Genomic DNA, 144179 nt, shown 5'->3' with positions numbered 1-144179 from the left:
ATTTACACTCAGGATGCACACGTCTGGCTCTCCTCTCTAGAATCGATCTCCTGTGGCCAAATTAACGCAAAGGGCTGACTGATATTTCTGCGACGGAAAAAATGTCCTGAAGGCTCTTTATCTGTGGACTGTAAATAAACCCTGGGGGATTGAGTCTTTCAGAGACTCAAGGCGATGCGGGTTGCATTGACACGTCAGGCTGTTCAGTAATAACCTTGTATCTTCGAATCCACTGACGGCAACACCAACTGCGAGTTTAGATTCCACGTCATTTACAATCTCTGCGGCAATGTACATGGCACTAACAAATGATTTACATCTCTTAATATGTCGCTCACTACATCCAATCTCTCAAGAATTCACATAAGAATCTCATTTCATTAAAATCTTCGGGACTTTTAAAATTAACTGTATTAATTATCCCCCACCGCTTTTTGCCATCAGTGTATGATATAAATGTATAGAACCGCTGTAACCGCTACACAGTTTCAAGGCTAATGACAATTGTTGTCCTCGGCTCAGTGCCCATCAGTAATTACTGTCTCCTACAGACATCAGCCTCATGATAATCTGCACGGCTCGTTCATATTTAGATAGCCCTGCTGGATAATAAATTCCACATATCTCCATAGAGGTCTGAAAGGAGATTGGAATAAATGGAGATACCTGGTTCCGATACTTACCACACGCTGATCTCAATGTGCTCCCGTGTCATCGTTATAACGGGGAACATCACGTCCTTCGATAGGTTTTATGATTACAAGATTTTTGGGATGTGTAAAATATTACTAAATTACTTTAAAATCCACTTTATGTAACGTTGTTTATCTCTCTTTGGTTTTATGACCTGTTTCTGTGCAGTTTGATCAGTCTAGAAAATTATTTTATTATTGTGGCCGTCTAATTTATAATAATTCATGCTTATGTGTATACCGGTTCTTTTATCCCTTATCTGTAAAGCACATAATCAAAGAATAATCATTAGCTGCTAGTTTCGATTTATTTCTCATTTTATCTAATTATATGTGAGAAAGAATCGATTTATTTTATAATGTAGACCAAGAAAATAATTCCTTGGACAGTGAGGTCGCAAGCTCGAATCCGGCTTTTTCTGCAATGTTCGGATTTCTTCATATGCTAGAATGTTTTAGAAGTGGCTGGTGAAGGGCTACAGTTTTTTTTTCCAGAAGTACAGTTTTCTATACACTATTAGCCTGACCGGTATCATGTGCATAGAAAATTGATGAATTCGACGATTATCACAAAATCAATTAATGATATCAGTTTTGTATGGCTTGAACAACGACATCAGGAATGTCTATGTTTTCACTTTACTGCTCTGTAAAAAGCGATCGCCAAACCACCCACACCTTGCATGGCTTGTTTTCATGTGCATTTTCTTGCTGATTTCCTAATTTGTAATCAAGACATGTGGATAAATTTTAATTTCGATTCTCCTTCCTTCGCACCCCTGTTAGGTCAACAAAATTTCCGATTCTGGCATAAAAATTGTGGCAAACCAAACAGTTGCTTATTTACCCTCAGAATCCACACGTCTCGCTCTCCTCTCTAGAATCGATCTCCTGTGGTCGAATGAACGCAAAGGGTTGACTGATATTTCTGCGACGGAAAAAATGTCCTAAAGGTTTTCTACCGGAGATCTGTAAATAAAACCCGGTGCTTTGATGAAGTCTTTCAGAGGCTTAGAGCAATGCCGTTTTCATCGACACGTCTGGCTGTTCAGTAATACCGACTTAAGATCTGGCGATGTCGTCCGAAATTTAATTTACATCTGAGCAGATCTAAGCGACATCAGTCCCTAACAAATAAGTCTTTTTTGTCTGTTGAGGAACACTTGAGAAGAGTTGAGCTGTCCAGATGTAACTTCGTCGTGGATATTACAGAGCGTTGCCTGCTAACTTCAGGCGGATCTGCTGGGAAATGCTACACTTTCATATCACCCTGATATGCCTGCTAGCCTCTCTCTGTTTGTCCTGACACAGACCAAAATTTACGAAAGCCGTCATATTTAATTACGTATATATAAAAGAGGGAATGTTGTTCATACTGGAAAAGGGTCCACCTTTGAATCCTCAGACGCCAACAACAATTGCGATTTTAGATTTTACATCAATTACAATCTCTGCATCGATGCACATGGCACTAACAAATAATTTACATCTCCTAACAGGTCACACGCTACAACCAACCTTTCTCTCACCAGAATTCACATGAGAATCTGACTGCATTGTGCGACTTAAATTAACTGTACCGGTTCGTTTTTATTAATTATTCCCCTTTTTTGCCATTAGCACCTGATACAAATGTCTACGGCTAATGGCTAAAGTTGCGGCTAATGACAGTCGATGCCCTGGCTTACAACCTATGAGTGTTTTTCAGTAATTACTATCTCCTACAGACGTCAGCCAAACCATGATCTGCACGGCTTGTTCATATTTAGATAGCCCTGCTGTATACTTTCGTAAAGGTTGGAAAGATTGATCTGAACTAATCTAGTTATCCGGTTTCGAGATTTACCAGACGCTTCTCTTAAAATGCGTCCTTGTTATCGTTTTCTCGCGCTGTTAACGGAAATATCACGTGATTCGATAAGGTTTGTAGACTATAGGATTTTTGGGCTGGGTAAAATATTAATAAATGTCTTAGAAATCCACTTTGTGTATTGGTGTCTATCTCTTTATGGTTTTACTATCTATTTTTGTGTAATTTTGTCAGTTTAGAAGAGAATTGTGTGGTTATAGCGATCTAGAGTAATCTATACTCTCATCAACAGAGATCAGTGTATATAACACTTACCCGATCATTATTCGCTGGCTAATCTGTTACTTTAGATTTACACATTAACATTTATAGGAGTCAGTAAACACATACGCAGTATTCCCACTCACGAAATTAAACAATAACTCTACACGTACATTGTACAATGTTTTGTATGTTGTACATCATATCAACATGACCAGTGTGTACTGAAGTCAGGTCATTTAATCGAGAAAAATACTACACACTGTACTTGCGCAAAGGAGCTATTCTACAAAGGCCGAAAAAGGGACGTTGAGATGAAATTTTTGGTTGATTGTTTCTAGAATATGCTGACAGTAGTGTCAAAACATAAACGTGGTTCCCTAATAGCATTAATAGCAATGATGATACATGAAACTATAACAGATGATATTTTATGTATTTATCGGTAGGATATTGGATATGGAATAGACTCCATATTACAAGTTCTCCGTTCTGTCTCAAGTGTATCTCTGGTGTCGATTCAGGAAATCCCAAAGTGTTATTCTCACCAGTTAAAAACATTTGGTGTGTTAAAGAGAAGGTCATATACTACAGTGTTCCACAATGTACATGGCACTTGTGATAAATCGTGTTAACCGGTTCCGACATTTACTAGACGCTCCTGTTAAAGTGCTTCCTTGTCATCGTCATTCAATGTTCGATAAAGTTTACGACTGCAAGATTCCCGGGCTGCGGTAAATAATAATAAATTACTTGAAAATCCATTTTATGTTGTAGCGGTTAAACATGTTAAATAAATGTTGTTGTCCGTGAATAGTTTTACGATCTATTTCTCTGTAATTTGATCAGTCTAGAAAACTAATTCATGATTACTGTCATCTGATTTATAATAATTCATGCCTACTTGTATACCGGAATCTTAACATTGACAGAGATAACGTATATCCGCTAGCACACTTACGAGTTTACATATACACATTAATATTATGTAGCTCCGCAAATAAGTAAGGAGACTTACGGTACTCCCATTGACGTAAATAAACAAATAAATCCTTTTGAACACAACGGCAGGTTTAAGCTGAAGCTCTATTCGGCTCATGTCAAATCTGGTCCTCACCTGACTTGGCACTGCATAATAAGGCGAAGGCTGTTAGCGACAATTGCCTCTGTGTTTTTGAATGGGTAAGAGGAGCAGTGTTCTCCAATTTATTTATGCATATGTGCAAAAGAATTGTATTTATTTTTCATATATAGACCTAGAAAATATTCCCAAATGTGTACGGAAGTTTTCGACACGAGTCAGCATGAGACAAGGTTGATCTCACCACAGCCGATAATTCCCTGGCCACTGAGTTCGCAAGCTCGAGACCAGCTGCTCTTGCTGCAAAGTTCGGTTGTCGTTTTAAGTTAGACGTTTCAAAAGGTGGCATGTGAAAGTCTGCAGTTTTCTACGCATTATTAGCCTGGTGATTAAGGTAAACGTGGAAAATTAACAAGTACGACGATTATCATGAAGTCTATTAATGATATCAATTTTGTACGGATCGATGATCAACAAAAGTTTATGCTTTTACTTTACTGCTCTCACTTTAAAAAAGTCATGGCCAAACCAACCACACCCTGCATGGACTGGCCATTTCCACGTACACTCTGTTGGTCAATTCCTATTTTCTAATGAAGACATCTGCATAAATTTCAGTTTCGACTCCTTTAGTACTGGCTTCGTTACGTCAACAAAAATATAAAAATTGTGCCAAGACAAACAGTTGCTTGTTTGCCCTCAGGATCCACACGTCTCGCTCTCCTCTCTAGAATCGATCTCATCGAGTAAACTGACGCAAAGGGTTCACTGATACTTCTGCGACGGAAAAAATGTTCAACAGGTTCTTTAGCCTTGGCCAGTGTAAGAACTTGGGTAGTTTGATGAAGTCTTTGAGGGGCTAAGAGCAATGTCGTTTGTATCGACACTGGCTGTTCAGTAATACTGGCTGAAGATCTGCCGATGTCGCCCAAAATTCAATTCTCATCTGAGCAGAGGTCCGCAAAACGCAACCCAAACAAATACGTCTTTTTTGTCTGCTGAAAAGCACTAGAGAAGGACTAAGCTGTCTAGATGTAGATGTAGTCGTGGATATTACAGAGCATTATCTGCTAACTTCAGACAGATCTCCTGGGAAACGACACATGTTTTGATATTACCATTAGGTAATATCATTCAGTTAGGTATATATTGAATAGATAATGTTGTTTATTCAGGAAAAAGGTCCATGCCATAGTATCTTGGAATCCATGGACGGCAACAGCAATTGCGATTTTAGATTTTACATCATTTACAATCTCTGCATCAATGTACATAGCACTAACAAATAATTTACATCTACTAATACGTCACACGCTACAATCAAGCTTTCCCTCCACATAATTCACACCAGAATCTCGCTTTATTAAGATCTTCGCGACTTGTTAATATAACGGAAAAGTTTTGTTAATTATTCCCCCCTTTTGCTACCATGGTCTGATGTAAGGACCGCTGTATTGTGCGCAGTGTTACGGCTAATGGCAATCGGTGTCCTGACTCAGAACGCATCAATGCCCTTTAGGAATTACTATGTCCTACAGACATGAGACTAATGATGATCCGCACAGACCTGCTAGTTTGTATTTATTCTCAATTTTATATAATTATATGTGCGAAAGAATTGTGTTTATTTTACATATGTAGACATACAAAATAATTCCAAAAGTTTTCGCCACGAGCCAGCACGAGTAAAGGTTGCCTTCACCACAGCCGATAATCCCATCGCCAGTGAGGTCGCAAGTTCGAATCAGGCTCTTTCTGCAACGTTCGGATTTGTTTTTAATTTAGTATTTTTAAGAAGTGGCTGAAGGGTTGCAGTTTACTTCCAGAACTACAGTTTTCTATACACTATTAGCCTGACCGGTATCATGCACACAGAAAATTAAATATCATTATATCAGGATTCACACGTCTCGCTCTTCTAGATATGGAATCGATCTCATCGAGATGAACTAACGGAAAAGGTTCATTGATATTTCTGCGAAGGAAAAAAATGTCCTAAAGGTTCTTTGGCTTTGACCAGTAAATGAGCCCTGGTGGTTCGAGGGGCTCTTTTAGGGGCTCAGAGCAATGCCGTTTGTATCGACACGTCGGGTTGTTCTGTAATGCCGGCTTAAGATCTAGCAATGGCGTTCAAAAATCAATTTACATCTGAAGAGATTTCCGCGACACGCAACCCTAACAAATACGTCTTTTTTGTCTGCTGAGGAACACTTGAGAAGGGTTGTGCTGTCCATATGTAACTGCGTCCTGGATATTACAGAGCATTGCCTGCTAACTTCAGACAGATCTGCTGTGAAATGCTACACTTTTATATCACCTTAACATGCCTTCTAACCTCTCACTGTAGGCGGAGAAAATAATAATGTGGTATAATCAAGAATATATTGTTGCATTAAAGGAGCTCTGTTCGTGCACTAAAGAAAAACTATAGAAGGAGACAAGATTGATTGAGGAGATAAAAAAAAGTGATGTCAGAAAACAACATGCTTGCATTCGTATTTATATCAACAATGGTAATAGGTAACTGTAATGAATATGATGGCCCCAGTTTGCATTCATGCCTACCAGATGGAGATCGGATATGAAGTAGACTGCATTTTATCTGTTACCGCTTTAAGGACGCAAGACTCTTTTTGGTTTTCATTCAGGAAATTTCAAAGCCTTATCTGTACGCCCCCCCCCCCCCAAAGATATTTTAATTTATACGAGAGGGTGATAAGTTGTAAAGCGTACATTTGCCAAACGTTGTACCTTTTATAACATTATTTAAGTACCAGATATCTTTAATAAAGAATATTGTTGGGAATAGTCTGAAAATGTGAAAATGCTGAAAACTGCCCTGAACCCGACTTCCTACACCCAAGAGAAAGTTGTTCATATACTGCACATGTAAGCTTTAAGCCACAGACGACAGCAGAAACTGTGATTCGCGATTTCTCAGCATGATCTACACTCGTACCTGTCGTGCTGAACCCTTCAGCGATACTTCAAAGTCTCAGTTTTCATGGCATTGACGTGTAGGCCTATAGGGCACACGCTACAAACAATATTTCTCTCAATAGTATTTAATCAGAATCTCACTTCATTGAAATCTTTGCGAAGTTTTAAAAAAACTGTACATTTTTATTAACTATTCCTTTTCTGTTACCATCAGTGTCTAATATAAATGTCTGAGACCACGGTTAATGACAATCGGTGACCTGGCTCAGAACACATCAATGCCCTTCAGTAATTACTTTCTCCTACAGACATCAGCCTAATGATGATCTGGGCGGCTTGTTCATATTTTGACAGGCCTGCTGGATACCAATTCCCCCATATCTCCAGAGAGGTGAAAAAGGTTGGTCTGAGAGTGGCATTTATCGAGTTACCCGGCTCCGAGATTGACCAGACGCTCCTCTTAAAATGCTTTGCGGCCATCGTCATTAACGGAAAACTTCACGCGGTTCCATAGGGTTTATGATTACAAGACTTTCGGACTGTGTAATATATTAGTAAATTACTAGAAAAAGCCACTTGATGTAGGCCTAATGGTGTTTGTCTTTTATGATCCTGTTTCTGTGGAATATGATCTGTCTAGAAAACAATTTCAATGTAATGGTCGTCTAATTTGTAAAAATTCCTGCTTCTATTTATACTGGTCTGTTATCGTTAACAGAGATGACTGCCTGTATAACACATGTCCGAACAGTAATCGCTAGCTGAGCTATTAGTTTCGATTCACACATTTACATTACGTAGCACCATTAATCAGTCACTACACATAAAGTACTCCCACTCACGCAAATAAACAATAAATCATTCTGAGTACAAATGCAGGTTCAAGCTGAAGCCCAATTGGGTTCGTATCTAAAACAATCTTGGTTCTCACCTGACTTGGCACGACATAATAAATGGAAGGCTGTAAGCGTTGAATGACTCCGTGTTGATGAATGTTGGGAAGAGCAGTTTTGATGATTATTCTCCATTGTACATATGTATATGTGCAAAAAACTGGTTTTATTTTACATATATAGGGTTAGAAAATGTTTCCAAATGTGTACAAATGTTTTCGACACGAGTCAGCATGAGCCAAGGCTGGTCTAACCAAAGCTGATAATACCCCTGTCAGTGAGGTAGCAAGCTCGAATCCAGCTCTTTCGTCGGTTGTCGTTTTAAGTTAGTTTTAAGTTTTACAAGTGAAAGGTGAAAGTCTGGAGTTTTCTTACACAATTAACCTGGCGGGTATCAGGTAAATAGAAAATTAATGCGTGCAACCATTTTCACTAAATCAGTTAATGATATCAATTTTGCACTGATCGAGGAACAACAAAAATAAAGTCTACGGTTTCACTTTACTGCTCTGTAAAAAGCTGCCGCAAACCACCTAAACCCTGAATGGCCTAGTGATTGTTTTCACTTACAGTTTGTTGATCAATTCCTATTTTGCAATCAAGACATCTGGATAAATTTCGGCTTCTATTCCCGTGTCTGGGCAGCTTCGTTAGGGCAAGAAAAGTTCCGCTGCTGGCATAAAAATGTGCCAAACGAAACAGTTGCTTATACACACTTAAGATCCACACGTATCAATTTCGTCTATAGTATCGATCTTCTGTGGCCGATTTAACGCGCAGGGTTCTCTGATACTTCTGTGACAGAAAAAATGTCCTAAAGGTTCTTTAGCGGTGGACTGTAAAAAAAAAACCTGGTGGATTGAATCTTTCAGAGACTCAGGGCGATTAGGGTTGAATCGACACGTCGGGCTGTTCAGTATTACCGCCTTAAGACCTGTGGATGGCGCCTTAAATTCAATTTACATCTGAGCAGATCTCCGCTACACCAATCCTTAACAAATACGTCTGTGTTATCTTCTAAGGAACACTTGAGAAGGGCTGTGCTGTCCGTATGTAACTGTGTCGTAGATATTAGAGAGCATTGTCTGCTAACTTCAGACAGATCTGTGAAACGCAACACTTTGACATCACCTGGATATACCTTCTAGCATCTCTTTGTTTGTCGTGAAGTGAGGAGATATCATCAAGAAAAAACTGTATTCTTTGCAAAAGGAGGTATTGCACCAAGGATTAAACATTAGAAACCAGAGACCTCCGAGCGGAAAGAATGAGATTTTTGGTGTTTGTTTCTTTAGCATGCTAACAGTGATGATACCAATGATACCATGGCCATTTTTGTCATTTACAGGTGGGATTTTGATGAAAAATATTTTGTTGTATTAAAGAGAGGGTGACATATTCCAGTGTCTAAATGATAAAATTTATTGTGACACAAAGTAACATTTTCAAAAAAGATTTGAAAGTGTAGAAAACGTTATCTTGGTAGGTGCTAGCTTGCAAAAGTAGGTAGCACAGGACAAATACACAACGATTTCCCGCATGACTTTCGAAAAAATACAAGACCATTGTATGTTTTGCAGCCACGGACTACAACATCGCTTGTTATCCAAGGCATCACATTGTTAAGTAAACACACCTTTTAGTCCTCTCCAACTTCTCTACATTAATACACCTGGCATTGACTCATAATTCACATACTCTTATAGATCAAACGCTACAATCAGCCTTTATCGCAGTAGTATTCACATGAGAATTTCACATCCTTAAGATCTTCACGTCTTTTTAAATGAACTGTACATTTTTTAAAAATTATTCCCCTTTATGTCGTGCTAGTCTGATATAAATGTCTAGGACAGCTGTATTCTGCATAACTATTCTGCTAAAAAAGTTAGGTACCCTGGCTTAGAACCCGTCAATGCCTCTCAATAATTACTATCTCCAACAGACACCAGCCTAATGATGATCTGAACGGCTTGTTCATATTTTGATAGCTCTGCTGGATACCAATACCGCGATATCCCCAGAGGGGTCGAAAAGGGTTGATTTGAGAGTGGGAGTAATGGAGTTACCCGGTTCCGAAATTTACCAGACGCTCCTCTAAAATTGCTCTCCCGTGGTCGTTATCTCGCGTTACTAACGGAAACATCACGTGATTCGATAAGATTTATAGACGATAGAATTTTGGGGCTGTGTAAAATATTAATAAATGTCAGTGTATGGTTTTATTATCTATTTCTGTGTAACTTTGTCAGTATAGAAGACAATGTTGTGGTGATGGCCATTTAAAGTAAGCTATTCTCTCATCAACATCAGTATATATAACACGTATTCGATCATTAACCGCTAGCAGTTCCGTTACTTTAGATTTTCACATTAAGATTAAGAAACATGGCCAGTCAGTTGGAGCACATACAGTAATCCCACTCACGCAGACAGTTTTCTTACTTATCTGACCGTGCACTCTGCATATTAAGGAAACAACAAGGCGCTGGTCATCTCCGTCCTGAACGGCTACACCGTCTTGGTATTTACTAACCACATATGTGCAAAGACTTGTACTCATCTACATACATGAATGTCGATCAAGAAAAGATTTCCAAATGTGTACAAAAGTCTCCACAAAAGAGCCAAGATGAGCCAAAGCTTTTCTCACCACAGCCGATAATCCCCAGTAAGGTTGTTGACTCGAATCCAACTCTCGCTCTAACTTCAAGTTGGCTGTGACTTTAAGTTAGGAGGTTTGAGAAGTGCCAGGTGAAGGGTTGCAGATTCTTACACCTGTAACCCTGACCACTTTCGTGTAGGTGGAAACATAATGAGTTTGGCCTTTCTCACTAAATCTGTTGATTAAATCAATTATACTAAATTCTCTCATACGTTTTGTACGGATCGAGGAACAACATGGTTAAAATCTGTAACTTCACTTTATTGCTCTTTAAAAAAACATATCAGCCACTCACAGCCTGGATGGCCCGGCGATAGTTTTCAGATCTCTGCTAGTTTCGATTTACAAATGAACATCAGGTAGCAACATTAATCAGCACTTACAGTACTCCCATTCACGCACAAAAAGAATAAATCATTATGAGAACAAATACAGGCCCAAGCTGAAGCTCCATTCGGCTCGTACTTAACACAAGTTTGAGACTTACCTGACTTAATACTGAATAATAAGGGGAAGGCTGTACGCGTTGATTGGCTGCGTCTTAGTAAATGGGTAAGAAGAAGTGTTTTGATATTTATTCTCCATGTTATATCGGAAAATTTGCAAAAGACTTGTATTTATTCTACAGCACGTGTCAGCGCGAGCCAGGGTTGCTCTCAACAAAGGTGATAATCTCCTGTTCACTGAGGTCGCAAGCTCGAATCCAACGCTTGCAGGTCATTTTGTATGGATTGAGGAAGAACATCAATAAATTTATGGTTTAACTTTATTGCTCTGTAAAAAGCCATAACCATACCACCCACTGCCTGCATGGCCTTTAATGCACACTTGGTTTCTCAATTACTATTTGGTAATCAAGACATTGGATAAATTTCACCTTCCCTTGACGGCCCCGTTACGTCAACAAAAGTTCCACTGCTGGCATAAAAATTGTGCCAAACCAAACAGTTGCTTATTTACACTCAGGATGCACACGTCTGGCTCTCCTCTCTAGAATCGATCTCCTGTGGCCGAATTAACGCAAAGGGCTCACTGATATTTCTGCGACGGAAAAAATGACCTAAAGGCTCTTTATCGGTGGACTGTAAATAAACCCTGGGGGATTGAGTCTTTCAGAGACTCAGGGCGATGCGGGTTGCATTGACACGTCAGGCTGTTCAGTAATAACCTTGTATCTTCGAATCCACTGACGGCAACACCAACTGGGAGTTTAGATTCCACGTCATTTACAATCTCTGCGTCAATGTACATGGCACTAACAAATAATTTACATCTCCTAATATGTCGCTCACTACATCCAATCTCTCAAGAATTCACATAAGAATCTCATTTCATTAAAATCTTCGGGACTTTTTAAATGAACTGTATTAATTATCCCCCGCCCGCTTTTTGCCATTAGTGTATGATATAAATGTGTAGAACCACTGTATTCTACACAGTTTCAAGGCTAATGACAATTGTTGTCCTGGCTCAATGCCCATCAGTAATTACTGTCTCCTGCAGACATCAGCCTAATGATGATCTGGGCGGCTCGTTGATATTTAGATAGCCCTGCTGGATAATAAATTCCACATATCTCCATAGAGGTCTGAAAGGAGAGTGGAATAAATGGAGATACCTGGTTCCGATACTTACCACACGCTGCTCTCAATGTGCTACCGTGTCATCGTTATAACGGGGATCATCACGTGCTTGGATAGGGTTCATGATTACAAGATTTTTGGGCTGTGTAAAATATTACTAAATTACTTTAAAATCCACTTTATGTAACGTTGTTTATCTCTCTTTGGTTTTATGACTTGTTTCTGTGCTGTTGGATTAGTCTAGAAAATTATTTCATGATTGTGGCCGTCTAATTTATAATAATTCATGCTTACGTGTATACCGGTTTTTTTATCCCGTATCTGTAAAGCACATAATCAAAGAATAATCATTAGCTGTTTCGATTTATTTTCCATTTTATCTAATGATATCCGAGAAAGAATCGATTTATTTTACATATGTAGACCAACAAAATATTTCCAAAAGTTTCGACACGAGCCAGCTTGAGTCAAGGATGCCCTGACCACAGCCGATAATCCCCTGGACAATGAGGTCGCAAGCTCGAATACGGCTCTTCCTGCAAAGGTTCGGATTTCTTTTTATGTTAGATGTTTTTAGAAATGGCAGGTGAAGGACTGCAGTTTACTTGCATAAGTACAGTTTTCTATACACTATTAGCCTGACCGGTATCATGTGCATGGAAAAGTACGACGATTATCACTAAATCAATTAATGATATCAATTTTGTGTGGCTCGAGAAACGACATCAGTAATATCTATGTTTTCACTTTACTGCTCTGTAAAAAGCCTTCGCCGAAGCACCCACACCTTGCATGGAAAAGAGATAGTTTTCCTGTGCACTTTGTTGTTCATTTCCTGATTTATAATAAAGACATTTGGATAAATTTCATCTTCGATTCTGCTCCCTTGGCAGCCCCGTTAGGTCAACAAAAGTTCCAATACTGGTATAAAAATTGTGGCAAACCAAATAGTTGGTTATTTACCCTCAAAATCCACACATCTCGCTCTCCTCTCTAGAATCGATCTCCTGTGGTCGAATTAACACAAGGGGTTTACTGATATTTCTGCCACGGAAAAATATGTCCTAAAGGTTTTCTACCGGGGGTCTGTAAATAAAGCCTGGTGCTTTGATGAAGTCTTTCAGAGGTCCAGAGCAATGCCGTTTTTATCGACACGTCGGGCTGTTCAGTAATACCGACTTAAGATCTGTCGATGGCGTCCGAAATTTAATTTACATCTGAGCAGATCTAAGCGACATCAATCCCTAACAAATAAGTCTTTTTTGTCTGCTGAGGAACACTTGAGAAGGGTTGAGCTGTCCAGATGTAACTGCGTCGTGGATATTACAGAGCGTTGCCTGCTAACTTCAGGCAGATCTGCTGGGAAATGCTACACTTTCATATCACCCTGATATGCCAGCTAGCCTCTCTCTGTTTGTCCTGACACAGACCAGAATTTACAAAAGCCGTAATATTCAATTACGTATATTTAAAGGAGGGAATGTTGTTCATACTGGAAAAGGGTCCACCTTTGAATCCTCAGACGCCAACAACATTTGCGATTTTAGATTTCACATCAATTACAATCTCTGCATCGATGCACATGGCACTAACAAATAATTTACATCTCCTAATAAGTCATACGCTACAATCAACCTTTCTCCTATCTGACTGCATTAAAGTCTTTGCGACTTAAATTAACTGTACCGGTTTGTTTTATTAATTATTCCCTTTTTTTGCCGTCAGCGTCTAATAGAATTGTCTACGGCTAATGGCTAAGTTTATAGCTAATGACAGTGGGTGCCCTGGCGTACAACCTATACGTGTTTTTCAGTAATTACAGACGTCAGCGAAACCATGATCTGCACGACTTGTTCATATTTTGATAGCCCTGCTGGATACTTTCGTAAAGGCTGGAAAGATTGATCTGATTTAGTCGAGTTATCCGGTTTCGAGATTTACCAGACGCTTCTCTTATGATGCGCCCTTGTCATCGTTTTCTCGCGCTGTTAACGGAAATATCACGTGATTCAATAAGGTTTGTAGACTATAGAATTTTTAGGCTGTGTAAAATATTAATAAATGTCTTAGAAATCCACTTTGTGTATTGGTGTCTGTCTCTGTATGGTTTTGTTATCTATTTTTGTGTAATTTTGTCAGTGTAGAAGACAATTGTATGGTTATGGCGATCTAGAGTAAGCTATTCTCTCATCAGCAGAGATCAGTATATATAACACTTACCCGATCATTATTCGCTAGTTCATCTCTTACTTTAGATTTACACATCAACATTTATAGGAGGCCAGGTCAGGCAGTAACCACACATACAATATTCCCTCTGACGCAAATTTTTGTATGTTGTACATCATATCAATATGCCTTGCGTGTTCTGAAGTCAGGTGATGTAATCGAGAAGAATACTACACACTGTACTTGCGCAAATGAGCTATTACACAAAGGGCGAAATTTTAGAAAACGGAGACCTTACACCGCATGAGAAGAAATTTTTAGTTGATTGGTTTTAGAACATGTTGACAGTAATGTCAAAACATAAACGTTTGTTCCTTATCGTACTGATAGCAAAGATGATACATGAAACTATAATAGATAATACGACAACAGATTGTATTTATCGGTAGGATACTGGATATGAAATAGACTCCATATTACAAGTTCTCCGTTCTGTCTGAATTGTATCTCTTGTGTCGATTCAGGAAACCCAAAGTCTTATTCTCACCAATGGAAAAACATTTGGTCTGTTAAAGAGAAGGTCATATACTGCAGTGTCCAAAATACTGTAATGTATGATGACAAAAGCCAACATGCTCTAAAGCTTGAATGTTGTTAAGGTCAAGTGAACAGACAACCTGGACAAGTTCTTTAAATTTTCCAACTGAAATCTCTACATGAATGTACATGGCATTGACAGATAATTCACATCTCCTTATAGAGCACACATCATAATTATTCTTTCTCTCCATAGAAATCAAATAGAAAATCATTTGATTAAAATGTTTGCCACTTTTTAAATTTACTGTGCCTTTTTAATAATAATTCCATGTTTTTGTCATCACTGCTAATGAAAATCCTGGCTCAGAACCCAATAATTTCTATCTCCTATAGACATTACCGTAATGATCATCTGCACGGTTCGTTCATATTTTGATAGCCCTTCTGGATACCAATTCCCCCATATCTCCAGAGAGGTCGAAAAGGGTTGATCTGAGAGTGGGATTAATCGAGTTAACCGGTTCCGAGATTTACCAGACGCTCCTGTTAAAGTCCTTCCCTTTCATCATTATTCAATGTTCAATAAGGTTTACAATTACAAGATTCTCGAGCTGCTGTAAATATTAATAAATTACTTGAAAATCCCAAATGTGTACGAAAGTTTTCGACACGAGTCAGCACAAGTCAAGGTTGATCTCACCACAGCCGATAATTCCCTGGCCACTGAGGTTGCAAGCTCGATACCAGCTGCTGCAAAGTTCGGTTGTCGTTATAAGTTAGACGCTTCAAAAAGTGGCATGTGAAAGTCTGCAGTTTTCTTCCACAACTACAGTTTTCTACGCATTATTAGCCTGATGGTTATCGTAAACGTGGAAAATTAACAAGTACGACGATTATCATGAAGTCTCTTAATAATATCAATTTTGTACGGATCGATGATCAACAAAAGTCTATGCCTTCACTTTACTGCTCTCACTTTAAAAAAGCCATGGCCAAACCAACCACACCTTGCATGGCCTGGCGATTTCCATGTACAGTCTGTTGATCAATTCCTATTTTGTAATGAAGACATCTGCATAAATTTCAGTTTCGATTCTCCGCTATTACTGGCTCCGTTACGTCAACAAAAATATAAAAATTGTGCCAAGTCAAACAGTTGCTTGTTTGACCTCAGGATCCACACGTCTAGAATCGATCTCATCGAGCCAAACTGACGCAAAGGGTTCACTGATATTTCTGCGACGGAAAAAATGTTTTACAGGTTCTTTGGCCTTGACCAGTGTATGAACTCGGGTAGTTTGATAAACTCTTTGAGGGAGTTAGAGCAATGTCGTTTGTATCGACACGGGCTGTTCAGTAATACTGGCTGAAGATCTGCCGATGTCGCCCAAAATTCAATTCTCATCTGAGCAGAGGTCCGCAACACGCAACCCAAACAAATACGTCTTTTTTGTCTGCTGAGGAGCACTAGAGAAGGACTGAGCTGTCTAGATGTAGATGTAGTCGTGGATATTACAGAGCATTGTCTGCTAACTTCAGACAGATCTCTTGGGAAACGACATATGTTTTGATTTTACCATTAGGTAATATCATTCAGTTACGTATACACTGAATAGATAATGTTGTTTATTCAGGAAAAAGGTCCATGCCATAGTATCTTGGAATCCACGGACGGCAACAGCAATTGCGGTTTTAGATTTTACATCATTTACCATCTCTGCATCAGTGCACATGGCACTAACAAATAATTTACATGTACCAATACGTCAAACGCTACAATCAACCTTTCTCTCAACATAATTCACATCAGAATCTCGCTTCATTAAGATCTTCGCGACTTGTTAATATAACAGAAAAGTTTTGTTAATTATTCCCCCATTTTGCCACCATGGTCTGATGTAAGGACCGCTGTATTGTGCGCAGTGTTACGGCTAATGGCAATCGGTGTCCTGACTCAGAACACATCAATGCCCTTTAGGAATTACTATGTCCTACAGACATGAGACTAATGATGATCCGCACAGACCTGCTAGTTTGTAGTTATTCTCAATTTTATATATGTATATGTGCGAAAGAATTGTGTTTATTTTACATATGTAGACATACAAAATAAAGTTTTCGCCACGAGCCAGCATGAGTCAAGGTTGCCTTCACCACAGCCGATAATCCCATCGCCAGTGAGGTCGCAAGCTCGAATCCAACTCATTCTGCAACCTTCGGAGTATTTTTTAATTTAGTATTTTTAAGAAGTGGCTGAAGAAGGGTTGCAGTTTACTTCCAGAGCTACAGTTTTCTATACACTATTAGCCTGAGCGGTGTCATGGATACAGAAAATTAAATATCATTATATCAGAATCCACACGTCTCGCTCTTCTAGATATGGAATCGATCTCATCGAGATGAACTGACCGAAAAGGTTCATTGATATTTCTGCGACGGAAAAAAAATGTCCTAAAGGTTCTTTGGCTTTGACCAGTAAATGAACCCTGGTGGTTCAATGAAGTCTTTTAGGGGCTTAGAGTAATGCCGTGTGTACCCACACGTCGGGTTGTTCTGTAATGCCGGCTTATGATCTAGCAATGGCGTTCAAAAATCAATTTACATCTGAGCAGATTTCCGCAACACGCGACCCTAACAAATACGTCTTTTTTGTCTGCTGAGGAACACTTGAGAAGGGTTGTGGTGTCCAGATGTAACTGCATCGTGGATATTACAGAGCGCTGCCTGCTAACTTCAGACAGATCTGCTGTGAAATGCTACACTTTTATATCACCTTAACATGCCTTCTAACCTCTCACTGTAGGCGGAGAAAATAATAATGTGGTATAATCAAGAATATATTCTTGCAGTAAAGGAGCTCTATTAGTGCACCAAGGAAAACTTTAGAAGGAGACAAGATTGATTGAGGAGATTAAAAAAAGTGATGTCAGAAAACAACATGCTTGCATTCGTATTTATATCAACAATGGTAATAGGTAACTGTAATGAATATGACGGCCCAGTTTGCATACACGCCTACCGGATGGCGATCGGATATGAAGTAGACTGCATTTTATCTGTTACCGCTTTAAGAACGCAAGACTCTTTCTGGTTTTCATTCAGGAAATTTCAAAGCCGTATCTTTACCCCCCGAAGATATTTTCATTTATACGGGAACGTGATAAATTGTAAAGCGTACATTTGCCAAATCTTGTACTTGAACTTTCGAACGCCTTAAATTTTACTATTTATAACATTATTTAAGTACCAGATATCTTTAATAAAGAATATTGTTGGGAATAGTCTGAAAATGTGAAAATGCTGAAAACTGCCCTGAACCCGACTTCCTACACCCATGAGAAAGGCGTTTATGTACTGCACATGTAAGCTTTAAGCCACAGACGACAGCAGAAACTGTGATTCGCGATTTCTCAGCAATATCTACACTCGTACCTGTCGTGCTGGCCCCTTTAGCGATACTTCAAAGTCTCAGTGTTCATGGCATTGACATGTAGGCCTATAGGGCACACGCTACAATCAATATTTCTCTCAATAGTATTTAATCAGAATCTCACTTCATTGAAATCTTTGCGAAGTTTTAAAATAACTGAACATTTTTATTAACTATTCCTTTTCTTTTGCCATCAGTGTCTAATATAAATGTCTGATACCACGGTTAATGACAATCGGTGACCTGGCTCAGAACACATCAATGCCCATCAGTAATTACTATCTCCTACAGACATCAGCCTAATGATGATCTGCACGGCTTGTTCATATTTAGATGGCCTTACTGGATACCAATTCCCCCATATCTCCAGAGAGGTGAAAAAGGTTGATCTGAGAGTGGGATTTATCGAGTTACCCAGCTCCGAGATTAACCAGACGCTCCTCTTAAAATGCTTTTCGGCCGTCGTCATTAACGGAAAACGTCACGTGGTTCCATAAGGTTTATGATTACAAGACTTTCGGGCTGTGTAAAATATTAGTAAATTACTAGAAAAATCCACTTGATGTAATGGTGTTTGGCTTTTATGATCCTGTTTCTGTGGAATATGATCAGTCTAGAAAACAATTTCAATGTTATGGTCGTCTAATTTGTAAAAATTCATGCTTCTATTTATACTGGTCTGTTATCGTTAACAGAGATGACTGTCTGTATAACACATGTCCGAACAGTAATCGCTAGCTGAGCTATTAGTTTCGATTCACACATTTACATTACGTAGCACCATTAATCAGTCACTACACATAAAGTACTCCCACTCACGCAAATAAACAATAAATCATTCTGAGTACAAATAAATGTAGGTTCAAGCTGAAGCCCAATTGGGTTCGTATCTAAAACAATCTTGGTTCTCACCTGACTTGGCACGACATAATAAATGGAAGGCTGTAAGCGTTGAATGACCCCGTGTTGATGAATGTTGGGAAGAGCGGTTTTGATGATTATTCTCCATTGTACATATGTATATGTGCAAAAAACTGGTTTTATTTTACATATATAGGGTTAGAAAATGTTTCCAAATGTGTACAAATGTTTTCGACACGAGTCAGCATGAGCCAAGGCTGGTCTAACCAAAGCTGATAATACCCCTGTCATTGAGGTAGCAAGCTAGAATCCAGCTCTTGCTTCGGTTGTCGTTTAATGTTAAAAGTTTTAAGAAGTGAAAGGTGAAAGTCTGGAGTTTTCTTCGGAACTACAGTTCTATACACCATCATCATGGCGGGTATCATGTACATCGAAAATTAATGGGTACGACCATAATCACTAAATCAATTAATGATATCAATTTTGTATTGAAAAAAAGCTGCCACCCAACCATCTACATCTTGCATGGCCTAGCGACTGTTTTCACTTACACTTTGTTGATCAATTCCTATTTTGAAATCAAGACATCTGGATAAATTTCGGCTTCTTATCCCCTGTCTTGGCAGCTCCGTTAAGTCAAGAAAAGTTCCCCTGCAGGCATAGAAATGTGGCAAACCAAACATTTGCTTATATACACTTAGGATCCACCCGTCTTTAGAATCGATCTCCTGTGGCCCACTTTCTGCAAAGGGTTCACTGATACTTCTGTGACAGAAAAAAAAATGCCCTAAAGTTTCTTTAGGACTTGTAAATAAACCCTGCTGTATTGAGTCTTTTAGAGATTCAGGGCGATGCGGGTTGAATCGACACGTCGGGCTGTTCAGTATTACCTCCTTAACACCTGTGGATGGCGCCTTAAATTCAATTTACATCTGAGCAGATCTCCGCTACACCAATCCTTAACAAATACGTCTGTGTTGTCTGCTGAGGAACACTTGAGAAGGCGTTGTGGTGTCGAGATGTAACTGTGTCGTGGATATTAGAGAGCATTGTCTGCTGACCTTAGACAGATCTGTGAAACGCAAGACTTTTACATGACTTTAATATGTCTTCTACCATCTCACTGTGCGTCCTCAAATGAGGTGATGTTATCAAGGAGCTGTCCTCTCGCAAAGGAGCAATTGCACCAAGGGTTAAACTAGAAACGAGACACCTTTGAGCCGAAGAAATCAGACTTTTTGGGATTGTTTCTTTAGCTTGCTGAGAGTGATGTTACAGATAACGAGATTCCAGTCGTATTGATAGTAATGATGGTATTTGGAATATATATCATGGCCACTAATGGCATTCACCGGTGGGATTTTGGATGTATAGTATTGACTCCATATTTTAAGTTCTACGTTCTGTCTCAATTCTATCTCTGGGGTCGATTTATGGAATCCTAAAACCTTATTTTCATCAATGGAAAAATGTTTTGGTCTTTTAAAGAGAGGGTGACATATCGCAGTGTCCAAATGCTAAAATTTATTCTGACACAAATCAACATTTTCAAAAACGATTTGGAAGTTGGTTACGCGTAGAAAAAGTTATCATGGTAAAAATAGTTAGTACAGAACAAATACAACGTGATTGCCTGCATATCTTTCGTCTGCGAAACAATGCAAGACCATTGTATGTTTGGAGCCACGAACTACAACATCACTTGTGATCCGAAATGTCACATTGTTATGTAAACACACCTTTTTGTCCTCACCAACTTCTCTACGTTAATACACCTGGCATTGACGGATAATTCACATCCTCTAAGAGGAAATGTACAATCAGCCTTTATCTCAGAAGAATTCACGTGAGAATCTCACTTCTTTAATATCTTCGCGTCTTTTAAAATGAACTGCACATTTTAATTAATTATTCCCCTTTTTGCCATCATGGTCTGATATAAATGTCTAGGAGCGCTGTATTCTACACATCTTTAATGACAATCTGTCCTCTCGCTTAGAACCCTTCCATGCCCTTCAGTAATTACTATCTCCTACAGACATCAGTCTCATGATGATCTGGGCGGCTTGTTCATAATTTGATGGCCCTGCTGGATACCAGTTCCCCCATATCTCCAGAGACGTCAAACAGGTTGATCTGAGAGTGGGATTAACCGAGTTACCCGGTTCCGAGATTTACCAGGCGCTCCTCTGAAAGCGCTTTTCTGCTTTTGTTATCTCGCGTTATAAGTGGAAACAACGGTGATAAGGTTTGTAGACGATAGAATTTTGGGGCTGTGTAAAATATTAATAAATGTCACTGTATGGTTTTATTTTCTATTTCTGTGTAAGTTTGTCAGTATAGAAGACAATGTTGTGGTGATGGCCATTTAAAGTAAGCTATTCTCTCATCAACATTAGTATCAACATATAACACGTACTCGATCATTAATCGCTAGCAGTTCCGTTACTTTAGATTTTCACATTAAGATCAGCAAACATGGCCAGTCAGTTGGAGCACATACAGTACTCTCGCTCACGCAAATAAGCAATAAATAATTTTGACAGCTCCATTCCGCTTGTAAAATAACTAAGACAGTTTTCTTACTTACCTGACCGTGCACTCTGCATATTAAGGGAACAACAACGCGCTGGTCATCTCCGTCCTGGACGGCTACACCGCCTTGGTATTTACTAACCACATATGTGCAAAGACTTGTACTTATCTACATACATGTATGTCGATCAAGAAAAGATTTCCAAATGTGTAGAAAAGTTTCCACATATGAGCCAAGATGAGCCAGGGCTTCTCTTACCACAGCTGATAGTCCCCAATAAGTTTGTTGACTCGAATCCAACTCTCACTCTAACTTAAATTTGGCTGTGACTTTAAGTTAGGAGGTTTGAGAAGTGTCAGGTGAAGGGCTGTAGATTCTTATACCTGTAACTTTAACCACTTTCGTGTAGGTGGAAACATAATGAGTTTGGCCTTTCTCACTAAATCTGTTGATTAAATCAATTATACTAAATTCTCTCATACATTTTGTCCGGATCGAGGAACAACATGGTTAAAATCTATGACTTTACTTTACTGCTCTGTAAAAAAAACATATCAGCCACTCACAGCCTGCATGGCTTGGCGATAGTTTTCAGATCTCTGCTAGTTTCGATTTACAAATGAAAATCAGGTGGTAACATTAATCAGTACTTACAGTACTCCCATTCACGCAAAAAACAATAAATCATTATGAGAACAAATGCAGGTCCAAGCTGAAGCTCCATTCGGCTCGTACTTAACACAAGTTTGAGACTTACCTGACTTAATACTGAATAATAAGGGGAAGGCTGTACGCGTTGATTGGCTGCGTCTTAGTAAATGGGTAGGAAGAAGTGTTTTGATATTTATTCTCCATGTTATATCGGAATATTTGCAAAACAATTATATTTATTCTACACCACGTGTCAGCGCGAGCCAGGGTTGCTCTTACAAAAGCTGGTATTCTCCTGGTCAGTGAGGTCGCGAGCTCGAATCCAACTCTTGCAGCTCATTTTGTATGGATTGAGGAAGAAAATTAATACAATCTATGGTTTAACTTTATTACTCTGTAAAAAGCCATAACCATACCACCCACAGCCTGCATTGCCTTTCATGCACACTTGGTTTCTCAATTACTATTTGGTAATCAAGACATCCTGATAAATTTCACCTTCCCTTGACGGCCCCATTACGTCAACAAAAGTTCCGCTGCTGGAATAAAAATTGTGGCAAACCAAACAGTTGCTTATTTACACTCAGGATGCACACGTCTGGCTCTCCTCTCTAGAATCCATCTCCTGTGGCCGAATTAACGCAAAGGGCTGACTGATATTTCTGCGACGGAAAAAATGTCCTAAAGGCTCTTTATCGGTGGACTGTAAATAAACCCTGGTGGACTGAGTCTTTCGGGTTGGACTGAGATGCGGGTCGCATTTACACGTCAGGCTGTTCAATAATAACCTTGTATCTTCGAATCCACTGACGGCAACACCAACTGCGAGTTTATATTCCACATCATTTACAATCTCTGCGGCAATGTACATGGCACTAACAAATAATTTACATCTCCTAATATGTCGCTCACTACATCCAGTCTCTCAAGAATTCACATAACAATCTCATTTCATTAAAATCGTCGGGACTTTTTCAATGATCTGTATTAATTATCCCCCGCCCGCTTTTTGCCATCAGTGTATGATATAAATGTATAGAACCGCTGTATTCTACACGGTTTCAAGGCTAATGGCACTTGTTGTCCTCGGCTCAATGCCTCTCAGTAATTACTGTCTCCTACAGACATCAGCCTCATGATGATCTGCACGGCTCGTTCATATTTAGATACTCCTGCTGGATAATAAATTCCACATATCTCCATAGAGGTCTGAAAGGAGAGTGGAATAAATGGAGATACCTGGTTCCGATACTTACCACACGCTGCTCTCAATGTGCTCCCGTGTCATCGTTATAACGGGGAACATGACATGGTTCGATAGGGTTTATGATTACAAGATTTTTCGGCTGTGTAAAATACTACTAAATTACTTTAAAATCCACTTTATGTAACGTTGTTTATCTCTCTTTGGTTTTATGACCTGTTTCGGTGCAGCTTGATCAGTCTAGAAAATTATTTCATGATTGTTGTCGTCTAATTTATAATAATTCATGCTTACCTGTATACCGTTTTTTTTTATCCTTTATCTGTAAAGCACATAATCAAAGAATAATCATTAGCTGCTAGTTTCGATTTATTTTCCATTTTATCTAATTATATGTGAGAAAGAATCGATTTATTTTATAATGTAGACCAAGAAAACCAGCTTTAGTCATAGTTTCCCTCACCACAGCCGATAATTCCCTGGACAGTGAGGTCGCAAGCTCGAATCCAGCTTTTTCTGCAATGTTCGGATTTCTTCATATGTTAGAATATTTTAGAAGTGGCTGGTGAAGGGCTGCAGTTTTTTTTCCAAAAGTACAGTTTTCTATACAATATTGGCCTGACCGGTATCATGTGCATAGAAAATTGATGAGTTCGACGATTATCACAAAATTAATTAATGATATCAGTTTTGTATGGCTTGAAGAACGACATCAGGAATGTCTATGTTTTCACTTTATTGCTCTGTAAAAAGCGATGGCCAAACCACCCACACCTTGCATGGCCATGCGATTGTTTTCATGTGCACTTTCTTGCTCATTTCTTATTTTGTAATCAAGACATGTGGATAAATTTCAATTTCGATTCTCCTCCCTGGGCCCCCCTGTTAGGTCAACAAAATTTCCGATTCTGGCATAAAAATTGTGGCAAACCAAACAGTTGCTTATTTACCCTCAGAATCCACACGTCTCGCTCTCCTCTCTAGAATCGATCTCCTGTGGTCGAATTAACGCAAAGGGCTGACTGATATTTCTGCGACGGAAAAAATGTCCTAAAGGTTTTCTACCGGGGACCTGTAAATAAAACCCGGTGCTTTGATGAAGTCTTTCAGAGGCTTAGAGCAATGCCGTTTTCATCGACACGTCTGGCTGTTCAGTAATACCGGCTTAAGATCTGGCGATGTCGTCCGAAATTTAATTTACATCTGAGCAGATCTAAGCGACATCAATCCTTAACAAATAAGTCTTTTTTGTCTGCTGAGGAACACTTGAGAAGGGTTGAGCTGTCCAGATGTAACTGAGTCGTTTATATTACAGAGCGTTGCCTGCTAACTTCAGGCAGATCTGCTGGGAAATGCTACACTTTCATATCAACCTGATATGCCTGCTAGCCTCTCTCTGTTTGTCCTGACACAGACCAAAATTTACGAAAGCCGTCATATTTAATTACGTATATTTAAAAGAGGGAATGTTGTTCATACTGGAAAAGGGTTCATCTCTTAGCACTCTGAGGGCAACAGCAAATGCTATTTTAGATTTTACATCATTTACAGTCTCTGCATCAATGCACATGCCATTAACAAATAATTTACATCTCCTAATAGCTCACACGCTACAATCAACCTTTCTCTCACCAGAGTTCACTTGAGAACCTGACCGCATCAATGTCTTCGCGACTTTTTAAATTAACTGTAGCGGTTCGTTTTTATTAATTATTCCCTCTTTTTGCCGACAGGGCCTGATTCAAATATCTACGACTAAAGGCCAATGTTACGGCTGATGGCAGTCAGTGCCCTTGCTTAGAACCTGTTAGTGTCGTTTTTGCTAATTGCTATCTCCTACAGACGTCAGCCAAAGCATGATCCTCACGGCTTGTTCATATTTTGATAGCCCTGCTGGATACTTTCGTAGTGGTTGGAAAGGTTGATTTGAGAGTGGAATTAACCAAGTTACCCGGTTTCGAGATTTACCAGACGCTTCTCTTATAATGCGTCCTTGTCATCGTTTTCTCGCGCTGTTAACGGAAATATCACGTGATTAAATAAGGTTTGTATACTCTAGAATTTTTGGGCTGTGTAAAATATTATTAAATGTCTTGGAATTCCACTTTGTGTATTGGTGTCTATCTCTGTATGGTTTTACTATCTATTTTTGTGTAAGTTTGTCAGTGTAGAAGACAATTGTATGGTTATGGCGATCTAGAGTAAGCTATTCTCTCATCAACAGAGATCAGTATATGTAAGACGTACCCGATCATTATTCGCTAGTTCATCTGTTACTTTAGATTTACACAGTAACAGTAAACATTTATAGGAGGAGGGGCCAGTCAGAGAGCACACATACAGTATTCCCACTGACGCAAATAAACAATAACTCTACACGCACATTGTACAATGTTTTTTTATGTTGTACATCATATCAATATGCCTTGCGTGTCCTGAAGTCAGGTGATGTAATCGAGAAGAATACTACACACTGTACTTGCGCAAAGCATCTATTACTCAAAGGGCGAAATTTTAGGGCAGACCTTATACCGCATGAGATGAAATTTTTGATGGATTGTTTTATGGAATATGCTGACAGTAATGTCAAAACATAAACGTGGTTCCCTAATCGTATTGATAGCATTGATGATACATGATACTATAATAGATAATACGACAACAGTTTGTATTTATCGGTAGGATATTGGATATGAAATAGACTCCATATTACAAGTTCTCCGTTCTGTCTCAAGTGTATCTCTGGTGTCGATTCAGGAGATCCCAAAGTTTTAATCTCACCAATGGAAAAACATTTTGGTCTGTTAAAGAGAAGGTCATATACTGCAGTGTCCAAAATACTGTAATGTATGATGACAAAAGCCAACATGCTCTAAAGCTTGAATGTTGTTAAGGTCAAGTGAACAGACAACCTGGACAAGTTCTTTAAATTTTCCAACTGAAATCTCTACATGAATGTACATGGCATTGACAGATAATTCACATCTCCTTATAGAGCACACATCATAATTATTCTTTCTCTATATAGAAATCAAATAGAAAATCATTTGATTAAAATGTTTGCCACTTTTTAAATTTACTGTGCCTTTTTAATAATAATTCCATGTTTTTGTCATCACTGCTAATGAAAATCCTGGCTCAGAACCCAATAATTTCTATCTCCTATAGACATTACCGTAATGATCATCTGCACGGTTCGTTCATATTTTGATAGCCCTTCTGGATACCAATTCCCCCATATCTCCGTAGAGGTCGAAAAGGGTTGATTTGAGAGTGGGATTAATCGAGTTAACCGGTTCCAAAATTTACCAGACGCTCCTGTTAAAGTCCTTCCCTTTCATCGTTATTCAATGTTCGGTAAGGTTTACAATTACAAAATTCTCTAGCTGCTGTAAGTATTAATAAATTACTTGAAAATCCACTGTATGTCAAATAAATGTTGTTGTCCCTGAATGGTTTTATGATCTGTTTCTTTGTAATTTGATCAGTCTAGAAACCTGTTTCATGATTATTGTCATCTAATTTATAATAAGTCATGCTTCCTAGTATACCGGTATCTTAACATTAACAGAGATAACATATATCCGCTATATTATGTAGCACCGCAAATAAGTAAGGAAACATATGCTACTCCCATTGACGTAAATAAACAAATAAATCGCTTTGAACACAACGGCAGGTTCAAGTTGAAGCTCCATTCGGCTCGTGTCAGATTTGGTCCTCACTTGACTTGGCACTCCACAATAAGGGGAAGGCTGTTAGGGTTGAATGGCTCTGTGTTGGTGAATGGGTAAGAGAAGCTGTGCTGATATTTGTTCTCCAATTTATATATGTATATGTGTAAAAGAATTGTATTCATTTTACATATAGAGACCTAGGAAATATTCCCAAATGTGTACGGAAGTTTTCGACACGAGTCAGCACAAGTCAAGGTTGATCTCACCACAGCCGATAATTCCCTGGCCACCGAGGTTGCAAGCTCGAAACCAGCTGCTCTTGCTGCAAAGTTTGGTTGTCGTTTTAAGTTAGACGTTTCAAAAAGTGGCATGTGAAAGTCTGCAGTTTTCTTCCACAAGTACAGTTTTCTACGCATTATTAGCCTGATGATTAAGGTAAACGTGGAAAATTAACAAGTACGACGATTATCATGAAGTATATTAATGATATCAATTTTGTTCGGATCAATGATCAACAAAAGTCTATGCTTTCACTTTACTGCTCTCACTATAAAAACCCATGGCCAAACCAACCACACCCTGCATGGCCTGGTGATTTCCATGTACACTCTGTTGATCAATTCCTATTTTCTAATGAAGATATCTGCATAAATTTCAGTTTCGATTCTCCCCTAGTACTGGCTCCGTTACGTCAACAAAAATACAAAAATTGTGCCAAGTCAAACAGTTGCTTGTTTGCCCTCAGGATCCACACGTCTCGCTTTCCTCTCTAGAATCGATCTCATCGAGCCAAACTGACGCAAAGGGTTCACTGATATTTCTGCGACGGAAAAAATGTTTTACAGGTTCTTTAGCCTTGGCCATTGTAAGAACTTGGGTTGTTTGATGAAGTCTTTGAGGGGCTAAGAGCAATGTCGTTTGTATCGACACGGGCTGTTCAGTAATAGTGGCTGAAGATCTGCCGATGTCGACCAAAATTCAATTCTCATCTGAGCAGAGCTCCGCAACACGCAACCCAAACAAATACGTCTTTTTTGTCTGCTGAGGAGCACTAGAGAAGGACTGATCTGTCTAGATGTAGATGTAGTCGTGGATATTACAGAGCATTGTCTGCTAACTTCACACAGATCTCCTGGGAAACGACATATGTTTTGATATTACCATTAGGTAATATCATTCAGTTAGGTATATACTGAATAGATAATGTTGTTTATTCAGGAAAAAAAGTGCATGCCAGAGTATCTTGGATTCCGCGGACGGCAACAGCAATTGCGATTTTAGATTTTACATCATTTACAATTTCTGCATCAATGCACATGGCACTAACAAATAATTTACATCTACTAAAACGTCACACGCTACAATCAATCTTTCTCTCAACATAATTCACATCAGAATCTCGCTTCATTAAGATCTTCGCGTCTTTTTAATATAACGCAAAAGTTTTGTTAATTATTTCCCCCTTTTGCCACCATGGTCTGATGTAAGGACCGCTGTATTGTGCGCAATGTTACGGCTAATGGCAATCGGTGTCCTGACTCAGAACACATCAATGTCCTTTTGGAATTACTATGTCCTACAGACAGTAGCCTAACGATGATCCACACAGACGTTCTAGTTTGTATTTATTCTCAATTTTGTATATGTATATGTGCGAAAGAATTGTGTTTATTTTACATATGTAGACATACAAAATAATTCCAAAAGTTTTCGTCACGTGCCAGAACGAGTTAAGGTTGCCTTCACCACAGCTGATAATCCCATCGCCAGTGAGATCGCAAGCTCGAATCAGGCTCTTTCTGCAACGTTCGGATTTGTTTTTAATTTAGTAATTTTAAGACTTGGCTGAAGAAGGGTTGCAGTTTACTTCCAGAACTACAGTTTTCTATACACTATTAGCCTGACCGGTATCATGGACACAGAAAATTAAATATCATTATATCAGAATCCACACGTCTTGCTCTTCTAGATATGGAATCGATCTTATCGAGATGAACTGACGGAAAGGGTTCATTTATATTTCTGCGAAGGAAAAAAATGTCCTAAAGGTTCTTTGGCTTTGACCAGTAAATGAACCCTGGTGGTTCGATGAAGTCTTTTAGGGGCTCAGGTGCCGTTTGTACCCACATGTCGAGCTCTTCTGTAATACCGGCTTAAGATCTAGCAATGGCGTTCAAAAATCAATTTACATCTGAGCAGATTTCCGCGACACGCGACCCTAACAAATATGTCTTTTTTGTCCGCTGAGGAACACTTGAGAAGGGTTGTGCTGTCCAGATGTAACTGCGTGGTGGATATTACAGAGCATTGCCTGCTAACTTCAGACTTTTCTGCTGTGAAATGCTACACTTTTATATCACCTTAATATTCCTTCTAACCTATCACTATAGGTGGAGAAAATAATAATGTGGTATAATCAAGAATATATTCTTGCATTAAAGGAGCTCTATTAGTGCACCAAGGAAAACTTTAGGACACAAGATTGATTGAGGAGATAAAAAAAGTGATGTCAGAAATCAACATGCTTGCATTCGTATTTATATCAACAATGTTAATTGGTCACTGTAATGAATATGACGCCTACACGCCTACGGGATGGCGATCGGATATGAAGTAGACTGCATTTTATCTGTTACCGCTTTAAGGAAGCTTCAAGACTCTTTCTGGTTTTCATTCAGGAAGTTTCAAAGCCTCATCTGTACCCCGCGAAAATATTTTCATTTATACGGGAACGTGATAAATTGCAAAGCGTACATTTGCCAAACTTTGTACTTTGTTGTGACACACCGGAATTTTCGAACGCCTTAAATTTTACTATTTATAGCATTATTTAAGCACCAGATATCTTAAATAAAGAATATTGTTGGGAATAATCTGAAAATGTGAAAATACTGAAAACTGACCCGGACCCGACTTCCTACAGCCATGAGAAAGGCGTTCACGCACTGTACATTTAAGCTTTAAGCCACAGACGACAACAGAAATTGTGATTCGCGATTTCTCAGCATTATCTACACTAGTACCTGTCGTGCTGGCCCCTTCAGCTATTTATCAAAGTCTCAGTGTTCATGGCATTGACATGTAGGCCTATAGGGCACATGCTACCAACAATATTTGTCTCAATAGTATGTAATTGAATCTCACTTCATTGAAATCTTTGCAAAGATTTAAAAAAAAACTGTACATTTTTATTAACAATTCCGTTTTGTATTGCCATCAGTGTCTAATATAAATGTCTGAGACCACAGCTAATGACAATCGGTGTCCTGGCTCAGAACACATCAATGCCCTTCAGTAATTATTATCTCCTACAGACATCAGCCTAATGATAATCTGGATGGCCTGCTCATCTCTTGACAGCCCTTCTGGATACCAATTCCCCCATATCTCCAGAGAGGTGAAAAAGGTTGATCTGAGAGTGGGATTAATCGAGTTACCCGGTTCCGAGATTGACCAGACGCTCCTCTTAAAATGCTTTTCGGCCATCGTCATTAACGGAAAACGTCACGTGGTTCCATACGGTTTATGATTACAAGACTTTCGGGCTGTGTAAAATATTAGTAAATTACTAGAAAAATTCACTTGATGTAATGGTGTTTGTCTTTTATGATCCTGTTTCTGTGGAATATGATCTGTCTAGAAAACAATTTCAATGTAATGGTCGTCTAATTTGTAAAAATTCCTGCTTCTATTTATACTGGTCTGTTATCGTTAACAGAGATGACTGTCTGTATAACACATGTCCGAACAGTAATCGCTAGCTGAGCTATTAGTTTCGATTCACACATTTACATTACGTAGCACCATTAATCAGTCACCACACATAAAGTACTCCCACTCACGCAAATAAACAATAAATCATTCTGAGTACAAATAAATGTAGGTTCAAGCTGAAGCCCAATTGGGTTCGTATCTAAAACAATCTTGGTTCTTACCTGACTTGGCACGACATAATAAATGGAAGGCTGTAAGCGTTGAATGACTCCGTGTTGACGAATTTTGGGAAGAGCGGTTTTGATGATTATTCTCCATTGTACATATGTATATGTGCAAAAAAACTGGTTTATTTTACATATATTGGGTTAGAAAATGTTTCCAAATGTGTACGGAAGTTTTCGACACGAGTCAGCATGAGACAAGGCTGGTCTAACCAAAGCTGATAATACCCCTGTCAGTGAGGTAGCAAGCTCGAATCCAGCTCTTTCGTCGGTTGTCTTTTTTAGTTAGTTTTAAGTTTTAAAAAGTGAAAGGTGAAAGTCTGGAGTTTTCTTACACAATTAACCTGGCGGGTATCATGTACATAGAAAATTATTGCGTACAACTATTTTCACTAAATCAGTTAATGATATCAATTTTGCATTAATCCAGGAACAACAAAAATAAAATCTACGGTTTCACTTTACTGCTCTGTAAAAAGCTGCCGCCAACCACCTAAACCCTGCATGGCCTAGTGATTGTTTTCACTTACACTTTGTTGACGAATTACTATTTTGTAATCAAGACATCTGAATAAATTTCAGCTTCTATTCCCGTGTCTGGGCAGCTTCGTTAAGGCAAGAAAAGTTCCGCTGCTGGTATAAAAATTGTGCCAAACAAAACAGTTGCTTATATACATTTAAGATCCACACGTATCGATTTCGTCTATAGTATCGATCTCCTGTGGCCGATTTAACGCGCAGGGTTCACTGATACTTCTGTGACAGAAAAAATGTCCTAAAGGTTCTTTAGCGGTGGGCTGTAAAAAAAACCTGGTGGATCGAGTCTTTCAGAGACTCAGGGCGATGAGGGTGGAATCGACACGTCGGGATGTTCAGTATTACCGCCTTAAGACCTGTGGATGGCGCCTTAAATTCAATTTACATCTGAGCAGATCTCCGCTACACCAATCCTTAACAAATACGTCTGTGTTGTCTTCTAAGGAACACTTGAGAAGGGCTGTGCTGTCCATATGTAACTGTGTCGTAGATATTAGAGAGCATTGTCTGCTAACTTCAGACAGATCTGTGAAACGCAACACTTTGACATCACCTGGATATGCCTTCTAGCATCTCTCTGTTTGTCGTGAAGTGAGGAGATATCATCAAGAAAAAACTGTATTCTTTGCAAAAGGAGCTATTGCACCAAGGATTAAACATTAGAAACCAGAGACCTCCGAGCGGAAAGAATGAGATTTTTGGTGTTTGTTTCTTTAGCATGCTAACAGTGATGATACCAATGATACCATGGCCATTTTTGTCATTTACAGGTGGGATTTTGATGAAAAATATTTTGTTGTATTAAAGAGAGGGTGACATATTCCAGTGTCTAAATGATAAAATTTATTGTGACACAAAGTAACATTTTCAAAAAAGATTTGAAAGTGTAGAAAACGTTATCTTGGTAGGTGCTAGCTTGCAAAAGTAGGTAGCACAGGACAAATACACAACGATTTCCCGCATGACTTTCGAAAAAATACAAGACCATTGTATGTTTGCAGCCACGGGCTACAACATCGCTTGTTATCCAAGGCATCACATTGTTAAGTAAACACACCTTTTAGTCCTCTCCAACTTCTCTACATTAATACACCTGGCATTGACTCATAATTCACATACTCTTATAGATCAAACGCTACAATCAGCCTTTATCGCAGTAGTATTCACATGAGAATTTCACATCCTTAAGATCTTCACGTCTTTTTAAATGAACTGTACATTTTTTAAAAATTATTCCCCTTTATGTCGTGCTAGTCTGATATAAATGTCTAGGACAGCTGTATTCTGCATAACTATTCTGCTAAAAAAGTTAGGTACCCTGGCTTAGAACCCGTCAATGCCTCTCAATAATTACTATCTCCAACAGACACCAGCCTAATGATGATCTGAACGGCTTGTTCATATTTTGATAGCTCTGCTGGATACCAATACCGCGATATCCCCAGAGGGGTCGAAAAGGGTTGATCTGAGAGTGGGAGTAATGGAGTTACCCGGTTCCGAGATTTACCAGACGCTCCTCTAAAATTGCTCTCCCGTGGTCGTTATCTCGCGTTACTAACGGAAACATCACGTGATTCGATAAGATTTATAGACGATAGAATTTTGGGGCTGTGTAAAATATTAATAAATGTCAGTGTATGGTTTTGTTATCTATTTCTGTGTAACTTTGTCAGTATAGAAGACAATGTTGTGGTGATGGCCATTTAAAGTAAGCTATTCTCTCATCAACATCAGTATATGTAACACGTATTCGATCATTAACCGCTAGCAGTTCCGTTACTTTAGATTATTCACATTAAGATTAAGAAAGATGGCCAGTCAGTTGGAGCACATACAGTAATCCCACTCACGCAGACAGTTTTCTTACTGTATCTGACCGTGCACTCTGCATATTAAGGAAACAACAACGCGCTGGTCATCTCCGTCCTGGACGGCTACACCGTCTTGGTATTTACTAACCACATATGTGCAAAGACTTGTACTCATCTACATACATGAATGTCGATCAAGAAAAGATTCCAAATGTGTACAAAAGTCTCCACAAAAGAGCCAAGATGAGCCAAAGCTTTTCTCACCACAGCCGATAATCCCCAGTAACGGTTGTAGACTCGAATGCAACTCTCGCTCTAACTTCAAGTTGGCTGTGACTTTAAGTTAGGAGGTTTGAGAAGTGCCAGGTGAAGGGTTGCAGATTCTTACACCTGTAACCCTGACCACTTTCGTGTAGGTGGAAACATAATGAGTTTGGCCTTTCTCACTAAATCTGTTGATTAAATCAATTATACTAAATTCTCTCATACGTTTTGTACGGATCGAGGAACAACATGGTTAAAATCTGTAACTTCACTTTATTGCTCTTTAAAAAAACATATCAGCCACTCACAGCTGGATGGCCCGGCGATAGTTTTCAGATCTCTGCTAGTTTCGATTTACAAATGAAACATCAGGTAGCAACATTAATCAGCACTTACAGTACTCCCATTCACGCACAAAAAGAATAAATCATTATGAGAACAAATACAGGCCCAAGCTGAAGCTCCATTCGGCTCGTACTTAACACAAGTTTGAGACTTACCTGACTTAATACTGAATAATAAGGGGAAGGCTGTACGCGTTGATTGGCTGCGTCTTAGTAAATGGGTAAGAAGAAGTGTTTTGATATTTATTCTCCATGTTATATCGGAAAATTTGCAAAAGACTTGTATTTATTCTACAGCACGTGTCAGCGCGAGCCAGGGTTGCTCTCACCAAAGCTGATAATCTCCTGGTCAGTGAGGTCGCAAGCTCGAATCCAACGCTTGCAGGTCATTTTGTATGGATTGAGGAAGAACATCAATAAATTTATGGTTTAACTTTATTGCTCTGTAAAAAGCCATAACCATACCACCCACAGCCTGCATGGCCTTTAATGCACACTTGGTTTCTCAATTACTATTTGGTAATCAAGACATTTGGATAAATTTCACCTTCCCTTGACGGCCCCGTTACGTCAACAAAAGTTCCACTGCTGGCATAAAAATTGTGCCAAACCAAACAGTTGCTTATTTACACTCAGGATGCACACGCCTGGCTCTCCTCTCTAGAATCGATCTCCTGTGGCCGAATTAACGCAAAGGGCTGACTGATATTTCTGCGACGGAAAAAATGTCCTAAAGGCTCTTTATCGGTGGACTGTAAATAAACCCTGGGGGACTGAGTCTTTCAGAGACTCATGGCGATGCGGGTTGCATTGACACGTCAGGCTGTTCAGTAATAACCTTGTATCTTCGAATCCACTGACGGCAACACCAACTGCGAGTTTAGATTCCACATCATTTACAATCTCTGCCTCAATGTACATGGCCCCAACAAATAATTTACATCTCCTAATATGTCGCTCACTACATCCAATCTCTCAAGAATTCACATAAGAATCTCATTTCATTAAAATCTTCGGGACTTTTTAAATGAACTGTATTAATTATCCCCCGCCCGCTTTTTGCCATCAGTGTATGATATAAATGTATAGAACCACTGTATTCTACACGGTTTCAAGGCTAATGACAGTTGTTGTCCTGGCTCAGTGCCCACCAGTAATTACTGTCTCCTGCAGACATCAGCCTCATGATGATCTGCACGGCTCGTTCATATTTAGATAGCCCTGCTGGATAATAAATTCCACATATTTCCATAGAGGTCTGAAAGGAGAGTGGAATAAATGGAGATACCTGGTTCCGATACTTACCACACGCTGCTCTCAGTGTGCTACCGTGTCATTGTTATAACGGGGAACATCACGTGCTTGGATAGGGTTCATGATTACAAGATTTTTGGGCTGTGTAAAATATTACTAAATTACTTTAAAATCCACTTTATGTAACGTTGTTTATCTCTCTTTGGTTTTATGACCTGTTTCTGTGCAGCTAGATAAGTCTAGAAAATTATTTCATGATTGTGGTCGTCTAATTTATAATAATTCATACTTACCTGTATACCGGGTTTTTTTATCCCTTATCTGTAAAGCACATAATCAAAGAATAATCATTACCTGCTAGTTTCGATTTATTTCTCATGTTATCTAATTATATGTGAGAAAGAATCGATTTTTTTTTTTTAATGTAGACCAAGAAAATCAGCTTGAGTCAAGGTTGCCCTCACCACAGCCGATAATTCCCTGGAAAGTGAGGTCGGAAGCTCGAATCCAGCTTTTTCTGCAATCTTCGGATTTCTTCATATGTTAGAATGTTTTTGAAGTGGTTGGTGAAGGGCTGCAGTTTTTTTTTAGAAGTACAGTTTTCTATACATTATTAGCCTGACCGGTATCATGTGCATAGAAAATTGATGAATTCGACGATTATCACAAAATCAATTAATGATATCAGTTTTGTATGGCTTGAACAACGACATCAGGAATGTCTATGTTTTCACTTTACTGCTCTGTAAAAAGCGATTGCCAAACCACCCACACCTTGCATGGCCATGCGATTGTTTTCATGTGCACTTTCTTGCTGATTTCCTAATTTGTAATCAAGACATGTGGATAAATTTCAATTTCGATTCTCCTTCCTGAGCACCCCCTGTTACGTCAACAAAATTTCCGATTCTGGCATAAAAATTGTGCCAAACCAAACAGTTGCTTATTTACCCTCAGAATCCACACGTCTCGCTCTCCTCTCTAGAATCGATCTCCTGTGGTCGAATTAACGCAAAGGGCTGACTGATATTTCTGCCACGGAAAAAAATGTCCTAAAGGTTTTCTACCGGGGATCTGTAAATAAAACCCGGTGCTTTGATGAAGTCTTTCAGAGGCTTAGAGCAATGCCGTTTTTATCGACACGACTGGCTTTTCAGTAATACCGACTTAAGATCTGTCGATGGCGTCCGAAATTTAATTTACATCTGAGCAGATCTAAGCGACATCAATCCCTAACAAATAAGTCTTTTTTGTCTGCTGAGGAACACTTGAGAAGGGTTGAGCTGTACAGATGTAACTGCGTTGTGGATATTACAGAGCGTTGCCTGCTAACTTCAGGCAGATCTGCTGGGAAATGCTACACTTTTATATCACCCTGATATGCCTGCTAGCCTCTCTCTATTTGTCCTGACACAGACCAAAATTTACGAAAGCCGTAATATTTAATTACGTATATATAAAAGAGGGAATATTGTTCATACTGGAAAAGGGTTCATCTCTGAGTACTCTGAGGGCAACAGCAAATGCGATTATATATTTTACATCATTTACAGTCTCTGCATCAATGCACATGCCATTAACAAATAATTTACCTTTCCTAATAGCTCACACGCTACAATCAACCTTTCTCTCACCAGAATTCACATGAGAATCTGACTGCATCAATTTCTTCGCGACTTTTTAAATTAACTGTACCCGTTCGTTTTTATTAATTATTCCCTGTTTTTGCCGTCAGGGCCTGATTTAAATGTCTACGACTAAAGGCCAATGTTACGGCTGATGGCAGTCAGTGCCCTTGCTTAGAACCTATTAGTGTCGTTTTTGCTAATTGCTATCTCCTACAGACGTCAGCCAAACCATGATCCGCACGGCTTGTCCATATTTTGATAGCCCTGCTGGATACTTTCGTAGAGGTTGGAAAGGTTGATTTGAGAGTGGAATTAACCAAGTTACCCGGTTTCGAGATTTACCAGACACTTCTCTTATAATGCGTCCTTGTCATCGTTTTCTCGCGCTGTTAACAAGTATCACGTGATTCGATAAGGTTTGTACACTCTAGGATTTTTAGGCTGTGTAAAATATTATTAAATGTCTTAAAAATCCACTTTGTATATTGGTGTCTGTCTCTGTATGGTTTTGTTATCTATTTTTGTGTAATTTTGTCAGTGTAGAAGACAATTGTATGGTTATGGCGATCTAGAGTAAGCTATTCTCTCATCAACAGAGATCAGTATATGTAAGACGTACCCGATCATTATTCGCTAGTTCATCTGTTACTTTAGATTTACACAGTAACAGTAAACATTTATAGGAGGCGTGGCCAGTCAGAGAGCACACATACAGTATTCCCACTGACGCAAATAAACAATAACTCTACACGCACATTGTACAATGTTTTGTATGTTGTACATCATATCAATATGCCTTGCGTGTCCTGAAGTCAGGTGATGTAATCGAGAAGAATACTACACACTGTACTTGCACAAAGCAGCTATTACTCTAAGGTCGAAATTTTAGGGCAGACCTTATACCGCATGAGATGAAATTTTTGATGGATTGTTTTACAGAATATGATAATAGTATGGTCAAAACATAAACCTGGTTCCCTAATCGTATTGATAGCAATGATGATACATGATACTATAATAGATAATACGACAACAGTTTGTATTTATCGGTAGGATATTGGATATGGAATAGACTCCATATTACAAGTTCTCCGTTCTGTCTCAAGTGTATCTCTGGTGTCGATTCAGGAAATCCCAAAGTTTTAATCTCACCAATGGAAAAACATTTTGGTCTGTTAAAGAGAAGGTCATATACTGCAGTGTCCAAAATACTGTAATGTATGATGACAAAAGCCAACATGCTCTAAGGCTTGAATGTTGTTAAGGTCAAATGAACAGACAAACTGGACAAGTTTTTTAAATTTTCCAACTGAAATCTCTACATGAATGTACATGGCATTGACAGATAATTCACATCTCCTTATAGAGCACACATCATAATTATTCTTTCTCTCCATAGAAATCAAATAGAAAATCATTTGATTAAAATGTTTGCCACTTTTTAAATTTACTGTGCCTTTTTAATAATAATTCCATGTTTTTGCCATCACTGCTAATGAAAATCGGTGTCCTGGCTCAGAATCCAATGCCCTTCGGTAATTTCTATCTCCTATAGACATTACCGTAATGATCATCTGCACGGTTCGTTCATATTTTGATAGCCCTTCTGGATACCAATTCCCCCATATCTCCGTAGAGGTCGAAAAGGGTTGATCTGAGAGTGGGATTAATCGAGTTAACCGGTTTCGAGATTTACCAGACGCTCCTGTTAAAGTCCTTCCCTTTCATCGTTATTCAATGTTCAATAAGGTTTACAATTACAAGATTCTCGAGCTGCTGTAAGTATTAATAAATTACTTGAAAATCCACTGTATGTCAAATAAATGTTGTTGTCCCTGAATGGTTTTATGATGTGTTTCTTTGTTATTTGATCAGTCTAGGAACCTGTTTCATGATTATTGTCATCTAATTTATAATAATTCATGCTTCCTAGTATACCGGTATCTTAACATTAACAGAGATAACATATATCCGCTATATTATGTAGTACCGCAAATAAGTAAGGAGACATACGGTACTCCCATTGACGTAAATAAACAAATAAATCGATTTGAACACAACGGCAGGTTCAAGCTGAAGCTCCATTCGGCTCGTGTCAGATTTGGTCCTCACTTGACTGGGCACTCCACAATAAGGGTAAGGCTTGTTAGCGTTGAATGCCTCTGTGTTGGTGAATGGGTAAGAGCAGCGGTGCTGATATTTGTTCTCCAATTTATATATGTGTATGTGTAAAAGAATTGTATTCATTTTACATATATAGACCTAGAAAATATTCCCAAATGTGTACGGAAGTTTTCGACACGAGTCAGCACAAGTCAAGGTTGATCTCACCACAGCCGATAATTCCCTGGCCACCGAGGTTGCAAGCTCGAGATCAGCTGCTCTTGCTACACAGTTCGGTTGTCGTTTTAAGTTAGACGTTTCAAAAAGTGGCATGTGAAAGTCTGCAGTTTTCTTCCACAACTACAGTTTTCTACGCATTATTAGCCTGATGATTAAGGTAAACATGAAAAATTAACAAGTACGACGATTATCATGAAGTCTATAAATGATATCAATTTTGTACGGACTAATGATCAACAAAAGTTTATGCTTTCACTTTACTGCTCTCACTTTAAAAAACCATGGCCAAACCAACCACACCCTGCATGGCCTGGTGATTTCCACGTACACTCTGTTGATCAATTCCTATTTTCTAATGAAGATATCTGCATAAATTTCAGTTTCGATTTTCCCCTATTACTTGCTCCGTTACGTCAACAAAAATATAAAAATTGTGCCAAGTCAAGCAGTTGCTTGTTTGCCCTCAGGATCCACACGTCTCGCTCTCCTCTCTAGAATCGATCTCATCGAGCCAAACTGACGCAAAGGGTTTACTGATATTTCTGCGACAGAAAAAATGTTCCACATGTTCTTTAGCCTTGACCAGTGTAAGAACTTGGGTAGTTTGATAAAGTCTTTGAGGGGCTTAGAGCCATGTCGTTTGTATCGACACGGGTAGTTCAGTAATAGTGGCTGAAGATCTGCTGATGTCGCCCAAAATTCAATTCTCATCTGAGCAGAGGTCCGCAACACGCAACCCAAACAAATATGTCTTTTTTGTCTGCTGAGGAGCACTAGAGAAGGACTGAACTGTCTAGATGTAGATGTAGATGTCGTCGTTGATATTACAGAGCATTGTCTGCTAACTTCACACAGATCTCCTGGGAAACGACATATGTTTTGATATTACCATTAGGTAATATCATTCAGTTAGGTATATATTGAATAGATAATGTTGTTTATTCAGGCAAAAGGTCCATGCCATTGTATCTTGGAATTCACGGACGGCAACAGCAATTGCGATTTTAGATTTTACATCATTTACAATATCCGCATCAGTGCACATAGCACTAACAAATAATTTACATGTACCAATACGTCACACGCTATAACCAACCTTTCTCTCAACATAATTCACATCAGAATCTCGCTTCATTAAGATCTTCGCGACTTTTTAATATAAGGGAAAAGTTTTGTTAATTATTCCTCCCTTTTGCCACCATGGTCTGATGTAAGGACCACTGTATTTTACGGCTAATGCCAATCGGTGTCCTGACTCAGAACACATCACTGCCCTTTAGGAATTACTATGTCATACAGACATGAGCCTAATGATGATCCACACAGAGCTGCTAGTTTGTATTTATTCTCAATTTTATATATGTATATGTGCGAAAGAATTGTGTTTATTTTACATATGTAGACATACAAAATAATTCCAAAAGTTTTCGCCACGAGCCAGCATGAGTCAAGGTTGCCTTCACCACAGCCGATAATCCCATCGCCACTGAGGTCGCAAGCTCGAATCCAGCTCTTTCTGCAACGTTCGGATTTGTTTTTAATTTAGTATTTTTAAGAAGTGACTGAAGAAGGGTTGCAGTTTACTTCCAGAACTACAGTTTTCTATACACTATTAGCCTGACCGGTATCATGCACACAGAAAATTAAATATCATTATATCAGGATCCACACGTCTAGCTCTTCTAGATATGGAATCGATCTCATCGAGATGAACTGACGGAAAGGGTTCATTGATATTTCCGTGAGGGAAAAAATGTCCTAAAGGTTCTTTAGCTTTGACCAGTAAATGAACCCTGGTGGTTCGATGAAGTCTTTTAGGGGCTTAGAGCAATGCCGTTTGTACCCACACATCGGGCTGTTCTGTAATACCGGCTTAAGGTCTAGCAATGGCGTTCAAAAATCAATTTACATCTGAGCAGATTTCCGCGACACGCGACCCTAACAAATACGTCTTTTTTGTCTGCTGAGGAACACTTGAGAAGGGTTGTGCTGTCCAGATGTAACTGCCTCGTGGATATTACAGAGCATTGCCTGCTAACTTCAGACTTTTCTGCTGTGAAATGCTTTTTTATCACTTTAATATTCCTTCTAACCTATCACTATAGGCGGAGAAAATCATAATGTGGTATAATCAAGAATATATTCTTGCATTAAAGGAGCTCTATTAGTGCACCAAGGAAAACTTTAGAAGGACACAAGATTGATTGAGGAGATAAAAAAAGTGATGTCACAAAACAACATGGCTGCATTCCTATTTATATCAACAATGGTAATTGGTAACTGTAATGAAGATGACGGCCCCAGTTTGCATACATGCCTACCGGATGGCGATCGGATATGAAGTAGACTGCATTTTATCTGTTACCGCTTTAAGGACGCAAGACTCTTTCTGGTTTTCATTCAGGAAGTTTCAAAGCCTTATCTGTACCCCCCGAAAATATTTTCATTTATACGAGAACGTGATAAATTGTAAAGCGTACATTTTCCAAACTTTGTACTTTGTTGTGACACACCGGAATTTTCGAACGCCTTAAATTTTACTATTTATAACATTATTTAAGCACCAGATATCTTAAATAAAGAATATTGTTGGGAATAATCTGAAAATGTGAAAATACTGAAAACTGACCTGAACCCGACTTCCTACAGCCATGGAAAGGCGTTCACGCACTGTACATTTAAGCTTTAAGCCACAGACGACAAGAGAAACTGTGATTCGCGATTTCTCAGCATTATCTACAATAGTACCTGTCGTGCTGGCCCCTTCAGCTATTTATCAAAGTCTCAGTGTTCATGGCATTGACATGTAGGCCTATAGGGCACATGCTACAAACAATATTTGTCTCAATAGTATGTAATTGGAATCTCACTTCATTGAAATCTTTGCAAAGATTTAAAAAAAACTGTACATTTTTATTAACTATTCCGTTTTGTATTGCCATCAGTGTCTAATATAAATGTCTGAGACCACAGCTAATGACAATCGGTGTCCTGGCTCAGAACACATCAATGCCCTTCAGTAATTATTATCTCCTACAGACATCAGCCTAATGATAATCTGGATGGCCTGCTCATCTCTTGACAGCCCTGCTGGATATCAATTCCTCCATATCTCCAGAGAGGTGAAAAAGGTTGATCTGAGAGTGGGATTAATCGAGTTACCCGGTTCCGAGATTGACCAGACGCTCCTCTTAAAATGCTTTGCGGCCATCGTCATTAACGGAAAACGTCACGTGGTTCCATACGGTTTATGATTACAAGACTTTCGGGGTGTGTAAAATATTAGTAAATTACTAGAAAAATCCACTTGATGTAATGGTGTTTGTCTGTTATGATCCTGTTTCTGTGGAATATGATCAGTCTAGAAAACAATTTAAATGGTCGTCTAATTTGTAAAAATTCATGCTTATGTTTATACTGGTCTGTTATCGTTAACAGAGATGACTGCCTGTATAACACATGTCCGAACAGTAATCGCTAGCTGAGCTATTAGTTTCGATTCACACATTTACATTACGTAGCACCATTAATCAGTCACTACACATAAAGTACTCCCACTCACGCAAATAAACAATAAATCATTCTGAGTACAAATGCAGGTTCAAGCTGAAGCCCAATTGGGTTCGTATCTAAAACAATCTTGGTTCTCACCTGACTTGGCACGACATAATAAATGGACGGCTGTAAGCGTGGAATGACTCCGTGTTGATGAATGCTGGGAAGAGCGGTTTTGATGATTATTCTCCATTGTACATATGTATATGTGCAAAAAAACTGGTATTATTTTACATATATAGGGTTAGAAAATGTTTTCAGATGTGTACAAATGTTTTCGACGCGAGTCAGCATGAGCCAAGGCTGGTCTAACCAAAGCTGATAATATCCCTGTCAGTGAGGTAGCAAACTTGAATCCAGCTCTTTCGTCGGTTGTCGTTTTAAGTTAGAAGTTTTAAAAAGTGAAAGGTGAAAGTCTGGAGTTTTCTTACTCAATTAACCAGGCGGGTATAACGTACATAGAAAATTAATGCGTACAACCATTTTCACTAAATCAGTTAATGATATCAATTTTGCACTGATCGAGGAAAAACATAAATAAAATCTACGGTTTCACTTTACTGCTCTGTAAAAAGCTGCCGCCAACCACCTAAACCCTGCATGGCCTAGTCATTGTTTTCACTTACAGTTTGTTCATCAATTCCTATTTTGTAATCACGACATCTGGATAAATTTCGGCTTCTATTCCCGTGTCTGGGCAGCTTCGTTAAGTCAAGAAAAGTTCCGCTGCTGGCATAAAAATTGTGCCAAACGAAACAGTTGCTTATACACACTTAAGATCCACACGTATCGGTTTCGTCTATAGTATCGATCTTCTGTGGCCGATTTAACGCGCAGGGTTCACTTATACTTCTGTGACAGAAAAAATGTCCTAAAGGTTGTTTAGCGGTGGACTGTAAAAAAAAACCTTGTGGATGGAGTCTTTCAGAGACTCAGGGCGATGCGGGTTGAATCGACACGTCGGGCTGTTCAGTATTACCGCCTTAACACCTGTGGATGGCGCCTTAAATTCAATTTACATCTGAGCAGATCTCCGCTACACCAATCCTTAACAAATACGTCTGTGTTGTCTTCTAAGGAACACTTGAGAAGGGCTGTGCTGTCCATATGTAACTGTGTCGTAGATATTAGAGAGCATTGTCTGCTAACTTCAGACAGATCTGTGAAACGCAACACTTTGACATCACCTGGATATACCTTCTAGCATCTCTCTGTTTGTCGTGAAGTGAGGAGATATCATCAAGAAAAAACTGTATTCTTTGCAAAAGGAGCTATTGCACCAAGGATTAAACATTACAAACCAGAGACCTCCGAGCGGAAAAAAAGAGATTTTTGGTGTTTGTTTCTTTAGCATGCTAACAGTGATGTTACCAATGATACTATGGTCATTTTTGTCATTTACAGATGGGATTTTGATGAAAAATGTTTTGTTGTATTAAAGAGAGGGTGACATATTCCAGTGTCCAAATGATAAAATTTATTGTGACACAAAGCAACATTTTCAAAAAAGATTTGAAAGTGTAGAAAACGTTATCTTGGTAGGTGCTAGGTTGTAAAAGTAGGTAGCACAGGACAAATACAGAACGATTTCCCGCATGACTTTCGTCTGCGAAAAAATACAAGACCATTGCATGTTTAGAGCCAGGGACTACAACATCGCTTGATATCCAAGGCATCACGTTCTTAGGTAAACACACCTTTTTGTCCTCTCCAAATTTTCTACATTAATACACTACGATTTCCCGCATGGCTTTCGTCTGCGAAAAAATACAAGACCATTGCATGTTTAGAGCCAGGGATTACAACATCGCTTGATATCCAAGGCATCACATTGTTAAGTAAACACACCTTTTTGTCCTCTCCAACTTCTCTACATTAATACACCTGTCATTGACGGATAATTCACATACTCTAATAGATCAAACGCTACAATCAGCCTTTATCGCAGTAGTACTCACATGAGAATTTCACATCCTTAAGATCTTCACGTCTTTTTAAATGAACTGTACATTTTTTAAAAATTATTCCCCTTTATGTCGTGCTAGTCTGATATAAATGTCTACGACAGCTGTATTCTACATAACTATACGGCTAAAAACGTTAGGTACCCTGGCTTAGAACCCGTCAATGCCTCTCAGTTATTACTATCTCCTACAGACACCAGCCTAATGATGATCTGACTGGCTTGTTCATATTTTGATAGCCCTGCTGGATACCAATACCGCGATATCCCCAGAGGTGTCGAAAAGGGTTGATCTGAGAGTGGGAGTAATGGAGTTACCCGGTTCCGAAATTTACCAGACGCTCCTCTAAAATTGCTCTCCCGTGATTGTTATCTTGCGTTACTAACGGAAACATCACGTGATTCGATAAGATTTATAGACGATAGAATTTTGGGGCTGTGTAAAATATTAATAAATGTCAGTGTATGGTTTTATTATCTATTTCTGTGTAACTTTGTCAGTATAGAAGACAATGTTGTGGTGATGGCCATTTAAAGTAAGCTACTCTCTCATCAACATCAGTATATGTAACACGTATTCGATCATTAACCGTTACTAACAGTTCAGTTATTAACAGTTCCGTTACTTTAGATTTTCACCATAAGATTAAGAAAGATGGCCAGTCAGTTGGAGCACATACAGTAATCCCAATCACGCAGACAGTTTTCTTACTTATCTGACCGTGCACTCTGCATATTAAGGAAACAACAAGGCTCTGGTCATCTCCGTCCTGGACGGCTACACCGCCTTGGTATTTACTAACCACATATGTGCAAAGACTTGTACTTATCTACATACATGAATGTCGATCAAGAAAAGATTTCCAGTTGTGTACAAAAGTTTCCACAAAAGAGCCAAGATGAGCCAAAGCTTTTCTCACCACAGCCGATAATCCCCAGTAAGGTTGTAGGCTCGAATCCAACTCTCGCTCTAAATTCAAGTTGGCTGTGACTTTAAGTTAGGAGGTTTGAGAAGTGTCAGTTGAAGGGCTGTAGATTCTTATACATGTAACTTTAACCACTTTCGTGTAGGTGGAAACATAATGAGTTTGGCCTTTCTCACTAAATCTGTTGATTAAATCAATTATACGAAATTCTCTCATACATTTTTTACGGATCGAGGAACAACATGGTTAAAATCTGTGACTTCACTTTACTGCTCTGTAAAAAAACATATCAGCCACTCACAGCCTGCATGGCCCGGCGATAGTTTTCAGATCTCTGCTAGTTTCGATTTACAAATGAACATCAGATAGTAGCATTAATCAGTACTTACAGCACTCCCATTCACGGAAAAAATGAATAAATCATTATGAGTAAAAATGCAGGTCCAAGCTGAAGCTCCATTTGGTTCGTACTTAACACAAGTTTGAGACTTACCTGACTTAATACTGAATAATAAGGCTGTACGCGTTGATTGGCTACGTCTTGGTAAATGGGTTGGAAGAAGTGTTTTGATATTTATTCTCCATGTTATATAGGAATATTTGCAAAAAAACTGTATTTATTCTAGAGTGCAAGTCAGCGCGGGTCAGGGTTGCTCTCACCAAAGCTGATAATCTCCTGGTCACTGAGGTCGCAAGCTCGAATCCAACTCTTGCAGGTCATTTTGTATGGATTGAGGAAGAACATCAATAAATCTATGGTTTAACTTTATTGCTCTGTAAAAAGCCATAACCATACCACCCACAGCCTGCATGGCCTATAATGTACACTTGGTTTCTCAATTACTATTTGGTAATCAAGACATTTGGACAAATTTCACCTTCCCTTGACGGCCCCGTTACGTCAACAAAAGTACCGCTGCTGGCATAAAAATTGTGACAAACCAAACAGTTGGTTATTTACACTCAGGATGCACACGTCTGGCTCTCCTGTCTAGAATCGATCTCCTGTGGCCGAATTAACGCAAAGGGCTGACTGATATTTCTGCGACGGAAAAAATGTCCTAAAGGCTCTTTATCGGTGGACTGTAAATAAACCCTGGTTGACTGAGTCTTTCAGAGACTCAAGGCGATGAGGGTCGCATTGACACGTCAGGCTGTTCAATAATAATCTTGTGTCTTCGAATCCACTGACGGCAACACCAACTGCGAGTTTAGATTCCACAACATTTACAATCTCTGCGTCAATGTAGATGGCACTAACAAATAATTTACATTTCCTAAGATGTCGCTCACTACATCCAATCTCTCAAGAATTCACATGAGAATCTCATTTCATTAAAATCTTCGGGACTTTTTAATTGATCTGTATTAATTATCCCCCGCCCGCTTTTTGCCATCAGTGTATGATATAAATGTATAGAACCACTGTATTCTACACAGTTTCAAGGCTAATGACAATTGTTGTCCTGGCTCATTGCCCATCAGTAATTACTGTCTCCTACAGACACCAGCCTCATGATGATCTGCACGGCTCGTTCATATTTAGATAGTCCTGCTGGATAATAAATTCCACATATTTCCATAGAGGTCTGAAAGGAGAGTGGAATAAATGGAGATACCTGGTTCCGATACTTACCACACGCTGCTCTCAATGTGCTACCGTGTCATCGTTATAACGGGGAACATCACGTGGTTCGATAGGGTTTATGATTACAAGATTTTCGGGCTGTGTAAAATATTAGTAAATTGATAAGTCTAGAAAATTCTTTCATATATTGTGGTCGCCTAATTTATAATAATTTATACCTGCCTGTATACCGGTTTTTTTATCCCTTATCTGTAAAGTACATAATCAAAGAATAATCATTAGCTGCTAGTTTCGATTTATTTCTCATTTTATCTAATTATATGTGAGAAAGAATCGATTTATTTTATAATGTCGACCAAGAAAATCAGCTTGAGTCAAGGTTGCCCCTACCACAGCCGACAATCCCCTGGCCAGTGAGGTCGCAAGCTCGAATCCAGCTTTTTCTGCGATGTTCGGATTTCTTCATATGCTAGAATGTTTTAGAAGTGGCTGGTGAAGGTCTGCAGTTTTTTTTCCAGAAGTACAGTTTTCTATACACTATTAGCCTGAAATGTATCATGTGCATAGAAAATTGATGAGTTCGACGATTATCACAAAATTAATTAATGATATCAGATTTGTATGGCTTGAACAACGACGTCAGGAATGTCTATGTTTTCACTTTACTGCTCTGTAAAAAGCGATCGCCAAACCACCCACACCTTGCATGGCCATGCGATTGTTTTCATGTGCACTTTCTTGCTCATTTCTTATTTTGTAATCAAGACATGTGGATAAATTTCAATTTCGATTCTCCTCCCTTGGCACCCCTGTTACGTCAACAAAATTTCCGATTCTGGCATAAAAATTGTGGCAAACCAAACAGTTGCTTATTTACCCTCAGAATCCACACGTCTCGCTTTCCTCTCTAGAATCGATCTCCTGTGGTCGAATTAACGCAAAGGGCTGACTGATATTTCTGCGACGGAAAAAATGTCCTAAAGGTTTTCTACCGGGGGTCTGTAAATAAAGCCTGGTGCTTTGATGAAGTCTTTCAGAGGCTCAGAGCAATGCGTTTTCATCAACACGTCTAGCTGTTCAGTAATACCGACTTAAGATCTGTCGATGGCATCCGAAATTTAATTTACATCTGAGCAGATCTAAGCGACATCAATCCCTAACAAATAAGTCTTTTTTGTCTGCTGAGGAACACTTGAGAAGGGTTGAGCTGTCCAGATGTAACTGCGTCGTTGATATTACAGAGCGTTGCTTGCTAACTTCAGGCAGATCTGCTGGGAAATGCTACACTTTCATATCACCCTGATATGCCAGCTAGCCTCTCTCTGTTTGTCCTGACACAGACCAAAATTTACGAAAGCCGTAATATTCAATTACGTATATTTAAAAGAGGGAATGTTGTTCATACTGGAAAAGGGTCCACCTTTGAATCCTCAGACGCCAACAACAATTGCGATTTTAGATTTCACATCAATTACAATCTCTGCATCGATGCACATGGCACTAACAAATAATTTACATCTCCTAATAAGTCACATGCTACAATCAACATTTCTCCTATCTGACTGCATTAAAGCCGTTGCGACTTAAATTAACTGTAACGGTTCGTTTTATTAATTATTCCCTTGTTTTGCCGTCAGTCTCTAATAGAATTGCCTGCGGCTAATGGCTTAGTTTATAGCTAATGACAGTGGGTGCCCTGGGGTACAACCTATACGTGTTTTTCAGTAATTACAGACGTCAGCGAAACCATGATCTGCACGACTTGTTCATATTTTGATAGCCCTGCTGGATACTTTCGTAAAGGCTGGAAAGATTGATCTGATTTAGTCGAGTTATCCGGTTTCGAGATTTACCAGACGCTTCTCTTATAATGCTCCCTTGTCATCGTTTTCTCCCGCTGTTAACGGAAATATCACGTGATTCAATAAGGTTTGTAGACTATAGGACTTTTAGGCTGTGTAAAATATTAATAAATGTCTTTGAAATCCACTTTGTGTATTGGTGTCTGTCTCTGTATGGTTTTACTATCTATTTTTGTGTAATTTTGTCAGTGTAGAAGACAACTGTATGGTTATTGCGATCAAGAGTAAGCTATTCTCTCATCAGCAGAGATCAGTATATGTAAGACGTACCCGATCATTATTCGCTAGTTCATCTGTTACTTTAGATTTACACAGTAACAGTAAACATTTATAGGAGGAGGGGCCAGTCAGAGAGCACACATACAGTATTCCCACTGACGCAAATAAACAATAACTCTACACGCACATTGTACAATGTTTTGCATGTTGTAGATCATATCAATATGCCTTGCTTGTCCTGAAGTCAGGTGATGTAATCGAGAAGAATACTACACACTGTACTTGCGCAAAGCAGCTATTACTCTAAGGGCGAAATTTTTGGGGAGAACTTTTACCGCATGAGATGAAATTTTTGGTGGATTTATTTTATAGAATAAACACAGCGGTTAAACATGTTAAATAAATGTTGTTGTCCGTGAAAAGTTTTATGATCTGTTTCTTTGTAATTTGATCAGTCTAGAAAACTATTTCATGATTACTGTCATCTGATTTATAATAATTCATGCTTCCTAGTATACCGGTATCTTAACATTAACAGAGATAACATATATCCGCTAGCACACTTACGAGTTTACATATACACATTAATATTATGTAGCTCCGCAAATAAGTAAGGAGACTTACGGTACTCCCATTGACGTAAATAAACAAATAAATTGCTTTGAACACAACGGCAGGTTTAAGCTGAAGCTTTATTCGGCTCATGTCAAATCTGGTCCTCACCTTGGCACTGCATATTAAGGCGAAGGCTGTTAGCGACGATTGCCTCTGTGTTTCTGAATGGGTAAGAGGGGCAGTGTTTTCCAATTTATATGTGCAAAAGAATTGTAATTATTTTACATATGTAGACCTAGAAAATATTCCCAAATGTGTACGGAAGTTTTCGACACGAGTCAGCATGAATCAAGGTTGATCTCACCACAGCCGATAATTCCCTGGCCACTGAGGTCGCAAGCTCGAAACCAGCTGCTCTTGCTGCAAAGTTCGGTTGTCGTTTTAAGTTAGAAGTTTTGTACTTATCGAGGATCAACAAATGTCTATGCTTTCACTTTACTGCTCTCACTTTAAAAGCCATGGCCAAACCAACCACACCCTGCATGGCCTGGCGATTTCCATGTACACGTTGTTGATCAATTCCTGTTTTGTAATGAAGACATCTGGATAAATTTCAGTTTCGATTCTCCCCAATACTGGCTCTGTTACGTCAACAAAAATATAAAAATTATGCCAAATCAAACAATTGCTTGTTTACCCTCAGGATCCACACGTCTCGCTCTCCTCTCTAGAATCGATCTCATCGAGCCAAACTGACGGAAAGGGTTCACTGATATTTCTGCGATGGAAAAAATGTCCCACAGGTTCTTTAGCCTTGGCCAGTGTAAGAACTTGGGTAGTTTGATAAAGTCTTTGAGGGGCTAAGAGCAATGTCGTTTGTATCGACACGGGCTGTTCAGTAATACTGGCTGAAGATCTGCCGATGTCGCCCAAAATTCAATTCTCATCTGAGCAGAGGTCCGCAAAACGCAACCCAAACAAATACGTCTTTTTTGTCTGCTGAGGAACACTGGAGAAGGACTGAGCTGTCTAGATGTAGATGTAGTCGTGGATATTACAGAGCATTGTCTGCTAACTTCAGACAGATCTCCTGGGAAACGACATATGTTTTGATATTACCATTAGGTAATATTATTCAGTTAGGTATATATTGAATAGATAGTGTTGTTTATTCAGGAAAAAGGCCCATTGTATGACACTGTATCTTTAAATACATGGACGGCAACAGCAATTGCGATTTTAAATTTTACATCATTTACAGTCTCTGCATCAGTGCACATGCCATTAACAAATAATTTACATGTACTAATACGTCACACGCTACAATCAACCTTTCTCTCAACATAATTTACATCAGAATCTCGTTTTATTAAAATCTTTGCGACTTTTTAATATAACAGAAAAGTTTTGTTAATTATCTCCCCCTTTTGCCACCATGGTCTGATGTAAGGACCGCTGTATTGTGCGCAATGTTACGGCTAATGGCAATAGGTGTCCTGACTCAGAACACATCAATGCCCTTTAGGAATTACTATGTCCTACAGACATGAGATTAATGATGATCCGCACAGACCTGCTAGTTTGTATTTATTCTCAATTTTATATATGTATATGTGCGAAAGAATTATGTTTATTTTACATATGTAGACATACAAAATAATTCCAAAAGTTTTCGCCACGAGCCAGCCCGAGTCAAGGTTGCCTTCACCACAGCCGATAATCCCATCGCCACTGAGGTCGCAAGCTCGAATCCAGCTCATTCTGCAACGTTCGGAGTATTTTTTAATTTAGTATTTTTAAGAAGTGGCTGAAGAAGGGTTGCAGCTTACTTCCAGAACTACGGTTTTCTATACACCATTAGCCTGACCGGTATCATGGACACAGAAAATTAAATATCATTATATCAGAATCCACACGTCTCGCTCTTCTAGATATGGAATCGATCTCATCGAGATGAACTGACGGAAAAGGTTCATTGATATTTCTGCGACGGGAAAAAAATGTCCTAAAGGTTCTTTGGCTTTGACCAGTAAATGAACCCTAGTGGTTCAATGAAGTCTTTTAGGGGCTCAGAGCAATGCCGTGTGTACCCACAAGTCCCGCTGTTCTGTAATACCGGCTTAAGATCTAGCAATGGCGTTCAAAAATCAATTTACATCTGAGCAGATTTCCGCAACACGCGACCCTAACAAATACGTCTTTTTGGTCTGCTGAGGAAGACTTGAGAAGGGTTGTGCTGTCCAGATGTAACTGCATCGTGGATATTGCAGAGTGTTGCCTGCTAACTTCAGACACATCTGCTGTGAAATGCTACACTTTTATTTCACCTTAACATGCCTTCTAACCTCTCACTGTAGGCGGAGAAAATAATAATGTGGTATAATCAAGAATATATTCTTGCAGTAAAGGAGCTCTATTAGTGCACCAAGGAAAACTTTAGAAGGAGACAAGATTGATTGAGGAGATAAAAAAAAGTTATGTCAGAAAACAACATGCTTGCATTCGTATTTATATCAACAATGGTAATTGGTAACTGTAATGAATATGACGGCCCCAGTTTGCATACACGCCTACCGGATGGCGATCGGATATAAAGTAGACTGCATTTTATCTGTTACCGCTTTAAGAACGCAAGACTCTTTTTGGTTTTCATTCAGGAAATTTCAAAGCCTTATCTGTACCCCCCGAAGATATTTTAATTTATACGAGAGGGTGATAAATTGTAAAGCGTACATTTGTCCATCCTTGTACTTGAATTTTCGAACGCCTTAAATTTTACTATTTATAACATTATTTAAGCACCAGATATCTTTAATAAAGAATATTGTTGGGAATAGTCTGAAAATGTGAAAATACTGAAAACTGCCCTGAACCCGACTTCCTACACCCATGAGAAATGCGTTTATGTACTGCACATGTAAGCTTTAAGCCACAGACGACAGCAGAAACTGTGATTCGCGATTTCTCAGCATTATCTACACTCGTACCTGTCGTGCTGGCCCCTTCAGCGATATTTCAAAGTCTCAGTGTTCATGGCATTGACATGTAGGCCTATAGGGCACATGCTACAATCAATATTTCTCTCTATAGTATTTAATCAGAATTTCACTTCACTGAAGTCTTTGCGAAGTATTAAAATAACTGTACATTTTTATTAACTATTCCTTTTCTTTTGCCACCAGTGTCTAATATAAATGTCTGAGACCACGGTTAATGACAATCGGTGACCTGGCTCAGAACACATCAATGCCCATCAGTAATTACTATCTCCTACAGACATCAGCCTAATGATGATCTGCACGGCTTGTTCATATTTTGACAGCCCTGCTGGATACCAATTCCCCCATTTCTCCAGAGAGGTGAAAAAGGTTGATCTGAGAGTAGGATTAATCGAGTTACCCGGTTCCGAGATTGACCAGACGCTCCTCTTAAAATGCTTTTCGGCCATCGTCATTAACGGAAAACTTCACGCGGTTCCATAAGGTTTATGATTACAAGACTTTCGGGCTGTGTAATATACTAGTAAATTACTAGAAAAATCCACTTGATGTAATGGTGTTTGGCTTTTATGATCCTGTTTCTGTGGAATATGATCTGTCTAGAAAACAATTTCAATGTTATGGTCGTCTAATTTGTAAAAATTCATGCTTCTATTTATACTGGTCTGTTATCGTTAACAGAGATGACTGCCTGTATAACACATGTCCGAACAGTAATCGCTAGCTGAGCTATTAGTTTCGATTCACACATTTACATTACGTAGCACCATTAATCAGTCACTACACATAAAGTACTCCCACTCACGCAAATAAACAATAAATCATTCTGAGTACAAATAAATGTAGGTTCAAGCTGAAGCCCAATTGGGTTCGTATCTAAAACAATCTTGGTTCTCACCTGACTTGGCACGACATAATAAATGGAAGGCTGTAAGCGTGGAATGACTCCGTGTTGATGAATGTTGGGAAGAGCGGTTTTGATGATTATTCTCCATTGTACATATGTATATGTGCAAAAAACTGGTTTTATTTTACATATATAGGGTTGGAAAATGTTTCCAGATGTGTACAAATGTTTTCGACACGAGTCAGCATGAGCCAAGGCTGGTCTAACCATAGCTAGTGAAACCCTTGTCACTGAGGTAGCAAGCTTGAATCCAGCTCTTGCGTCAGTTGTCGTTTTAAGTTAGAAGTTTTAAGAAGGTGAAAGTCTGGAGTTTTCTTCCGAAGCTACAGTTCTATACATAATTAGCCTGGCGGGTATGATGTACATAGAAAATTAATGCATACAGCTATTTTCACTAAATCAGTTAATGATATCAATTTTGTATTGATCGAGGAACAACATAAATAAAATCTACGATTTCACTCTGTAAAAAGCTGTCGCCAAACCACCTACACCCTGTATGGCCTAGCGACTATTTTCATGTACACTTTGTGGATGAATTCCTATTTTGTAATCAAGACATCTGGATAAATTTCGGCTTCTATTCCCGTGTCTGGGCAGCTCCGTTAAGTCGACGAAAGTTCAGCTGCTGGCATAAAAATTGTGGCAAACCAAACAGTTGCTTATACACACTTAGGATTCAACGTCTCGATTTCCTCGGTAGAATCGATGTCCTGTGGCCGATTTAACGCGCAGGGTTCACTGATACTGCTATGACAGAAAAAAAATGCCCTAAAGGTTCTTTAACTGTAAAAAAAAAACCCTGGTGGATTGAATCTTTCAGAGATTCAGGGCGATGAGGGGTGCATCGACACGTTGGGCTGTTCAGTAATACCACATTGAGACCTGTGGATTGCGTCTTAAATTCAATTTACATCTGAGCAGATCTCCGCGACATGCAACCCTAACAAATACGTCTGTGTTGTCTGCTGAGGAACACTTGAGAAGGGCTGTACTGTCCATGTGTAACTGTGTCGTGGATATTAGAGAGCATTGTCTGCTAACTTCAGACAGATCTGTGAAACGCAACACTTTGACATCACCTTAATATGCCTTTTAGCATCTCTCTGTTTGTCGTGAAATGAAGGGATATTATCAAGAAAAAACTGTATTCTTTGCAAAGGAGCTTTTGCACCAAGGATTACACAATAGAAACCAGAGACCTCTGATCGGAAAACATGAGATTTTTGGTTTCTTTATCATGCTTACAGTGATGTTACAGATAACGAGATTCCAGTCGTATTGATAGTAATGATGGTATTTACAATAAATACCATGGCCATGTTTGTCATTTACAGGTGGGATTTTGATGAAAATATTTTGTTGTATTAAAGAGAGGGTGACATATTCCACTGTCCAAATGTTAAAATTTATTGTGACACAAAGCAACATTTTCAAAAAAGATGTGAAAGTATAGAAAACGTTATCTTGGTAGGTGCTAGGTTGTAAAAGTATTTAGCGCAAGACAAATACAAAGCGATTTCCCGCATGACTTTCGTCTGTGAAAAACATACGAGACCATTTTATGTTTGGAGCCACGGACTACAACATCGCTTGTTATCCAAGGCATCACATTGTTAAGTAAACGCACCTTTTTGTCCTCTCCAACTTCTCTACATCAATACACTACGATTTCCCGCATGACTTTCGTCTGCGAAAAAATACAAGACCATTGCATGTTTAGAGCCACGGACTCCAACATCGCCTGTTATCCAAGGCATCACGTTCTTAAGTAAACACACCTTTTTGTCCTCTCCAACTTCTCTACATTAGTACACCTGGCATTGACGGATAATTTACATCCCCAAGAGATCAAATGTACAATCAGCCTTTATCTCAGTAGAATTCACGTGAGAATCTCACTTCTTTAATATCTTTGCGTCTTTTAAAATGAACTGCACATTTTAATTAATTATTCCCCTTTTTGCCGTCATGGTCTGATATAAATGTCTAGGAGCGCTGTATTCTACACATCTTTAATGACAATCTGTCCTCTCGCTTAGAACCCTTCAATGCCCTTCAGTAATTACTATCTCCTACAGACATCAGCCTCATGATGATCAGGGTGGCGTGTTCATATTTTGATGGCCCTGCTGGATACCAATTCCCCCATAACTCCAGAGAGGTCAAACAGTTTGATCTGAGAGTGGGATTAACCGAGTTACCCGGTTCCGAGATTTACCAGACGCTCCTCTGAAAGCGCTTCTCTGTTTTTGTTATCTCGCGTTATTAGCGGAAACAGCGGTGATAAGGTTTGTAGACGATAGAATTTTGGGGCTGTGTAAAATATTAATAAATGTCTGTGTATGGTTTTATTTTCTATTTCTGTGTAAGTTTGTCAGTATAAAAGACAATGTTGTGGTGATGGCCATTTAAAGTAAGCTATTCTCTCATCAACATTACTATATGTAACACGTATTCGATCATTAATCGCTAGCAGTTCCGTTACTTTAGATTTTCACATTAAGATTAGGAAACATGGCCAGTCAGTTGGAGCAAATACAGTACTCCCACTCACGCAAATAAGCAATTAATAATTTTGACAGCTCCATTCCGTTCGTAAAATAACTGAGACAGTTTTCTTACTTACCTGACCGTGCACTCTGTATATTAAGGGAACAACAACGCGCTGATCCTCTCCGTCCTGGACGGCTACACCGTCTTGGTATTTACTAACCACATATGTGCAAAGACTTGTACTTATCAACATACATGTATGTCGATCAAGAAAAGATTTCCAAATGTGTAGAAAAGTTTCCACATATGAGCCAAGATGAGCCAGGGCTTCTCTCACCACAGCCGATAATCCCCAGTAAGGTTGTAGACTCGAATCCAACTCTCGCTGTAACTTAAAGTTGGCTGTGACTTTAAGTTAGGAGGTTTGAGAAGTGTCAGGTAAAGGGTTGCAGATTCTTATAGATGTAACTTTAACCTCTTTCGTGTAGGTGGAAACATAATGAGTTTGGCCTTTCTCACTAAATCTGTTGATTAAATCAATTATACTAAATTCTCTCATACATTTTGTACGGATCGAGGAACAACATGGTTAAAATCTGTGACTTCACTTTACTGCTCTGTAAAAAAACATATCAGCCACTCACAGCCTGCATGGCCCGGCGATAGTTTTCAGATCTCTGCTAGTTTCGATTTACAAATGAAAATCAGGTAGTAGCATTAATCAGCACTTACAGCACTCCCATTCACGCAAAAAAAGAATAAATCATTATGAGTACAAATGCAGGTCCAAGCTGAAGCTCCATTCGGCTCGTGCTTAACACAAGTTTGATATTTATCTGACTTAATACTGAATAATAAGGGGAAGGCTGTACGCGTTGATTGGCTGCGTCTTAGTAAATGGGTAGGAAGAAGTGTTTTGATATTTATTCTCCATGTTATATAGGAATATTTGCAAAAAACTGTATTTATTTTACAGCGCAAGTCAGTGCTAGCCAGGGTTACTCTCACCAAAGCTGATAATCTCCTGGTCACTGAGGTCGCAAGCTCGAATCCAACTCTTGCAGCTCATTTTGTATGGATTGAGGAAGAACATCAATAAAATCTATGGTTTAACTTTATTGCTCTGTAAAAAGCCATGACCAAACCACCCACAGCCTGCATGGCCTTTCATGCACACTTGGTTTCTCATTTACTTTTTGATAACCAAGACATTTGGATAAATTTCACCTTTAGTTTTTCTCCCTTGACGGCCCCGTTACGTCAACAAAAGTTCCACTGCTGGCATAAAAATTGTGCCAAACCAAACAGTTGGTTATTTAAACTCAGGATGCACACGTCTGGCTCTCCTCTCTAGAATCGATCTCCTGTGGCCGAATTAACGCAAAGGGCTGACTGATATTTCTGCGACGGAAAAAATGTCCTAAAGGCTCTTTATCGGTGGACTGTAAATAAACCCTGGGGGACTGAGTGTTTCAGAGACTCAAGGCGATGCGGGTTGCATTGACACGTCAGGCTGTTCAGTATTAACCTTGTATCTTCGAATCCACTGACGGCAACACCAACTGCGAGTTTAGATTCCACGTCATTTACAATCTCTGCGTCAATGTATATGGCTCCAACAAATAATTTACATTTCCTAAGATGTCGCTCACTACATCCAATCTCTCAGGAATTCACATAAGAATCTCATTTCATTAAAATCTTCGGGACTTTTTAAATGAACTGTATTAATTATCCCCCCCCCCCAACCCCTCTTTTGCCTTCAGTGTATGATATAAATGTATAGAACCGCTGTATTGTACACAGTTTCACATCTAATGACACTTGTTGTCCTGGCTCAGTGCCCATCAGTAATTACTGTCTGCTGCAGACATCAGCCTCATGATGATCTGCACGGCTCGTTCATATTTAGATAGCCCTGCTGGATAATAAATTCCACATATCTCCATAGAGGTCTGAAAGGAGAGTGGAATAAATGGAGATACCTGGTTCCGATACTTACCACACGCTGCTCTCAGTGTGCTACCGTGTCATTGTTATAACGGGGAACATCACGTGCTTGGATAGGGTTCATGATTACAAGATTTTTGGGCTGTGTAAAATATTACTAAATTACTTTAAAATCCACTTTATGTAACGTTGTTTATCTCTCTTTGGTTTTATGACCTGTTTCTGTGCAGCTAGATAAGTGTAGAAAATTATTTCATGATTGTGGTCGTCTAATTTATAATAATTCATACTTACCTGTATACCGGGTTTTTTTATCCCTTATCTGTAAAGCACATAATCAAAGAATAATCATTACCTGCTAGTTTCGATTTATTTCTCATGTTATCTAATTATATATGAGAAAGAATCGATTTTTTTTTTATAATGTAGACCAAGAAAATCAGCTTGAGTCAAGGTTGCCCTCACCACAGCCGATAATTCCCTGGAAAGTGAGGTCGGAAGCTCGAATCCAGCTTTTTCTGCAATCTTCGGATTTCTTCATATGTTAGAATGTTTTTGAAGTGGTTGGTGAAGGGCTGCAGTTTTTTTTTTAGAAGTACAGTTTTCTATACATTATTAGCCTGACCGGTATCATGTGCATAGAAAATTGATGAATTCGACGATTATCACAAAATCAATTAATGATATCAGTTTTGTATGGCTTGAACAACGACATCAGGAATGTCTATGTTTTCACTTTACTGCTCTGTAAAAAGCGATCGCCAAACCACCCACACCTTGCATGGCCATGCGATTGTTTTCATGTGCACTTTCTTGCTGATTTCCTAATTTGTAATCAAGACATGTGGATAAATTTCAATTTAGATTCTCCTTCCTGAGCACCCCTGTTACGTCAACAAAATTTCCGATTCTGGCATAAAAATTGTGGCAAACCAAACAGTTGGTTATTTACCCTCAGAATCCACACGTCTCGCTCTCCTCTCTAGAATCGATCTCCTGTGGTCGAATTAACGCAAAGGGCTGACTGATATTTCTGCCACGGAAAAAAATGTCCTAAAGGTTTTCTACCGGGGATCTGTAAATAAAACCCGGTGCTTTGATGAAGTCTTTCAGAGGCTTAGAGCAATGCCGTTTTTATCGACACGACTGGCTTTTCAGTAATACCGACTTAAGATCTGTCGATGGCGTCCGAAATTTAATTTACATCTGAGCAGATCTAAGCGACATCAATCCCTAACAAATAAGTCTTTTTTGTCTGCTGAGGAACACTTGAGAAGGGTTGAGCTGTCCAGATGTAACTGCGTTGTGGATATTACAGAGCGTTGCCTGCTAACTTCAGGCAGATCTGCTGGGAAATGCTACACTTTTATATCACCCTGATATGCCTGCTAGCCTCTCTCTATTTGTCCTGACACAGACCAAAATTTACGAAAGCCGTAATATTTAATTACGTATATATAAAAGAGGGAATGTTGTTCATACTGGAAAAGGGTTCATCTCTGAGTACTCTGAGGGCAACAGCAAATGCGATTATATATTTTACATCATTTACAGTCTCTGCATCAATGCACATGCCATTAACAAATAATTTACCTCTCCTAATAGCTCACACGCTACAATCAACCTTTCTCTCACCAGAATTCACATGAGAATCTGACTGCATCAATTTCTTCGCGACTTTTTAAATTAACTGTACCCGTTCGTTTTTATTAATTATTCCCTGTTTATGCCGTCAGGGCCTGATTTAAATGTCTACGACTAAAGGCCAATGTTACGGCTGATGGCAGTCAGTGCCCTTGCTTAGAACCTATTAGTGTCGTTTTTGCTAATTGCTATCTCCTACAGACGTCAGCCAAACCATGATCCGCACGGCTTGTCCATATTTTGATAGCCCTGCTGGATACTTTCGTAGAGGTTGGAAAGGTTGATTTGAGAGTGGAATTAACCAAGTTACCCGGTTTCGAGATTTACCAGACACTTCTCTTATAATGCGTCCTTGTCATCGTTTTCTCGCGCTGTTAACAAGTATCACGTGATTCGATAAGGTTTGTACACTCTAGGATTTTTAGGCTGTGTAAAATATTATTAAATGTCTTAAAAATCCACTTTGTATATTGGTGTCTGTCTCTGTATGGTTTTGTTATCTATTTTTGTGTAATTTTGTCAGTGTAGAAGACAATTGTATGGTTATGGCGATCTAGAGTAAGCTATTCTCTCATCAACAGAGATCAGTATATGTAAGACGTACCCGATCATTATTCGCTAGTTCATCTGTTACTTTAGATTTACACAGTAACAGTAAACATTTATAGGAGGCGTGGCCAGTCAGAGAGCACACATACAGTATTCCCACTGACGCAAATAAACAATAACTCTACACGCACATTGTACAATGTTTTGTATGTTGTACATCATATCAATATGCCTTGCGTGTCCTGAAGTCAGGTGATGTAATCGAGAAGAATACTACACACAGTACTTGCACAAAGCAGCTATTACTCTAAGGTCGAAATTTTAGGGCAGACCTTATACCGCATGAGATGAAATTTTTGATGGATTGTTTTACAGAATATGATAATAGTATGGTCAAAACATAAACCTGGTTCCCTAATCGTATTGATAGCAATGATGATACATGATACTATAATAGATAATACGACAACAGTTTGTATTTATCGGTAGGATATTGGATATGGAATAGACTCCATATTACAAGTTCTCCGTTCTGTCTCAAGTGTATCTCTGGTGTCGATTCAGGAAATCCCAAAGTTTTAATCTCACCAATGGAAAAACATTTTGGTCTGTTAAAGAGAAGGTCATATACTGCAGTGTCCAAAATACTGTAATGTATGATGACAAAAGCCAACATGCTCTAAGGCTTGAATGTTGTTAAGGTCAAATGAACAGACAAACTGGACAAGTTTTTTAAATTTTCCAACTGAAATCTCTACATGAATGTACATGGCATTGACAGATAATTCACATCTCCTTATAGAGCACACATCATAATTATTCTTTCTCTCCATAGAAATCAAATAGAAAATCATTTGATTAAAATGTTTGCCACTTTTTAAATTTACTGTGCCTTTTTAATAATAATTCCATGTTTTTGTCATCACTGCTAATGAAAATCGGTGCCCTGGCTCAGAACCCAATGCCCTTCGGTAATTTCTATCTCCTATAGACATTACCGTAATGATGATCTGCACGGCTTGTTCATATTTTGATAGCCATTCTGGATACCAATTTCCCCATATCTCCGTAGAGGTCGAAAAGGGTTGATCTGAGAGTGGGGTTAATCGAGTTACCCGGCTCCAAAATTTACCAGACGCTCCTGTTAAAGTCCTTCCCTTCCATCGTTATTCAATGTTCAATAAGGTTTACAATTACAAGATTCTCGAGCTGCTGTAAGTATTAATAAATTACTTGAAAATCCACTGTATGTCAAATAAATGTTGTTGTCCCTGAATGGTTTTATGATGTGTTTCTTTGTAATTTGATCAGTCTTGGAACCTGTTTCATGATTATTGTCATCTAATTTATAATAATTCATGCTTCCTAGTATACCGGTATAATAACATTAACAGAGATAACATATATCCGCTATATTATGTAGCACCGCAAATAAGTAAGGAGACATACGGTACTCCCATTGACGTAAATAAACAAATAAATCGATTTGAACACAACGGCAGGTTCAAGTTGAAGCTCCATTCGGCTCGTGTCAGATTTGGTCCTCACTTGACTGGGCACTCCACAATAAGGGGAAGGCTGTTAGTGTTGAATGGCTCTGTGTTGGTGAATGGGTAAGAGCAGCGGTGCTGATATTTGTTCTCCAATTTATATATGTATATGTGTAAAAGAATTGTATTTATTTTACATATATAGACCTAGAAAATATTCCCAAATGTGTACGGAAGTTTTCGACACAAGTCAGCATGAATCAAGGTTGATCTCACCACAGCCGATAATTCCCTGGCCACTGAGGTCGCAAGCTCGAAACCAGCTGCTCTTGCTGCAAAGTTCGGTTGTCGTTTTAAGTTAGAAGTTTTGTACTTATCGAGGATCAACAAATGTCTATGCTTTCACTTTACTGCTCTCACTTTAAAAGCCATGGCCAAACCAACCACACCTTGCATGGCCTGGCGATTTCCATGTACACGTTGTTGATCAATTCCTGTTTTGTAATGAAGACATCTGGATAAATTTCAGTTTCGATTCTCCCTAATACTGGCTCTGTTACGTCAACAAAAATATAAAATATTATGCCAAATCAAACAATTGCTTGTTTACCCTCAGGATCCACACGTCTCGCTCTCCTCTCTAGAATCGATCTCATCGAGCCAAACTGACGCAAAGGGTTCACTGATATTTCTGCGACGGAAAAAATGTCCCACAGGTTCTTTAGCCTTGGCCAGTGTAAGAACTTGGGTAGTTTGATGAAGTCTTTGAGGGACTTAGAGCAATGCCGTTTTTATCGACACTGGCTGTTCAGTAATACTGGCTGAAGATCTGCCGATGTCGTCCAAAATTCAATTCTCATCTGGCAGAGGTCGCAAAACGCAACCCAAACAAATACGTCTTTTTTGTCTGCTGAGGAACACTGGAGAAGGACTGAGCTGTCTAGATGTAGATGTAGATGTCGTCGTGGATATTACAGAGCATTGTCTGCTAACTTCAGACAGATCTCCTAGAAAACGACATATGTTTTGATATTACCATTAGGTAATATCATTCAGCTGGGTATATACTGAATAGATAATGTTGTTTATTGAGGAAAAAGGTGCATGCCATAGTATCTTGGAATCCACGGACGGCAACAGCAATTGCGATTTTAGATTTTACATCATTTACAATTTCTGCATCAATGCACATAGCACTAACAAATAATTTACATCTACTAATACGTCACACGCTACAATCAATCTTTCTCTCAACATAATTCACATCAGAATCTTGCTTCATTAAGATCTTCGCGACTTTTTAATATAACAGAAAAGTTTTGTTAATTATTCCCCCCTTTTGCCACCATGGTCTGATGTAAGGACCGCTGTATTGTGCGCAATGCTACGGCTAATGGCAATCGGTGCCCTGAGTCAGAACACATCAATGCCCTTCAGGAATTACTATGTCCTACAGACATGAGCCTAACGATGATCCACACAGACCTGCTAGTTTGTATTTATTCTCAATTTTATATATGTATATGTGCGAAAGAATTGTGTTTATTTTACATATTTTTATGTATGACTATTTAACGTTTTCATGTACTGTTAGTCTGCGGACCTTTGTGTTAAGCATAACAGGCCCTGTTATATATGTACAGCGCGGACCGGATGGAAAGCACCTTGTTCAATGCTTTGTTTATTTTATTGGCATTTCATTGGCTGTTAGTTCTGTGTTTAAGAATAGTTGAATCCACCTGGAACGTATATAAACCGTGTTTTCTGTGCAGAGAGGAGGTATTTTTGCCGCATCCACTGGGAGCCAGGAGAGTGTGAGACGCTCTCGTATCGAGTCCATTATATTTATATGAGCTGGTGATGCCAGTTTCGTTTGAGAGGACAGATTTTTATGCCGGCACCGTTTGTGTACCACAGTAGTACTGATGTCTGGTTTAAGTGAATTTCTGCGGAAGTCACGTTTATTGGCGTTCGGATCTTTATTATGATTATACAGTGTTGACTGTGTAATTTGTTTAACACGCTGACCTCACCTGACCGACAAGGTCGTCAAGGACTCTAAACTGAAGTTTTCAGTTTCGCAAAGGACGTTCGTTCTGCCACAAGGTGACATTACTCTACGTCTCTGAACGGCTCATTTGTGAGTTTCTGCGGGAGCTGTGACCGTTCTAAAGTGGATTATACCTCCATGCCTGTATTTACCCTGTGTTGTGCTCTGCGGGTGTGACGCCATTCAAAGGCTTGACTGTTCCAGTTCTGTGTAACCTGTGTACTGTGTTCGCGTTCGCTAACCTAGCGAAGTACCTGACTGGGACAATTTGTGACTTGTGTAAATTGTGTGTTTATCCCATGGTCTTTACGTTGGATCTCCTGGAACACGTTCCTTGGGATGCAAAGGTGAACTGGAAACTTTTAAAGACCGGTAATACTGATGTGTATGTTTTTTTATGTTGTTGTTGTTGAACTGTCTGTAAAACTGTACGTCTCATTTTATATATAAAGCATTGTTTACATTGTAATATTGAGTCACTGAGTCTGTTTTCTGTTGCTGTTTTCAATACCGTAACAATATGTAGACATACAAAATAATTCCAAAAGTTTTCGTCACGTGCCAGAACGAGTTAAGGTTGCCTTCACCACAGGCGATAATCCCATCGCCAGTGAGATCGCAAGCTCGAATCCAGCTCCTTCTGCAACGTTCGGGTTTGTTTTTAATTTAGTATTTTTAAGGCTTGGCTGAAGAAGGGCTGCAGTTTACTTTCAGAACTACAGTTTTCTATACACTATTAGCCTGACCGGTATCATGCACACAGAAAATTAAATGTCTTTATATCAGGATCCACACGTCTCGCTCTTCTAGATATGGAATCGATCTCATCGAGATGAACTGACGGAAAGGGTTCATTGATATTTCTGCGACGGAAAAAAATGTCCTTAAGGTTCTTTGACCAGTAAATGAACCCTGGTGGTTCGATGAAGTCTTTTAGGGGCTCAGAGCAATGCCGTTTGTACCCACATGTCGGGCTGTTCTGTAATACCGGCTTAAGATCTACCGATGGTGTTCAAAACTCAATTTACATCTGAGCAGATTTCCGCGACACGCGACCCTAACAAATACGTCTTTTTTGTCTGCTGAGGAACACTTTGAGAAGGGCTGTGCTGTCCAGATGTAACTGCGTGGTGGATATTACAGAGCATTGCCTGCTAACTTCAGACTTTTCTGCTGTGAAATGCTACACTTTTATATCACCTTAATATTCCTTCTAACCTATCACTATAGGTGGAGAAAATAATAATGTGGTATAATCAAGAATATATTCTTGCAATAAAGGAGCTCTGTTCGTGCACAAAGGAAAACTTTAGAAGGAGATAGGATTGATTGAGGAGATAAAAAAAAGTGATGTCAGAAAACAACATGCTTGCATTCGTATTTATATCAACAATGGTAATTGGTAACTGTAATGAATATGACGGCCCCAGTTTGCATACATGCCTACCGGATGGCGATCGGATACGAAGTAGACTGCATTTTATCTGTTACCGCTTTAAGGACGCAAGACTCTTTTTGGTTTTCATTCAGGAAATTTCAAAGCCGTATCTTTACCCCCCGAAGATATTTTAATTTATACGAGAGGGTGATAAATTGTAAAGCGTACTTTTGTCCAACCTTGTACTCGAAATGTCGAACGCCTTAAATTTTACTATTTATAACATTATTTAAGTACCAGATATCTTTAATAAAGAATATTGTTGGGAATAGTCTGAAAATGTGAAAATACTGAAAACTGCCCTGAACCCGACTTCCTACACCCATGAGAAAGGCGTTTATGTAATGCACATGTAAGCTTTAAGCCACAGACGACAACAGAAACTGTGATTCGCGATTTCTCGGCATTATCTACACTCGTACCTGTCGTGCTGGCCCCTTCAGCGATATTTCAAAGTCTCAGTGTTCATGGCATTGACGTGTAGGTATATAGGGCACATGCTACAATCAATATTTGTCTCAATAGTATTTAATCAGAATCTCACTTCATTGAAATCTTTGCGAAGTTTTAAAATAACTGTACATTTTTATTAATTATTCCTTTTCTTTTGCCATCAGTGTCTAATATAAATGTCTGAGACCACGGTTAATGACAATCGGTGACCTGGCTCAGAACACATCAATGCCCTTCAGGAATCACTATCTCCTACAGACATCAGCCTAATGATGATCTGCACGGCTTGTTCATATTTTGACAGCCCTGCTGGATACCAATTCCCCCATATCTCCAGAGAGGTGAAAAGGTTGATCTGAGAGTGGGATTTATCGAGTTACCCGGTTCCGAGATTGAGACCGAGATTCCGAGACTTTCGGGCTGTGTAATATATTAGTAAATTACTAGAAAAATCCACTTGATGTAATGGTGTTTGTCTTTTATGATCCTGTTTCTGTGGAATATGATCTGTCTAGAAAACAATTTCAATGTTATGGTCGTCTAATTTGTAAAAATTCATGCTTCTATTTATACTGGTCTGTTATCGTTAACAGAGATGACTGCCTGTATAACACATGTCCGAACAGTAATCGCTAGCTGAGCTATTAGTTTCGATTCACACATTAACATTACGTAGCACCATTAATCAGTCACTACACATAAAGTACTCCCACTCACGCAAATAAACAATAACTCTACACGCACATTGTACAATGTTTTGTATGTTGTAGATCATATCAATATGCCTTGCGTGTCCTGAAGTCAGGTGATGTAATCGAGAAAAATACTACACACTGTACTTGCGCAAAGCATGTATTACTGTAAGGGCGAAATTTTTGGGGAGAACTTTTACCGCATGAGATGAAATTTTTGGTTGATTTATTTTATTGAATATGCTGATAGTAGTGTCAAAACATAAACGTGTTTCCCCAATCGTATCGATGGCAATGATGATATATGAAACTATAATAGATAATATTTTATGTATTTATCGGTAGGATATTGGATATGAAATAGACTCCATATTACAAGTTCTCCGTTCTGTCTCAAGTGTATATCTGGTGTCGAGTCAGGAAATCCCAAAGTTTTAATCTCACCAATGGAAAAACATTTTGGTGTGTTAAAGAGAAGGTCATATACTGCAGTGTCCAAAATACTGTAACGTATGATGACAAAAACGAACATGCTCTAAGGCTTGAATGTTGTTAAGGTCAAATGAACAGACAACCTGGACAAGTTCTTTACATATTCCAACTGAAATCTCTACATGAATGTACATGGCATTGACAGATAATTCGCATCTCCTTATAGAGCACACATCATAATTATTCTTTCTCTCCATAGAAATCAAATAGAAAATCACTTAATTGAAATCTTTGCCACTTTTTAAAGTTACTGTGCCTTTTTAATAATAATTCCGTGTTTTTGTCATCACTGCTAATGAAAATCGGTGTCCTGGCTCAAAACCCAATGCCCTTCGGTAATTTCTATCTCCTACAGACATTACCCTAGTTATCATCTGCACGGTTCGTTCAAATTTTGATGGCCCTTCTGGATACTAATTTCCCCATATCTCCGTAGAGGTCGAAAAGGGTTGATCTGAGAGTGGGATTAATCGAGTTACCCGGCTCCGAGATTGACCAGACGCTCCTGTTAAAGTCCTTCCCTTTCATCGTTATTCAATGTTCAATAAGGTTTACAATTACAAGATTCTCGAGCTGCTGTAAATATTAATAAATTACTTGAAAATCCACTTTATGTCAAATAAATGTTGTTGTCCCTGAATGGTTTTATGATGTGTTTCTTTGTAATTTGATCAGTCTAGGAACCTGTTTCATGATTATTGTCATCTAATTTATAATAGTTCCTGCTTCCTAGTATACCGGTATCTTAACATTAACAAAGATAACATATATCCGCTATGTTATGTAGGACCGCAAATAAGTAAGGAGACATACGGTACTCCCAATGACGTAAATAAACAAATAAATCGCTTTGAACACAACGGCAGGTTCAAGTTAAAGCTCCATTCGGCTTGTGTCAGATTTGATTCTCATTTGACTGGGCACTCTGTTGGTGAATGGGTAAGAGCAGCGGTGCTGATATTTGTTCTCCAATTTATATATGTGTATGTGTAAAAGAATTGTATTCATTTTACATATATAGACCTAGAAAATATTCCAAAATGTGTACGGAAGTTTTCGACACGAGTCAGCACAAGTCAAGGTTGATCTCACCACAGCCGATAATTCCCTGGCCACTGAGGTTGCAAGCTCGATACCAGCTGCTCTTGCTGCAAAGTTCGTTTGTCGTTTTAAGTTAGACGTTTCAAAAAGTGGCATGTGAAAGTCTGCAGTTTTCTTCCACAACTACAGTTTTCTACGCATTATTAGGCTGATGGTTATCGTAAACGTGGAAAATTAACAAGTACGACGATTATCATGAAGTCTATTAATGATATCAATTTTGTACGGATCGATGATCAACAAAAGTTTATGCTTTTACTTTACTGCTCTCACTTTAAAAAAGCCATGGCCAAACCAACCACACCCTGCATGGCTTGGCGATTTCCATGTACACTCTGTTAATCAATTCCTATTTTGTAATGAAGACATCTGCATAAATTTCAGTTCCGATTCTCCCCTATTACTGGCTCCGTTACGTCAACAAAAATATAAAAATTGTGCCAAGTCAAACAGTTGCTTGTTTGACCTCAGGATCCACACGTCTCGCTCTCCTCTCTAGAGTCGATCTCATCGAGCCAAACTGACGCAAAGGGTTCACTGATATTTCTGCGACGGAAAAAATGTTCCACAGGTTCTTTAGCCTTGGCCAGTGTAAGAACTTGGGTAGTATGATGAAGTCTTTGAGGGGTTTATAGCAATGCCGTTTGTATCGACACGCGCTGTTCAGTAATAGTGGCTGAAGATCTGCCGATGTCGCCCAACATTCAATTCTCATCTGAGCAGAGGTCCGCAACACGCAACCCAAACAAATATGTCTTTTTTATCTGCTGAGGAGCACTAGAGAAGGACTGAGCTGTCTAGATGTAGATGTAGTCGTGGATATTACAGATCATTGTCTGCTAACTTCACACAGATCTCCTGGGAAACGACACATGTTTTGATATTACCATTAGGTAATATCATTCAGTTGGGTATATACTGAATAGATAATGTTGTTTATTCAGGAAAAAGGTCCATGTCATAGTATCTTGGAATCCACGGACGGCAACAGCAATTGCGGTTTTAGATTTTACATCATTTACAATCTCTGCATTAGTGCACATGGCACTAACAAATAATCTACATGTACTAATACGTCACACGCTACAATCAACCTTTCTCTCAACATAATTCACATCAGAATCTCGCTTCATTAAGATCTTTGCGACTTTTTAATATAACGGAAAAGTTTTGTTAATTATTTCCCCATTTTGCCACCATGGTCTGATGTAAGGACCGCTGTATTGTGCGCAGTGTTACGGCTAATGGCAATCGGTGTCCTGACTCAGAACACATCACTGCCCTTTAGGAATTACTGTGTCCTACAGACATGAGACTAATGCTGATCCGCACAGACCTGCTAGTTTGTATTTATTCTCAATTTTATATATGTATATGTGAGGTCGGCCATGTTTGTTGCAGAAAGAATTTCAACCAAAACGCCAAATTCCGCCACACAGTTGTAACAGTTTATTCGGTTCTGAGAAACACCGGTGAGAGGAAAAAAACCAGGGGAGGTCACCCTGACCTGAAACGACAATAACAATACATACTATAAACCTTCCATGTATTTACCATACATAACATAGGCTTACACCCAAATATCCTGTACCTATATACTGTCCTAGAATACACTTATACCATATATCAACACTAACTTAATAGTCATGTACCATGGTGAAGGGTTATTATGACCGCAACCACACGGGTAACTTGATAATGACTGTATATGCTATGGCCATGGACATATATAGACGTGTAACAATTACAGCACGAGTATTTAAACCTGTCAGTGCTATACATTGTTCCTGTATTGCCACTTAATTATAGACCGGTTCCAACTCAAACAAACTGATAGGCATCTTATATTTTTTACAGTGAACAAAATATTTTCAGTGTACAGACACAGAATAAAGCTAGTAGCGAATGACTAGTTGTGTAATCACCACTCCATTAATTACCAAGAGTGAAACATTTAACTTCGTCGGACCTTTCATTTTGGATCTACATATAATACCCATATTTACTGAATGTAGGGCTCGTAACATGCATTTGTCTAAAACATCCGTATGCATCTAAGAATACAAAAAAATATTCAAACACATTTCTGAAATGCTATTTAATCTCTCATAACTCTCTACTAATAACTAACAGTAAAAGCAAATACTCGCTTAGGCGTTTCTGTTTTTCACAAATACTAACTAGACAAAATATGTTGCGCCGTAAGAACCAAGGCGTTGTGTTACTGAGTGCTCAATTACCGTTACATAGCGACACTCGGCTACGTATAAACTTTTGGCATTTACAACTCGCACGTTCACAGTTACAGTCGAGCGATTGCACTCGAAACATCGTTAAAACATCCTTGCATAACTAAAACGGTCATACAAGTTTACTAAGCTTCTAAAATAATATACATTACAAAGAAAGTTCAATTTACCTGCTGGTCAGTGAATCGTCATGCCGATGACGGTGCAGGGATTGCTGGGTATACAATTCCTACCTCCTTTTACAGAAAACTTACCAAGGGGGAATTAATCATACGCTAGACCTGTTACATATATGTGCGAAAGAATTGTGTTTATTTTACATATGTAGACATACAAAATAATTCCAAAAGTTTTTCGCCACGAGCCAGCACGAGTTAAGGTTGCCTTCACCACAGCCGATAATCCCATCGCCAGTGAGGTCGCAAGCTCGAATCAGGCTCTTTCTGCAACGTTCGGATTTGTTTTTAATTTAGTATGTATTAAAAGTGGCTGAAGAAGGGTTGCAGTTTACTTCCAGAACTACAGTTTTCTATACACTATTAGCCTGACCGGTATCATGCACACAGAAAATTAAATATCATTATATCAGGATCCACACGTCTAGCTCTTCTAGATATGGAATCGATCTCATCGAGATGAACTGACGGAAAAGGTTCATTGATATTTCTGGGACGGAAAAATGTCCTAAAGGTTCTTTGGGTTTGGCCAGTAAATGAACCCTGGTGGTTCGATGAAGTCTTTTAGGGGCTCAGAACAATGCCGTGTGTATCCACAAGTCGGGTTGTTCTGTATTGCCGGCTTAAGATCTAGCGATGGCGTTCAAAAATCAATTTACATCTGAAGAGATTTCCGCGACATGCGACCCTAACAAATACGTCTTTTTTGTCTGCTGAGGAACACTTGAGAAGGGTTGTGCTGTCCAGATGTAACTGCGTCGTTGATATTACAGAGCATTGCCTGCTAACTTCAGACAGATCTGCTGTGAAATGCTACACTTTTATATCACCTTAACATGCCTTCTAACCTATCACTGTAGGCGGAGAAAGTAATAATGTGGTATAATCAAGAATATATTCTTGCATTAAAGGAGCTCTGTTCGTGCACTAAAGAAAAACTATAGAAGGAGACAAGATTAATTGAGGAGATAAAAAAAGTGATGTCACAAAACAACATGGCTGCATTCGTATTTATATCAACAATGGTAACTGGTAACTGTAATGAAGATGCCGGCCACAGTTTGCATACATGCCTACTGGATGGCGATCGGATATGAAGTAGACTGCATTTTATCTGTTACCGCTTTAAGGACGCTAGACTTTTTTGGTTTTCATTCAGGAAATTTCAAAGCCTTATCTGTATCCCTCCGAAAATATTTTCATTTATAATAGAGGGTCATAAATTGCAAAGCGTACATTTGCCAAACCTTGTACTTTGTTGTGACACACCGGAATTTTCGAACGCCTTAAATTTGACTATTTATAACATTATTTAAGTACCAGATATCTTTAATAAAGAATATTGTTGGGAATAGTCTGAAAATGTGAAAATGCTGAAAACTGCCCTGAACCCGACTTCCTACACCCAAGAGAAAGGCGTTCATGTACTGCACATGTAAGCTTTAAGCCACAGACGACACCACAAACTGTGATTCGCGATTTCTCAGCATTATCTACACTCGTACCTGTCGTGCTGGTCCCTTCAGCGATACTTCAAAGTCTCAATGTTCATGGCATTGACGTGTAGGCCTATAGGGCACATGCTACAATCAATATTTCTCTCAATAGTATTTAATCAGAATCTCACTTCATTGAAATCTTTGCGAAGTTTTAAAAAAACTGTACATTTTTATTAACTATTCCTTTTCTGTTACCATCAGTGTCTAATATAAATGTCTGAGACCACAGCTAATGACAATCGGTGACCTGGCTCAGAACACATCAATGCCCTTCAGTAATTACTATCTCCTACAGACATCAGCCTAATGATGATCTGAACGGCTTGTTCATATTTTGATAGCCCTGCTGGATACCAATACCGCGATATCCCCAGAGGTGTCGAAAAGGGTTGATCTGAGAGTGGGAGTAATGGAGTTACCCGGTTCCGAGATTTACCAGACGCTCCTCTAAAATTGCTCTCCCGTGATCGTTATCTCGCGTTACTAACGGAAACATCACGTGATTCGATAAGATATATAGACTATAGAATTTTGGGGCTGTGTAAAATATTAATAAATGTCAGTGTATGGTTTTATTATCTATTTCTGTGTAACTTTGTCAGTATAGAAGACAATGTTGTGGTGATGGCCATTTAAAGTAAGCTATTCTCTCATCAACATCAGTATATGTAACACCTATTCGATCATTAACCGATAGCAGTTCCGTTACTTTAGATTTTCACATTAAGATTAAGAAAGATGGCCAGTCAGTTGGAGCACATACAGTAATCCCACTCACGCAACTAAGTAATAAATAATTTTGGCAGCTCCATTCCGTTCGTAAAATAACTCAGACAGTTTTGTTACTTACCTGACTGTGCACTCTGTATATTAAGGAAACAACAAGGCGCTGGTCATCTCCGTCCTGGACGGCTACACCATCTTGGTATTTACTAACCACATAAGTGCAAAGACTTGTACTTATCTACATACATGTATGTCGATCAAGAAAAGATTTCCAAATGTATAGAAAAGTTTCCACATATGAGCCAAGATGAGCCAGGGCTTCTCTCACCACAGCCGATAGTCCCCAGTAAGTTTGTTGACTCGAATCCAACTCTCACTCTAACTTAAATTAGACTTTAAGTTAGGAGGTTTCAGAAGTGCCAGGTGAAGGGCTGTAAATTCTTTTACCTGTAACTTTAACCTCTTTCGTGAAGGTGGAAACATAAAGAGTTTGGCCTTTCTCACTAAATCTGTTGATTAAATCAATTATACTAAATTCTCTCATACATTTTGTACGGATGGAGGAACAACATGGTTAACATCTGTGACTTCACTTAACTGCTCTGTAAAAAAACATATCAGCCACTCACAGCCTGCATGGCCCGGCGATAGTTTTCAGATCTCTGCTAGTTTCTATTTACAAATGAACATCAGGTAGCAACATTAATCAGCACTTACAGTACTCCCATTCACGCAAAAAAAAGAATAAATCATTATGAGAACAAATGCAGGTCCATGCTGAAGCTCCATTCGGTTGGTACTTAACACAAGTTTGAAACTTACCTGACTTAATACTGAATAATAAGGGGAAGGCTGTACGCGTTGATTGGCTACGTCTTGGTAAATGGGTAGGAAGAACTGTTTTGATATTTATTCTCCATTTTATATAGGAATATTTGCAAAAAAGAACTGTATTTATTCTACAGTGCAAGTCAGCGCGACACAGGGTTGCTCTCACCAAAGCTGATAATCTCCTGGTCACTGAGGTCGCAAGCTCGAATCCATCTCTTGCAGCTCATTTTGTATCGATTGAGAAAGTATATCAATAAAATCTATGGTTTAACATTATTGCTCTGTAAAAAGCCATAACCATACCACCCACAGCCTGCATGGCCTTTCATGCACACTTGGTTTCTCAATTACTATTTGGTAATCAAGACATCTGGATAAATTTAACCTTCCCTTGACGGCCCCGTTACGTCAACAAAAGTTCCGCTGCTGGCACAAAAATAGTGGCAAACCAAACAGTTGGTTATTTACACTCAGGATGCACACATCTGGCTCTCCTCTCTAGAATCGATCTCCTGTGGCCGAATTAACGCAAAGGGCTGACTGATATTTCTGCGACGGAAAAATGTCCTAAAGGCTCTTTATCGATGGACTGTAAATAAACCCTGGTGGATTGAGTCTTTCAGAGACTCTGGGCGAAGCAGGTTGCAATGACACGTCAGGCTGTTCAGCAATAATCTTGTATCTTCGAATCCACTGACGGCAACACCAACTGCGAGTTTAGATTCCACAACATTTACAATTTCTGCGTCAATGTACATGGCACTAACAAATAATTTACATCTCCTAATATGTCGCTCACTACATCCAATCTCTCAAGAATTCACATAAGAATCTCATTTCATTAAAATCTTCGGGACTTTTTAAATGAACTGTATTAATTATCCCCCGCCCCTCTTTTGCCATCTGTGTATATATAGAACCGCTGTATTCTACACAGTTTCACATCTAATGACACTTGTTGTCCTGGCTCATTGCCCATCAGTAATTAATGTCTGCTGCAGACATCAGCCTGATGATGATCTGGGCGGCTCGTTCATATTTAGATAGCCCTGCTGGATAATAAATTCCACATATCTCCATAGAGGTCTGGAAGGAGAGTGGAATAAATGAAGATACCTGGTTCCGATACTTACCACACGCTGCTCTTAGTGTGCTACCATGTCATCGTTATAACGGGGAACATTACGTGCTTGGATAGGGTTAATGATTACAAGATTTTTGGGCTGTGTAAAATATTAGTAAATTACTTTAAAATCCACTTTATGTAACGTTGTTTATCTCTCTTTGGTTTTATGACCTGTTTCTGTGCAGCTTGATCAGTCTAGAAAATTATTTTTTGATTGTGGCCGTCTAATTTATAATAATTCATGCTTACGTGTATACCGGTTCTTTTATCCCGTATCTGTAAAGCACATAATCAAAGAATAATCATTAGCTGCTATTTTCGATTTATTTTCCATTTTATCTAATGATATGTGAGAAAGAATCGATTTATTTTACATATGTAGACCAACAAAATATTTCCAAAAGTTTCGACACGAGCCAGCTTGAGTCAAGGTTGCCCTCACCACAGCCGATAATCCCCTGGACAGTGAGGTCACAAGCTCGAATACGGCCCTTTCTGCAAAGGTCCGGATTTCTTTATATGTTAGATGTTTTTAAAAATGGCCGGTGAATGACTGCAGTTTATTTGCAAAATTACAGTTTTCTATACACTTTTAGCCTGACCGGTATCATGTGCATAGAAAAGTACGACGATTATCACAAAATCAATTAATGATATCAGTTTTGTATGGCTTGAACAACGAGATCAGGAATGTCTATGTTTTCACTTTACTGCTCTGTAAAAAGCGATCGCCAAACCACCCACACCTTGCATGGCCATGCGATTGTTTTCATGTGCACTTGCTGATTTCCTAATTTGTAATCAAGACATGTGGATAAATTTCAATTTAGATTCTCCTCCCTGGGCACCCCTGTTAGGTCAACAAAATTTCCGATTCTGGCATAAAAATTGTGGCAAACCAAACAGTTGGTTATTTACCCTCAGAATCCACACGTCTCGCTCTCCTCTCTAGAATCGATCTCCTGTGGTCGAATTAACGCAAAGGGCTGACTGATTTTTCTGCGACGGAAAAAATGTCCTAAAGGTTTTCTACCGGGGATCTGTAAATAAAACCCGGTGCTTTGATGAAGTCTTTCAGAGTTTCAGAGCAATGCCGTTTTTATCGACACGACTGGCTTTTCAGTAATACCGACTTAAGGTCTGGAGATGTCGTCCGAAATTTAATTTACATCTGAGCAGATCTAAGCGACATCAATCCCTAACAAATAAGTCTTTTTTGTCTGCTGAGGAACACTTGAGAAGGGTTGAGCTGTCCAGATGTAACTGCGTTGTGGATATTACAGAGCGTTGCCTGCTAACTTCACGCAGATCTGCTGGGAAATGCTACACTTTCATATCACCCTGATATGCCTGCTAGCCTCTCTCTGTTTGTCCTGACACAGACCAAAATTTACGAAAGCCGTAATATTTAATTACGTATATATAAAAGAGGGAATGTTGTTCATACTGGAAAAGAGTTCATCTCTGAGTACTCTGAGTGCAAGAGCAAATGCGATTATATATTTTACATCATTGACAGTTTCTGCATCAATGCACATGCCATTAACAAATAATTTACCTCTCCTAATAGCTCACACGCTACAATCAACCTTTCTCTCACCAGAATTCACATGAGAATCTGACTGCATCAATTTCTTCGCGACTTTTTAAATTAACTGTACCGGTTCGTTTTTATTAATTATTCCCTGTTTTTGCCGTCAGGGCCTGATTTAAATGTCTACGACTAAAGGCCAGTGTTACGGCTGATGGCAGTCAGTGCCCTTGCTTAGAACCTATTAGTGTCGTTTTTGCTAATTGCTATCTCCTACAAACGTCAGCCAAACCATGATCCGCACGGCTTGTTCATATTTTCATAGCCCTGCTGGATACTTTCGTAGAGGATGGAAAGGTTGATTTGAGAGTGGAATTAACCAAGTTACCCGGTTTCGAGTTTTACCAGATATTTCTCTTATAATGCGTCCTTGTCATCGTTTTCTCGCGCTGTTAACAAGTATCACGTGATTCGATAAGGTTTGTAGACTCTAGGATTTTTAGGCTGTGTAAAATATTAATAAATGTCTTAAAAATAGACTTTGTATATTGGTGTCTGTCTCTGTATGGTTTTGTTATCTATTTTTGTGTAATTTTGTCAGTGTAGAAGACAATTGTATGGTTATAGCGATCTAGAGTAAGCTATTCTCTCATCAACAGAGATCAGTATATGTAAGACGTACCCGATCATTATTCGCTAGTTCATCTCTTACTTTAGATTTACACAGTAACAGTAAACATTTATAGGAGGCGGGGCCAGTCAGAAAGCACACATAAAGTATTCCCTCTGACGCAAATAAACAATAACTCTACACGCACATTGTACAATGTTTTGTATGTTGTAGATCATATCAATATGCCTTGCGTGTTCTGAAGTCAGGTGATGTAATCGAGAAGAATACTACACACTGTACTTGCGCAAAGCATCTATTACTCTAAGGGCGAAATTTTTGGGGAGAACTTTTACCGCATGAGATTTAATTTTTGGTTGATGTATTTTATAGAATATGCTGATATTAGTGTCAAAACATAAACGTGTTTCCCCAATCGTATCGATGACAATGATGATATATGAAACTCTAATAGATAATATTTTATGGATTTATTGGTAGGATATTGGATATGAAATAGACTCCATATTACAAGTTCTCCGTTCTGTCTCAACTGTATCTCTGGTGTCGATTCAGGAAATTCCAAAGTGTTATTCTCACCAATGGAAAAACATTTGGTGTGTTAAAGAGAAGGTCATATACTACAGTGTTCCACAATGTACATGGCACTTGTGATAAATCGAGTTAACCGGTTCCGAGATTTACTAGACGCTCCTGTTAAAGTGCTTCCTTGTCATCGTCATTCAATGTTCGATAAAGTTTACGACTGCAAGATTCCCGGGCTGCGGTAAATAATAATAAATTACTTGAAAATCCATTTTATGTTGTAGCGGTTAAACATGTTAAATAAATGTTGTTGTCCGCGAATAGTTTTATGATCTATTTCTTTGTAATTTGATCAGTCTAGAAAACTAATTCATGATTACTGTCATCTGATTTATAATAATTCATGCCTACTTGTATACCGGTATCTTAACATTGACAGAGATAACATATATCCACTAGCACACTTACGAGTTTACATATACACATTAATATTATGTAGCTCCGCAAATAAGTAAGGAGACTTACGGTACTCCCATTGACGTAAATAAACAAATAAATCCTTTTGAACACAATGGTAGGATTAAGCTGAAGCTCTATTCGGCTCATGTCAAATCTGGTCCTCACCTGACTTTGCACTGCATAATAAGGCGAAGGCTGTTAGCAACAATTGCCTCTGTGTTTTTGAATGGGTAAGAGGAGCAGTGTTCTCCAATTTATTTATGCATATGTGCAAAAGAATTGTATTTATTTTTCATACATAGACCTAGAAAATATTCCCAAATGTGTACGGAAGTTTTCGACACAAGTCAGCATGAATCAAGGTTGATCTCACCACAGCCGATAATTCCCTGGCCACTGAGGTCGCAAGCTCGAAACCAGCTGCTCTTTCTGCAAAGTTCGGTTGTCGTTTTAAGTTAGAAGTTTTGTACTTATCGAGGATCAACAAATGTCTATGCTTTCACTTTACTGCTCTCACTTTAAAAGCCATGGCCAAACCAACCACACCTTGCATGGCCTGGCGATTTCCATGTACACGTTGTTGATCAATTCCTGTTTTGTAATGGAGACATCTGGATAAATTTCAGTTTCGATTCTCCCCAATACTGGCTCCGTTACGTCAACAAAAATATAAAAATTATGCCAAATCAAACAATTGCTTGTTTACCCTCAGGATCCACACGTCTCGCTCTCCTCTCTAGAATCGATCTCATCGAGCCAAACTGACGGAAAGGGTTCACTGATATTTCGGCGAGGGAAAAAATGTCCCACAGGTTCTTTAGCCCTGGCCAGTGTAAGAACTTGGGTAGTTTGATGAAGTCTTTGAGGGGCTTAGAGCAATGCCGTTTGTATCGACACGGGCTGTTCAGTAATACTGGCTGAAGATCTACCGATGTCGCCCAACATTCAATTCTCATCTGAGCAGAGGTCCGCAAAACGCAACCCAAACAAATACGTCTTTTTTGTCTGCTGAGGAGCACTAGAGAAGGACTGAGCTGTCTAGATGTAGATGTAGTCGTTGATATTACAGAGCATTGTCTGCTAACTTCAGACAGATCTCCTGGGAAACGACACATGTTTTGATATTACCATTAGGTAATATCATTCAGTTAGGTATATATTGAATAGATAGTGTTGTTTATTCAGGGAAAAGGTCCATGACATTGTATCTTTAAATCCACGGACAGCAACAGCAATTGCGGTTTTAGATTTTACATCATTTACAGTATCTGCATCAGTGCACATGCCATTAACAAATAATTTACATGTACTAATACGTCACACGCTACAATCAACCTTTCTCTCAACATAATTCACATCAGAATCTTGCTTCATTAACATCTTCGCGACTTTTTAATATAACAGAAAAGTTCTGTTAATTATTTCCCCCTTTTGCCACCATGGTCTGATGTAAGGACCCCTGTATTGTGCGCAATTTTACGGCTAATGGCAATAGGTGTCCTGACTCAGAACGCATCAATGCCCTGGTAGTTTGTATTTATTCTCAATTTTATATATGTATATGTGCGAAAGAATTGTATTTATTTTACATATGTAGACATACAAAATAAAGTTTTCGCCACGAGCCAGCACGAGTCAAGGTTGCCTTCATCACAGCCGATAATCCCATCGCCAGTGAGGTCGCAAGCTCGAATCCAGCTCATTCTGCAACGTTCGGAGTATTTTTTAATTTAGTATTTTTAAAAGGTGGCTGAAGAAGGGTTGCAGTTTACTTTCAGAACTACAGTTTTCTATACACTATTAGCCTGACCGGTGTCATGCACACAGAAAATTAAATATCATTATATCAGAATCCACACGTCTCGCTCTTCTAGATATGAAATCGATCTCATCGAGATGAACTGACGGAAAAGGTTCATTGATATTTTTGCGACGGAAAAAAAATGTCCTAAAGGTTCTTTGGCTTTGACCAGTAAATGAACCCTGGTGGTTCAATGAAGTCTTTTAGGGGCTCAGAGCATGGCCGTGTGTACCCACACGTCGGGCTGTTCTGTAATACCGGCTTAAGATCTAGCAATGGCGTTCAAAAATCAATTTACATCTGAGCAGATTTCCGCAACACGCGACCCTAACAAATACGTCTTTTTTGTCTGCTGACGAACACTTGAGAAGGGTTGTGCTGTCCAGATGTAACTGCATCGTGGATATTACAGAGCGTTGCCTGCTAACTTCAGACAGATCTGCTGTGAAATGCTACACTTTTATATCACCTTAACATGCCTTCTAACCTTTCACTATAGGCGGAGAAAATAATAATGTGGTATAATCAAGAATATATTCTTGCATTAAAGGAGCTCTATTAGTGCACCAAGGAAAACTTTAGAACGAGACAAGATTGATTGAGGAGATAAAAAAAGTGATGTCAGAAAACAACATGCTTGCATTCGTATTTATATAAACAATGGTAATTCGTAACTGTAATGAATATGACGGCCCCAGTTTGCATACAGGCCTACCGGATGGCGATCGGATATGAAGTAGACTGCATTTTATCTGTTACCGCTTTAAGGAATCAAGACTCTTTCTGGTTTTCATTCAGGAAATTTCAAAGCCTTATCTGTACCCCCCGAAAATATTTTCATTTATACGAGAACGTAATAAACTGTAAAAGCGTACATTTGCCAAACCATGTACTTTGTTGTGACACACCGGAATTTTCGAACGCCTTTAAATTTTACTATTTATAATATTATTTAAGTACCAGATATCTTTAATAAAGAATATTGTTGGGAATAGTCTGAAAATGTGAAAATGCTGAAAACTGCCCTGAACCCGATTTCCTACACCCAAGAGAAAGGCGTTTATGTACTGCACATGTAAGCTTTAAGCCACAGACGACACCAGAAACTGTGATTCGCGATTTCTCAGCATGGTCTACACTCGTACCTGAAAATGTGAAAATACTGAAAACTGACCTGAACTCGACTTCCTACAGCCATGGAAAGGCGTTCACGCACTTTACATTTAAGCTTTAATCAGACAGTACACATACAGTACTCCCACTCATGCAAATAAACAATAAATCATTCTGAGTACAAATGCAGGTTCAAGCTGAAGCCCAATTGGGTTCGTATCTAAAACAATCTTGGTTCTCACCTGACTTGGCACGACATAATAAATGGAAGGCTGTAAGCGTGGAATGACTCCGTGGTGATGAATGTTGGGAAGAGCGGTTTTGATGATTATTCTCCATTGTACATATGTATATGTGCAAAAAAACTGGTTTTATTTTACATATATTGGGTTAGAAAATGTTTCCAGGTGTGTACAAAAGACACGAGTCAGCATGAGCCAAGGTTGGTCTAACCATAGCCGATAATACCCTTGTCAGTGAGGTAGCAAGCTCGAATCCAGCTCTTGCGTCGGTTGTCGTTTTAAGTTAGAAGTTTTAAAAAGTGAAAGGTGAAAGTCTGGAGCTTTCTTACACAGATAACCTGGCGGGTATGATGTACATAGAAAATTAATGCGTAAAACTATTTTCACTAAATCATTTAATGATATCAATTTTGTATTAAATCAAATCTACGGTTTCACTTTACTGCTCTGTAAAAAGCAGCCGCCAATCACCTAAACCCTGCATGGCCTAGTGATTGTTTTCACTTACAGTTTGTTGATGAATTTCTATTTTGTAAACAAGACATCTGGATAAATTTCGGCTTCTATTCCAGTGTTTGGGCAGCTCCGTTAAGTCAAGAAAAGTTCCGCTGCTGGCATAAAAATTGTGCCAAACGAAACAGTTGGTAATATATAAGATCCACACGTATCGATTTCGTCTATAGTATCGATCTCCTGTGGCCGATTTAACGCGCAGGGTTCACTGATACTTCTGTGACAGAAAAAATGTCCTAAAGGTTCTTTATCGGTGGACTGTACAAAAACCCTGGTGGATCGAGTCTTTCAGAGACTCAGGGCGATGAAGGTTGAATCGACACGTCGGGCTATTCAGTATTACCGCTTTAAGACCTGTGGATGGCGCCTTAAATTCAATTTACATCTGAGCAGATCTCCGCTACACCAATCCTTAACAAATACGTCTGTGTTGTCTTCTAAGGAACACTTGAGAAGGGCTGTGCTGTCCATATGTAACTGTGTCGTAGATATTAGAGAGCATTGTCTGCTAACTTAAGACAGATCTGTGAAACGCAACACTTTGACATCACCTGGATATGCCTTCTAGCATCTCTCTGTTTGTCGTGAAGTGAGGAGATATCATCAAGAAAAAACTGTATTCTTTGCAAAAGGAGCCATTGCACCAAGGATTAAACATTAGAAACCAGAGACCTCCGAGCGGAAAGAATGAGATTTTTGGTGTTTGTTTCTTTAGCATGCTAACAGTGATGATACCAATGATACCATGGTCATTTTTGTCATTTACAGATGGGATTTTGATGAAAAATGTTTTGTTGTATTAAAGAGAGGGTGACATATTCCAGTCTCCAAATGATAAAATTTATTGTGACACAAAGCAACATTTTCAGAAAAGATTTGAAAGTGTAGAAAACGTTACCTAGGTGCTAGGTTGCAAAAGTAGGTAGCACAGGACAAATACACAACGATTTCCCGCATGACTTTAGTCTGCGAAAAAATACAAGACCATTGCATGTTTAGAGCCAGGGACTACAACATCGCTTGATATCCAAGGCATCACATTGTTAAGTAAACACACCTTTTAGTCCTCTCCAACTTCTCTACATTAATACACCTGGCATTGACGGATAATTCACATACTCTAATAGATCAAACGCCACAATCAGCCTTTATCGCAGTAGTATTCACATGAGAATTTCACATCCATAAGATCTTCACGTCTTTTTAAGCGAACTGTACATTTTTTTAAAATTATTCCCCTTTATGTCGTGCTGGTCTGATATAAATGTCTAGGACAGCTGTATTCTACATAACTATACGGCTAAAAACGTTAGGTACCCTGGCTTAGAACCCGTCAATGCCTCTCAGTAATTACTATCTCCCACAGACACCAGCCTAATGATGATCTGAACGGCTTGTTCATATTTTGATAGCCCTGCTGGATAGCAATACCGCGATATCCCCATAGGTGTCGAAAAGGGTTGATCTGAGAGTGGGAGTAATCGAGTTACCCGGTTCCGAGATTTACCAGACGCTCCTCTAAAATTGCTCTCCCGTGATCGTTACTAACGGAAACATCACGTGATTCGATAAGATTTATAGACGATAGAATTTTGGGGCTGTGTAAAATATTAATAAATGTCAGTGTATGGTTATATTATCTATTTCTGTGTAACTTTGTCAGTATAGAAGAATGTTGTGGTGATGGCCATTTAAAGTAAGCTATTCTCTCATCAACATCAGTATATGTAACACCTATTCGATCATTAACCGCTAGCAGTTCCGTTACTTTAGATTTTCACATTAAGATTAAGAAACATGGCCAGTCAGTTGGAGCACATACAGTAATCCCACTCACACAACTAAGTAAGAAATAATTCTGACAGCTCCATTCCACTCGTAAAATAACTAAGACAGTTTTCTTACTTACCTGACCGTGCACTCTGTATATTAAGGAAAGAACAAGGCGCTGGTCATCTCCGTCCTGGACGGCTACACCGTCTTGGTATTTACTAACCACATAAGTGCAAAGACTTGTTCTTATCTACATACATGAATGTCGATCAAGAAAAGATTTCCAAATGTGAAGAAAAGTTTCCACATATGAGCCAAGATGAGCCAGGGCTTCTCTCACCGCAGCCGATAGTCCCCAGTAAGGTTGTAGACTCAAATCCAACTCTCGCTCTAACTTAAATTTGGATGTGACTTTAAGTGAAGAGGTTTGAGAAGTGTCAGGTTAAGCGTTGCAGATTCTTACACCTGTAACCCTGACCACTTTCGTGTAGGTGGAAACATAATGAGTTTGGCCTTCCTTACTAAATCTGTTGATTAAATCAATTATACTAAATTTTCTCATACATTTTGTACGGACTGAGGAACAACATGGTTAAAACCTGTGACTTCACTTTGCTGCTCTGTAAAAAAAACATATCAGCCACTCACAGCCTGCATGGCTGGGCGATAGTTTTCAGATCTCTGCTAGTTTCGATTTACAAATGAACATCAGATAGTAGCATTAATCAGTACTTACAGCACTCCCATTCACGCAAAAACAGAATAAATCATTATGAGTACAAATGCAGGTCCAAGCTGAAGCTCCATTTGGTTCGTACTTAACGCAAGTTTGAGACTTACCTGACTTAATACTGAATAATAAGGCGAAAGCTTTGCGTGTTGATTGGCTACGTCTTGGTAAATGGGTTGGAAGAAGTGTTTTGATATTTATTCTCCATGTTATATAGGAATATTTGCAAAAAAACTGTATTTATTCTAGAGTGCAAGTCATCGCGGGCCAGGGTTGCTCTCACCAAAGCTGATAATCTCCTGGTCACTGAGGTCGCAAGCTCGAATACAACTCTTGCAGGTCATTTTGTATGGATTGAGGAAGAACATCAAAAAATCTATGGTTTAACTTTATTGCTCTGTAAAAAGCCATAACCATACCACCCACAGCCTGCATGGCCTTTAATGCACACTTGGTTTCTCAATTACTGTTTGGTAATCAAGACATTTGGATAAATTTCACCTTCCCTTGACGGCCCCATTACGTCAACAAAAGTTCCACTGCTGGCATAAAAACTGTGCCAAACCAAACAGTTGGTTATTTAAACTCAGGATGCACACGTCTGGCTCTCCTCTCTAGAATCGATCTCCTGTGGCCGAATTAACGCAAAGGGCTGAATGATATTTCTGCGACGGAAAAAATGTCCTAAAGGCTCTTTATCGGTGGACTGTAAATAAACCCTGGGGGATTGAGTCTTTCAGAGACTCAGGGCGATGCGGGTTGCATTGACACGTCAGGCTGTTCAGTATTAACCTTGTATCTTCGAATCCACTGACGGCAACACCAACTGCGAGTTTAGATTCCACGTCATTTACAATCTCTGCGTCAATGTACATGGCCCCAACAAATAATTTACATCTCCTGATATGTCAATCACCACATCCAATCTCTCAAGAATTCACATAAGAATCTCATTTCATTAAAATCTTCGGGACTTTTTAAATGAACTGTATTAATTACCCCCCCCCCCCCCCCCAACCCCTCTTTTGCCTTCAGTGTATGATATAAATGTATAGAACCACTGTATTCTACACCGTTTCAAGGCTAATGACAATTGTTGTCCTGGCTCAGTGCCCATCAGTAATTACTGTCTCCCACAGACATCAGCCTCATGATGATCTGCACAGCTCGTTCATATTTAGATAGCCCTGCTGGATAATAAATTCCACATATCTCCATAGAGGTCTGAAAGGAGAGTGGAATAAATGGAGATACCTGGTTCCGATACTTACCACACGCTGCTCTCAATGTGCTACCGTGTCATCGTTATAACGGGGAACATGACGTGGTTCGATAGGGTTTATGATTACAAGATTTTCGGGCTGTGTAAAATACTACTAAATTACTTTAAAATCCACTTTATGTAACGTTGTTTATCTCTCTTTGGTTTTATGACCTGTTTCTGTGCAGCTTGATCAGTCTAGAAAATTATTTCATGATTGTTGTCGTCTAATTTATAATAATTCATGCTTACCTGTATACCGTTTTTTTTTTATCCCTTATCTGTAAAGCACATAATCAAAGAATAATCATTAGCTGCTAGTTTCGATTTATTTTCCATTTTATCTAATTATATGTGAGAAAGAATCGATTTATTTTATAATGTAGATCAAGAAAACCAGCTTTAGTCATAGTTTCCCTCACCACAGCCGATAATTCCCTGGACAGTGAGGTTGCAAGCTCGAATCCAGCTTTTTCTGCAATGTTCGGATTTCTTCATATGTTAGAATGTTTTAGAAGTGGCTGGTGAAGGGCTGCAGTTTTTTTTCCAAAAGTACAGTTTTCTATACAATATTGGCCTGACATGTATCATGTGCATAGAAAATTGATGAGTTCGACGATTATCACAAAATTAATTAATGATATCAGTTTTGTATGGCTTGAACAACGACATCAGGAATGTCTATGTTTTCACTTTACTGCTCTGTAAAAAGCGATCGCCAAACCACCCACACCTTGCATGGCCATGCGATTGTTTTCATGTGCACTTTCTTGCTCATTTCTTATTTTGTAATCAAGACATGTGGATAAATTTCAATTTCGATTCTCCTCCCTGGGCACCCCTGTTACGTCAACAAAATTTCCGATTCTTGCATAAAAATTGTGGCAAACCAAACAGTTGCTTATTTACCCTCAGAATCCACACGTCTCGCTCTCCTCTCTAGAATCGATCTCCTGTGGTCGAAAGGGCTGACTGATATTTCTGCCACGGAAAAAATGTCCTAAAGGTTTTCTACCGGGGACCTGTAAATAAAACCCGGTGCTTTGATGAAGTCTTTCAGAGGCTCAGAGCAATGCCGTTTTCATCGACACGTCTGGCTGTTCAGTAATACGGACTTAAGATCTGGCGATGTCGTCCGAAATTTAATTTACATCTGAGCAGATCTAAGCGACATCAATCCCTAACAAATAAGTCTTTTTTGTCTGCTGAGGAACACTTGAGAAGGGTTGAGCTGTCCCGATGTAACTGAATCGTGGATATTACAGAGCGTTGCCTGCTAACTTCAGGCAGATCTGCTGGGAAATGCTACACTTTCATATCAACCTGATATGCCTGCCAGCCTCTCTCTGTTTGTCCTGACACAGACCAAAATTTACGAAAGCCGTAATATTTAATTACGTATATTTAAAAGAGGGAATGTTGTTCATACTGAAAAAGGGTTCATCTCTTAGCACTCTGAGGGCAACAGCAAATGCTATTTTAGATTTTACATCATTTACAGTCTCTGCATCAATGCACATGCCATTAACAAATAATTTACATCTCCTAATAGCTCACACGCTACAATCAACCTTTCTCTCACCAGAGTTCACTTGAGAATCTGACCGCATCAATGTCTTCGCGACTTTTTAAATTAACTGTAGCGGTTCGTTTTTATTAATTATTCCCTCTTTTTGCCGTCAGGGCCTGATTCAAATATCTACGACTAAAGGCCAATGTTACGGCTGATGGCAGTCAGTGCCCTTGCTTAGAACCTGTTAGTGTCGTTTTTGCTAATTGCTATCTCCTACAGACGTCAGCTAAACCATGATCCGCACGGCTTGTTCATATTTTGATAGCCCTGCTGGATACTTTCGTAGTGGTTGGAAAGGTTGATTTGAGAGTGGAATTAACCAAGTTACCCGGTTTCGAGATTTACCAGACGCTTCTCTTATAATGCGTCCTTGTCATCGTTTTCTCGCGCTGTTAACGGAAATATCACGTGATTCAATAAGGTTTGTATACTCTAGAATTTTTGGGCTCTGTAAAATATTATTAAATGTCTTGGAATTCCACTTTGTGTATTGGTGTCTATCTCTGTATGGTTTTACCATCTATTTTTGTGTTCGCTAGTTCATCTGTTACTTTAGATTTACACATTAACATTTATAGGAAGCCAGGCCAGTCAGAAAGCACACATACAGTATTCCCACTGACGCAAATAAACAATAACTCTACACGTACATTGTACAATGTTTTGTATGTTGTACATCATATCAATATGCCTTGCGTGTCCTGAAGTCAGGTGATGTATTTGAGAAGAATACTACACACTGTCCTTGTGCAAAGCAGCTATTACTCAAAGGGCGAACTTTTAGGGCAGACCTTATACAGCATGAGATGAAATTTTTGATGGATTGTTTTATGGAATATGCTGACAGTAATGTCAAAACATAAACGTGGTTCCCTAATCGTATTGATAGCATTGATGATACACGATACTATAATAGATAATACGACAACAGTTTGTATTTATCGGTAGGATATTGGATATGAAATAGACTCCATATTACAAGTTCTCCGTTCTGTCTCAAGTGTATCTCTGGTGTCGATTCAGGAGATCCCAAAGTCTTAATCTCACCAATGGAAAAACATTTTGGTCTGTTAAAGAGAAGGTCATATACTGCAGTGTCCAAAATACTGTAATGTATGATGACAAAAGCCATCATGCTCTAAAGCTTAAATGTTGTTAAGGTCAAGTGATCACTTGAAAATCACTTGATTGAAATCTTTGCCACTGTTTAAATTTACTGTGCCTTTTAAATAATAATTCCATGTTTTTGTCATCACTGCTAATGAAAATCCTGGCTCAGAACCCAATGCCCTTCGGTAATTTCTATCTCCTATAGACATTACCGTAATGATCATCTGCACGGTTCGTTCATATTTTGATAGTTCTTCTGGATACCAATTCCACCATATCTCCGTAGAGGTCGAAAAGGGTTGATCTGAGAGTGGGATTAATCGAGGTACCCGGCTCCAAAATTTACCAGACTCTCCTGTTAAAGTCCTTCCCTTTCATCGTTATTCAATGTTCGGTAAGGTTTACAATTACAAAATTCTCGAGCTGCTGTAAATATTAATAAATTACTTGAAAATCCACTGTATGTCAAATAAATGTTGTTGTCCCTGAATGGTTTTATGATGTGTTTCTTTGTAATTTGATCAGCCTAGAAACCTGTTTCATGATTATTGTCATCTAATTTATAAGTCATGCTTCCTAGTATACCGGTATCTTAACATTAACAGAGATAACATATATCCGCTATATTATGTAGCACCGCAAATAAGTAAGGAAACATATGCTACTCCCATTGACGTAAATAAACAAATAAATCGCTTTGAACACAACGGCAGGTTCAAGTTGAAGCTCCATTCGGCTCGTGTCAGATTTGGTCCTCACTTGACTGGGCACTCCACAATAAGGGGAATGCTGTTAGGGTTGAATGGCTCTGTGTTGGTGAATGGGTAAGAGCAGCTGTGCTGATATTTGTTCTCCAATTTATATATGTATATGTGTAAAAGAATTGTATTCATTTTACATATATAGACCTAGGAAATATTCCCAAATGTGTACGGAAGTTTTCGACACGAGTCAGCACAAGTCAAGGTTGATCTCACCACAGCCGATAATTCCCTGGCCACCGAGGTTGCAAGCTCGAAACCAGCTGCTCTTGCTGCAAAGTTCGGTTGTCGTTTTAAGTTAGACGTTTCAAAAAGTGGCATGTGAAAGTCTGCAGTTTTCTTCCACAACTACAGTTTTCTACGCATTATTAGCCTGATGGTTATCGTAAACGAGGAAAATTAACAAGTACGACGATTATCATGAAGTATATTAATGATATCAATTTTGTACGGATCGATGATCAACAAAAGTTTATGCTTTCACTTTACTGCTCTCACTATAAAAACCCATGGCCAAACCAACCACATACCTGCATGGCCTGGTGATTTCCATGTACACTCTGTTGATCAATTCCTATTTTCTAATGAAGATATCTGCATAAATTTCAGTTTCGATTCTCCCCTATTACTGGCTCCGTTACGTCAACAAAAATATAAAAATTGTGCCAAGTCAAACAGTTGCTTGTTTGACCTCAGGATCCACACGTCTCGCTCTCCTGTCTAGAATCGATCTCATCGAGCCAAACTGACGCAAAGGGTTCACTGATATTTCTGCGACGGAAAAAATGTTCCACAGGTTCTTTAGCCTTGGCCAGTGTAAGAACTTGGGTTGTTTGATAAAGTCTTTGAGGGGCTTAGAGCAATGCCGTTTGTATCGACACGGGCTGTTCAGTAATACTGGCTGAAGATCTGCCGATGTCGCCCAACATTCAATTCTCATCTGAGCAGAGGTCCGCAACACGCAACCCAAACAAATACGTCTTTTTTGTCTGCTGAGGAGCACTAGAGAAGGACTGAGCTGTCTAGATGTAGATGTAGTCGTGGATATTACAGAGCATTGTCTGCTAACTTCACACAGATCTCCTGGGAAACGACACATGTTTTGATATTACCATTAGGTAATATCATTCAGTTGGGTATATACTGAATAGATAATGTTGTTTATTCAGGAAAAAGGTGCATACCAGAGTATCTTGGATTCCGCGGACGGCAACAGCAATTGCGATTTTAGATTTTACATCATTTACAATTTCTGCATCAACGCACATAGCACTAACAAATAATTTACATCTACTAATACGTTACCAGCTACAATCAAGCTTTCCCTCCACATAATTCACACCAGAATCTCGCTTCATTAAGATCTTCGCGACTTTTTAATATAACGGAAAAGTTTTATTAATTATTCCCCCCTTTTGCCACCATGGTCTGATGTAAGGACCGCTGTATTGTGCGCAATGTTACGGCTAATGGCAATAGGTGTCCTGACTCAGAACACATCAATGTCCTTTTGGAATTACTATGTCCTACAGACAGTAGCCTAACGATGATCCACACAGACCTGCTAGTTTGTATTTATTCTCAATTTTGTATATGTATATGTGCGAAAGAATTGTGTTTATTTTACATATGTAGACATATACTATCCAAAAAAAGAAACGCATAGGTGTTTTGTTTTATTTTAAAATGAAATAAATACATTTTGTCTTCATTTCATGAGCAAAATGTGTTTTAATGTTGTTAATAGTCACAGTTAGCACACATTTTATTCCTCAAAACATTTCTTGGTTGAAAATGTTGAGTTTGGAGGCCGTTTTTGGAAGAAGTAAAAAATACAGCACCACACTGCATCACGTGCAGTCTTACACGCCGAACTTACGCATGGAAAGCATGCAGTGTGTGACTCTAAAAACGCACCTTCGGGCCGGAAATCGGCGTCTTTCAAGTGGTGTTTTTAAGCTGATTCAACATGCCACGTCTTGACACTGTCACAAGAAATATTGCCATTGGAAGACTTCAAGCTGGAGAGTCCCAATCGTCCATTTCTAGGTGTCTACACGTCAGCCAGAGCACGATTTCACGGCTTGCTGCCCGCTACAACAATACTGGGATAACAAATGACCGTCGGCGGTCAGGTTGACCACGTGTCACTACAGCAGCCCAAGATCGCTACATAAGGGTCCTCCATTTGCCTGACCGTTGTGCTACAGCTGAAAGCACAGCAACCAGCATACCGGGACTGAGGAGGATATCAGGTCAGACAGTGCGGAACAGGCTGAGGGAACATGGACTGAGAGCCAGGAGGCCCTATGTTGGGATCGTGCTGCGTCCTCACCATCGCGCCAATCGCCTCCGATGGTGTAACAACGTGACTGCATGGAATCTACGCAACTGGCGACGCATTTGGTTCAGTGATGAGTCCAGATTCCTATTGCAGAGACGTGATGGTAGAAACCGGGTTTACAGACGTGCTCACGAACGTTATGCCCCTAACTGCGTACGCCAAGTGGACAGATTTGTTGGAGGGAGTGTGATGATGTGGGCAGCAATATCGTATACTGGTCGTACAAATCTTGTCCACGTTCAGGGAAATCTTACGGCCGTACGCTACCGAGACACCATCCTGCAGCCACACCTCTTAACTGTCATTGACGTTCAGCGGGAGTTATTCCAGCAGGACAACGCCAGACCGCACACGGCACGTGTCACAAGGGACTTCCTCGCCGAAAACAATGTAAATGTGCTGCCCTGGCCGTCCCGTTCCCCGGATCTTAACCCAATTGAGCATCTGTGGGATGAACTTGATCGACGTCTACGCCAACGTCAACCTCAACCCCAAACGCTTTAAGAGCAAGTTGCATATTTGCAGGAGGAGTGGCAGAACATTCCCCAAGCCTCTATCCAGCGTCTCATCCAGTCCATGACAAGGCGTGTCAGAACTGTTATTCGTGCTCGTGGTGGTCACAACACATACTGACATTCCACTCAAGTGGGAGACTCATTGTGAGTGTCTTACCTCAAGTTGATGGCCTTGTTGTGTAGATATGAACCCTTCCTTAATCTGTGTAAAAAATATTTGCAGAATAGCAATTCTTATTTAGTTATGCATAATTGAAAAGACTGCATCACCTCCGCAAAAAACCGGGTTATGCGTTTCTTTTTTTGGATAGTATACAAAATAATTCCAAAAGTTTTCGTCACGAGCCAGAACGAGTCAAGGTTCCCTTCACCACAGCCGATAATCCCATCGCCAGTGAGATCGCAAGCTCGAATCCAGCTCCTTCTGCAACGTTCGGATTTGTTTTTAATTTAGTAATTTTAAGACTTGGCTGAAGAAGGGCTGCAGTTTACTTCCAGAACTACAGTTTTCTATACACTATTAGCCTGACCGGTATCATGGACACAGAAAATTAAATATCATTATATCAGAATCCACACGTCTCGCTCTTCTAGATATGGAATCGATCTCATCGAGATGAACTGACGGAAAAGGTTCATTGATATTTCTGCGACGGAAAAAAATGTCCTAAAGGTTCTTTAGCTTTGACCAGTAAATGAACCCTGGTGGTTCGATGAAGTCTTTTAGGGGCTCAGAGCAATGCCGTTTGTACCCACATGTCGGGCTGTTCTGTAATACCGGCTTAAGATCTAGCAATGGCGTTCAAAAATCAATTTACATCTGAGCAGATTTCCGCGACACGCGACCCTAACAAATATGTCTTTTTGTCTGCTGAGGAACACTTGAGAAGGGTTGTGCTGTCCAGATGTAACTGCGTCCTGGATATTACAGAGCATTGCCTGCTAACTTCAGACTTTTCTGCTGTGAAATGCTACACTTTTATATCACCTTAACATGCCTTCTAACCTATCACTATAGGTGGAGAAAATAATAATGTGGTATAATCAAGAATATATTCTTGCATTAAAGGAGCTCTATAAGTGCACCAAGGAAAACTTTAGAAGGACACAAGATTGATTGAGGAGATAAAAAAAGTGATGTCAGAAAACAACATGGCTGAATTCGTATTTATATCAACAATGGTAATTGGTCACTGTAATGAATATGACGCCTACACGCCTACGGGATGGCGATCGGATATGAAGTAGACTGCATTTTATCTGTTACCGCTTTAAGGAATCAAGACTCTTTCTGGTTTTCATTCAGGAAGTTTCAAAGCCTTATCTGTACCCCCCCCCCCCCCCGAAAATATTTTCATTTATACGGGAACGTGATAAATTGCAAAGCGTACATTTGCCAAACTTTGTACTTTGTTGTGACACACCGGAATTTTTGAACGCCTTAAATTTTACTATTTATAGCATTATTTAAGCACCAGATATCTTAAATAAAGAATATTGTTGGGAATAATCTGAAAATGTGAAAATACTGAAAACTGACCTGGACCCGACTTCCTACAGCCATGGAAAGGCGTTCACGCACTGTACATTTAAGCTTTAAGCCACAGACGACAACAGAAATTGTGATTCGCGATTTCTCAGCATTATCTACACTAGTACCTGTCGTGCTGGCCCCTTCAGCTATTTATCAAAGTCTCAGTGTTCATGGCATTGACATGTAGGCCTATAGGGCACATGCTACAAACAATATTTGTCTCAATAGTATGTAATTTGAATCTCACTTCATTGAAATCTTTGCAAAGATTTAAAAAAAAACTGTACATTTTTATTAACAATTCCGTTTTGTATTGCCATCAGTGTCTACTATAAATGTCTGAGACCACAGCTAATGACAATCGGTGTCCTGGCTCAGAACACATCAATGCCCTTCAGTAATTATTATCTCCTACAGACATCAGCCTAATGATAATCTGGATGGCCTCCTCATCTCTTGACAGCCCTGCTGGATACCAATTCCTCCATATCTCCAGAGAGGTGAAAAAGGTTGATCTGAGAGTGGGATTAATCGAGTTACCCGGTTCCGAGATTGACCAGACGCTCCTCTTAAAATGCTTTTCGGCCATCGTCATTAACGGAAAACGTCACGTGGTTCCATACGGTTTATGATTACAAGACTTTCGGGCTGTGTAAAATATTAGTAAATTACTAGAAAAATTCACTTGATGTAATGGTGTTTGTCTTTTATGATCCTGTTTCTGTGGAATATGATCAGTCTAGAAAACAATTTCAATGTTATGGTCGTCTAATTTGTAAAAATTCATGCTTCTATTTATACTGGTCTGTTATCGTTAACAGAGATGACTGCCTGTATAACACATGTCCGAACAGTAATCGCTAGCTGAGCTATTAGTTTCGATTCACACATTAACATTACGTAGCACCATTAATCAGTCACTACACATAAAGTACTCCCACTCACGCAAATAAACAATAAATCATTCGGAGCACAAATGCAGGTTCACGCTGAAGCCCAATTCGGTTCGTATCTAAAACAATCTTGGTTCTCACCTGACTTGGCACGACATAATAAATGGAAGGCTGTAAGCGTTGAATGATTCCGTGTTGATGAATGTTGGGAAGAGCGGTTTTGATGATTATTCTCCATTGTACATATGTATATGTGCAAAAAACTGATTTTATTTTACATATATTGGGTTAGAAAATGTTTCCAAATGTGTACAAATGTTTTCGACACGAGTCAGCATAAGCCAAGGCTGGTCTAACCAAAGCTGATAATACCCTTATCAGTGAGGTAGCAAGCTCGAATCCAGCTCTTGCTTCGGTTGTCGTTTAATGTTAGAAGTTTTAAGAAGTGAAAGGTGAAAGTCTGGAGTTTTCTTCGGAACTACAGTTCTACACACCATCATCATGGCGGGTATCTTGTTCATAGAAAATTAATGGGTACGGCCATAATCACTAAATCAATTAATGATATCAATTTTGTATTGAAAAAAAGCTGCCGCCCAACCACCTACATCTTGCATGGCCTAGCGACCGTTTTCACTTACACTTTGTTGATCAATTCCTATTTTGAAATCAAGACATCTGGATAAATTTCGGCTTCTATTCCCCTGTCTTCGCAGCTCCGTTAAGTCAAGAAAAGTTCCGCTGCAGGCATAGAAATGTTGCAAACCAAACAGTGGCTTATACACACTTAGGATCCACCCGTCTCGATTTCGTCTTTAGAATCGATCTCCTGTGGCCCACTTTCTGCAAAGGGTTCACTGATACTTCTGTGACAGAAAAAAATGTCCTAAAGTTTCTTTAGGACTTGTAAATAAACCCTGCTGTATTGAGTCTTTTAGAGACTCAGGGCGATGCGGGTTGAATCGACACGTCGGGCTGTTCAGTACTACCGGCTTGAGATCTTTGGATGGCTATAAACTTCAATTTACATCTGAGCAGATCGCCGTTACACCAGTCCTTAACAAATACATCTTTGTTGTCTGCTGAGGAACACTTGAGAAGGCGTTGTGGTGTCGAGATGTAACTGTGTCGTGGATATTATTGAGCATTGTCTGCTGACTTTAGACAGATCTGTGAAACGCAAGACTTTTACATGACTTTAATATGTCTTCTACCATCTCACTGTGCGTCCTCAAATGAGGTGATGTTATCAAGGAGCTGTCCTCTCGCAAAGGAGCAATTGCACCAAGGGTTAAACTAGAAACGAGACACCTTTGAGCCGAAGAAATCAGACTTTTTGCGATTGTTTCTTTAGCTTGCTGACAGTGATGTTACAGATAACGAGATTCCAGTCGTATTGATAGTAATGATGGTATTTGGAATATATATCATGGCCACTAATGGCATTCACCGGTGGGATTTTGGATGTATAGTATTGACTCCATATTTTAAGTTCTACGTTCTGTCTCAGTTCTATCTCTGGGGTCGATTTATGGAATCCTAAAAGCTTATTTTCATCAATGGAAAAATGTTTTGGTCTTTTAAAGAGAGGGTGACATATCGCAGTGTCCAAATGCTAAAATTTATTCTGACACAAATCAACATTTTCAAAAACGATTTGGAAGTTGGTTACGCGTAGAAAAACTTATCATGGTAAAAATAGTTAGTACAGAACAAATACAACGTGATTGCCTGCATATCTTTCGTCTGCGAAAAAATGCAAGACCATTGTATGTTTGGAGCCACGAACTACAACATCACTTGTGATCCGAAATGTCACATTGTTATGTAAACACACCTTTTTGTCCTCACCAACTTCTCTACGTTAATACACCTGGCATTGACGGATAATTCACATTCTCTAAGAGGAAATGTACAATCAGCCTTTATCTCAGAAGAATTCACGTGAGAATCTCACTTCTTTAATCTCTTCGCGTCTTTTAAAATGAACTGCACATTTTAATTAATTATTCCCCTTTTTGCCATCATGGTCTGATATAAATGTCTAGGAGCGCTGTATTCTACACATCTTTAATGACAATCTGTCCTCTCGCTTAGAACCCTTCCATGCCCTTCAGTAATTACTATCTCCTACAGACATCAGTCTCATGATGATCTGGGCGGCTTGTTCATAATTTGATGACCCTGCTGGATACCAGTTCCCCCATTTCTCCAGAGAGGTCAAACAGGTTGATCTGAGAGTGGGATTAACCGAGTTACCCGGTTCCGAGATTTACCAGACGCTCCTCTGAAAGCGCTTTTCTGCTTTTGTAATCTCGCGTTATAAGTGGAAACAACGGTGATAAGGTTTGTAGACGATAGAATTTTGGAGCTGTGTAAAATATTAATAAATGTCACTATATGGTTTTATTTTCCATTTCTGTGTAAGTTTGTCAGTATAAAAGACAATGTTGTGGTGATGGCCTTTTAAAGTAAGCTATTCTCTCATCAACATTGGTATCAACATATAACACGTACTCGATCATTAATCGGTAGCAGTTCCGTTACTTTAGATTTTCACATTAAGATCAGGAAACATGGCCAGTCAGTTGGAGCACATACAGTACTCTCGCTCACGCAAATAAGCAATAAATAATTTTGACAGCTCCATTCCGCTTGTAAAATAACTAAGACAGTTTTCTTACTTACCTGACCATGCACTCTGCATATTAAGGGAACAACAACGCGCTGGTCATCTCCGTCCTGGACGGCTACACCGCCTTGGTATTTACTAACCACATATGTGCAAAGACTTGTACTTATCTACATACATGTATGTCGATCAAGAAAAGATTTCCAAATGTGTAGAAAAGTTTCCACATATGAGCCAAGATGAGCCAGGGCTTCTCTCACCACAGCTGATAGTCCCCAATAAGTTTGTTGACTCGAATCCAACTCTCACTCTAACTTCAATTTGGCTGTGACTTTAAGTTAGGAGGTTTGAGAAGTGTCAGGTGAAGGGCTGTAGATTCTTACACCTGTAACTTTAACCACTTTCGTGTAGGTGGAAACATAATGAGTTTGGCCTTTCTCACTAAATCTGTTGATTAAATCAATTATACTAAATTCTCTCATACATTTTGTACTGATCGAGGAACAACATGGTTAAAATCTGTGACTTCACTTTATTGCTCTGTAAAAAACACATATCAGCCACTCACAGCCTGCATGGCTTGGCGATAGTTTTCAGATCTCTGCTAGTTTCGATTTACAAAGAAAATCAGGTGGTAACATTAATCAGCACTTACAGCACTCCCATTCACGCAAAAAAAAGAATAAATCATTATGAGAACAAATGCAGGTCCAAGCTGAAGCTCCATTGGGCTCGTAATTAACACAAGTTTGAGACTTACCTGACTTAATACTGAATAATAAGGGGAAGGCTGTACGCGTTGATTGGTTACGTCTTAGTAAATGGGTAGGAAGAAGTGTTTTGATATTTATTCTCCATGTTATCTCGGAAAATTTGCAAAAGACTTGTATTTATTCTACAGCACGTGTCAGCGCGAGCCAGGGTTGCTCTTACCAAAGCTGATAATCTCCTGGTCAGTGAGGTCGCAAGCTCGAATCCAACTCTTGCAGCTCATTTTGTATGGATTGAGGAAGAAAATTAATACAATCTATGGTTTAACTTTATTGCTCTGTAAAAAGCCAGAACCATACCACCCACAGCCTGCATATCCTTTCATGCACACTTGGTTTCTCAATTTTTCTCAATTTGGTAATCAAGACATTTTGATAAATTTCACCTTCCCTTGACGGCCCCGTTACGTCAACAAAAGTTCCGCTGCTGGAATAAAAATTGTGGCAAACCAAACAGTTGGTTATTTACACTCAGGATGCACACGTCTGGCCCTCCTCTCTAGAATCGATCTCCTGTGGCCGAATTAACGCAAAGGGCTGACTGATATTTCTGCGACGGAAAAAATGTCCTAAAGGCTCTTTATCGGTGGACTGTAAATAAACCCTGGGGGATTGAGTCTTTCAGAGACTCAGGGCGATGCGGGTTGCATTGACACGTCAGGCTGTTCAATAATAATCTTGTATCTTCGAATCCACTGACGGCAACACCAACTGCGAGTTTAGATTCCACGTCATTTACAATCTCTGCGTCAATGTACATGGCACTAACAAATAATTTACATCTCCTAATATGTCGCTCACTACATCCAATCTCTCAAGAATTCACATAAGAATCTCATTTCATTAAAATCTTCGGGACTTTTTAAATGAACTGTATTAATTATCCCCCGCCCGCTTTTTGCCATCAGTGTATGAAATAAATGTGTAGAACCACTGTATTCTACACAGTTTCACATCTAATGACACTTGTTGTCCTGGCTCAGTGCCCATCAGTAATTATTGTCTCCTGCAGACATCAGCCTAATGATGATCTGGGCGGCTCGTTCATATTTAGATAGCCCTGCTGGATAATAAATTCCACATATTTCCACAGAGGTCTGAAAGGAGAGTGGAATAAATGGAGATACCTGGTTCCGATACTTACCACACGCTGCTCTCAATGTGCTACCGTGTCATCGTTATAACGGGGAACATCACGTGGTTCGATAGGGTTTATGATTACAAGATTTTCGGGCTGTGTAAAATATTAGTAAATTGATTAGTCTAGAAAATTATTTTATGACTGTTGTCGTCTAATTTATAATAATTTATGCTTACGTGTATACCGGTTCTTTCATCCCTTATCTGTAAAGCACATAATCAAAGAATAATCATTAGCTGCTAGTTTCGATTTATTTTCCATTTTATCTAATTATATGTGAGAAAGAATCGATTTATTTTATAATGCAGACCAAGAAAATCAGCTTGAGTCAAGGTTGCCCTCACCACAGCCGACAATCCTTTGGACAGTGAGGTCGGAAGCTCGAATCCAGCTTTTTCTTCAATGTTCGGATTTCTTCATATGTTGAATGTTTTAGAAGTGGCTGGTGAAGGGCTGCAGTTTTTTTTCCAGAAGTACAGTTTTCTATACACTATTAGCCTGACATGTATCTTGTGCATAGAAAATTGATGAGTTCGACGATTATCACAAAATTAATTAATGATATCAGATTTGTATGGCTTGAACAACGACATCAGGTATGTCTATGTTTTCACTTTCCTGCTCTGTAAAAAGCGATTGCCAAACCACCCACACCTTGCATGGCCATGCGATTGTTTTCATGTGCACTTTCTTGCTCATTTCTTATTTTGTAATCAAAACGTGGATAAATTTCAATTTCGATTCTCCTCCCTTGGCACCCCTGTTACGTCAACAAAATTTCCGATTCTGGCATAAAAATTGTGGCAAACCAAACAGTTGCTTATTTACCCTCAGAATCCACACGTCTCGCTCTCCTCTCTAGAATCGATCTCCTGTGGTCGAATTAACGCAAAGGGCTGACTGATATTTCTGCCACGGAAAAAATGTCCTAAAGGTTTTCTACCGGGGTCCTGTAAATAAAACCCGGTGCTTTGATGAAGTCTTTCAGAGGCTTAGAGCAATGCCGTTTTCATCGACACGTCTAGCTGTTCAGTAATACCGGCTTAAGATCTGGCGATGTCGTCCGAAATTTAATTTACATCTGAGCAGATCCTATCGACATCAATCCCTAACAAATAAGTCTTTTTTGTCTGCTGAGGAACACTTGAGAAGGGTTGAACTGTCCAGATTAACTGCGTGGTGGATATTACAGAGCGTTGCCTGCTAACTTCAGGCAGATCTGCTGGGAAATGCTACACTTTCATATCACCCTGATATGCCTGCTAGCCTCTCTCTGTTTGTCCTGACACAGACCACAATTTACGAAAGCCGTAATATTTAATTACGTATATATAAAAGAGGGAATGTTGTTCATACTGGAAAAGGGCTCATCTCTGAGTACTCTGAGGGCAACAGCAAATGCGATTTTAGATTTTACATCATTTACAGTCTCTGCATCAATGCACATGCCATTAACAAATAATTTACATCTCCTAATAGCTCACACGCTACAATCAACCTTTCTCCTATCTGACTGCATTAAAGTCTTTTTGACTTAAATTAACTGTAGCGGTTCGTTTTTATTAATTATTCCCTCTTTTTGCCGTCAGGGCCTGATTTAAATGTCTACGACTAAAGGCCAGTGTTGTATTGGCTGATGGCAGTCAGTGCCCTTGCTTAGAACCTGTTGGTGTCGTTTTTGCTAATTGCTATCTCCTACAGACGTCAGCCAAACCATGATCCTCACGGCTTGTTCATATTTTGATAGCCCTGCTGGATACTTTCGTAGAGGGTGGAAAGGTTGATTTGAGAGTGGAATTAACCAAGTTACCCGGTTTCGAGATTTACCAGACGCTTCTCTTATAATGCGTCCTTGTCATCGTTTTCTGGCGCTGTTAACGGAAATATGACGTGATTCGATAAGGTTTGTAGGCTATAGGATTTTTAGGCTGTGTAAAATATTAATAAATGTCTTAGAAATCCACTTTGTATATTGGTGTCTGTCTCTGTATGGTTTTGTTATCTATTTTTGTGTAATTTTGTCAGTTTAGAAGACAATCGTATGGTTATGGCGATCTAGAGTAAGCTATTCTCTCATCAACAGAGATCAGTATATGTAAGACGTACCCGATCATTATTCGCTAGTTCATCTGTTACTTTAGATTTACACAGTAACAGTAAACATTTATAGGAGGCGTGGCCAGTCAGAGAGCACACATACAGTATTCCCACTGACGCAAATAAACAATAACTCTACACGCACATTGTACAATGTTTTTTTATGTTGTACATCATATCAATATGCCTTGCGTGTCCTGAAGTCAGGTGATGTAATCGAGAAGAATACTACACACTGTACTTGCACAAAGCAGCTATTACTCTAAGGGCGAAATTTTAGGGCAGACCTTATACCGCATGAGATGAAATTTTTGATGGATTGTTTTACAGAATATGATAACAGTATGGTCAAAACATAAACGTGGTTCCCTAATCGTATTGATAGCATTGATGATACATGATACTATAATAGATAATACGACAACAGTTTGTATTTATCGGTAGGATATTGGATATGAAATAGACTCCATATTACAAGTTCTCCGTTCTGTCTCAAGTGTGTCTCTGGTGTCGACTCAGGAAATCCCAAAGCGTTATTCTCACCAATGGAAAAACATTTGGTCTGTTAAAGAGAAGGTCATATACTGCAGTGTCCAAAATTCTGTAATGTATGATGACAAAAGCCAACATGTTCTAAGGCTTGAATGTTGTTAAGGTCAAGTGAACAAACAAACTGGACAAGTTTTTTAAATTTTCCAACTGACAGATAAAAACACATCTCCTTATAGAGCACACATTATAATTATTCTTTCTCTCCATAGAAATCAAATAGAAAATCATTTGATTAAAATGTTTGCCACTTTTTAAATTTACTGTGCCTTTTTAATAATAATTCCATGTTTTTGTCATCACTGCTAATGAAAATCCTGGCTCAGAACAGAATGCCCTTCGGTAATTTCCAGCTCCTATAGACATTACCGTAATGATCATCTGCACGGTTCGTTCATATTTTGAAGGCCCTTCTGGATACCAATTCCACCATATCTCCGTAGAGGTCGAAAAGGGTTGATCTGAGAGTGGGGTTAATCGAGTTACCCGGCTCCAAAATTTACCACACGCTCCTCTTAAAGTGCTTCCCTTTCATCGTTATTCAATGTTCAATAAGGTTTACAATTACAAGATTCTCGAGCTGCTGTAAGTATTAATAAATTACTTGAAAATCCACTGTATGTCAAATAAATGTTGTTGTCCCTGAATGGTTTTATGATGTGTTTCTTTGTTATTTGATCAGTCTAGGAACCTGTTTCATGATTATTGTCATCTAATTTATAATAATTCATGCTTCCTAGTATACCGGTATAATAACATTAACAGAGATAACATATATCCGCTATATTATGTAGCACCGCAAATAAGTAAGGAGACATACTGACGTAAATAAACAAATAAATCGATTTGAACACAACGGCAGGTTCAAGTTGAAGCTCCATTCGGCTCGTGTCAGATTTGGTCCTCACTTGACTGGGCACTCTGTTGGTGAATGGGTAAGAGCAGCGGTGCTGATATTTGTTCTCCAATTTATATATGTGTATGTGTAAAAGAATTGTATTCATTTTACATATATAGACCTAGAAAATATTCCCAAATGTGTACGAAAGTTTTCGACACGAGTCAGCACAAGTCAAGGTTGTTCTCACCACAGCCGATAATTCCCTGGCCACTGAGGTTGCAAGCTCGATACCAGCTGCCGCAAAGTTCGGTTGTCGTTTTAAGTTAGACGCTTTAAAAAGTGGCATGTGAAAGTCTGCAGTTCTCTTCCACAACTACAGTTTTCTACGCATTATTAGCCTGATGGTTATCGTAAACGAGGAAAATTAACAAGTACGACGATTATCATGAAGTCTATTAATGATATCAATTTTGTACGGGTCGATGATCAACAAAAGTCTATGCTTTCACTTTACTGCTCTCACTTTAAAAAAGCCATGGCCAAACCAACCACACCCTGCATGGCCTGGCGATTTCCATGTACAGTCTGTTGATTAATTCCTATTTTGTAATGAAGACATCTGCATAAATTTCAGTTTCGATTCTCCGCTATTACTGGCTCCGTTACGTCAACAAAAATATAAAAATTGTGCCAAATCAAACAATTGCTTGTTTACCCTCAGGATCCACACGTCTCGCTCTCCTCTCTAGAATCGATCTCATCGAGCCAAACTGACGCAAAGGGTTCACTGATATTTCTGCGACGGAAAAAATGTCCCACAGGTTCTTTAGCCTTGGCCAGTGTAAGAACTTGGGTAGTATGATGAAGTCTTTGAGGGGCTTAGAGCAATGCCGTTTGTATCGACACGGGCTGTTCAGTAATAGTGGATGAAGATCTGCCGGTGTCGCCCAACATTCAATTCTCATCTGAGCAGAGGTCTGCAACACGCAACCCAAACAAATACGTCTTTTTTGTCTGCTGAGGAGCACTAGAGAAGGACTGGGCTGTCTAGATGTAGATGTAGTCGTGGATATTACAGATCATTGTCTGCTAACTTCACACAGATCTCCTGGGAAACGACATATGTTTTGATTTTACCATTAGGTAATATCATTCAAATACGTATACACTGAATAGATAATGTTGTTTATTCAGGAAAAAGGTGCATGCAATAGTATCTTGGAATCCACGGACGGCAACAGCAATTGCGGTTTTAGATTTTACATCATTTACAATCTCTGCATCAGTGCACATGGCACTAACAAATAATTTACATGTACTAATACGTCAAACGCTACAATCAACCTTTCTCTCAACATAATTCACATCAGAATCTCGCTTCATTAAGACCTCCGCGACTTGTTAATATAACGGAAAAGTTTTGTTAATTATTCCCCCCTTTTGCCACCATGGTCTGATGTAAGGACCGCTGTATTGTGCGCAGTGTTACGGCTAATGGCAATCGGTGTCCTGACTCAGAACACATCACTGCCCTTTAGGAATTACTGTGTCCTACAGACATGAGACTAATGCTGATCCGCACAGACCTGCTAGTTTGTATTTATTCTTAATTTTATATATGTATATGTGCGAAAGAATTGTGTTTATTTTACATATGTAAAATACAAAATAATTCCAAAAGTTTTCGCCACGAGCCAGCACGAGTCAAGGTTGCCTTCACCACAGCTGATAATCCCATCGCCAGTGAGGTCGCAAGCTCGAATCAGGCTCTTTCTGCAACGTTCGGATTTGTTTTTAATTTAGTATGCATTAAAAGTGGCTGAAGAAGGGTTGCAGTTTACTTCCAGAACAACAGTTTTCTATACACTATTAGCCTGACCGGTATCATGCACACAGAAAATTAAATATCATTATATCAGGATCCACACGTCTCGCTCTTCTAGATATGGAATCGATCTCATCGAGATGAACTGACCGAAAAGGTTCATTGATATTTCTGCGACGGAAAAAATGTCCTAAAGGTTCTTTGGCTTTGACCAGTAAATGAACCCTGGTGGTTCGATGAAGTCTTTTAGGGGTTCCGAACAATGCCTTGTGTACCCACACGTCGGGCTGTTCTGTATTGCCGGCTTAAGATCTATCGATGGTGTTCAAAAATCAATTTACATCTGAAGAGATTTCCGCGACACGCGACCCTAACAAATATGTCTTTTTTTGTCTGCTGAGGAACACTTGAGAAGGGTTGAGCTGTCCAGATGTAACTGGATATTACAGAGCATTGCCTGCTAACTTCAGACTTTTCTGCTGTGAAATGCTACACTTTTATATCACCTTAACATGCCTTCTAACCTCTCACTGTAGGCGGAGAAAATAATAATGTGGTATAATCAGTATATATTCTTGCATTAAAGGAGCTCTGTTCGTGCACTAAAGAAAAACTATAGAAGGAGACAAGATTGATTGAGGAGATAAAAAAAAGTGATGTCACAAAACAACATGGCTGCATTCGTATTTATATCAACAATGGTAATTGGTAACTGTAATGAAGATGACGGCCCCAGTTTGCATACATGCCTACGGGATGGCGATCGGATATGAAGTAGACTGCATTTTATCTGTTACCGCTTTAAGGACGCAAGACTCTTTTTGGTTTTCATTCAGGAAATTTCAAAGCCTAATCTGTACCCCCCCCCCCCGAAAATATTTTCATTTATACGAGAGGGTGATAAATTGCAAAGCGTACATTTGCCAAACCATGTACTTTGTTGTGACACACCGGAATTTTCGAACGCCTTTAAATTTTACTATTTATAATATTATTTAAGTACCAGATATCTTTAATAAAGAATATTGTTGGGAAGAGTCTGAAAATGTGAAAATGCTGAAAACTGCCCTGAACCCGACTTCCTACACCCAAGAGAAAGGCGTTCATGTACTGCACATGTATGCTTTAAGCCACAGACGACACCAGAAACTGTGATTCGCGATTTCTCAGCATGATCTACACTCGTACCTGTCGTGCTGGCCCCTTCAGCGATACTTCAAAGTCTCAGTGTTCATGGCATTGACGTGTAGGCCTATAGGGCACTTGCTACAAACAATATTTCTCTCAATAGTATTTAAACAGAATCTCACTTCATTGAAATCTTTGCGAAGTTTTAAAAAAACTGTACATTTTTATTAACTATTCCTTTTCTCTTACCATCAGTGTCTAATATAAATGTCTGAGACCACGGTTAATGACAATCGGTGTCCTGGCTCAGAACACATCAATGCCCTTCCGTAATTACTATCTCCTACAGACATCAGCCTAATGATGATCTGGGCGGCTTGTTTATATTTTGACAGCCCTGCTGGATACCAATTCCCCCATATCTCCAGTGAGGTGAAAAAGGTTGATCTGAGAGTGGGATCAATCGAGTTACCCGGTTCCGAGATTGAGACCGAGATTCCGAGACTTTCGGGCTGTGTAATATATTAGTAAATTACTAGAAAAAGCCACTTGATGTAATGGTGTTTGTCTTTTATAATCCTGTTTCTGTGGAATATGATCTGTCTAGAAAACAATTTCAATGTAATGGTCGTCTAATTTGTAATAATTCCTGCTTCTATTTATACTGGTCTGTTGTCGTTAACAGAGATGACTGCCTGTATAACACATGTCCGAACTGTAATCGCTAGCTGAGCTATTAGTTTCGATTCACACATTAACATTACGTAGCACCATTAATCAGTCACTACACATAAAGTACTCCCACTCACGCAAATAAACAATAAATCATCCTGAGTACAAATGCAGGTTCACGCTGAAGCCCAATTGGGTTCGTATCTAAAACAATCTTGGTTCTCACCTGACTTGGCACGACATAATAAATGGAAGGCTGTAAGCGTGGAGTGACTCCGTGTTGAATGTTGGGAAGAGCGGTTTTGATGATTATTCTCCACTGTACATATGTATACGTGCAAAAAACTGGTTTTATTTTACATATATTGGGTTAGAAAATGTTTCCAAATGTGTACAAATGTTTTCGACACGAGTCAGCATGAGCCAAGGCTGGTCTAACCAAAGCTGATAATACCCTTGTCAGTGAGGTAGCAAGCTCGAATCCAGCTCTTGCGTCGGTTGTCGTTTTAAGTTAGTTTTAAGTTTTAAAAAGTGAAAGGTGAAAGTCTGGAGTTTTCTTACACAATTAACTTGGCGGGTATCAGGTAAATAGAAAATTAATGCGTACAACCATTTTCACTAAATCAGTTAATGATATCAATTTTGCACTGATCGAGAAACAACAAAAATAAAGTCTACGGTTTCACTTTACTGCTCTGTAAAAAGCTGCCGCCAACCACCTAAACCCTGCATGGCCTAGTGATTGTTTTCACTTACAGTTTGTTGATCAATTCCTATTTTGCAATCAAGACATCTGGATAAATTTCGGCTTCTATTCCCGTGTCTTGGCAGCTTCGTTAGGGCAAGAAAAGTTCCGCTGCTGGCATAAAAATTGTGCCAAACGAAACAGTTGCTTATACACACTTAAGATCCACACGTATCAATTTCGTCTATAGTATCGATCTTCTGTGGCCGATTTAACGCGCAGGGTTCACTGATACTTCTGTGACAGAAAAAATGTCCTAAAGGTTCTTTATCGGTGGACTGTAAAAAAAAAACCTGGTGGATTGAGTCTTTCAGAGACTCAGGGCGATGCGGGTTGAATCGACACGTCGGGCTGTTCATTATTACCTCCTTAACACCTGTGGATGGCGCCTTAAATTCAATTTACATCTGAGCAGATCTCCGCTACACCAATCCTTAACAAATACGTCTGTGTTGTCTTCTAAGGAACACTTGAGAAGGGCTGTGCTGTCCATATGTAACTGTGTCGTAGATATTAGAGAGCATTGTCTGCTAACTTCAGACAGATCTGTGAAACGCAACACTTTGACATCACCTGGATATACCTTCTAGCATCTCTATGTTTGTCGTGAAGTGAGGAGATATCATCAAGAAAAAACTGTATTCTTTGCAAAAGGAGCTATTGCACCAAGGATTAAACATTAGAAAACAGAGACCTCCGAGCGGAAAGAATGAGATTTTTGGTGTTTGTTTCTTTAGCATGCTAACAGTGATGATACCAATGACACCATGGCCATTTTTGTCATTTACAGGAGGGATTTTGATGAAAAATATTTTGTTGTATTAAAGAGAGGGTGACATATTCCAGTGTCTAAATGATAAAATTTATTGTGACACAAAGTAACATTTTCAAAAAAGATTTGAAAGTGTAGAAAACGTTATCTTGGTAGGTGCTAGGTTGTAAAAGTAGGTAGCACAGGACAAATACACAACGATTTCCCGCATGACTTTCGAAAAAATACAAGACCATTGTATGTTTGGAGCCACGGACTCTAACATCGCTTGTTGTCCAAGGCATCACGTTCTTAGGTAAACAGACCTTTTTGTCGTCTCCAAATTTTCTACATCAATACACTTTGATTTCCCGCATGGCTTTCGTCTGCGAAAAAATACAAGACCATTGCATGTTTAGAGCCAGGGACTACAACATCGCTTGATATCCAAGGCATCACATTGTTAAGTAAACACACCTTTTAGTCCTCTCCAACTTCTCTACATTAATACACCTGGCATTGAAGGATAATTCACATACTCTAATAGATCCAACGCCACAATCAGCCTTTATCGCAGTAGTATTCACATGAGAATTTCACATCCTTAAGATCTTCACGTCTTTTTAAATGAACTGTACATTTTTTAAAAATTATTCCCCTTTATGTCGTGCTAGTCTGATATAAATGTCTAGGACAGCTGTATTCTACATAACTATACGGCTAAAAACGTTAGGTACCCTGGCTTAGAACCCGTCAATGCCTCTCAGTAATTACTATCTCCAACAGACACCAGCCTCATGATGATCTAAACGGCTTGTTCATATTTTGATAGCCCTGCTGGATACCAATACCGCGATATCCCCAGAGGGGTCGAAAAGGGTTGATCTGAGAGTGGGAGTAATGGAGTTACCCGGTTCCGAGATTTACCAGACGCTCCTCTAAAATTGCTCTCCCGTGGTCGTTATCTCGCGTTACTAACGGAAACATCACGTGATTCGATAAGATTTATAGACGATAGAATTTTGGGGCTGTGTAAAATATTAATAAATGTCAGTGTATGGTTTTATTATCTATTTCTGTGTAACTTTGCCAGTATAGAAGACAATGTTGTGGTGATGGCCATTTAAAGTAAGCTATTCTCTCATCAACATCAGTATATGTAACACGTATTCGATCATTAACCGCTAGCAGTTCCGTGCTTTAGATTTTCACATTAAGATTAAGAAAGATGGCCAGTCAGTTGGAGCACATACAGTAATCCCTCTCACGCAGACAGTTTTCTTACTTATCTGACCGTGCACTCTGTATATTAAGGAAACAACAACGCGCTGGTCATCTCCGTCCTGGACGGCTACACCGCCTTGGTATTTACTAACCACATATGTGCAAAGACTTGTACTCATCTACATACATGTATGTCTATCAAGAAAAGATTTCCAGTTGTGTACAAAAGTTTCCACATATGAGCCAAGATGAGCAAGGGCTTTTCTCACCACAGCCGATAATCCCAAGTAAGGTTGTAGGCTCGAATCCAACTCTCGCTCTAACTTCAAGTTGGCTGTGACTTTAAGTTAGGAGGTTTCAGAAGTGCCAGGTGAAGGGCTGTAGATTCTTACACCTGTAACCCTGACCACTTTCGTGTAGGTGGAAACATAATGAGTTTGGCCTTTCTCACTAAATCTGTTGATTAAATCAATTAAACTTAATTCTCTCATACATTTTGTACAGATCGAGGAACAACATGGTTAAAATCTATGACTTCACTTTATTGCTCTGTAAAAAAACATATCAGCCACTCACAACCTGCATGGCCCGGCGATAGTTTTCAGATCTCTGCTAGTTTCGATTTACAAAGAAAATCAGGTGGTAACATTAATCAGCACTTACAGCACTCCCATTCACGCAAAAAAAGAATAAATCATTATGAGTACAAATGCAGGTCCAAGCTGAAGCTCCATTCGACTCGTACGTAAACACAAGTTTGAGACTTACCTGACTTGATACTGAATAATAAGGGGTCGGCTGTACGCGTTGATTGGCTGCGTCTTAGTAAATGGGTAGGAAGAAGTGTTTTGATATTTATTCTCCATGTTATATAGGAATATTTGCAAAAGAATTGTATTTATTTTAGAGCGCGAGTCAGCACGATCCAGGCTTGCTCTTACCAAAGCTGATATTCTCCTGGTCACTAAGGTCGCAAGCTCGAATCCAACTCTTGCAGCTCATTTTGTATGGATTGAGGAAGAACATCAATAAAATCTATGGTTTAACTTTATTGCTCTGTAAAAAGCCATAGCCAAACCACCCAAAGCCTGCATGGCCTTTCATGCACACTTGGTTTCTCAATTACTATTTGGTAATCAAGACATCTGGATAAATTTCACCTTCCCTTGACGGCCCCATTACGTCAACAAAAGTTCCACCGCTGGCATAAAAATTGTGCCAAACCAAACAGTTGGTTATTTAAACTCAGGATGCACACGTCTGGCTCTCCTCTCTAGAATCGATCTCCTGTGGCCGAATTAACGCAAAGGGCTGACTGATATTTCTGCCACGGAAAAAATGTCCTAAAGGCTCTTTATCGATGGACTGTAAATAAACCCTTGTGGATTGAGTCTTTCAGAGACTCAGGGCGATGCGGGTCGCATTGACACGTCAGGTTATTCAGTAATAACCTTGTATCTTCGAATCCACTGACGGCAACACCAACTGCGAGTTTAGATTCCACAACATTTACAATCTCTGCGTCAATGTACATGGCACTAACAAATAATTTACATTTCCTAAGATGTCGCTCACTACATCCAATCTGTCAAGAATTCACATGAGAATCTGATTTCATTAAAATCTTCGGGACTTTTTAAATGAACTGTATTAATTATTCCCCGCACGCTTTTTGCCATCAGTGTATGATATAAATGTAAAGAACCACTGTATTCTACACGGTTTCAAGGCTAATGACAATTGTTGTCCTGGCTCAGTGCCCATCAGTAATTACTGTCTCCTGCAGACATCAGCCTAATGATGATCTGGGCGGCTTGTTCATATTTTGATGGCCTTACTGGATACCAATTCCCCTATATCTCCAGAGAGGTGAAAAAGGTTGATTTGAGAGGGGGATCAATCGAGTTACCCAGCTCCGAGATTGACCAGACGCTCCTCTTAAAGTGCTTCCTTATCATCGTTATTCAATGCTCGATAAAGTTTATGATTACAAGATTCTTGGGCTGCGGTAAATAATAATAAATTACCTCAACATCCACTTTATGTAAATAAAATATTGTTGTCTCTGAATGGTTTTATGATCTGTTTCTTTGGAATTTGATCAGTCTAGAAAACAAGTTATGGCCGTCTAATTTATAATAATTCGTGCTGGCTTGTATATCGGTATCTTATCATTAACAGAGATGGAGATCTGTATAACATGTATCCGCTAGCACAACTACGAGTTTAGATATACACATTAATATTTTGCAGCACCACAAATGAGTAAGGAAACATACGGTACTCTCAATCACGTAATAAAAACAAACAAATCATGTTGAGCACATCGGCTGCTCAAGTTGAAGCTCCATTCGGCTCGTGTCAGATTTGGTCCTCACCTGACTTGGTACTGCGTAATAAGGGAAAGGCTGTTAGCCTTGAATGACCCCGTGTTGGTGAATGGGTAAGAGCAGCGGTGCTGATATTTGTTCTCCAATTTATATATGTATATTTGCAAAAGAATTGTATTTATTTATGTATATATATAGACCTAGAAAATATTTCCAAATGTGTACAGAAGTCTTCGACATGAGTCAGCATAAGTCAAAGTTGATCTCACCACAGCCGATAATACCCTGGTCCCCGAGGTCGCAAGTTCGAAATCAGCTGCTCTTGCTGTAAAGTTAGGTTGTCGTTTTATGTTAGAAGTTTCGAAAAGTGAGATGTGAAAGTCGACAGTTTTCTTCCAGAACTACAATTTTCTATGCACTATTAGCCTAATGGTTATTGTAAACGTGGAAAATTATCAAGTACGACGATTATGATTAAATGTGTTAATGATATAGGTTTTGTTTGGAACAAGGAACATCAATAATCTATGCTTTCATGTTACTTTTTTCTGTTAAAAGCCATTGCCAAACAACCCACACCCTACAGGGCCTAGCGATTGTTTTCATATAAACTTTGTTAATCAATTCCTACTTTGTAATCAAGACATCTGCATAAATTTCAGTATTGATTCTCCCCAATAATGGCTCCATTACGTCAACAAAAGTTGATATAAAATTGATGGTAATTGGTAACTGTAATGAATATGACGGACCCAGTTTGCATACAGGCCTACCGGATGGCGATGGAATATAAAGTAGAGTGCATTTTATCTGTTACCGCTTTAAGGAATCAAGACTGTTTCTGGTGTTCATTCAGGAAATTTCAAAGCCGTATCTTTACCCCCCAAAATATTTTGATTTATACGAGAACGTGATAAATTGCAAAGCGTACATTTGCCAAAAATTGTACTTTGTTGTGACACACCGGAAGTTTCGAACGCCTTAAATTTTACTATTTATTACATTATTTAAGAACCAGATATCTTTATTAAAGAATATTGTTGGGAATAGTCTGAAAATGTGAAAATACTGAAAACTGCCCTAAGCCAGACTTCCCACAGCCATGGGAAAGGCGTTCACGCACTGTACATTTAAGCTTTAAGCCACATACGACAACAGAAACTGTGATTAGCGCGTTCCCAGCATTATCTACACTCGTACCTTTCGTGCTTGTCCTTTTAGCGATTCTTCAAAGTTTCAGTGTTCATGGCAGCGCTACAGTCAATCCTCTCTCAATAGAATTCACATCAGAATCTAACTTCATCGAAATCTTTGCGAAGTTTTAACATAACTGTACATTTTCATTAACTATTCCATTTCTTTTGCCATCAGTGTCTAATATAAATGTCTGAGACCACAGCTAATGACAATAGGTGTCCTGGCTCAGAACATCAATGCCCATCAATAATTACTATCTCCTACAGACATCAGCCTAATGGTGATCTGCACGGCTTGTTCATATTTTGACAGCCCTGCTGGATACCAATTCCCCCATATCTCCAGTGAGGTGAAAAAGGTTGATTTGAGAGTGGGGTTAATCGAGTTACCCCGCTCCGAGATTTCCTCTTAAAGTGCTTTTATGCCATCGTTATTAACACGCGGTTCCATAAGGTGTATGATTACAAGACTTTCGGACTGTGTAAAATATTAGTAAATTACTAGAAAAATCCACTTGATGTAATGATGTTTGTCTCTGAATAGTTTTATGATCCTTTTCTGTTTCCGTGGAATATGATCAGTCTAGAAAACAATTTCAATGTTATGGTCGTCTAATTTGTAATAATTCCTGCTTACGTGTATACCAGTCGCTTATCGTTAACAGAGATGACTGTCTGTATAACACATGTCCGAACAGTAATCGCTAGCTGAGCTATTAGTTTCGATTCACACATTAACATTACGTAGCACCATTAATCAGTCACTACACATAAAGTACTCCCACTCACGCAAATAAACAATAAATCATTCTGAGTACAAATAAATGTAGGTTCAAGCTGAAGCCCAATTGGGTTCGTATCTAAAACAATCTTGGTTCTCACCTGACTTGGCACGACATAATAAATGGAAGGCTGTAAGCGTTGAATGACTCCGTGTTGATGAATGTTGGGAAGAGCGGTTTTGATGATTATTCTCCATTGTACATATGTATATGTGCAAAAAAACTGGTATTATTTTACATATATTGGGTTAGAAAATGTTTCCAGATGTGTACAAAAGTTTTCGACACGTGTCAGCATAAGCCAAGGCTGGTCTAACCATAGCTAGTGAAACCCTTGTCACTGAGGTAGCAAGCTCAAATTCAGCTCTTGCGTCGGTTGTCGTTTTAAGTTAGAAGTTTTAAGAAGGTGAAAGTCTGGAGTTTTCTTCTGAAGCTACAGTTCTATACATAATTAGCCTGGCGGGTATGATGTACATAGAAAATTAATGCATACAGCTATTTTCACTAAATCAGTTAATGATATCAATTTTGTATTGATCGAGGAACAACATAAATAAAATCTACGATTTCACTCTGTAAAAAGCTGTCGCCAAACCACCTACACCCTGTATGGCCTAGCGACTATTTTCATGTACACTTTGTGGATGAATTCCTATTTTGTAATCAAGACATCTGGATAAATTTCGGCTTCTATTCCCGTGTCTGGGCAGCTCCGTTAAGTCGACGAAAGTTCAGCTGCTGGCATAAAAATTGTGGCAAACCAAACAGTTGCTTATACACACTTAGGATTCAACGTCTCGATTTCCTCGGTAGAATCGATGTCCCGTGGCCGATTTAACGCGAAGGGTTCACTGATACTTCTGTGACAGAAAAAAATGTCCTAAAGTTTCTTTAGGACTTGTAAATAAACCCTGCTGTATTGAGTCTTTTAGAGACTCAGAGCGATGCGGGTTGAATCGACACGTCCGGCTGTTCAGTATTACCTCCTTAACACCTGTGGATGGCGCCTTAAATTCAATTTACATCTGAGCAGATCTCCGCGACACGCAACCCTAACAAATACGTCTTCGTTGTCTGCTGAGGAACACTTGAGAAGGGCTGTACTGTCCATGTGTAACTGTGTCGTGGATATTAGAGAGCATTGTCTGCTAACTTCAGACAGATCTGTGAAACGCAACACTTTTACATCACCTTAATATGCCTTCTAGCATCTCTCTGTTTGTCGTGAAATGAAGGGATATTATCAAGAAAAAACTATATTCTTTGCAAAGGAGCTTTTGCACCAAGGATTACACATTAGAAACCAGAGACCTCTGATCGGAAAACATGAGATTTTTGGTTTCTTTAGCATGCTTACAGTGATGTTACAGATAACTTGATTCCAGTCGTATTGATAGTAATGATGGTATTTGGAATATATATCATGGCCATTTTTGTCATTTACAGGTGGGATTTTGATGAAAAATATTTTGTTGTATTAAAGAGAGGGTGACATATTCCAGTGTCCAAATGTTAAAATTTATTGTGACACAAAGCAACATTTTCAAAAAAGATGTGAAAGTGTAGAAAACGTTATCTTGGTAGGTGCTAGGTTGTAAAAGTATTTAGCGCAAGACAAATACAAAGCGATTTCCCGCATGACTTTCGTCTGGGAAAAAACACAAGACCATTGCATGTTTAGAGCCAGGGACTACAAGATCGCTTGTTATCCAAGGCATCACATTGTTAAGTAAACGCACCTTTTTGTCCTCTCCAACTTCTCTACATCAGTACACTACGATTTCCCGCATGACTTTCGTCTGAGAAAAAATACAAGACCATTGCATGTTTAAAGCCACGGACTCCAACATCACCTGTTATCCAAGGCATCACATTGTTAAGTAAACACACCTTTTAGTCCTCTCCAACTTCACTACATTAATACACCTGGCATTGACAGATAATTTACATCCCCCAAGAGATCAAATGTACAATCAGCCTTTATCTCAGTAGAATTCACGTGAGAATCTCACTTCTATAAGATCGTCGCATCTTTTTAAATGAACTGTACATTTTAATTAATTATTCCCCTTTTTGCCATCATGGTCTGTTATAAATGTCTAGAGCGCTGTATTCTACACATCTTTAATGACAATCTGTCCCCTCGTTTAGAACCCTTCAATACCCTTCAGTAATTACTATCTCCTACAGACATCAGCCTAATGATGATCTGCACGGCTTGTTCATATTTTGACAGCCCTGCTGGATACCAATTTCCCCATATCTCCAGAGAGGTGAAAAAGGTTGATCTGAGAGTGGGATTAATCGAGTTAACCGGTTCCGAGATTGACCAGACGCTAATCTAAAAGCGCTTTTCTGCTTTTGTTATCTCGCGATATTAGCGGAAACAGCGGTGATAAGGTTTGTAGACGATAGAATTTTGGGGGCTGTGTAAAATATTAATAAATGTCTGTGTATGGTTTTATTTTCTATTTCTGTGTAAGTTTGTCAGTATAGAAGACAATGTTGTGGTGATGGCCATTTAAAGTATGCTATTCTCTCATCAACATCAGTATATGTAACCGCTAGCAGTTTTTACTTTAAAAACTACTTTAGATTTTCACATAAAGATTAGGAAACATGGCCAGTCAGTTGGAGCACATACAGTACTCCCACTTACGCAACTAAGTAATAAATAGTTTTGACAGCTCGTAAAATAACTGAGACAGTTTTGTTACTTACCTGACCATGCACTCTGCATATTAAGGGAACAACAAGGCGCTGATCCTCTCCGTCCTGGACGGCTACACCGTCTTGGTATTTACTAACGACATATGTGCAAAGACTTGTACTTATCTACATACATGAATGTCGATCAAGAAAAGATTTCCAAGTGTGTAGAAAAGTTTCCACATATGAGCCAAGATGAGCCAAAGCTTTTCTCACCACAGCCGATAATCCCCAGTAAGGTTGTAGACTCGAATCCAACTCTCACTCTAACTTAAATTTGGCTGTGAATTTAAGTGACGTTTGAGAAGTGCCAGGTGAAGGGTTGTAGATTCTTATACCTGTAACTTTAACCACTTTCGTGTAGGCGGAAACATAATGAGTTTGGCCTTTCTCACTAAATCTGTTGAATAAATCAATTATGCTAAATTCTCTCATACATTTTGTACGGATCGAGGAACAACATGGTTAAAATCTGTGACTTCACCTTACTGCTCGGTAAAAAAACATATCAGCCACTAACAGCCTGCATGGCAGGGCTATAGTTTTCAGATCTCCGCCAGCAGAGCTGCTAGTTTCCATTTACAAATGAACATCAGGTAGCAACATTAATCAGTACTTACAGTACTCCCATTCACGCAAATAAAGAATAAATCATTATGAGTACAAATGCAGGTCCAAGCTGAAGCACCATTCGGCTCGTACTTAACACAAGTTTGAGTCTTACCTGACTTGACGCTGAATAATAAGGGGAAGGCTGTACGCGTTGATTGGTTACGTCTTGGTAAATGGGTAGGAACAACTGTTTTGATATTTATTCTCCATGTTATATCGGAATATTTGCAAAAAAACTGTATTTATTTTACAGCGCGAGTGAGGCTCTTTATCGGTGGACTGTAATTAAACCCTGGTGGATTGAGACTCAGGGCGATGCGGGTTGCATTGACACGTCAGGCTGTTCAGTAATAATCTTGTATCTTCGAATCCACTGACGGCAACACCAACTGCGAGTTTAGATTCCACATCATTTACAATCTCTGCGTCAATGTACATGGCCCCAACAAATAATTTACATTTCCTAATATGTCGCTCACTACATCCAATCTCTCAAGAATTCACATGAGAATCTCATTTCATTGAAATCTTCGGGACTTTTTAAATCAACTGTATTAATTATCCCCCGCCCGCTTTTTGCCATCAGTGTATGATATAAATGTATAGAACCACTGTATTCTACACGGTTTCAAGGCTAATGACAATTGTGACAATTTATGTAACGTTGTTTATCTCTCTTTGGTTTTATGACCTGTTTCTGTGCAGCTTGATCAGTCTAGAAAATTATTTCATGATTGTTGTCGTCTAATTTATAATAATTCATGCTTACCTGTATACCGTTTTTTTTTATCCCTTATCTGTAAAGCACATAATCAAAGAATAATCATTAGCTGCTAGTTTCGATTCATTTTCCATTTTATCTAATTATATGTGAGAAAGAATCGATTTATTTTATAATGTAGACCAAGAAAACCAGCTTTAGTCATAGTTTCCCTCACCACAGCCGATAATTCCCTGGACAGTGAGGTCGCAAGCTCGAATCCAGCCTTTTCTGCAATGTTCGGATTTCTTCATATGTTAGAATGTTTTAGAAGTGGCTGGTGAAGGGCTGCAGTTTTTTTCCAAAAGTACAGTTTTCTATACAATATTGGCCTGACCGGTATCATGTGCATAGAAAATTGATGAGTTCGACGATTATCACAAAATTAATTAATGATATCAGTTTTGTATGGCTTGAACAACGACATCAGGAATGTCTATGTTTTCACTTTATTGCTCTGTAAAAAGCGATGGCCAAACCACCCACACCTTGCATGGCCATGCGATTGTTTTCATGTGCACTTTCTTGCTCATTTCTTACTTTGTAATCAAGACATGTGGATAAATTTCAATTTCGATTCTCCTCCTTTGGCACCCCTGTTAGGTCAACAAAATTTCCGATTCTTGCATAAAAATTGTGGCAAACCAAACAGTTGCTTATTTACCCTCAGAATCCACACGTCTAGCTCTCCTCTCTAGAATCGATCTCCTGTGGTCGAATTAACGCAAAGGGCTCACTGATATTTCTGCGACGGAAAAAATGTCCTAAAGGTTTTCTACCGGGGACCTGTAAATAAAACCCGGTGCTTTGATGAAGTCTTTCAGAGGCTTAGAGCAATGCCGTTTTCATCGACACGTCTGGCTGTTCAGTAATACCGGCTTAAGATCTGGCGATGTCGTCCGAAATTTAATTTACATCTGAGCAGATCTAAGCGACATCAATCCCTAACAAATAAGTCTTTTTTGTCTGCTGTGGAACACTTGAGAAGGGTTAAGCCGTCCAGATGTAACTTCGTCGTGGATATTACAGAGCGTTGCCTGCTAACTTCAGGCAGATCTGCTGGGAAATGCTACACTTTCATATCAACCTGATATGCCTGCTAGCCTCTCTCTGTTTGTCCTGACACAGACCAAAATTTACGAAAGCCGTCATATTCAATTACGTATATATAAAAGAGGGAATGTTGTTCATACTGGAAAAGGGTTCATCTCTGAGTACTCTGAGGGCAACAGCAAATGCTATTTTAGATTTTACATCATTTACAGTCTCTGCATCAATGCACATGCCATTAACAAATAATTTACATCTCCTAATAGCTCACACGCTACAATCAACCTTTCTCTCACCAGAGTTCACTTGAGAATCTGACTGCATCAATGTCTTCGCGACTTTTTAAATTAACTGTACCGGTTCGTTTTTATTAATTATTCCCTCTTTTTGCCGTCAGGGCCTGATTCAAATATCTACGACTAAAGGCCAATGTTACGGCTGATGGCAGTCAGTGCCCTTGCTTAGAACCTGTTAGTGTCGTTTTTGCTAATTGCTATCTCCTACAGACGTCAGCCAAACCATGATCCGCACGACTTGTTCATATTTTGATAGCCCTGCTGGATACTTTCGTAGTGGTTGGAAAGGTTGATTTGAGAGTGGAATTAACCAAGTTACCCGGTTTCGAGATTTACCAGACGCTTCTCTTATAATGCGTCCTTGTCATCGTTTTCTCGCGCTGTTAACGGAAATATCACGTGATTCAATAAGGTTTGTATACTCTAGAATTTTTGGGCTGTGTAAAATATTATTAAATGTCTTGGAATTCCACTTTGTGTATTGGTGTCTATCTCTGTATGGTTTTACTATCTATTTTTGTGTTATTTTGTCAGTTTAGAAGGCAATTGTATGGTTATGGCGATCTAGAGTAAGCTATTCTCTCATCAACAGAGATCAGTATATATAACACTTACCCGATCATTATTCGCTAGTTCATCTGTTACTTTAGATTTACACATTAACATTTATAGGAGGCCAGGCCAGTCAGAAAGCACACATACAGTATTCCCACTGACGCAAATAAACAATAACTCTACACGTACATTGTACAATGTTTTGTATGTTGTACATCATATCAATATGCCTTGCGTGTCCTGAAGTCAGGTGATGAAATCGAGAAGAATACTACACACTGTACTTGCGCAAAGCAGCTATTACTCAAAGGGCGAAATTTTAGGGCAGACCTTATACCGCATGAGATGAAATTTTTGATGGATTGTTTTATGGAATATGCTGACAGTAATGTCAAAACATAAACGTGGTTCCCTAATCGTATTCATAGCATTGATGATACATGATACTATAATAGATAATACGACAACAGTTTGTATTTATCGGTAGGATATTGGATATGAAATAGACTCCATATTACAAGTTCTCCGTTCTGTCTCAAGTGTATCTCTGGTGTCGATTCAGGAGATCCCAAAGTCTTAATCTCACCAATGGAAAAACATTTTGGTCTGTTAAAGAGAAGGTCATATACTGCAGTGTCCAGAATACTGTAATGTATGATGACAAAAGCCAACATGCTCTAAAGCTTGAATGTTGTTAAGGTCAAGTGAACATACAAACTGGACAAGTTTTTTAAATTTTCCAACTGAAATCTCTACATGAATGTACATGGCATTGACAGATAATTCACATCTCCTTATAGAGCACACATCATAATTATTCTTTCTCTCCATAGAAATCAAATAGAAAATCATTTGATTAAAATGTTTGCCACTTTTTAAATTTACTGTGCCTTTTTAATAATAATTCCATGTTTTTGTCATCACTGCTAATGAAAATCCTGGCTCAGAACCCAATGCCCTTCGGTAATTTCTATCTCCTATAGACATTACCGTAATGATCATCTGCACGGTTCGTTCATATTTTGATAGCCCTTCTGGATACCAATTCCCCCATATCTCCGTAGAGGTCGAAAAGGGTTGATCTGAGAGTGGGGTTAATCGAGTTACCCGGCTCCAAAATTTACCAGACGCTCCTGTTAAAGTCCTTCCCTTTCATCGTTATTCAATGTTCAATAAGGTTTACAATTACAAAATTCTCGAGCTGCTGTAAATATTAATAAATTACTTGAAAATCCACTGTATGTCAAATAAATGTTGTTGTCCCTGAATGGTTTTATGATGTGTTTCTTTGTAATTTGATCAGTCTAGGAACCTGTTTCATGATTATTGTCATCTAATTTATAATAATTCATGCTTCCTAGTATACCGGTATAATAACATTAACAGAGATAACATATATCCGCTATATTATGTAGCACCGCAAATAAGTAAGGAGACATACGGTACTCCCATTGACGTAAATAAACAAATAAATCGATTTGAACACAACGGCAGGTTCAAGTTGAAGCTCCATTCGGCTCGTGTCAGATTTGGTCCTCACTTGACTGGGCACTCTGTTGGTGAATGGGTAAGAGCAGCGGTGCTGATATTTGTTCTCCAATTTATATATGTGTATGTGTAAAAGAATTGTATTCATTTTACATATATAGACCTAGAAAATATTCCCAAATGTGTACGAAAGTTTTCGACACGAGTCAGCACAAGTCAAGGTTGATCTCACCACAGCCGATAATTCCTTGGCCACTGAGGTTGCAAGCTCGATACCAGCTGCTGCAAAGTTCGGTTGTCGTTTTAAGTTAGACGCTTCAAAAAGTGGCATGTGAAAGTCTGCAGTTTTCTTCCACAACTACAGTTTTCTACGCATTATTAGCCTGATGGTTATCGTAAACGTGGAAAATTAACAAGTACGACGATTATCATGAAGTCTATTAATGATATCAATTTTGTACGGATCGATGATCAACAAAAGTCTATGCTTTCACTTTACTGCTCTCACTTTAAAAAAAGCCATGGCCAAACCAACCACACCCTGCATGGCTTGGCGATTTCCATGTACAGTCTGTTGATCAATTCCTATTTTGTAATGAAGACATCTGCATAAATTTCAGTTTCGATTCTCCGCTATTACTGGCTCCGTTACGTCAACAATAATATAAAAATTGTGCCAAGTCAAACAGTTGCTTGTTTGACCTCAGGATCCACACGTCTAGAATCGATCTCATCGAGCCAAACTGAAGCAAAAGGTTCACTGATATTTCTGCGACGGAAAAAATGTCCCACAGGTTCTTTAGCCTTGGCCAGTGTAAGAACTTGGGTAGTTTGATAAAGTCTTTGAGGGGCTTAGACCAATGCCGTTTGTATCGACACGGGCTGTTCAGTAATAGTGGCTGAAGATCTGCCGATGTCGCCCAACATTCAATTCTCATCTGAGCAGAGGTCCGCAACACGCAACCCAAACAAATACGTCTTTTTTGTCTGCTGAGGAGCTCTAGAGAAGGACTGAGCTGTCTAGATGAAGATGTAGTCGTGGATATTACAGATCATTGTCTGCTAACTTCAGACAGATCTCTTGGGAAACGACATATGTTTTGATATTACCATTAGGTAATATCATTCAGTTACGTATACACTGAATAGATAATGTTGTTTATTCAGGAAAAAAGTCCATGCCATAGTATCTTGGAATCCACGGACGGCAACAGCAATTGCGATTTTAGATTTTACATCATTTACAATCTCTGCATCAGTGCACATGGCACTAACAAATAATTTACATGTACTAATACGTCACACGCTACAATCAACCTTTCTCTCAACATAATTCACATCAGAATCTCGCTTCATTAAGATCTTCGCGACTTGTTAATATAACGGAAAAGTTTTGTTAATTAATCCCCCATTTTGCCACCATGGTCTGATGTAAGGACCGCTGTATTGTGCGCAGTGTTACGGCTAATGGCAATAGGTGTCCTGACTCAGAACACATCAATGCCCTTCAGGAATTACTATGTCCTACAGACATGAGCCTAATGATGATCCGCACAGACCTGCTAGTTTGTATTTATTCTCAATTTTATATATGTATATGTGCGAAAGAATTGTGTTTATTTTACATATGTAGACATTCAAAATAATTCCAAAAGTTATCGCCATGAGCCAGCACGAGTCAAGGTTGCCTTCACCACAGCCGATAATCCCATCGCCAGTGAGGTCGCAAGCTCGAATCAGGCTCTTTCTGCAACGTCCGGATTTGTTTTTAATTTAGTATGTATTAAAAGTGGCTGAAGAAGGGTTGCAGTTTACTTCCAGAACAACAGTTTTCTATACACTATTAGCTTGACCGGTATCATGCACACAGAAAATTAAATATCATTATATCAGGATCCACACGTCTCGCTCTTCTAGATATGGAATCGATCTCATCGAGATGAACTGACGGAAAAGGTTCACTGATATTTCTGCGACGGAAAAATGTCCTAAAGGTTCTTTGGCTTTGACCAGTAAATGAACCCTGGTGGTTCAATGAAGTCTTTTAGGGGCTCAGAACAATGCCGTGTGTATCCACAAGTCGGGTTGTTCTGTATTGCCGGCTTAAGATCTACCGATGGTTTTCAAAAATCAATTTACATCTGAGCAGATTTCCGCGACACGAGACCCTAACAAATATGTCTTTTTTGTCTGCTGAGGAACACTTGAGAAGGGTTGTGCTGTCCAGATGTAACTGCATCGTGGATATTACAGAGCATTGCCTGCTAACTTCAGACAGATCTGCTGTGAAATGCTACACTTTTATATCACCTTAACATGCCTTCTAACCTCTCACTGTAGGCGGAGAAAATAATAATGTGGTATAATCAAGAATATATTCTTGCATTAAAGGAGCTCTGTTCGTGCACTAAAGAAAAACTATAGAAGGAGACAAGATTGATTGAGGAGATAAAAAAAAGTGATGTCACAAAACAACATGGCTGCATTCGTATTTATATCAACAATGGTAATAGGTAACTGTAATGAAGATGACGGCCCCAGTTTGCATACATGCCTACCGGATGGCGATCGGATATGAAGTAGACTGCATTTTATCTGTTACCGCTTTAAGGACGCAAGACTCTTTTTGGTTTTCATTCAGGAAATTTCAAAGCCTTACCCCCCCCCCCCCCGAAAATATTTTCATTTATACGAGAGGGTGATAAATTGCAAAGCGTACATTTGCCAAACCATGTACTTTGTTGTGACACACAGGAATTTTCGAACGCCTTTAAATTTTACTATTTATAATATTATTTAAGTACCAGATATCTTTAATAAAGAATATTGTTGGGAATAGTCTGAAAATGTGAAAATGCTGAAAACTGCCCTGAACCCGACTTCCTACACCCAAGAGAAAGGCGTTCATGTACTGCACATGTAAGCTTTAAGCCACAGACGACAGCAGAAACTGTGATTCGCGATTTCTCAGCATGATCTACACTCGTACCTGTCGTGCATGCCCCTTCAGCGATACTTCAAAGTCTCAGTGTTCATGGCATTGACGTATAGGCCTATAGGGCACACGCTACAAACAATATTTCTCTCAATAGTATTTAATCAGAATCTCACTTCATTGAAATCTTTGCGAAGTTTTAAAAAAACTGTACATTTTTATTAACTATTCCTTTTCTCTTACCATCAGTGTCTAATATAAATGTCTGAGACCACGGTTAATGACAATCGGTGACCTGGCTCAGAACACATCAATGCCCATCAGTAATTACTATCTCCTACAGACATCAGCCTAATGATGATCTGCACGGCTTGTTCATATTTTGACAGCCCTGCTGGATACCAATTCCCCCATATCTCCAAAGAGGTGAAAAAGGTTGATCTGAGAGTGGGATCAATCGAGTTACCCGGTTCCGAGATTGAGACCGAGATTCCGAGACTTTCGGGCTGTGTAATATATTAGTAAATTACTAGAAAAAGCCACTTGATGTAATGGTGTTTGTCTTTTATGATCCTGTTTCTGTGGAATATGATCTGTCTAGAAAACAATTTCAATGTTATGGTCGTCTAATTTGTAAAAATTCATGCTTCTATTTATACTGGTCTGTTGTCGTTAACAGAGATGACTGCCTGTATAACACATGTCCGAACAGTAATCGCTAGCTGAGCTATTAGTTTCGATTCACACATTAACATTACGTAGCACCATTAATCAGTCACTACACATAAAGTACTCCCACTCACGCAAATAAACAATAAATCATTCTGAGTACAAATAAATGTAGGTTCAAGCTGAAGCCCAATTGGGTTCGTATCTAAAACAATCTTGGTTCTCACCTGACTTGGCACGACATAATAAATGGAAGACTGGAAGCGTGGAGTGACTCCGTGTTGATGAATGTTGGGAAGAGCGGTTTTGATGATTATTCTCCATTGTACATATGTATATGTGCAAAAAACTGGTTTTATTTTACATATATTGGGTTAGAAAATGTTTCCAAATGTGTACAAATGTTTTCGACACGAGTCAGCATGAGCCAAGGCTGGTCTAACCAAAGCTGATAATACCCTTGTCAGTGAGGTAGCAAGCTCGAATCCAGCTCTTGCTTCCGTTGTCGTTTAATGTTAGAAGTTTTAAGAAGTGAAAGGTGAAAGTCTGGAGTTTTCTTCGGAACTACAGTTCTATACACCATCATCATAGCGGGTATCATGTACATAGAAAATTAATGGGTACGGCCATAATCACTAAATCAATTAATGATATCAATTTTGTATTGAAAAAAAGCTGCCGCCCAACCACCTACTTCCTGCATGGCTTAGCGACTGTTTTCACTTACACTTTGACCTTTCAGCCGAAGAAATCAGACTTTTTGGGATTGTTTCTTTAGCTTGCTGACAGTGATGTTACAGATAACGAGATTCCAGTCGTATTGATAGTAATGATGGTATTTGGAATATATATCATGGCCACTAATGGCATTCACCGGTGGGATTTTGGATGTACAGTATTGACTCCATATTTTAAGTTCTCCGTTCTGTCTCAGTTCTATCTCTGGGGTCGGTTTATGGAATCCTAAAACCTTATTTTCATCAATGGAAAAATGTTTTGGTCTTTTAAAGAGAGGGTGACATATCGCAGTGTCCAAATGCTAAAATTTATTCTGACACAAGTCAACATTTTCAAAAAAGATTTGGAAGTTGCTTATGCGTAGAAAACGTAATCATGGTAAAAAATAGTTAGTACAGAACAAATACAACGTGATTGCCTGCATGTCTTTCGTCTGCGAAAAAATGCAAGACCATTGTATGTTTGGAGCCACGAACTACAACATCACTTGTGATCCGAAATGTCACATTGTTATGTAAACACACCTTTTTGTCCTCACCAACTTCTCTACGTTAATACACCTGGCATTGACGGATAATTCACATCCTCTAAGAGGAAATGTACAATCAGCCTTTATCTCAGAAGAATTCACGTGAGAATCTCACTTCTTTAATATCTTCGCGTCTTTTAAAATGAACTGCACATTTTAATTAATTATTCCCCTTTTTGCCGTCATGGTCTGATATAAATGTCTAGAGCGCTGTATTCTACACATCTTTAATGACAATCTGTCCTCTCGCTTAGAACCCTTCCATGCCCTTCAATAATTACTATCTCCTACAGACATAAGCCTCATGATGATCTGGGCGGCTTGTTCATAATTTGATGGCCCTGCTGGGTACCAGTTCCCCCATATCTCCAGAGAGGTCAAACAGGTTGATCTGAGAGTGGGATTAACCGAGTTACCCGGTTCCGAGATTTACCAGACGCTCCTCTGAAAGCGCTTTTCTGCTTTTGTTATCTCGCGTTATAAGTGGAAACAACGGTGATAAGGTTTGTAGACGATAGAATTTTGGGGCTGTGTAAAATATTAATAAATGTCACTGTATGGTTTTATTTTCTATTTCTGTGTAAGTTTGTCAGTATAGAAGACAATGTTGTGGTGATGGCCATTTAAAGTAAGCTATTCTCTCATCAACATTAGTATCAACATATAACACGTACTCGATCATTAACCGATAGCAGTTCCGTTACTTTAGATTTTCACATTAAGATCAGGAAACATGGCCAGTCAGTTGGAGCACATACAATAATCCCACTCACGCAGACAGTTTTCTTACTTATCTGACCGTGCACTCTGCATATTAAGGAAACAACAACGCGCTGGTCATCTCCGTCCTGGACGGCTACACCGTCTTGGTATTTACTAACCACATATGTGCAAAGACTTGTACTTATCTACATACATGTATGTCGATCAAGAAAAGATTTCCAAATGTGTACAAAAGTTTCCACATATGAGCCAAGATGAACCAGGGCTTCTCTCACCACAGCTGATAGTCCCCAGTAAGTTTGTTGACTCGAATCCAACTCTCACTCTAACTTAAATTTGGCTGTGACTTTAAGTTAGGAGGTTTCAGAAGTGCCAGGTGAAGGGCTGTAGATTCTTATACCTGTAACTTTAACCTCTTTCGTGTAGGTGGAAACATAATGAGTTTGGCCTTTCTCACTAAATCTGTTGATTAAATCAATTATACTAAATTCTCTCACACATTTTGTACGGATCGAGGAACAACATGGTTAAAATCTGTGACTTCACTTTACTGCTCTGTAAAAAAAACATATCAGCCACTCACAGCCTGCATGGCCCGGCGATAGTTTTCAGATCTCTGCTAGTTTTCGATTTACAAAGAGAATCAGGTGGTAACATTAATCAGCACTTACAGCACTCCCATTCACGCAAAAAAAGAATAAATCATTATGAGAACAAATGCAGGTCCAAGCTGAAGCTCCATTCGGCTCGTAATTAACACAAGTTTGAAACTTACCTGACTTAATACTGAATAATAAGGGGAAGGCTGAACGCGTTGATTGGCTACGTCTTAGTAAATGGGTAGGAAGAAGTGTTTTGATATTTATTCTCCATGTTATATAGGAATATTTGCAAAAGACTTGTATTTATTCTACACCACGTGTCAGCGCGAGCCAGGGTTGCTCTCACCAAAGCTGATAATCTTCTGGTCAGTGAGGTCGCAAGCTCGAATCCAACTCTTGCAGCTCATTTTGTATGGATTGAGGAAGAAAATTAATACAATCTATGGTTTAACTTTATTGCTCTGTAAAAAGCCATAACCATACCACCCACTGCCTGCATGGCCTTTCATGCACACTTGGTTTCTCAATTACTATTTGGTAATCAAGACATCTGGATAAATTTCACATTCCCTTGACGGCCCCGTTACGTCAACAAAAGTTCCGCTGCTGGAATAAAAACTGTGGCAAACCAAACAGTTGGTTATTTACACTCAGGATGCACACGTCTGGCTCTCCTCTCTAGAATCGATCTCCTGTGGCCGAATTAACGCAAAGGGCTGACTGATATTTCTGCGACGGAAAAAATGTCCTGAAGGCTCTTTATCGGTGGACTGTAAATAAACCCTGGTGGACTGAGTCTTTCAGAGACTCAAGGCGATGCGGGTTGCATTGACACGTCAGGCTGTTCAATAATAACCTTGTATCTTCGAATCCACTGATGGCAACACCAACTGCGAGTTTAGATTCCACGTCATTTACAATCTCTGCGTCAATGTACATGGCACTAACAAATAATTTACATCTCCTAATATGTCGCTCACTACATCCAATCTCTCAAGAATTCACATAAGAATCTCATTTCATTAAAATCTTCGGGACTTTTTAAATGAACTGTATTAATTATCCCCCCCCCAACCCCTCTTTTGCCTTCAGTGTATGATATAAATGTATAGAACCGCTGTATACTACACAGTTTCACATCTAATGACAATTGTTGTCCTGGCTCAGTGCCCATCAGTAATTACTGTCTGCTGCAGACATCAGCCTCATGATGATCTGCACGGCTCGTTCATATTTAGATAGTCCTGCTGGATAATAAATTCCACATATCTCCATAGAGGTCTGAAAGGAGAGTGGAATAAATGGAGATACCTGGTTCCGATACTTACCACACGCTGCTCTCAATGTGCTCCCGTGTCATCGTTATAACGGGGAACATCACGTGGTTCGATAGGGTTTATGATTACAAGATTTTTGGGCTGTGTAAAATATTACTAAATTACTTTAAAATCCACTTTATGTAACGTTGTTTATCTCTCTTCGGTTTTATGACCTGTTTCTGTGCAGCTTGATCAGTCTAGAAAATTATTTCATGATTGTGGTCGTCTAATTTATAATAATTCATACTTACCTGTATACCGGTTTTTTTTTTATCCCTTATCTGTAAAGCACACAATCAAAGAATAATCATTAGCTGCTAGTTTCGATTTATTTCTCATGTTATCTAATTATATGTGAGAAAGAATCGATTTTTTTTATAATGTAGACCAAGAAAATCAGCTTGAGTCAAGGTTGCCCTCACCACAGCCGATAATTCCCTGGAAAGTGAGGTCGGAAGCTCGAATCCAGCTTTTTCTGCAATCTTCGGATTTCTTCATATGTTAGAATGTTTTAGAAGTGGCTGGTGAAGGGCTGCAGTTTTTTTTTTTAGAAGTACAGTTTTCTATACACTATTAGCCTAACCGGTATCATGTGCATAGAAAATTGATGAATTCGACGATTATCACAAAATCAATTAATGATATCAGTTTTGTATGGCTTGAACAACGACATCAGGAATGTCTATGTTTTCACTTTACTGCTCTGTAAAAAGCGATTGCCAAACCACCCACACCTTGCATGGCCATGCGATTGTTTTCATGTGCACTTTCTTGCTCATTTCCTAATTTGTAATCAAGACATGTGGATAAATTTCAATTTAGATTCTCCTCCCTGGGCACCCCTGTTAGGTCAACAAAATTTCCGATTCTGGCATAAAAATTGTGGCAAACCAAACAGTTGCTTATTTACCCTCAGAATCCACACGTCTCGCTCTCCTCTCTAGAATCGATCTCCTGTGGTCGAATTAACGCAAAGGGCTGACTGATTTTTCTGCGACGGAAAAAATGTCCTAAAGGTTTTCTACCGGGGACCTGTAAATAAAACCCGGTGCTTTGATGAAGTCTTTCAGAGTTTCAGAGCAATGCCGTTTTTATCGACACGACTGGCTTTTCAGTAATACCGACTTAAGATCTGGAGATGTCGTCCGAAATTTAATTTACATCTGAGCAGATCTAAGCGACATCAATCCCTAACGAATAAGTCTTTTTTGTCTGCTGAGGAACACTTGAGAAGGGTTGAGCTGTCCAGAAGTAACTTCGTCGTTGATATTACAGAGCGTTGCCTGCTAACTTCAGGCAGATCTGCTGGGAAATGCTACACTTTCATATCACCCTGATATGCCTGCTAGCCTCTCTCTGTTTGTCCTGACACAGACCAAAATTTACGAAAGCCGTAATATTTAATTACGTATATATAAAAGAGGGAATGTTGTTCATACTGGAAAAGGGTTCATATCTGAGTACTCTGAGGGCAACAGCAAATGCGATTTTAGATTTTACATCATTTACAGTCTCTGCATCAATGCACATGCCATTAACAAATAATTTACCTCTCCTAATAGCTCACACGCTACAATCAACCTTTCTCTCACCAGAATTTACATGAGAATCTGACTGCATCAATCTCTTCACGACTTTTTAAATTAACTGTACCGGTTCGTTTTTATTAATTATTCCCTCTTTTTGCCGTCAGGGCCTGATTTAAATGTCTACGACTAAAGCCAATGTTACGGCTGATGGCAGTCAGTGCCCTTGCTTAGTGTCGTTTTTGCTAATTGCTATCTCCTACAGACGTCAGCCAAACCATGATCCACACGGCTTGTCCATATTTTGATAGCCCTGCTGGATACTTTCGTAGAGGGTGGAAAGGTTGATTTGAGAGTGGAATTAAAGTTACCCGGTTTCGAGATTTACCAGACACTTCTCTTATAATGCGTCCTTGTCATCGTTTTCTCGCGCTGTTAACAAGTATCACGTGATTCGATAAGGTTTGTACACTCTAGGATTTTTAGGCTGTGTAAAATATTAATAAATGTCTTAAAAATCCACTTTGTATATTGGTGTCTGTCTCTGTATGGTTTTGTTATCTATTTTTGTGTAATTTTGTCAGTTTAGAAGACAATTGTATGGTTATGGCGATCTAGAGTAAGCTATTCTCTCATCAGTAGAGATCAGTATATGTAAGACGTACCTGATCATTATTCGCTAGTTCATCTCTTACTTTAGATTTACACAGTAACAGTAAACATTTATAGGAGGAGGGGCCAGTCAGAGAGCACACATACAGTATTCCCACTGACGCTAAAAAACAATAACTCTACACGCACATTGTACAATGTTTTGTATGTTGTAGATCATATCAATATGTCTTGCGTGTCCTGAAGTCAGGTGATGTAATCGAGAAGAATACTACACCCTGTACTTGCGCAAAGCAGCTATTACTCTGAGGGTGAAATTTTTGGGGAGAACTTTTATCGCATGAGATGAAATTTTTGGTTGATTTATTTTAAAGAATATGCTGATAGTAGTGTCAAAACACAAACGTGTTTCCCCAATCGTATCGATGGCAATGATGATATATGAAACTAAAATAGATAATATTTTATGTATTTATTGGTAGGATATTGGATATGGAATAGACTCCATATTACAAGTTCTCCGTTCTGTCTCAAGTGTATCTCTGGTGTCGAGTCAGGAAATCCCAAAGTTTTAATCTCACCAATGGAAAAACATTTTGGTCTGTTAAAGAGAAAGTCATATACTGCAGTGTTCCACAATGTACATGGCACTTGTGATAAATCGTCTTAACCGGTTCCGTGATTTACTAGACGCTCCTGTTAAAGTGCTTCCTTGTCATCAATGTTCGATAAAGTTTACGACTGCAAGATTCCCGGGCTGCGGTAAATAATAATAAATTACTTGAAAATCCATTTTATGTTGTAGCGGTTAAACATGTTAAATAAATGTTGTTGTCCGTGAATAGTTTTATGATGTGTTTCTTTGTAATTTGATCAGTCTAGAAAACTAATTCATGATTACTGTCATCTGATTTATTATTATTCATGCCTACTTGTATACCGGAATCTTAAACATTGACAGAGATAACATATATCCGCTAGCACACTTACGAATTTACATATACACATTAATATTATGTAGCTCCGCAAATAAGTAAGGAGACTTACGGTACTCCCATTGACGTAAATAAACAAATAAATCCTTTTGAACACAACGGCAGGTTTAAGCTGAAGCGTGGATATTACAGAGCATTATCTGCTAACTTCACACAGATCTCCTGGGAAACGACATATGTTTTGATATTACCATTAGGTAATATCATTCAGTTGGGTATATATTGAATAGATAATGTTGTTTATTCAGGAAAAAGGTCCATGCCATAGTATCTTGGAATCCATGGACGGCAACAGCAATTGCGATTTTAGATTTTACATCATTTACAATTTCTGCATTAATGCACATAGCACTAACAAATAATTTACATCTACTAATACGTCACCAGCTACAATCAAGCTTTCCCTCAATATAATTCACACCAGAATCTCGCTTCATTAAGATCTTCGCGACTTTTAATATAACGGAAAAGTTTTGTTAATTATTCCCCCCTTTTTGCCACCATGGTCTGATGTAAGGACCGCTGTATTGTGCGCAATGTTACGGCTAATGGCAATCGGTGTCCTGACGCATTAATGCCCTTTAGGAATTACTATGTCCTACAGACATGAGACTAATGATGATCCGCACAGACCTGCTAGTTTGTATTTATTCTCAATTTTATATATGTATATGTGCGAAAGAATTGTGTTTATTTTACATATGTAGACATATATACAAAATAATTCCAAAAGTTTTGGCCACGAGCCAGCACGAGTTAAGGTTGCCTTCACCACAGCAGATAATCCCATCGTCAGTGAGGTCGCAAGCTCGAATCCAGCTCATTCTGCAACGTTCGGATTTGTTTTTAATTTAGTATCTTTAAGAAGTGGTTGAAGGGTTGCAGTTTACTTCCAGAACTACAGTTTTCTATACACTATTAGCCTGACCGGTATCATGGACACAGAAAATTAAATATCATTATATCAGGATTCACACGTCTCGCTCTTCTAGATATGGAATCGATCTCATCGAGATGAACTGACGGAAAAGGTTCATTGATATTTCTGCGACGAAAAAAAATGTCCTAAAGGTTCTTTGGCTTTGATCAGAAAATGAGCTCTGGTGGTTCGATGAAGTCTTTTAGGGGCTCAGAGCGTCGGGTTGTTCTGTAATGCCGGCTTAAGATAAAAGATTAAAAAAAGATTAAAAGATTAAAAAAAAATCAAAAATCAATTTACATCTGAGCAGATTTCCGCAACACGCGACCCTAACAAATACGTCTTTTTTGTCTGCTGAGGAACACTTGAGAAGGGTTGTGCTGTCCAGATGTAACTGCGTCCTGGATATTACAGAGCATTGCCTGTTAACTTCAGACACATCTGCTGTGAAATGCTACACTTTTATATCAGCATAATATGCCTTCTAACCTATCACTATAGGCGGAGAAAATAATAATGTGGTATAATCAAGAATATATTCTTGCATTAAAGGAGCTCTGTTCGTGCACAAAGGAAAACTTTAGAAGGAGATAGGATTGATTGAGGAGATAAAAAAAAGTGATGTCAGAAAACAACTTGCTTGCATTCGTATTTATATCAACAATGGTAATTGGTAACTGTAATGAATATGACGGCCCCAGTTTGCATACATGCCTACCGGATGGCGATCGGATATGAAGTAGACTGCATTTTATCTGTTACCGCTTTAAGGACGCAAGACTCTTTCTGGTTTTCATTCAGGAAATTTCAAAGCCGTATCTTTACCCCCCGAAGATATTTTAATTTATACGAGAGGGTGATAAATTGTAAAGCGTACTTTTGTCCAACCTTGTACTCGAAATGTCGAACGCCTTAAATTTTACTATTTATAACATTATTTAAGTACCAGATATCTTTAATAAAGAATATTGTTGGGAATAGTCTGAAAATGTGAAAATACTGAAAACTGCCCTGAACCCGACTTCCTACACCCATGAGAAAGGCGTTTATGTAATGCACATGTAAGCTTTAAGCCACAGACGACAACAGAAACTGTGATTCGCGATTTCTCAGCATTATCTACACTCGTACCTGTCGTGCTGGCCCCTTCAGCGATATTTCAAAGTCTCAGTGTTCATGGCATTGACGTGTAGGTATATAGGGCACATGCTACAATCAATATTTCTCTCAATAGTATGTAATTGGAATCTCACTTCATTGAAATCTTTGCGAAGTTTTAAAATAACTGTACATTTTTATTAACTATTCCTTTTCTTTTGCCATCAGTGTCTAATATAAATGTCTGAGACCACGGTTAATGACAATCGGTGACCTGGCTCAGAACACATCAATGCCCTTCAGGAATCACTATCTCCTACAGACATCAGCCTAATGATGATCTGCACGGCTTGTTCATATTTTGACAGCCCTGCTGGATACCAATTCCACCATATCTCCAGAGAGGTGAAAAAGGTTGATCTGAGAGTGGGATTAATCGAGTTACCCGGTTCCGAGATTGACCAGACGCTCCTCTTAAAATGCTTTTCGGCCATCGTCATTAACGGAAAACGTCACGTGGTTCTATACGGTTTATGATTACAAGACTTTCGGACTGTGTAATATATTAGTAAATTACTAGAAAAATCCACTTGATGTAATGGTGTTTGTCTTTTATGATCCTGTTTCTGTGGAATATGATCAGTCTAGAAAACAATTTCAATGTAATGGTCGTCTAATTTGTAATAATTCCTGCTTCTATTTATACTGGTCTGTTATCGTTAACAGAGATGACTGCCTGTATAACACATGTCCAAACATTAATCGCTAGCTGAGCTATTGGTTTCGATTCACACATTTACATTACGTAGCACCATTAATCAGTCACTACACATAAAGTACTCCCACTCACGCAAATAAACAATAAATCATTCTGAGTACAAATAAATGTAGGTTCAAGCTGAAGCCCAATTGGGTTCGTATCTAAAACAATCTTGGTTCTCACCTGACTTGGCACGACATAATAAATGGAAGGCTGTAAGCGTTGGTTTTATTTTACATATATTGGGTTAGAAAATGTTTCCAGATGTGTACAAAAGACACGTGTCAGCATGAGCCAAGGCTGGTCTAACCATAGCCGATAATACCCTTGTCAGTGAGGTAGCAAGCTCAAATCCAGCTCTTGCGTCGGTTGTCGTTTTAAGTTAGAAGTTTTAAAAAGTGAAAGGTGAAAGTCTGGAGTTTTCTTGCACAGATAACCTGGCGGGTATGACGTACATAGAAAATTAATGCGTACAACTATTTTTACTAAATCATTTAATGATATCAATTTTGTATCAAATCAAATCTACGCTTTCACTTTACTGCTCTGTAAAAAGCTACCACCAACCACCTAAACCCTGCATGGCCTAGTGATTGTTTTCACTTGCAGTTTGTTGATCAATTTCTATTTTGTAATCAAGACATCTGGATAAATTTCCGCTTCTATTCCAGTGTCTGGGCAGCTCCGTTAAGTCAAGAAAAGTTCCGCTGCTGGCATAAAAATTGTGCTAAACGAAACAGTTGCTAATATACATTTAAGCTCCACACGTATCGATTTCGTCTATAGTATCGATCTCCTGTGGCCGATTTAACGCGCAGGGTTCACTGATACTTCTGTGACAGAAAAAATGTCCTAAAGGCACTTTATCGGTGGACTGTAAAAAAAAAAACCTGGTGGATGGAGTCTTTCAGAGACTCAGGGCGATGCGGGTTGAATCGACACGTCGGGCTGTTCAGTATTACCGGCTTGAGATCTTTGGATGGCGCCTTAAATTCAATTTACATCTGAGCAGATCGCCGTTACACCAGTCCTTAACAAATACATCTTTGTTGTCTGCTGAGGAACACTTGAGAAGGCGTTGTGGTGTCGAGATGTAACTGTGTCGTGGATATTAGAGAGCATTGTCTGCTAACTTCAGACAGATCTGTGAAACGCAACACTTTGACATCACCTGGATATGCCTTCTAGCATCTCTTTGTTTGTCGTGAAGTGAGATATCATGAAGAAAAAACTGTATTCTTTGCAAAAGGAGGTATTGCAGCAAGGATTAAACATTAGAAACCAGACACCTCCGAGCGGAAAGAATGAGATTTTTGGTGTTTGTTTCTTTAGCATGCTAACAGTGATGATACCAATGATACCATGGCCATTTTTGTCATTTACAGGTGGGATTTTGATGAAAAATATTTTGTTGTATTAAAAAAGTAGGTAGCACAGGACAAATACACAACGATTTCCCGCATGACTTTCGTCTGCGAAAAAATACAAGACCATTGTATGCTTGGGGCCACAGACTCCAACATCGCTTGTTATCCAAGGCATCACGTTCTTAAGAAAACGCACCTTTTTGTCGTCTCCAAATTCTCTACATCAATACACTACGATTTCCCGCATGACTTTCGTCTGCGAAAAAATACAAGACCATTGCATGTTTAGAGCCAAGGACTACAACATAGCTTGATATCCAAGGCATCACATTGTTAAGTAAGCACACCTTTTAGTCCTCTCCAACTTCTCTACATTAATACACCTGGCATTGACGGATAATTCACATTCTCTAATAGATCAAACGCTACAATCAGCCTTTATCGCAGTAGTATTCACATGAGAATTTCACATCCTTAAGATCTTCACGTCTTTTTAAATGAACTGTACATTTTTTAAAAATTATTCCCCTTTATGTCGTGCTAGTCTAATATAAATGTCTAGGACAGCTGTATTCTACATAACTATACGGCTAAAAACGTTAGGTACCCTGGCTTAGAACCCGTCAATGCCTCTCAGTAATTACTATCTCCAACAGACACCAGCCTCATGATGATCTGAACGGCTTGTTCATATTTTGATAGCCCTGCTGGATACCAATACCGCGATATCCCCAGAGGGGTCGAAAAGGGTTGATCTGAGAGTGGTAGTAATGGAGTTACCCGGTTCCGAGATTTGCCAGACGCTCCTCTAAAATTGCTCTCCCGTGGTCGTTATCTCGCGTTACTAACGGAAACATCACGTGATTCGATAAGATTTATAGACGATAGAATTTTGGGGCTGTGTAAAATATTAATAAATGTCAGTGTATGGTTTTATTATCTATTTCTGTGTAACTTTGCCAGTATAGAAGACAATGTTGTGGTGATGGCCATTTAAAGTAAGCTATTCTCTCATCAACATCAGTATATGTAACACGTATTCGATCATTAACCGCTAGCAGTTCCGTGCTTTAGATTTTCACATTAAGATTAAGAAAGATGGCCAGTCAGTTGGAGCACATACAGTAATCCCACTCACGCAGACAGTTTTCTTACTTATCTGACCGTGCACTCTGCATATTAAGGAAACAACAAGGCGCTGGTCATCTCCGTCCTGGACGGCTACACCGCCTTGGTATTTACTAACCACATATGTGCAAAGACTTGTACTCATCTACATACATGTATGTCTATCAAGAAAAGATTTCCAGTTGTGTACAAAAGTTTCCACATATGAGCCAAGATGAGCAAGGGCTTTTCTCACCACAGCCGATAATCCCCAGTAAGGTTGTAGGCTCGAATCCAACTCTCGCTCTAACTTCAAGTTGGCTGTGACTTTAAGTTAGGAGGTTTGAGAAGTGCCAGGTGAAGGGTTGCAGATTCTTACACCTGTAACCCTGACCACTTTCGTGTAGGTGGAAACATAATGAGTTTGTCCTTTCTCACTAAATCTGTTGATTAAATCAATTAAACTTAATTCTCTCATACATTTTGTACGGATCGAGGAACAACATTTTTAAAATCTGTGACTTCACTTTATTGCTCTTTAAAAAAACATATCAGCCACTCACAGTCTGCATGGCCCGCCGATAGTTTTCAGATCTCTGCTAGTTTCAATTTACAAAGAAAATCAGGTGGTAACATTAATCAGCACTTACAGCACTCCCATTCACGCAAAAAAAGAATAAATCATTATGAGTACAAATGCAGGTCCAAGCTGAAGCTCCATTCGGCTCGTACGTAACACAAGTTTGAGACTTACCTGACTTGATACTGAATAATAAGGGGAAGGCTGTACGCGTTGATTGGCTGCGTCTTAGTAAATGGGTAGGAAGAAGTGTTTTGATATTTATTCTCCATGTTATATAGGAAAATTTGCAAAAGAATTGTATTTATTTTAGAGCGCGAGTCAGCACGATCCAGGCTTGCTCTTACCAAAGCTGATATTCTCCTTGTCACTGAGGTCGCAAGCTCGAATCCAACTCTTGCAGCTCATTTTGTATGGATTGAGGAAGAACATCAATAAAATCTAAGGTTTAACTTTATTGCTCTGTAAAAAGCCATAACCATACCACCCACTGCCTGCATGGCCTTTCATGCACACTTGGTTTCTCAATTACTATTTGGTAATCAAGACATTTGGATAAATTTCACCTTCCCTTGACGGCCCCATTACGTCAACAAAAGTTCCACTGCTGGCATAAAAATTGTGCCAAACCAAACAGTTGGTTATTTAAACTCAGGATGCACACGTCTGGCTCTCCTCTCTAGAATCGATCTCCTGTGGCCGAATTAACGCAAAGGGCTGACTGATATTTCTGCGACGGAAAAAATGTCCTAAAGGCTCTTTATCGATGGACTGTAAATAAACCCTTGTGGATTGAGTCTTTCAGAGACTCAGGGCGATGCGGGTCGCATTGACACGTCAGGTTATTCAGTAATAACCTTGTATCTTCGAATCCACTGACGGCAACACCAACTGCGAGTTTAGATTCCACAACATTTACAATTTCTGCGTCAATGTACATGGCACTAACAAATAATTTACATCTCCTAATATGTCGCTCACTACATCCAATCTCTCAAGAATTCACATAAGAATCTCATTTCATTAAAATCTTCGGGACTTTTTAAATGAACTGTATTAATTATCCCCCGCCCCTCTTTTGCCATCTGTGTATATATAGAACCGCTGTATTCTACACAGTTTCATATCTAATGGCACTTGTTGTCCTGGCTCATTGCCTCTCAGTAATTACTGTCTCCTGCAGACATCAGCCTCATGATGATCTGCACGGCTTGTTCATATTTAGATAGCCCTGCTGGATAATAAATTCCACATATCTCCATAGAGGTCTGAAAGGAGAGTGGAATAAATGGAGATACCTGGTTCCGATACTTACCACACGCTGCTCTCAATGTGCTACCGTGTCATCGTTATAACGGGGAACATCACGTGGTTCGATAGGGTTTATGATTACAAGATTTTCGGGCTGTGTAAAATATTAGTAAATTGATAAGTCTAGAAAATTATTTCATATATTGTGGTCGTCTAATTTATAATAATTTATACTTACCTGTATACCGGGGTTTTTTTATCCCTTATCTGTAAAGCACATAATCAAAGAATAATCATTAGCTGCTAGTTTCGATTTATTTTCCATTTTATCTAATTATATGTGATAAAGAATCGATTTATTTTATAATGTAGACCAAGAAAATCAGCTCGAGTCAAGGTTGCCCTCACCACAGCCGACAATCCTTTGGACAGTGAGGTCGGAAGCTCGAATCCAGCTTTTTCTTCAATGTTCGGATTTCTTCATATGTTAGAATGTTTTAGAAGTGGCTGGTGAAGGGCTGCAGTTTTTTTTTCCAGAAGTACAGTTTTCTATACACTATTAGCCTAACATGTATCATGTGCATAGAAAATTGATGAGTTCGACGATTATCACAAAATTAATTAATGATATCAGATTTGTATGGCTTGAACAACGACATCAGGAATGTCTATGTTTTCACTTTATTGCTCTGTAAAAAGCGATCGCCAAACCACCCACACCTTGCATGGCCATGCGATTGTTTTCATGTGCACTTTCTTGCTCATTTCTTATTTTGTAATCAAGACATGTGGATAAATTTCAATTTCGATTCTCCTACCTGGGCACCCCTGTTACGTCAACAAAATTTCCGATTCTGGCATAAAAATTGTGGCAAACCAAACAGGTGTTTATTTACCCTCAGAATCCACACCTCTCGCTCTCCTCTCTAGAATCGATCTCCTGTGGTCGAATTAACGCAAAGGGCTGACTGATATTTCTGCGACGGAAAAAATGTCCTAAAGGTTTTCTACCGGGGACCTGTAAATAAAACCCGGTGCTTTGATGAAGTCTTTCAGAGGCTCAGAGCAATGCCGTTTTCATCGACACGTCTAGCTGTTCAGTAATACGGGCTTAAGATCTGGCGATGTCGTCCAAATTTAATTTACATCTGAGCAGATCTAAGCGACATCAATCCCCAGTCTTTTTTGTCTGCTGAGGAACACTTGAGAAGGGTTGAGCTGTCCAGATGTAACTGCGTGGTGGATATTACAGAGCGTTGCCTGCTAACTTCAGGCAGATCTGCTGGGAAATGCTACACTTTCATATCACCCTGATATGCCTGCTAGCCTCTCTCTGTTTGTCCTGACACAGACCAAAATTTACGAAAGCCGTAATATTTAATTACGTATATATAAAAGAGGGAATGTTGTTCATACTGGAAAAGGGTTCATCTCTGAGTACTCTGAGGGCAACAGCAAATGCTATTTTAGATTTTACATCATTTACAGTCTCTGCATCAATGCACATGCCATTAACAAATAATTTACCTCTCCTAATAGCTCACACGCTACAATCAACCTTTCTCCTATCTGACTGCATTAAAGTCTTTGCGACTTAAATTAACTGTACCGGTTCGTTTTTATTAATTATCCCCTCTTTTTGCCGTCAGGGCCTGATTTAAATGTTTACGACTAAAGGCCAGTGTTGTATTGGCTGATGGCAGTCTAGCCTTGCTTAGAACCTGTTGGTGTCGTTTTTGCTAATTGCTATCTCCTACAGACGTCAGCCAAACCATGATCCTCACGGCTTGTCCATATTTTGATAGCCCTGCTGGATACTTTCGTAGAGGTTGGAAAGGTTGATTTGAGAGTGGAATTAACCAAGTTACCCGGTTTCAAGATTTACCAGACGCTTCTCTTATAATGCGTCCTTGTCATCGTTTTCTCGCGCTGTTAACAAGTATCACGTGATTCGATAAGGTTTGTACACTCTAGGATTTTTAGGCTGTGTAAAATATTAATAAATGTCTTAGAAATCCACTTTGTATATTGGTGTCTGTCTCTGTATGGGTTTTGTTATCTATTTTTGTGTAATTTTGTCAGTGTAGAAGACAATTGTATGGTTATGGCGATCTAGAGTAAGCTATTCTCTCATCAACAGAGATCAGTATATGTAAGACGTACCCGATCATTATTCGCTAGTTCATCTGTTACTTTAGATTTACACAGTAACAGTAAACATTTATAGGAGGCGGGGCCAGTCAGAAAGCACACATACAGTATTCCCACTGACGCAAATAAACAATAACTCTACACGCACATTGTACAATGTTTTGTATGTTGTAGATCATATCAATATGCCTTGCGTGTTCTGAAGTCAGGTGATGTAATCGAGAAGAATACTACACACTGTACTTGCGCAAAGGAGCTATTACACAAAGGGCGAAATTTTAGAAAACGGAGACCTTATACCGCATGAGAAGAAATTGTTAGTTCATTGGTTTTAGAATATGCTGACAGTAATGTCAAAACATAAACGTTTGTTCCTAATCGTACTGATAGCAAAGATGATACATGATACTATAATAGATAATACGACAACAGTTTGTATTTATCGGTAGGATGTTTGGATATGGAATAGACTCCATATTACAAGTTCTCCGTTCTGTCTCAAGTGTATCTCTGGTGTCGGTTCAGGAAATCCCAAAGTCTTAATCTCACCAATGGAAAAACATTTTGGTCTGTTAAAGAGAAGGTCATATACTGCAGTGTCCAAAATACTGTAATGTATGATGACAAAAGCCAACATGCTGTAAAGTTTGAATGTTGTTAAGGTCAAGTGAACAGACAACCTGGAAAAGTTCTTTACATATTCCAACTGAAATCTCGACATGAATGTACATGGCAATGACAGATAATTCACATCTCCTTATAGAGCACACATCATAATTATTCTTTCTCTGCATAGAAATCAAATAGAAAATCATTTGATTAAAATGTTTGTCACTTTTTAAATCTACTGTGCCTATTTAATAATAATTCCATGTTTTTGTCATCACTGCTAATGAAAATCCTGGCTCAGAACCCAATGCCCTTCGGTAATTTCCAGCTCCTACAGACATTACCGTAATGATCATCTGCACGGTTCGTTCATATTTTGATAGCCCTTCTGGATACCAATTCCACCATATCTCCGTAGAGGTCGAAAAGGGTTGATCTGAGAGTGGGATTAATCGAGTTACCCGGCTCCGAGATTGACCAGACGCTCCTGTTAAAGTCCTTCCCTTTCATCGTTATTCAATGTTCAATAAGGTTTACAATTACAAGATTCTCGAGCTGCTGTAAATATTAATAAATGACTTGAAAATCCACTTTATGTCAAATAAATGTTGTTGTCCCTGAATGGTTTTATGATGTGTTTCTTTGTAATTTGACCAGTCTAGGAACCTGTTTCATGATTATTGTCATCTAATTTATAATAATTCATGCTTCCTAGTATACCGGTATAATAACATTAACAGAGATAACATATATCCGCTATATTATGTAGCACCGCAAATAAGTAAGGAGACATACGGTACTCCCATTGACGTAAATAAACAAATAAATCGATTTGAACACAACGGCAGGTTCAAGTTGAAGCTCCATTCGGCTCGTGTCAGATTTGGTCCTCACTTGACTGGGCACTCTGTTGGTGAATGGGTAAGAGCAGCGGTGCTGATATTTGTTCTCCAATTTATATATGTGTATGTGTAAAAGAATTGTATTCATTTTACATATATAGACCTAGAAAATATTCCCAAATGTGTACGAAAGTTTTCGACACGAGTCAGCACAAGTCAAGGTTGATCTCACCACAGCCGATAATTTCCTGGCCACTGAGGTTGTAAGCTCGATACCAGCTGCTGCAAAGTTCAGTTGTCGTTTTAAGTTATACTCTTCAAAAAGTGGCATGTGAAAGTCTGCAGTTTTCTTCCACAACTACAGTTTTCTACGCATTATTAGCATTATTATCGTAAACGTGGAAAATTAACAAGTACGACGATTATCATGAAGTCTATTAATGATATCAATTTTGTACGGATAGATGATCAAGAAAAGTCTATGCTTTCACTTTACTGCTCTCACATTAAAAAAGCCATGGCCAAACCAACCACACCCTGCATGGCCTGGCGATTTCCATGTACAGTCTGTTGATCAATTCCTATTTTGTAATGAAGACATCTGCATAAATTTCAGTTTCGATTCTCCGCTATTACTGGCTCTGTTACGTCAAGAAAAATATAAAAATTGTGCCAAGTCAAACAGTTGCTTGTTTGACCTCAGGATCCACACGTCTCGCTTTCCTCTCTAGAATCGATCTCATCGAGCCAAACTGACGCAAAGGGTTCACTGATATTTCTGCGACGGAAAAAATGTCCCATAGGTTCTTTAGCCTTGGCCAGTGTAAGAACTTGGGTAGTATGATGAAGTCTTTGAGGGGCTTAGAGCAATGCCGTTTGTATCGACACGGGCTGTTCAGTAATAGTGGCTGAAGATCTGCCGATGTCGCCCAACATTCAATTCTCATCTGAGCAGAGGTCCGCAACACGCAACCTAAACAAATATGTCTTTTTTGTCTGCTGAGGAGCACTAGAGAAGGACTGAGCTGTCTAGATGTAGATGTAGTCGTGGATATTACAGAGCATTGTCTGCTAACTTCAGACAGATCTCCTGGGAAACGACATATGTTTTGATATTACCATTAGGTAATATCATTCAGTTACGTATACACTGAATAGATAATGTTGTTTATTCAGGAAAAGTTCCATGCCATAGTATCTTGGAATCCACGGGCGGCAACAGCAATTGCGATTTTAGATTTTACATCATTTACAATTTCTGCATCAGTGGACATGCCATTAACAAATAATTTACATGTACTAATACGTCAACACGCTACAATCAACCTTTCTCTCAACATAATTCACATCAGAATCTCGCTTTATTAAGATCTTCGCGACTTTTTAATATAACAGAAAAGTTTTGTTAATTATTCCCCCCATTTTGCCACCATGGTCTGATGTAAGGACCGCTGTATTGTGCGCAATTTTACGGCTAATGGCAATAGGTGTCCTGACTCAGAACACATCAATGCCCTTTAGGAATTACTATGCCCTACAGACATGAGACTAATGATGATCCGCACAGACCTGCTAGTTTGTAGTTATGTATATGTGCGAAAGTATTGTGTTTATTTTACATATGTAGACATACAAAATAATTCCAAAAGTTATCGCCACGAGCCAGCACAAGTCAAGGTTGCTTTCACCACAGCCGATAATCCCATCGCCAGTGAGGTCGCAAGCTCGAATCCAGCTCATTCTGCAACGTTCGGGGTATTTTTTAATTTAGTATTTTTAAGAAGTGGCTGAAGAAGAGTTGCAGTTTACTTCCAGAACTACAGTTTTCTATACACTATTAGCCTGACCGGTATCATGGACACAGAAAATTAAATATCATTATATCAGAATCCACACGTCTCGCTCTTCTAGATATGAAATCGATCTCATCGAGATGAACTGACCGAAAAGGTTCATTGATATTTCTGCGACGGAAAAAAAATGTCCTAAAGGTTATTTGGCTTTGACCAGTAAATGAACCCTGGTTGTTCGATGAAGTCTTTTAGGGCCTCAGAGCAATGCCGTGTGTATCGACACGTCGGGCTGTTCTGTAATGCCGGCTTAAGATCTACCGATGGTGTTCAAAAATCAATTTACATCTGAGCAGATTTCCGCGACACGCGACCCTAACAAATATGTCTTTTTTTGTCTGCTGAGGAACACTTGAGAAGGGTTGTGCTGTCCAGATGTAACCGCATCGTGGATATTACAGAGCGTTGCCTGCTAACTTCAGACAGATCTGCTGTGAAATGCTACACTTTTATATCACCTTAACATGCCTTCTAACCTCTCACTGTAGGCGGAGAAAATAATAATAATGTGGTATAATCAAAAATATATTCCTGCATTAAAGGAGCTCTGTTCGTGCACAAAGGAAAACTTTAGAAGGAGACAAGGTTGATTGAGGAGATAAAAAAAAGTGATGTCACAAAACAACATGGCTGCATTCGTATTTGGTAACTGTAATGAATATGACGGCCCCAGTTTGCATACAGGCCTATGGGATGGCGATCGGATATGAAGTAGACTGCATTTTATCTGTTACCGCTTTAAGAACGCAAGACTCTTTTTTGTTTTCATTCAGGAAATTTCAAAGCCGTATCTTTACCCCCCGAAGATATTTTAATTTATACGAGAGGGTGATAAATTGTAAAGCGTACATTTGCCAAACCTTGTACTTGAATTTTCGAACGCCTAA

The sequence above is a fragment of the Liolophura sinensis genome, chromosome 10 (assembly GCF_032854445.1).
Source record: "Liolophura sinensis isolate JHLJ2023 chromosome 10, CUHK_Ljap_v2, whole genome shotgun sequence".
In the NCBI taxonomy this organism is placed as follows: domain Eukaryota; kingdom Metazoa; phylum Mollusca; class Polyplacophora; order Chitonida; family Chitonidae; genus Liolophura; species Liolophura sinensis.
This window is presented reverse-complemented; position numbering follows the sequence as displayed.